Source organism: Ammodytes marinus (assembly GCF_949987685.1).
Source record: "Ammodytes marinus genome assembly, chromosome: 8".
NCBI classification, from domain to species: Eukaryota; Metazoa; Chordata; class Actinopteri; order Uranoscopiformes; family Ammodytidae; genus Ammodytes; species Ammodytes marinus.
In genome coordinates this window covers 16,351,774-16,495,952 of record NC_137212.1, presented here as the reverse complement: position 1 = coordinate 16,495,952, position 144,179 = coordinate 16,351,774, and the positions used below count along the sequence as shown (strand labels likewise).

Sequence of the window (144,179 nt, the reverse complement as noted above, 5' to 3'; positions counted from 1 at the left end):
AAATGCGGTGCGTTACTATGAATTGATTGACTAAACTGTGTAATCCGAAAGCACCCCTGGCTCCATACTACACAAACTGCTAGTAAGGAGACCGGTGGGTTAACAACAAGATAAGCGATTGTTATTTCTTATACTGTTTTTATGTGTTTTATTCAGTGTGGATGACATTATAACTGTCAGTTAGCGCCGTCACGTCAGTCAGCCGGAGCGCCTGTTTAGTGAAGTTTATTTTTCTTTCTCTCTCTGTTGTGTGAGCGTGCGCGTTGCCGCAGTAACCACCTATCAATCCCCGGTTGAAACGTGCTCTCCCTGAGTTTGTTTGCATCGCCCTTGTGAGTAAGTGCATGGAGTTTCCCGATCTCTACAAATTATAATTTATGCACGTTATTAAACAGCTGCGATTCGCCGGTTGCAACAGCTGTTTAGCGTGTCATCATGAGCCGAATATTGCTACTGTTATTTTCCTGGGATCTGTATGCTGCTGTGCATGTTAAAGAAGGAAATAAACATAGGATAAATCCTTACTCCTCCTCTCATCGTCTCATGCTTCATAGTCTGACGTTTTTGGCCTTAAGTGGTGTTTTAGCCGACACCCCTGAAGTGAATCCAGTGATAGCAGATCAGCACGGTACATTGAGCAGTTTCCTCTACTACTTTTGTTGAGAACAAAATACTTGAAGTGCAGGATAAACCTCTTGCTGTCTGTTGATGTGCAATAAATATTGAAGGTTATGTAGCCTACAAGTAGGCCTACCTGTCTGTTCTACTCATTTCAACTGACTTGTGAAAACTGCACAGAAAAATCTAAATTTGTTGACATACAGCAACTTTTTTTTTTACAGTAGGCTAATGCAAATAGTTACTTTCCCTGGTAACTAGTTACTTCTATTATAAAGTAATTCAGTTACTAACTCGGTTACTTTTTGGAACAAGTAGTGAGTAACTATAACTAATAACTTTTTTAAAGTAACGTTCCCAACACTGGTTATCAGCATCACATGGTTTCATATGTTGGTAGTTCATCAACACGTATGATAGAAGTTTTTCTACGTGAATACATTTGCTTTGGCACAACAGTTGATTAAGTTGACAGCAAGAAAATGTACTTTTACATGCAAAATACCTATTTTGGTGAAAAAAACATGCTTACCACAGCACCATGAGGTCCTCTCTTTCAGGGCCATGGGGAAATGAGAGAGGCTTGAAAACATATATCTCACATGACCACAAATGTTTTCCTTTGCCTAAATACAGGGGGTGGCTCACATTACCCGATGCCTCAGATTCCCCCGTTCTCCCCTATCTATTGAAGCAAACTTCTGATCTTTATTTATTTTTGTTTACCTAAACATAACTGCTGTGTTATAAAATAAACAATTTCATGTAAACTAATTTCACTCTTTCCTCAAAGAAAATATTACTTTATGTGTGTGAAGTAACTCAAATTATTCAAAACTGTAAAAATTAAAAGTTTGTAATTTGAGTATTGGGGTTTGATGCTAGTGTTTCTACTCTGAGTGTGTTCTGAGTGACAGTGTGTGTTATCTCAATGAGGCTGGTTCATAGTGTTTGCTGCACTGAGCCTATTTTGCAGGTGAAGTGAACTGTTCAGCTCCAGTTGGTAGTGCAGACTGTAGTTAAGAGTTTTGCACAATGAGCTATAGTTGTGCCCACTGTGGGTTAGCAATCGGAAAAAACTGTAACACATGCTTACTTGCATGTTCAAGTCCCCAGTGTCAATTTGTCAGAACAACAGCCAGCTGTTCTGGTGTGGGGGGTCGGAGCATGGAATGTAGTGCCTCCATATGACACCAAACAGCTGCCGAACAGTGGCAGAGTCGGTGACTAAACATTCGGGATATGGTTTCCACCAGTGGCTATAAAGTCGAGACGCCCTTGAGAAAAATTGTCTTTACCAGCAGACCTAGGTAATGAACATGGATGGATTTTAGACTAATGTTCAACTCCCAGAAAAGAACTGTGAATTATGGTGGTTTTTAATTCATACTGGTATACTGGAACATCTGGAACAGCCTGTCAACACCTTCCACCTCCTGGTTGCAGAAAGAATCAAACTGGTTTCATTCAGGATGACAGAAATGCCATAATTCATTGCTAACAATGCTTGAGTAAGAAAATTATTACAAACACATGATTACAGTTGAGCGAGTTCGTCATTGACCTTGGAAAGCAATCAGCAGATGGCAAAATAGTTTAACCCCAAGGTCCATTTAGTAGCTGTTGAGATTTCATCAACAGCATTCAAGGCTGGCAATCCACGCAAAACATGGGACACTGTCAAAAACATGACAGGTATGCCAGGTAAAGTCAGGAAGCCTTATGTGACTAATGATGAGTTGGCCTCTGCTGGGGGTAAGGAGAGATGCTGGAGTCAGTCACAGTGGCCGCTGAGGATAGAGTGATAATCACAGTGGGTCAGGTGGCTAACATCTTTAGTCAGCTTAATTCACGGAAGGCTGTTGGACCAGACAACATCAGTGCCTCTATCCTGAAAACCTATAGTAAGGAGCTAGCCCCGGTGTGGCAACCCATTTTCCAACAGTCCATAGACACACACACTGTCCCAACGGCCTGGAAAACTCACACATCATCCCCCTCCCAAAGAAATAATTCCCCAAGGAGTGCAATGACTTCCGACCTGTGGCACTTACATCTGTATTAATGAAGTCATTGGAGAAAATCCTATCCCATCTGCTCTCTCAGTCTGTACAGGAAAAACTTGACCCCTTCCAGTTTGCATACAGGCAATAGCGCAGCACTGAGGATTCTGTTGAGCTTACCTTAAAATAAGTCTGCCAATGTTTCGGCCTAGAAGGATTTCTAGCAATGTTTTATTCGCAAAGACTGCAATACGTTTAAAAATATAGTGTTGTCATGCACCTGCGCATGAAATGAGCATGAAATGGAAAATCGAACTCTGAGCAATCGATTTAAGCACTTTCTTTCTGGACAGCGCCGTGTACGAACAACGTAGACCTAAGGAGTGTTTCTTAACCCTTATTAAAGAGCACCTATTATGCTTTTTCAACTTTTATGACCTATAAACGTTGTTATAATGATTTATAGTCATGTTTAACCATACTAAAGTGTCAAATGATGACTTACATGCATTTAGACGTATTCCCTGCTGACCGTCTGGGGTGGCTGTGCAGAGCACTAAACACTAGGAATGCCGGTCGCGATTCACTTTCCAGGATTTATCTACGTAGATCAATCCGGATTTTCCATGTATGGTAATGCTGCAACGTGCTCAGGCACGTTCCTGCCATGCCCCCACTCGATGGCAGTGGGGGCATGGCCTGCTCGAATCTGACAGCGCGCCGCTGAAAGTCTTCCGGAAGGTAGCCAATCACAACGGAGTGGGGTTGGCAGGAGGGGGGCGAGGGGGCGGAGAAGGACGAAGCCCAGTGTTGACAGAGAATGCTGAAATCGCCCAGATGAGAGGAAGAGTTTCCCGAAAATCTACATAGTTTTTTGTGCTGTGATTCGTGTCGGGTTGCTCTATACAGGAGTCATTAATGAGAAATTAAGACCAGAAAAGTACTATAATAGGAGATCTTTAAAGAGATCCTATTATACAACTTTTCTGGTCTTAATTTCTTGTTAAAAACTGCTATAGTGCAACCTGACACGAATCACATCACAAAAAACTATGTAGATTTTCGGGACACTCTTCCTCTTACCCTAGCAGGCACAGCAGTCTCTCTCTACACACTGCTTTGAGCTTCTCCGCCCCTCCCCCCCCTGCTGCAAACCCCACTCCATTGTGATTGGTTAACTTCCTTCGAGTAGCGGGAAATTTCAGGAAATTTCCAGGAAGGTGGGGGCATGCAGCCGGAGCTTGCCTGAGCGGCAGCATTACCATACATGGAAACATGACAGAAACGACCCGAGCGTGACAGAGAAAACCCGGAAATTTGAACAAGTTCGGCTCGACCGGCTGCCATAGTTTTTAGTGCTCTGCATAGCCACCCCAGACGGTCAGCAGGGAATACGTCGAAATGCATGTACGTAATTATTTGATACTCTAGTATTGATTTTATTGATTGATTTTATTTTATTTGTGTATGGACATGACAATGACATTGGACGAACCAGATGCAATGTTTTCAGTGTATTAGCATAAATGCTAGTTTACAACACCTGTCCACAATAGGCATTTAAAAACAACAAAATAAACAAGTCAAAACAAAAACCAGATCAAATACTGATAAAAACTGACAATTAAAAGAGTAAAAATGCAGTATACAATGGAGTACAGAGCAGCAATATAATAAGTCAAATATATATATATAGGATACGTAGAGTAAAACAAAGGCAGCATGATCAAACAATACACCAGTTGTAAATTATTTTGTGTGAGCACTGTTGATTTGATTTGAGCCGTTGTTTAAGTTCTCTGTTAAAGTATGGTTAAACATGACTATAAATCATTATAACAACGTTTATAGGTCATAAAAGTCGAAAAGTATAATTGGTCCTCTTTAATAAAATATTTAGGAAAGCCAAAAATTGGCATAAAGGTATGGTTAAGAAAACACTTAGATAGTAACTTTCCGCCACTTGGATTCCTTAAGACTTTTAGTATGTTATTAATTAGATATTCATGAGTCAAAAACAGTTGGAATGGTTTCTGTTGCAATTTTTGAGCGGTCCACCCATATTTTCTCACAAAATTCCTGGACTATATGCCCTGTTCAAAAACAGTTACACTCGGTCTGTTCGGTACATTTTGTGTATTTTGACCTTTAATCTGCAATAAAATGATGAAAGATCAATATTGTTTCCCAATTATTTTTTTCAATTTTTTTTCATTAAGGGGTTGTTGCTCAATTTATGTTGTGATTTAATTAATCACAATTGAAAATTAACCCTGATGATTGGTTCTCAAAGGACCTAAGATTTGTTTCTGATTTATTTGAAAACGGTAATTTCATGTCATTCAATCAAATTCAGAATAGGTACCATGTATCACGTAACCACTTCTTTGGTTTTCTCCAAGTAAGGCATTTTGTAAAATCTAATCTTAAATTACCGAATGATCAACCAATGTTGAGTCCGATTGAAAGCTTCCTTCTTCATTTTAATTTGAATACCTTCAATGAGAAGAAATTTATTTCTCTCTTTTATGAAAAATTAATGCCTTTTAACTCTGCTAATTCTGACAGAGCGAGGGATCTATGGGAAAAGGACTTGGAGGTTGAACTTAGCACAGAGGCCTGGTCCAATGCTTTTATGTCTGCTAAGAAAATATATACCTGCAACAGACTCAGGGAGAGTCAATATAGAATATTACACAGAATGCAACGTACTCCTCAATTTCTACACAAAATGAATCCTGAGTTCTCCCCCCTCTGTCTTAAGTGTAATAAAGAAATAGGAACCTACTACCACTGTATTTGGCAAAGTCCTTTAATATCCAGATATTGGAAAAACGTCGCTAAGGAGCTTAGTTCAATTTTTCACAAAAAAATTAAGTTTGACCCAGTTTTGTTCCTTCTGAGTATAACTACGGCACAGCTCCCTCTACCCACTGGACAGTTGATTTTATTGAATAAACTTCTGCTTATAGCAAGACGATGTATTCTGTTCCAGTGGATTCAGGAGAAGCCTCCCTCGGTTACACAATGGTACAGAGAAACATTTCGTGTTTTTCCTATGGAAGGTCTTAGTGCTGTTTTAAAAGGTAACACCAATGCTTTCTATGATGTATGGCAACCCTTTCTTGATTATCTTCCTAATGATCTTGCTGAGCTCTTGCAGAAAGGACGCCCACACCTTGTTTTCACAAATAAATAGTTTGTATAATCTCTTCCTTTGACATGACTCCACTGTAAACAATGCTTATATGATCCAAATATGTATTTATGTAACCTTTATATCTCATTACTCTTTTGTAACTTGACAAGATATGTGCTGTGTTGTTTGTTTGATAACAGAAAATCAATAAAACATAATTGAAAAAAAAAATAAAAAAAAATAACCCTTTAGATGCCATTTTTGATCATATACCACCAACCGCTTATTTTTTTAAATACACTAAAATTAATTTTTATTTATTTTTTTACTTTGATTATTATTAGCATCACCGGCTTACCCATCTGAATGATGGGTGAAAAAGTTTATTTTGGTGCATCATTACTTTTTGTATAATGTCAGATTGAATAAAAAATTTGGATTTCTACCATTGACTTACATTATAATGAAAGTTTTTGGCGCCCCCCCCTTTAAATTAAAGTGAAAAAAATGTTTTGCCTCTGATTTCCCATATAACTGCACAAAAAACAACGCAATTTGGTAAAAGATAGTAATACAATTTACCCATTCTATCACCTCTGTCTTAATTTCAAAATATTAGTTTTTATGATAAAAACCACTCACTAAAACTACAAAATAACTTTTTTTTTTTTTTGCCTTTTCAAGGCCTTATTGACAGTGCAGAGGAAGGAGAGGAAATAGGGCAGAGAGGGAATGACAGACAACTGACCACATGTTGGATTTGAACGCGGGTCTGCTGCGAGGAGTCGAGGACTGAGCCTCAAGGGAACGCTCTAACCACTACACAGAACAAAATAACAGCATTTTTAACAACTTTCAACTAAAATTGTGCAATTTTTTTTATTGAGCTTATTTTACATACCTTTATTAAGTTTGCTACAGAGAAATGGGAAATTACAGACAAAATATTTTTTCACTTATTTTTTTTTTGTTTTTTTATATATATTTCAAAGGAAAAAAAGATGATCCCGGGGCCCCCCAAAATTGAGGTTTCTTAAAAAATGTCATGATAGTCATTACATTACAAAAAATATATAAATTAGTTATGGGGCCTATCATGAGGCAGTATATTTTAGTTATTTTCTAAATAACATTGTTCGGGGCCACGAAGATCAGGGGCCTATATTGAGTCATTAAAAAAAAAAGACTTCAAAGAGAGAAGGAGCTTCGGGATAAGGGATTATTTTAAACCTGTACTTTCTGCTTTTTGGTAATTCTGTGCTTCCAAAAAGTATTCAAGAAAAAGGTACTAAATAGCTCACATGGACACAGTTGATTTAGCCTTAGTTTTATTCTCAAAGTGCACCAGATTGATGAATTTTACATTAAAAGTTTAAAAAATTTCTTCCGGGGGAGCATTCCCTAGAAGGTCCAGGGTCCCCACAGTCTCCCAAATTCAAACTCAAAAGGCACTTTCAGACAACACACAAAGGGCAAAACAAGATCTTCTTACAAAAAGAAATTTGCCAAGCTGAATAAGCAGCTAAGTTTACTTCAAAAAGGCTGTGACTGGTAGTGAATAGGCCCTGAAAGTTGCTTTGGAGGTGAGCTATCTCATTGCTAGGGCTGTGAAGCTGCATAGTATACTATAGACATTAATATTGCCAGCTGCTATCGAAATGGTAAAAACGATGTGCGGGGATGTCAATTTGTGCACTAATCCTGGCTACTCTGCATTTGCAACACAGTATAACAAACATGTTAAAAAACTAATTATAGAAAAAAAAAATTATCTGGGGTTGCCAGAAATGTTTTATGTCAAAATGCATCTTGGTGTTTTTATTTTTTTTGTAGGCCACTCAGTGGAGAGCGCATATTTCGAAACAAACAACAGGCACACTGTCAGGCTGGCTGACAAAATAACTCTGGACCCTTGTTATGTGTTGCACAGGGAGTACTAGCTCCTGCCCTCTGGGAGGCTCTACAGGGTGTCAGAGTGCAGGAAAGTCAAATACAAACATTAATTTGTTCCCTTGTCCATATCACTGCTGAATCAGCACAGGAAGGCCAATAAGTGACTTTTTACCCCATATTATTTATGGCCACTCTTGCAAGGCTGGAGTCGCTGGACCCCCCATCATATTTATTATTCATTGTTGTTGTTTATGTTTTTAATGTTGTTTCATGTGTCATGGTCTGTCTTTGTCTTGTCTTGTTTTGGTGTTACCCGGGTTTCCTGTTTTATTTTGGTATGTCTGTCTTGTTCCTCCCCATGTCCTGTCAAGCTTCCCTCTTGTTTGATTACTGCTCCCTCCCCTAATGTGTTACACCTGTGTCTCGTTGTGTCTTGTATATATACTCCTTGTGTTCCTTTGTTCCTTGTCTGTGCATTATGGTTTTTCGTGTCAGTCAGTGCGGTTACATGGCACAACTAGATTGGATTATCACATATATCGAACAAGACACTCGAACGGACCGTGTCACTTGTCTGAGTATACATGGCCTTTCAGAAATCGGATAAATGTCCGATGCATGGCTGTCTCCACTATGCTAGGTGGCGCTGTAGCCCTTTCAACCATGCTTTCAACAAGTGGTTTTAGAGCCACGTCCGGTTCTCTTCCGTCAATAACCCATGGTGTAGCCTATCACGCGCAGGCACACAAGCACAGAACGAGAAGTCCGATATGCGATGTCCGATCCCTGTATACATGCAGAGAGAAAGCCGACTATGAACGAATTATCTAGGTGTTCTTATCCGACTTCTCTTGTCCGTTATTGTGCCGATTTGTGTCCGAAGTAGATCGGATAAAGGTGTTTACATGCAGTTTAAAAGTCCTGTTGAGGTCTTATTCGTTTAGTTATCCGATTATGAGTCTGCATGTAAACGCACTGAGTGAGTCCTTGTCTTGTGTGTTCCCTCTGTTCCCTGCTTTACTTTTGTTTCCTGGACTTTTTGCATTTTTGCCTGTTGGCCTTTTTTGTTGTATTTTTTGGAGCTAAATAAACAAAAATTTTCTTTATACGTCTTGCGTTTGGGTCCTACTTGCCTGCCTGTCTGCCACACCGTAACATCATGTCCTCATTTTGGGAGGTTACTGCAAGAAAAATTTCTGTGCAAAGACATTAAAGTATTATCTTATTTTATATAACATTACAGCTACATAAATAATTTTTTTTTTAACTTTGAATTTACTTAAAGCAAGGTTTAAAATATTCAGGATCAAATAAAAGCAACTTTTTGTGTGTTTGGCCACTGTATATTCCAAACATCTCCAAAGTCAAACTCAAAAACATTAAAAAGTTCAATGATATGTTCGCATAGCAACACATCACCTGTCTGTATCACTTCAAGTCTATTCAACTAATAATCCTATTGTGCTGCTTTTTATTGTGAGGTCACAGAAGTGTTATTGGCTTATTGTCACCACTGACAGGCGGCTCTGGGAGAAGATCACACCATCTCTGTTTTAGCCTGTAAGCCTGAATACACCGCACCCCGTCAAAACACACACTGTGCATGCAGTCAACTATGATGGGATTTACACAAGAGGGGTACAAAAAACACTGATGTCTAATCCTTTGTGAGCCAAATGTAATAATGTTTTGTCATGCAGGTTTAATATGAAAATATCAGTGTCACACTTGCCACAAATGTTATTTGTTTTTCGTTCAGATCTAAATCCAGCTCAAAATGTTCGTTTATATAATGTTGTCTTATTAATACACTTTGGAATTATTTTAAATATTTCCTTTTTTCTGAGTTTGTCTCTCTCCTATAATCTATCTCTTCCTGTCTTCACCACCAAAAAAGTATTACTCTCACAGGCCTCTTGTTTGCATGCAATAAATATTAGTTTGAAAGACCTAGCATGTGAATCAGTACAGATGGCAATAAAGCACTAAAGGTGTGGGGAAAATCAATATGCTGGGTTGCCTTGGCACTATTAATAAGCGTTTTCGTAACCTTTTAAACATAACATTATTACAAATCAGTAAGGTTTTCATTTCACCGTAACCTTGCATACAGATTAAAAAAGATTTCCGTGAGCACACTTCTCCAAACAATAATCCATGAGTTAATAATTGTGGGTAGTTTGGGTACAATATTATCTCAGTTGGCAATATCATCTAAGTAGGAAAATATCTTCTTTTAATACTCCGATTTGTTGTAGATCATTATCTTACGACAGGAGTAACACATAATGGCTGCTATATTATAATACAATAAAATAAATTTTACTCACCAGTGGTCCCAATAAAGCCCTTTTCTGTTATCTGGGTTGTAGTATCCTAAAGAAAAATTACAATAATAAAAGTAAAAGCATGAATCTTCTGCCCTCACCATGCACAGCTATGCACCAAACACACCTTTAAGATACGAACACACTGCACACCTTCAGAAGCGATTTTTAAGATTCATCTCACATTCAAACAGATATGCTCCATCAGCACCACTTTTTATACATTTTCATATTTTTCCAATTCACAAATTGAATATCGATCACATATGTTTATTCATTCACAAGTTAATTTACAGAAACCAAGATCTCCCGGAAAGCTTTCAGACTTTGTTTATTTATTCATTTAACGTACATTCACATCGCACTAGACAGAGCAACAATAACAACCTTTTCCCGCACATCACATCATCAATTTAGTATATATTATAGAGACCCGGCTTTATGGAATGTTTTACCTCCCCTTTTAAGATCCATATCATCCCACTCACTCTTTAAAAAGCAGCTTAAAAACATCTTATCTTTTTATGAATCTTCTAATCACCTCCTGTCCTCTCCATTGCCTCACATTTTTTTTTTCTTCAAATTTTTTCATTATCATCTTTGACATGTATTTATCACATTTTTTTGATTATTTTGAGTATTTATGTACTTTGTCTCCTTAATTTATAGAGTTTAATTGTTAGCCTGAATATGAATTAATTGTGATTATTGATAGGGGTGGAACTCTGTACAAGCCCATTGAGCTTCGTTCCCTCCTTGCACCATTAATTGTTAATGTGTGCTAAATAAATAAACTAAACTAAACTAAACTCTTCGCCTCATAGGATTGCAATAGGAAAACTTAACGACTGCTTGCTCATTCACTTAAGGAGCTCAACACCCACAGAAACGCTGCAGTATGTGGGAGTATCAGTGCTAACGGGACAGTTATCAACCCACCGCAACAATTAACCGCCCTCGGGCTACACATTCTGGATCCCTCTGTCTTTGTCTCATATCTCATCTCATCATATCTCCAACCCTTTGTTCTGAAGGTGTCAGGTTTCTATTCATCGGAGTGAGGGGACAGATGAGACTGGGAGGGGAGGGAGAGAGAGCGTGATCAGATAAAGGGGATGACAAACTGCTAATTGTTACTGACAGGGATCTTGTTCACATATAAGCCAACCTGTTCCGACACAGTAACATCAAAAACTGGCCATGACAACTTCAAGGTGTGCTCCCTGTCTGTGGTGGAGGAGATTCATAGGGCAACGTGCATGGAACATTTAAAGACGAGGAATGCATAAGAGACAGATTTACATAAATCGTGTTGAATGTTTTATTCAACTATAACTATTGACTGGTTCATCAAGAAGGCCATCCATCACTTCATTAGTATTAATTCAAAAGACTGCACAGAAGAACATAATATTTATATATATATATATACCGTACTTTCCGTACTATATGCCGCACTGGACAATAAGCCGCAGGTGTTATAATGTTTAATTACCATATGTAAGAGTTCGTGCACAGAGGGGATTGTCGGGAAAGAGGTGGCTGCTTGAGGAAGCTCCCACATTTCAACAAACAAGTTGCATATTTGCATAACGTACGTAAGTGTTACCATTTTGTGCAATAGTAGCTATTAGGGATGGGCACGAGTGTTTTCGCTACTCGTGTGATCGCTTGCATTCCTCGAGGATCAATCGATTCCTCGTTAAACTTTTTTCTATTTTTAGGACGCAACGCATCTGTCTACAGAACAACGGTTGACCGCAATAAAGCGCTCAATGCTTATCAATCAATCAATCAATCAATTTATTATTTAAAGTGCAAAATCACCATGGTACACGGTCCCAATACACTTTCCAATAAAAACAAGTGCAGTTAAAACAATCAAAAACAATCAAAAACCACCAAAAAAAAAACAGTTAAAATGCATTTACAAAACATCAGTTAAAACACCAGAGAAAGGATAAAACAGTTAAGAAAATAAAAACCAATAAAAAATTAAAATATAAAACAATAGTAAAGACCAGGGGAAATGCTAAAAGATAGTTTAATCAAAGTATAGGGTAAAAAGGTGTGTTTTAAGACGTGATTTAAAAAGTGAGATGGAGGAGGTACTTCTGATGTCAAGTGGGAGGGCATTCCATAAAAGAGGAGCGCGGTAAGAGAAAGCCCTCCCACCAGCTGATTTTTTATTGATGGGTGGAATGACTAGGAGGTTTGAGCCAAGGGAGCGAAGAGGACGGGACGGAGTGTAGGGAGTGAGTAAATGGGAAAGATAAAGTGGCGCGAGACCATTCACGGCTTTAAAAGTTAAAAGAAGAACTTTAAAATCCGCTCTTGCCTGAATGGGCAGCCAGTGTAATGAAGCTAAAACAGGAGTTATATGATAAAATTTACTTGTTTTAGTTAAAAGTCTAGCAGCTGAATTTTGGACAATTTGAAGGCTCCTGGTGGTGGAAAAGGGGAGGCCAGAAAAGAGAACGTTACAGTAATCCAGTCGAGAGGACACAAGGGCATGGAGAACCACCTCAGCGCTACGCAGGGACAGAGAAGGGCGGATTTTAGAAATATTCCGAAGGTGAAAATAAGCTGTCTTAGTGATTTCTTTTATGTGAGACTGGAAAGTCAATGTTGGGTCAAAGGTAACACCAAGGTTTTTGATCAGAGGACTCTCAGAAATAAAACAACCATCAATGTTCATACGAAGACCTTCAGATAAGTATTTATAATTATTGGGCTTGATCACCAGGAGATCAGTCTTAGCGGTATTAATCATAAGAAAGTTGTGACTCATCCAGCTCTTGATTCGGACTACACATGATTCAAGATTTTGAATTTGAGAGGGGTCATTTGGCTGCAGTGGAATGTAAAGTTGTGTGTCATCGGCATAGAAATGGAACTGGATGCCGTATTCAGCAATGATCCTACCCAGAGGAAGCATGTAGATACAAAAGAGCAGAGGGCCCAAGACAGACCCCTGGGGCACACCAGAGACAACTGCAGAACATTCAGATAAAGAGTCATTAAAACTAACACATTGGGTTCTGTTAGATAAATAGGACTGGAACCATGAGAGTGCCAACCCGTGAACACCCACACAATGCTCCAGTCGATGTAGAAGAATACAGTGATCTACAGTATCGAATGCCGAACTTAAATCAAGAAGGAGTAGAAGAGAAGCAGATCCAGAGTCGGCGGTAATGAGAAGGTCATTAACTACTCTAGTTAGGGCAGTCTCAGTAGAATGACGGGAGCGGAAACCAGATTGAAAGCTGTCGAAGAGATTGTTGGCAGAAAGGTGGGCAGTCAGTTGATCGGCAACAATTCTCTCAAGAATTTTAGAGAAAAAGGGGAGAGTAGAGACAGGTCGATAGTTAGCCAGAACCAGTGGATCGCTGTTGGGTTTCTTGAGGAGTGGTTTAATGATAGCAGATTTATAGGATAGAGGGACACACCCTTCAGTGAAGGAAGTGTTCAGGATGGAGAGTAGAGGGCCACTAAGACAGGGGAAAAGTTCCTTACAGAGGTCAGAAGGGATAGGATCCAGTGAACAGGTTGTAGGCTTAGAAGCAACAACCAATGAGGCCAAGGCTTCAGCCGAGATAGGTTCAAACTGTGAGAGTGTACTTGTGGTTGCCTGGCACTGGTCGCTCAAAGTACTAGGGGACTGCTGCCTAGTGATATTGCTCCTGATTAAGGAGATTTTATCAGTAAAATACTCTAGAAAATCATTGGGTGAAATAGCAGGATTCAGAGAAGGTGAGGACTGTGTAAGTCTGGCCACAGTATTAAACAGGACCCGATGATTGTTCTGATTGGTTTCAATCAAATTGGAGAAATAAGAAGACCTAGCAGCAGAAAGTGCACGTTTATAGCGTTTGAAACTAAGGGTGTATTCACACATGGAAAGTCCGTTAGTTCACTTGCTTTGGTCCAGACCAAATATAATTTAGATTTTTTTATTTGGTGTGGTCCACTTTCATATTGCCCCTTTTGCAAGTGCACCAGCATTACGAAGCAAAACCACACGTGATCTGAGATCATTCATTCATTGGACAGACATTCTGGGGTGGAGAGAAGCAGGAAGAACAAAGTAAAAACTGCAAATTTATCATTGATATAATATGGTTTTAAAATAATAAAGAGGCCTACATCTAGCCTATAAATAAAGAAGAAAAACATCAAATTATTGTTGTTTCATATGGTTATGATATGTGATTAAGCTGTGTGTCAGCTTGGTGTCAGTCCGGCGCAGTTCAGCTCCAAACTGACACGGGGATAGTATTGACGGTTCCGTTGGGAAGAAAAATAAAAACACACACTTCATGCAAAGCGCAGCGTGAACCTGTTGGCACTGTAGGCTACGGGAGACGCTCCTCTCCATCTGATCGCTGAACACATCAGCATGTGTACGCGTCATTATAATATCAACTGTAATATTTTCGCTCGGGGCTCCCGGTCAAACCACAACTAATCTTCCTAACAATGGCGACAACAACACTATCCCATAATGTGAAGCTGACGGCGATTTATTAAAAAAGAAAAGAAAGAAAAGGCGCAGTGCTTCCTGCAATTGGGTCGGATCGAGTCCAGCCAAATTCACACCACAAATGAACTGCAGCAGAGTGCGTTTTGAAGCGCATCGAGACTACCTCTTCAGCTGGGTCTCGGAGCGTTTGTTTGGTCCGCCCCCGAGTGCGATTGCTGTATTCACACATGTCTGAAAGATGCGCACCGAAGGCAGGAGTGCACCTGAGTTCGTTTCAACCGAACTAAACATGGCATGTGTGAATACACCCTAAGTGTCCAAGCAAGGCGGGAGGAGTCAGATTTACTGGTGCGCCATCTGTCTTCGAGTCTGCGGCAGGCCCGTTTTAATGCACGAGTGTGGTCAGAGAACCAAGGGACAGATTTGGACCGAGTACCTCTACTAGTTCTAAGGGTGTATTCACACTGGGAAAGTCCGCTAGTTCACTTGCTTTGGTCCAGACCAAATAGAGTTTAGATTTTTTTTGTTTGGTGTGGTCCACTTTCACATTGCCCCTTTTGCTAGTGAACCAGCATTACGAAGCAAAACCACACGTGAGCTGAGGTCATTCATTCATTGGACAGACATTCTGGGGTGGAGAGAAGCAGGAAGCACGGAGTTAAAACTGCGAAATATACCATTGATATAATATGGGGTTAAAAATAATAAAAAGGCCTGCATCTAACCTATAAATAAAGAGGACAAACATCAAATTATTGTTGTTTCATATGGTTATAATATGTAGCCCTATGTCAATGCCACGTTATGTGGCTTGTAGCCTACGATATGAAACATCATTTTTACTGTATTTTTGGTGCTGGACGCGCGGCTCGCGAGAAGAATAAGCTCAAGCTGACACTCAGCTGATTTAGCTGTGTATCAGCTGGGTCGACGCAGTTCAGCTCCAAACTGACACGGGGATAGTATTGACGGTCCCGTACATGGGAAGCAAAATAAACACACACTTCTTGCGCAGCGTGAACCTGTTGGCACTGTGCGGGAGACACTCCCCTCTCCTTCATCTGATCGCTGAACACATTCAGCATATTTACGCGTCCTCTCGATCAAATGTAATATATTGTTCTGGGCTCCCCAAACCACAACTTATCGTCCTAACAATGGCGACAACAACACTTTCCCATAATGTGAAGCTGACTGCAATTTATTAAAAAAGAAAAGAAAGAAAAGGCACAGTGCGTCCTGCATTTGGGTCGGATCGAGTTCGGACAAATTCACACCACAAACGAACTGCAGCAGAGTGCGTTTGGAAACGGACCGAGACTACCTCTTCAGCTCGGTCTCGGAGCGTTTGTTTGGTCCGCCCCCGAGTGCGATTGCTGTATTCACACCTGCCTGAAAGATGCGCACCGAAGGCAGAAGTGCATCTGAGTTCGTTTCAACCGAACTAAACACGGCATGTGTGAATACACCCTAAGAGGAGCCAGTGTATCAAGTGCTTCGGACAGTGTAGTGTTAAGGCTATCTGTAAGGACATTAACAGACAAGGCTGTGTTGGGGAAAGACTCAAGTTTATCTGGGAGAAGATCAGCAAAGAGGGACTTAACATTGTTGTTAATGACACGAAAAGAGTGAGGGTTGAGTTCAGAGCGAGTGGTCAGTGCAAGCGAGGGGAGGTTAAAAAAGATGCAGGAGTGGTCTGAGACTGGGACCTGAAGGATAGAAGGGAGATCAGTAGTAATATCCTTTGTAAATATTAAATCCAAGGTATTACCATGATTATGAGTGGGGCCGGTGACATGTTGGATGAAACCGAGACCAGAAAGAAAATCCAGAAATTCGGTTGCTTTGGTATCCAGAGCATTATTAACATGGAAATTCAAGTCACCGAGCAGAACTATTTTGTCATATTTAATCAAAGTGAAAGATAAAAATTCTGAGAACGCGGTCAAAAAGATGGGGTTATACCTGGGTGGTCTATAAATGAGTAACGCCAGGATACGTTGGTGACTTCCAACGAGCATGGCCAGATACTCAAAAGATGTGAAGTTACCAAGTGAGCGTGCTGAACAGGAAAATTGATTAGAAAAAATAACTGCAAGTCCCCCACCCGTTCTGTCTTGCCTGGCAGAGAATAAGAAGCTGTAGTCAGGGGGAGATGCCTCAATAAGAACAGTACTAGCTGTGGAGGAAAGCCAACACTCAGTGAGGAAAAAGAAATGCAAACCATAATGAGAAATAAAGTCATTAATATAAAATGTCTTGCTAGATAGTGACCTTATGTTAAGTAAAGCACACCTAAGGTCAACAGGGAGAGGAGCGAGAGGGACAGGAACTGTTTTAATGTTAATTAGATTAGAACTCATCCTTCTATGAGGGCTGGAGCGAGTAACTTTTGTAGGATCAGGGTTGATGCTATGAGGGCAGAGAGAACGTTTTGTATCACCCCTATCAGTAACTCTAATAGGAATATGAAAGCGAATAGGGGCAGAAATTAACATAGGGAAATGGGTCAGGGGATGAGCTATAGGTATTACAGCCACAGAAGAACAAGGTGGAGTAAGGGGGCTGAATGCAGGGACAGCGCCCATACTAGAGATGACAGCAGGACCCGCACTGTCAGAGACAGTGTTGTGACAGGAAGACAACATGAGCAGGGCAGGGTCATGCTGGGGAAAACATCATTTCAGGCTAAACGCAATGAAGTTAATGAAATTCTTTGTTAATCTTTCGGACCCCTTCCTGTTCAAATGCAGACCATCAGCTTTAAAGAGGTCACGCTCAGTCCAAAAATAGTCGAAATTGCTAATAAAACCATGGCCTGTTGCAGTGGTGAAGTTTTGCATCTTATGTCAAACAGTCACAGTTGCCATATGATATTAAGGATTTATTTTCCACAAGTTTAAAACACATTTTCCTAACTGAAAGTAATTAAATAAGCGGGCCACAATTTAAACCGATCGAGTAGGTCTGCGGTGGAGAGAGAAAAAAGAGAGAGAAGCGCATTTCCTGCACACGCCTGCACGGTGGCTCTGGATGTTTCTACTCCAGACTCAGTCCACTGCTTCCGCAGGTCCCCCAAGGTCTGGAATCGGCCCTTCTCCACAATCCTCCTCAGGGTCCGGTCACCTCTTCTGGTTGTGCAGCGTTTTCTGCCACACTTTTTCCTTCCCACAGACTTCCCACTGAGGTGCCTTGATACAGCACTCTGGGAACAGCCTATTCGCTCAGAAATTTCTTTCTGTGTCTTACCCTCTTGCTTGAGGGTGTCAATGATGGCCTTCTGGACAGCAGTCAGGTCGGCAGTCTTACCCATGATTGCGGTTTTGAGTAATGAACCAGGCTGGGAGTTTTTAAAAGCCTCAGGAATCTTTTGCAGGTGTTTAGAGTTAATTAGTTGATTCAGATGATTAGGTTAAGAGCTCGTTTAGAGTACCTTTTCATGATATGCTAATTTTTTGAGATAGGAATTTGGGGTTTTCATGAGCTGTATGCCAAAATCATCAGTATTAAAACAACAAAAGACCTGAAATATTTCAGTTGGTGTGCAATGAATCTAAAATATATGAAAGTTCAATTATTATCATTACATTATGGAAAATAATCAACTTTATCACAATATGCTAATTATATGAGAAGGACCTGTAGATAGGCTAAATAACTCACCAAAGCAGTAGAAGTAGTAGGCTAGTATATCCAACCCCGTAATGCTCACTCCTGTCCGTGACTAATTACCGCGACTAATTCCTCGTTAACGGAACGTTACACCGTCGGCTTTTGAATCTCAATCCTATATTCCATAATAAAGGCTTCTTAAATGTCGTTTGCTCGAATGTGCCCGAAGTCAGCCTGGCTTCTTTACGTTACTTTCCAAGTTTTCCAGCACCGCATTCAGCTCTGCGGTGCTGTGGAGACCACACACTGGCTGCGCTGCACGGAGGTGGCAGTTATTTGCGGTTTCTGTTTGACACAACGCTTAGTTTATTTAACTTGGATCAAAATATTTAATTTTGTTAAACTTTATATCCGTTTTGTGCCGTTTTGTACACGTATATAACATTTTAAAATAGGGGCGGCCGCTACAAACACAAAAAAAAAAAAAGATTTTCCTCATCCACGAATCGAGATCATTTGAAACGAGGAGTACTCGATTACTAACGCCCATCCCCAGTAGCTACAGAATATACTGTGCTGTGTAATAACAGGGTCGAAAAACGGGGAAAAAGTCGCGGCTTGTAGGCCGAAAAGTACGGTATATATATATATATATATATATATATATATATATATATATATATATATATATATATATAATGTGGCCTGTGTTTAAACATGTGTTAAGTAAGTAGACATTATAGCTCTAACTACTTGAGTGAGACCAAATGTTGAGCTATCACCTACTACAAGCAAATGCAATGGTGCATCATTGATATACCGTACTCCATACTTCTGAACAGCTTGTCTTTTACGCAGTTAAAAAGGGGCAGGTGCCTATCCTTGCACCTACTGAGAGGCAAGGTACAGGTTGCCAGAGTACAGTATCACAGTACTATCACACGTTCTTCACACTTGCCTTGGAGTCTGAGAGGAAACCAGATAACATGAGGGTGGGTAACCCATGCTGACAGAGCAGGGACCTGACCCTGTATACTGCTATCAATAAGCACAGAAAGAAGCATGAAAGGAAGTGTGTTTCAAGCATAGTACTAAGCCCTTGGTACTATAATTTGACATGCCTTGCTGTCAAAACTTCTGATTGTGATAACTGCCATGCTCGGAGGAAAAGAGTTTACCTTGGCTTTAGCTAAAGAGGATTCTTAATAAAATACAAATAATCTCCATTGCTGGAGCAAATGACCTTGCAACAAATAGTGAAGTGCATAGATAAAAGCAGAGACACTGAGGGGTCAACATTGTTTGAAGGCGCTCCCAGCTCAGCGGGCTTGTTAATGCAACCTGCTTTTATGGGCCACCAAACAGCAGAGGCAGGCAGCTGTATTTGCATTGTAAACAATCAACGGGTAGTGATATCAAAGCATGCCAGACCCCTTGATCTACTTTTCCATTAATCAAGAAAATCCGGCATTTACTGATAAATGTAAATACTTCTGCACATGAATATTCCTACGTTGGTTTATCTGGAGCAGTTTGGCTTACACACAAGTATGTGTGTTTCTATGTAGATGAATGGGATTTCTGTGTACGCCTCCTCCCATCTGAAGGAATATTGGAGAAACATGAATTATGAATCCCATGCCGTGCACAGATAACTTTGGTAATGAAGCTGGCAGAACAACTGGATAAGCTACATATTTAAAGAGGCTTCTTCCATTGTGGACATGTCGGCTGGACATTAAAGATTCAGACGTTGTGATAGCCCAACATTAGAGAGGCCTGCTGGGTGAGTGGGTTGGAGATGAGAGTATTATCTGGCCGGCATTATGGGACCAATGATCACAAGAAACCAGAGCTAGCAGGGCAAGGCTGACACAGCAATATTGCACATGAACGCTTTACTGTAAAGTGTCCATAACACTGCTTCAAAATATCCTAAATTGTTGATGGCATATTTGGGATAAAATGTATATTCAAATGCTTAGTGTATTCAGCCTCAGAAAATACAGTATACAGATACATATGTGAGGATTATTTATTGCGTCCAATTTCACAGTCTCTACATACAACCTCTTTAAATCACTAGAAAAAGAGTTGAAACTAAACCATAAAACCATAAAACCTTGGCTCAGCTAGCACGAAAAATTACATGCCAGTTTTACAACTGCAAGATGTTTCTTTTCTTAAACAAGTCACTGTTCTTAGAAATTACTGCTACAAAGGGATGCATCTCTGCCCACAACATCAAGCCTCTCTGCAACATTAGCCTAAAATTAGCCTAACTCGATCTTCATCTCTCTATGATACTGACGTGAATTAGACTATTATTTACCAGGGGAGAGAACAAGGCCAATGCAGGCTGTTTAATCCTCCAATTTAATTTGTTTAATCAAACTCCAAAAACTCGCCGACACAGATGTGCAGTAGACACAGGATGTGTGCCGGGCCTTAGATCCACTTTGCTGGGTGTCTAGATGACCAGTAGCAGTTTCCCCTCTTTGTTTAAACTACACGTTCAATGTTATGATTAGCCAACTTTTAATGTTCACTAGATATACAGTACATGTAGCCCTAGTTCAAGCCTGTCATGTAATTTAAATGTGTTCTATAGTCATAGAGCTAAGCATCCATTTTTTTCACAATTGAACAACACTTGCCGCTGTTTGAAGGTATTTCCAGAATCCTCAAAGACTCTTCCAAACATCTGGATATAAAATATTCTGTTCACTACACACTTAATTTGGGAAATATCTCAACATCTACTGGATTGGCAAGAAAGATGAATCCTACCGACTTTGGTTGCTGTTTCTCTAGTACCTCCATAAGGACCAAATACTTACATGAAAAATCATGACATCCACTTTCTGTTTAATGCTAATTAGAACATTTTGAATGGAGAACATTATACCTGCCAAACACAAATATGCTAGCATTACCATATGTTAATATGTGAGTATATTAGCATGTTGATGGGAATCATTTACTGTATGTCTAGAACAGCCAGAGCCGCTAACATGGAGGTAGACTCCTGGTCTTGTTGGAAGATTACCAGGTATTTATTTTTCTGAAAAACAGATGCATAGCTGTGTGATTAAAATGTAAAATTGTGACGTTTTGTGATTTTTTAAACATTAAAATATTTAGTAACAAAAGTTATATGCATGCAATTACCAAAGACCTGGTGTATTCATTAAACCCAAGGCGAAGCAAGGTATTACAAAGAAAGGTGTTGATGGAGTGTAAATTGGTACAAAGTGTCTACTGCTCTAGATCATTTGACATAATTAGTTTGCTCTGTTAACTTGGTTGGCATTCTTCTACTATAATGCTAATGACTTGTCCTCCAAGTAACAACAAACAAGATGTTAATGTGGTAGTGGGTAGTTACACCGTGTCCTAAATCAAAATAAATCACATTTTGTCAGAAGTGACTTGATGGGACGTTTATTTTCAGGTGTTGAGTTTGTTTAGAAAAAAAGGGATGATGCACACATAAAACTGCAGAAAAGAAGTTAAAGAAACAGCTCTGTGGTGCACAATTCTCTCTCATTGTTGATCAGGCAGAAAGACAGATTATCCCGCTGAATAATACTTTGAATGTCTACAGAACCCAGGTCTCTCCAGTCGCACATGAGTGCAGAACTGATGTGATAATTGAACATGATGTAACTTTTTACTTGTGCATATATTGTGACATTTGTATTTCTTTTTGCCATAAGTAAAAGTAGGAAATGTTTAATGAAACAGAATAGAATGTGAAGGCTCATCAGGTCAAAAACTGACCATAGTAGGGGGGAGGACCATAGGAAGTAGTAGGGGGAAGGACCTTATATGGCCATAGAGTAGGAAGAAGTAGAGGGAGGGGGCTACCGGGGTTCCCCCGTGCAGCTGTTCCTTTTTCACTCCTCCTCTCCCAAGTCTCATTGGTTCTCAGTTCACTATATAACAGCACGTATTGAACTAGGATTACTATATACTGTATAGTTTGTCACGGTCTGTTCCAGCACACTCTATCTGTCCCTTCAACCATGGAGGCAGAAGAAAAACTTCGAAAAACTTTGTGAGTCCAAAATACTCTGAAAGATTTTGGACTTCGAAGTACTTAGAGGCAAAGTCTTTTAAAAACACTTATTTGAAACTCTTGACACAGATGACTTGGTCAAATGGTAAAAATTATAGTATAGGAAATCGGATAGAATGTAAAGGAAATAAACAGGTATTGGTGGTCTAACAAGGCTCCTTTAGTTGGGCGATACCTGTTTAACTCCTTATCATTTTTGAAAATTTCGAAGTAAAGCTTTAGACGATACTTATTTGGCATGCATGCATATGTCTATGTATCGTTTCAAGATTTACAAAAATTCTTAAAAGAGATCAAGTCAACAGATATTAGGGGAAAAAGAACTCTATTGAATGAGTTATAGGCATACAACCTAGTTTCTTTTCCTTTCTTGTCCATTTTATGTATTATACCTATACTCTCTTGTATTTTGTAAATAAAATCCCTTAAATGTTGTAAAGCCTCAGTTGTGAATTAGTTTATAACTGGAACAGAAGGACTTTAGGTATAGGTTTGTTCTTCAAAGAGATGGTTCCGTCCTCGGGGAGGTAAGTACAATTCGATTCCACACAACGGCACATTATTGATTTAAAACACACACAATCTCATACACCTAATCTTTAAAAATAAAAGAATAGGTTATAAATACCTTCCCAGGTTTAAACGAGGATGTTTAAATTCTGAAAATAGTATATCTGTTCTATTTTAGAACAGATATACTATTTTACAAAACTAAGTTACTTACAACTTATAAACAATAACTTGTGAATGATATCTTCCGTGAAAAAGGAGGAGGATTTTCTGAAGCAATATTTAAAAGGGTTTATACTACACGGAGATCGGCATCATCATTAAGGATGAGGGGGTTCTGATGAAGTAAAACGCTAAACACGGTGGTATATATTGAATATTGTACTTTATTTAGAAGTAAACTCAGGTAGTCCAGAGGGTAAAATCCTGCGCTTTTAACCGCAGAGGCCGGGGTTTGCATCTCTTGCAGGAACTGTGGTGAGAGGAGAGACTTCCTTATGAAGAATTAATAAACAATTAAAGCATCGTGTTACAAATTGGTTAATACGGGTTTGATAGGACATAACTAATAAACTTAGATACTAGCTTTTCATTATAGATCAGACTTTGGAAGTCGAGATCGCATTAGAAAAAAGAAGCAACACTCACCTCCTATAGGTTTGTTTGTGAAAATACACAAACAAAGGTCAGACCAAACAATGCATGATGATGACGTCAATGCACTCTATTGCATCTAAAAAACTAACAACAAACCCAGACTGACAAATGGCCAGGACATTAGACAGCCATTTCCATTTGATCATGAATGGAGGTGCAGGATTGTGTTGACTGACACTGTCTGTGACCTGTCTCTGTGGGATGTGAAAAAACTGGCTGACTGAAAATCACTTGTGGATAAATGAGCAGTATGCTAAGTACATTTGGCATGTACTCTCGAGTCGACTCTATATTCTGTAGTGCGTGGTGTTCTTTGATGTGAGCAGTGTAGCCACCTGGCAGTGCCTCGGAGGCATTTTTGCATTGCAACCTTAGTCAAACAGAACTTTATAATCCCGTAAGTGCTATCCCCATATGTTCAATTGCATATGCAGTGCAATTTTGTCACTAAGTCTCGCCCCAACTTGACTCATACCAGCTGTGACGTTGCATGATGTATCAGCCAATTGATGATACATGAGATAAAAGTAGAATTTAAATTTTGCATCAGCAAATATTTCAGGTGAATATTGTACATGTCTGCTTAAAATGTACACAAAAAATGTGCAGACTGCATCTATTTACAGTCAAAGTGGTAAAGAAATGGTTAGGGGACAAACACATTTACGTTTTACAGTGGCACAGCCAGAGTCCTGACTTGAATCCAATTGAGAATCTGTGGAGGGAGCTAAAGATCAGGATGATGGCAAGGAGACCCTCCAACCTGAAAGAGTTGGAGCTCATTGCTAAAGATGAATGGGCAAAAATACCAGTGGAGACATGCAAAAATCTGGCCAGCAATAATAATATATAATTGATTGCTGTAACAGCAAATAAAGGCTTTTTCTATTGATTATTGAGAGGGGTATGAATAATTTTGGACATGCCACTTTTTGTTCAAATGTAAATTTTTTCCCACAATGATGCCTCTTGTACATTGTCTTATTATCTTCTGGTAGAAGCCTGTGTCAGTGCCAATGAAGACATTTTTGTCACGTTGAATTAAAGTAACTATAAGCCAAATGTGCCAGGGGTATGAATAATTTCGGGCTTGACTAAACATATTCATTCATAATATTCCGTCAGTACTTCATCAAAGCATTTTGACATATTTTTGAGATTCATGCTATTTTTAGAATTCAAAGACCCATCCCGAGAGGCTGTTTCAGAAATGGACATTACCACCTGTGAACCAGATGTGAATGCTGACAGATAAATATTGAATTATCGTGAAGTGCACAGGTGCCATGAATACACAGCCTGCATTGCAAAATAGGCTATTTAAATACTCACAATATATATTTTTTCACTATAAATACCAATTGATCAAAACAATTGTGTCGCTTCATTTGATTCTAATAAATGTGTCATAATTATCATCAACAATAATCTGAAGCCTTTTCAGTAAAGCCTGAGTGTGTTTATGCAAAAACAATTGTGGGGCCTATTGGTTTCAGACAAGGGTACTGATTAGGGTACTCATTAAATGAGCTGTAAACAAGAAAAGAAAAAGAAACTTGAAAAAAAGGGTATGATGGATAACCCTATAAATAATGTATCTGTTTAGCAAGTCCATCATCCAAACACAGTAAAGGATGTGTTTTTTTAAGCTTTTTCACTTTCTACACCTTTGGGTAATATGCCATCAAGTCTAAAACAAGACTTATAGTCTACAGCAATCCTGGTGGTTCTGTAAGGCTGCTTTAAGAAACAGCAGCATGAATGTATGTACGAAAACATAAATATTTGTCCTCTGGTCACCTTGGGAGTCTGTATGACATTTCATAGGAATCCAACCCATAGTATTAGCATTGCGGTATTGCTATCTTGACTAAGGTGTCAAACCAAAATATCATGCTGCTGACGTAAGTCGTTAGAAAATTTAAAATATAAAAAAATTTTATTTGGTAAGGATGTGGATTTAAATCAAGTTAAATGTTAGCTTTTTAAAGCCAGAGTTGTACTGTACACATGCTCTACCTGAAGCAAATGTTACACTGAACAGGACTATTTCAATACCTAGTCTGGTCAAAGTGCTAAATTGTGGCCAAATTGTTAGACAGATAGTCAGTAGCAGAAGCTATATTCGCTGTAAAAGCCCCATGAGGACGTAATTGAGGACTTTGGGCTATGACCATTGGGCAAACTCCAACACTCAACAAACCAATTCACGGATAGAATGTGTGGGGCTGGTCCCGCTTTCTACTTCCTTAGTCAAAACAACCAAAACTAGATTTTGACTTGTTTTAGAAGGTTACAGACCCCATGTGGCATAATATACACAGGCTGTGACTAAATTAAGTTTTTCTTTTTCAATCAATTCCCTGCTCAGAAAACCTAGTTGTTCTCTTGTTCAGCTTGTTAATTTCAGAGGCAGATTAAACATTTCAATTTGACTGAAATAATTTGTCTGTCAGAGAGAGCAGGTTGTCTAGTCCCTTGTAAGGAGAAGTAATTATCTTCATCTTAACATTAATTATGTTTTGCTCACATCTGTCAACACAAATAGATTGATGAAAAACCACTGCACGAGTGAAATCTTAAAATAGGCTCTTACACATTCAACACATAATGTGAGAATGAATGTGTAAATAGTATTACTGATAAAACATGTAAGAGGAAATAAGAAATAATATAAATCTATTTATATATCTATGTATGTCTGTTTATTCCTGGTGAGCAATATATGCGGAAACACAAGGCATAATAATCATTCTGACTTTCATGCCTGTGGGTTGGATTTCTTTTCATCCGTTGAGGCATGGAAAATATAAGTACACTATGGGTGTTGTACAATGGTGATTGTGATGTAGAAAAAACAGATTCAAATGATGGAATAATGATAGTGTGGAATTTATCTCAGGGAATACAGTTTTTTCATATCAGTAAAAGTGGAAAAGAAGAATAGTTTAAGCTCTCTCAAGATCTATCCAGTCCTTTTTTTCGAAAATAAACCACACATTACTTGTCACTTAATTTGGTCGGGTTTGTTCCCAAGAAGTGAAACATCATTATTAGACATATTAAACATAAGATTAGACTCACTGATCCTCTGCCTCTTGATAGGTATAAAGACATTAGAGTGCTGTAGTCAGTCACATCACAAGATTGCTGGGCAACAAAGCTCAGTCAGTTACCTCTTGCTGGCCTATAGAAAAGTTGGGAGAAGTTGCCCTTTGCCACTTCTATTCACCCACTCAGTTCATACTGGTAACATCCAGGTAACATCTGACCTGAATACATCGTGTACTAGTAGCTGTCCAGATGGTGGTATGTCATGATTCGTTGCTAGTCATCTGCATCGAATGAGCAGCTGCAAGGCAAAGAAGGGGTTTACGTGCAAGGCATATGGTGATCTCGTGAAGTCATACATTTTCTTTCTTTAGAGGAGGCAATGTGAAAGAAGTGTGCATGGATCACCACATTGTTATTAAGGAAGGATAAAAATTATAAGCTCCACCAATGAGAGTTTCTAAATTTTAGATGCAAGCGCGTATATATAATGTAAAGGCTTATATTGGCTTAAGTTGATATTTTGATAAAAACAATGTGCTATACATTTAGAAAGTGAACCCTCATTTCTCAACTTTGCAGCTGATGAGTACATATAAACTGCTGGTGGACGCAGCTTATTTGTTATGAAAGGGCTCAACCATACTGACTGCCATACAGCTCACCATGTTAGTGTTTATGCTGGCTCTCTGAAAAGAAGTGATCAGCAATCAGCCCAGGGCATAATACTGTATATGCCTAGACAGGTCTGGAGTATTAACGTGCAAGATAATAACAGGTTTGGTAGATCTTTGCAAGGGCCAAAAGCAGGTTCTGCAGTACTCTACCCTAACAAACGCAAAAACTGCAAATGATTTTTCATTCTCATTCCAAGTTTAATAACGTTTATAATTACATTTCAGGGTATATATGAACAATTGTGAGTGTAAAGGGTTGGCGGATGATTTTCTTTTTTACAAGAAAATATTTTGCACTCCGTTACAAGTTAATTGTTCTTATTCTCCTTCGCAATTATCCAGCAACTGAATTACTTTCATTGTTTTGGTTATATAATTGTTTATTCCACTAAATGAACAGCTGGGAAAAATAACGATTTTGTTCATCACATGCAGATATTGTGCTCTTTCAGACACAATATGGACTGAACACAATTTGCCTTTAGCATTTAATTAAGAATTTGCACAGTGTGTTGCATAACACTGCAGACAACGCAAACATATGATTCAACTATTGAAAATCCACAGAAAGTGGCAAAAATAATTATTTGTAAAATATAGGCCTATCAAAAACAAAACTATTGAGACATTTTTCAAATATACAAAACATGTCACAAAGGAAAAAGAACAATAGATCAATGGATGCTTAAACATATGTTTTTGAATAAATGGCATAAATATGAACATAATCTGAAGTGTGAGTGGAATGTTCTTGAGTGCCTCCTTGTGGAGTGCGTCAGCACTGGAGGAGGCACCAGGGGGCTGGGTCAGAGGGAGTAGTTGGCAAACAGGAAAGAAGAGCGCACTATAAGAAGAGAGTGATCTCTGAAGAGCGTCAAAACATTTGAAACTAGAGAGAGAGACAGAGGAGAGGTGAAAGATACAGAGAGAAGGAGGGGTACGTCGAAAACGTCAATACGTATAGGATAAATTATTTAATTGCGATTTTTTTTTCCTACAAGGATTGAACCGCTGTCTTTTGATAACCCAAAACGGTACTTGTCATAACCCAGTGTCAGCACACTGTGACAAAAGGTGAAGTGCGGTCCGACGTCGCCTTTGAAGAGACTATCCTGGATGAGAAAGTGTGAGCTTCAGCACCCCGAGGAGAGGACAGCTCCGCTCCGCGCGCTCCCACTGACCCCTCTGTCTAAAACTCTGCTGCAGCTTTTCGTGTCAGTCTGACGCTCTGCTTCACAAGTGTAGAAGAAGCCTAAAGATCCGCTGACGGAGAGATCCGCGACTGACTGTCTTCTCAATATGTACCAGGGGCATTTACAGGTAAGAAGGCAGCCTCCTTAATGGTACTTAATTGTCCATGAAAACGAACTGTTTCAGTTGAACACATGAAGTATGTGAAAAGGGCTCACTTGTAAATGCAGCCTATGTCAAAGGCATTTTTACCAAAAGGGATATGAAGCAATCACGCTTAGTCGGAGGCAAGTAGAGATGTCTGCGACCAGCTGACTGCGCTGATAACAGAAACATGCATGGAGTTTTTAAGAATGGGAAACAAATGTGCTAATTATTCCTTCTCACCTAACTATAGTAGCGGTCGCTCTGATCAAGTTGCGGCTTGTGGTTTTACAAAATTGCTCATATTGATGGGAAGGGATGAACAAGGCCACAGCGTAGGATAGATTATTTACAATATTCATTGAGAAAATCAGACAGCGAGCGAGAGAGAGAGAGAGAGAGAGAGAAAGAGCGAGAGAGAGAGATACGTACTAGAGCGTCTATTGAACGTGCAGGTGCGTGATAAGTGCAAAAAGGATCGAGGTAAGCACCCTTGCCACCACAGGGAACACCTAATCATTAGTTTCTTAACACGCATATTTACGTTCAAATGACGTCATGTAATCTGACGTCAGTTTATTACAGCACTATCTATACATTTTGCTAAGGACAAAATATACAGTATACAGTAGGATATATAGCCTAGGCCTATATAGGGAGAGGAGAAGGCACACAATGAAAAAAATGTTTGGGGAGAAATTACTAGCTTGATCATGCCTCAGCTAGTTTCATAAATCAGAGGACTTCAGTATGTAACAGTTTGGAGTACATTATAATCACACATTGTCATTTAGACACAATGAGCTGACAGTGCGAACAATAACCCTTCCCCGTTGGTTAATGAACGCCTCTGCTCTAGTTTAGATGCATGGACTGAGATTAATATTGTTGTTTGACAGAGATACTTCAGCTTCCACAGTTGATTATATAATAGAGGATCCTACCTGAGTCAGCACTTGGGAAGCATTGAAGAACAAATGTAATATTTTATCATATATTACTCAAGCAGTATTCTTGAAAATGAATGAAAAGGGCATTCAGCAGGTACTATCTACATTATCCTGGGGTCAATGAAATGCCAGCCAGTTATTGTATGTGGAAGATATCAAATCAAAAATTAAACATATGTATTATATTTTAATCACAGTTTTCCATGTTCCATCCCATGATGTTTCAATTATCTCACACCTATACATTTCCCATATAAGTCTTTACGCCATGTATTGTTTAGATTCTAACAGAAAAAAATACTGCTCTTTATAGGGATAATAAAGGCTTATGCTCTATCCGTCCTTATAAGTAATTTAGCCATGACGTTCGCTTGTGTGACTGATGCATTTACTGTATCTCAATGTTCACAACACTTTCTCCTCTTAGTCCAATGTGTGCGCTTATGAAATGAGAGCTACACGACTTTTGTGAGAACATAGAGCCAGACCTTTGTCAGATAGAGAATGGAAATGATGTATTGCCTGTGTGGGGTTTAATATATCACCGTGGATACAGACAAATACACATTTCTAAAACTCTCTGGCAATGATTGATCAGCATGGAGCTCCTTACTTCAAAGGGTTCAGAAATAAAGTGATTGTATTGTAGTTCATAATTTACATTTCATGGTGACTGTTTAGGCAAAATTGTATTTTGACCAAACATTTTTCGAAAATAGTGAAATGGGGGCTTTTTCATCCCTTGCATGCTTTTTTACTAAGACACAGTGCTCATTGATTTAAAACATGAGAAAACATTAGATGAATGCTGAGTATTCTATTTAAATGTTGTACATAATTCACTGTAGGCTTGGGTCATAAATCATCAAGAGTTGTGAGTTGCCATAGCTTGGAATTTGAAATGGAGCCCATTCTAATCACACTTTTCGATATACCAGCGATGCAGCAGCAGTCTGTGGCTCACAATCGGAGCTATCAGATTTCCTTCCTCAAAGTAAATGCACTTTTACAGTAAGTCCTTATTTATTCCATGACCGTCCATCAGAAACATTTCCATGTCATGGTTTTGGCATTGGCAAAGAAAAGGATGTCATCTTTCCCCTCTTTTTTTCATTACATTACTCATGTGTGTACCTTCTTAGTTCTCCCTGACCTGGTTAAACTACAGTATATGTGTGGGTCTAATCCATGGAGTTACTGGTCTTTTCCTAAAAAGGAGTAACATGTTTGCATAATTTGCTTTTGATCTGCACATGATGATACAATATTGGCCGTATCAATTATCTTGGCATGGATTCCACTCACAATGGCAAGTCTTGCCGTGGTGTCCTTCTGGCCTGTATTGATCTTTGCATGGGTAATATCAGACTTTGGCATTGTGTGGTGGACATACAATGCTGGACTCGTGTCTTCAATTTCTCCCACTCATTCATAAACATATGTGAATAAAGGTCAGCATCCTACAGTAGTTACCAATTTGAGTTGGGCATGAAATTAAAGTTTGTGTTGTTTGTTTTTTGTGAGAAATGGATCCTTAGCATATCAAGTGTTGTGAAAGATTGATGCAGTTAAATAAAAGCAATTTAGTGGTGTGTATATCTGTCTCATTGCTATTTTTTGCGAAGATGCTGTGAGGCGAGCTGGTTCAGCACAGGTGCTTTATCAAGCAAAAAGCAGGAAGATATACTGTTTCAGTCAATCCAGGCTAATGTTTATTTCTGTTTTGATGTATTGTATATTAAAACAGACTTGAAGATTGGCTCTATCCGCATTCCCTCGGTTGGCACTTTCCCATAACATTTTTACTTTACAGATGGCAGTTTAATTGTTGTAACGGTTTCCTCCACAACAGTATTCATGTTTACATTGAATCTAATAGCGGGTTGGCTTGTGTATAAAATACATTGCTGCTTAATGGAAGTGATGCTCTGAGGCCTTTGGATATTTGGTCTGTTGAGCACAATTTGATTACATCATTGTATTACCATATTCAAAGTGCCCCCGGGGAAAAACTGGGATGGATGCAATCGGTGATCAGAAAAAGATCAAGTCTCTTACAATCTCAGCCGTTCAAACCGTCTTTTAATTAAGCTCCTGGTTTGTTTATACGGTTTGGTTTATTGGGTGAAAGAACATTTGTTTAGAGGTTGTCCAACAGCACTGTGAAATTAAAGGTGCTGTAACGGAATGGTTGTTTTAGCTACTTTCCTGTCAGTTTGCACTGATTCTATGTAGATTTAAATCTTTGTTGATTTTAAGCCCCTAATATGTCGCACAGAGTCTTAGTTTTCAATTGTCAAGTACGTCGAAGATGGAAGCATTTTCTCTTAAAAGGTGTTGTGAGAACAAAACATCAACATTTTGATGTCACTAGTGCAGTGCCCGTAGGAAGCAGGTATTAGCTTATGCTTGCTTAAATGTAACCCGTCTATGAAAGTGGAACACAGAAACAGATGTAACCTACCTGTAAATTAGCGTCCCTGTCGCGGAAGTGTCTAACTAATCATTAACTGTATAACAGTGAAAATAGCGTAACCTGCAATCTTTAACACTAAAGCGGACAGGTTTGAGGAGTTGTTGATGTCTGTGAAAGGTTTAAGAATGTTTTGTTCTTGTGTACGTCCCGCTCGTCAATGTAAGTTTTTGTCGCAGCGGCCAAATCAGAGGGAGGCGGGATTAAGTCGGGGATTACTTCATGCTCAGTACCCACTGTGGCCTTCAGTGTGCGGACGCCAGCATGATATAAATATGACAACTTCTACATAATTGGTCCAAAAAACTTCAAAATCAAGGATGCACACCTTCGTGCCGGAAGCTCCGGCCGATCTGACTAAAAGTCAGAGAGATATGCGAGCCACAGACACACGTTTCTTGCTAGATAGATAGATAGATAGATAGATAGATAGATAGATAGATAGATAGATAGATAGATAGATAGATAGATAGATAGATAGATAGATAGATAGATAGATAGATAGATAGATAGATAGATAGATAGATAGATAGATAGATAGATAGATAGATAGATAGATAGATAGATAGATAGATAGATAGATAGATGATGTCTGTCTAATATGCACATGATGTATTAAAAGTGCTTTATTTTTATCACAATCTATGAAATAAGCTGAAAGCCTAAAATATAATTGCATCTCAATAACCTATCACTGGTTATTGTCTGTTCACATTTGCTCTGCTATGATGCCATGATTCAATGGAGGAGAAAGATCATTTACATGCTTGATAGAAGAACTCTATTCTATTACTGATTGTTATGGCTTGAACCAGATTATACAGTTGTAGATTTGTGACTGGCATTTATTCATTTGACTGACATACAAACAGACCCTATGGATAAAACAAAATATATTCTGCCAGAATCTTATTTGAGATATAAATGCAGTTTTTGATATATTGAGAGCTGGGAGTATTTTCAACAAAGGATGGATATAATTCCTTTTACAAAATGTCTCATTTTGAATAGGGCTGCGTTGGTCACACAGATACAGACACACGGATGTACGCACGCACACCAAATGTCAGCACAGTGTAGAAGGCTTTCGCAAACAAGCATCCCGGTTTGTGAGAATGGTTATAATCAATGTGAAGCACCCAAATTCGCAGCTTCACAGCTCTAGATCATTCCGTCTGTTGGTAGATTTCCTCTGGGTTACTTCCTGCTCCATGTCTGTTAACACGGCAGCCCTCTCAGCCTCACATGGAGAGTCCCCAGAGCTACTGTACAAAGCCACATTTTTTCTTCCCACAAAAGTAGGACAAGCCCCAGCATCTGTGTTACTGGGAGCAGAGGGCTGCGCAGAAGAATGGCGAGCTCATCCATCTCCCTCGACCGACCCATTCATAACAGACATTCTTCAGCTGGGAATTCATTTGTTCCAGAAAGCAGGCGTCTCAGTGCCCGAGTGGAGAGAGCATGTGTTTGGTCCTTAGGGAAGATATTAGTTATCATGGACAAGAGCTGTTGATAAATAAATATGCACTTCACTGTGGAAGATATGATCATGTGAACAATAGCTATTCCTTTTTGTGATTTTTTTCAGATAGTGCAGGAAAAACCAAGGTCTGCATATTTATCCCAGCAATAACCATGTATCCACAAATACCAATTACTTCTTTCTTATGATCAGTACTATACTGACTATTTCAACACTCTCTGTCACACCCCTTCACTTACATTTAAGCGATACCCTGCACGTTTGCATCAGGGAAAAGCAAGCTATCTGCAGCAAAGTCAAAATAATTAAACGTATATTATAAACTGAAAATGTAAGCTCTAATTTCCCTTAAATGAATTGTAAGAGCTGTTTGGCGCCTGAACAAATCATTTGTCTCTCCAAAGCTTTCTTGCGCAAGACTGGTGTGGAAGTGGAAATCTTTGATGTTGTTGGTACATGCTGAATGAAGGATGACGTGTAGAGTATAATTATAGGGGAGAACGGGGTAAGTAGGCACAGTTTTTACTCTAGTGAGAATTGCTCATCACCTAAACATCTTTCAATAGTCATTCCTACATTAAATTGAAGCTTAAGGTGTTGGCTTGAAATGTGATAAAGAAGAAATTAATCGTCAAAGACACCCTTACACATTGTGACAACCAACCCCATCAAGGGGTCGGTTGTCACACACTATGGGGTTGTTTGTCACAATGTTATCTTAATGGGAATAATCTTAAAAAGAAGACGAGAAAGCAGAACAAAATTTTAACGTGTAATTGCATTGTCAAGCTGACAAATAGGCCTACATAACTTACTGTAGCCTTGGCAGCTGGTCTAGTTTGGGATGCACTGGGTTGTTTTGATTTTGTTGCCCTTTTTTCTTTTGCATGCTAGCTGCCTTTTCCTGCTCTATTCTCTCCTTCTCTGGGGTGTCAGTGAGGACACAGCTTGACAATTTATTTCGTTATTGTGTTCCTTTTCTGGCTGCAGCCTTTGGATAACATGTGACAACCAACCCCCCAAAAAATGTGACGACCAACCCCAACTTGAATTTCTTGTTAGCATCAAGGCCAACAACCATCTGACAACTAATTAATTAATCTAAACTATAGTTTACCCTTCACACTTTTTATGTGTTTTGTTATAAACCCATTGTGTAAAAGCCTAGAAGAAAAATATTGAGGAGCTAAATATTTTCAATTTGACATGAAAAACACAAACAGTCCTCTCACCTCAAATTCAGCAGTCTAACTCCAAGGAAGACTATGTAGGTGACCTCTGACCCCAATTGTGGATATTTACATACCAAAATTTCACAGACAGCGCCTTCTGGTTCCGAGATATAACGATTGTGACAACCAACCCGTGTGACAATTTACCCCGTTCTCCCCCTACTAAATGTGGCAAATTAACTTCTTGCAAAAACAGATGCAAATAATGATTTGAATATAATCTCTTTTGTGGTGGATTGATTTGCAGCAGTTGCCACTCTAAGTGAAGACAGGGTACAGAAAAAAGGCAAGAGGATATTTCAATAATACCACCTTCCTTAGGTTGTTCACAAAGTGCATCCCAAATCCAGTTTGCCTGTGTATTTCAGTGTCTATGCGCCAAAAGTGTGTCGGTTGGAAGCTGGTAAGAGGGAATTTCCTTGCATTTCTATATACCTTCGAGACATGCAATGAATTACCTAGCACAAGTTGAGCGCTGGACTGTATAGGGGAGCACAGAGAAGAGCAGGGTGTACAGATGGGAGTTTTGCAGAGTTCAAGGGTATACACCAGCTGAGAGGTCCAAAGGCAGTTTCGTCAGCAGAGCAGGACCGCCCCCTCACCGGGAGTGATGCCACACGCTGTGATCTGATTCTGACAGGATGTGCATCTCAGTTAATGCCTGCCTATAAAATACTGGAATGCTACTTTTTAGGACATGTGCGTCCATATGCCTGTTATGTGGGCATGTTCACATAAGTGTGAGGAATGAGAAAAGGTATGGATTCATATTTCTCCATATGGCAGGGTCTGTAATAATGGGCCAGGGAAGAGGTCAAGGGCCCTGACTTGTCTCTACATGCGGCACATGAACAATGCTTCTAGGCACCTAGGTGATAGATTATGTTCATGTTTATGATAATAATATTACCTTCATATATTTCAAGGTTTTTCTCCTGAACTGTATTTACCTATATCACACACACCTACCACACAGGCAGAAAAAGGTTGACATGCTTGTTTTATAAATGATTTGATTGGTGTTGATTAATTCAGCATACAATTAATTTCTAGTGTGCAGAACCTGGTTTTGCAGGTGTAATATGATATATGTTGCATTTCATTAAAATACAATGTAATTCATAGTAGAAGTAATTAATAAATGAGTTGGTTAGAAAACCAAACAACTGACCTGATGCAATTGGCTACTTGTCTCATTCCAGAGTCTAGAGAACTGCATAGGCACAAAGACCATAGCCACATTCTTAATACACAAATGAGCCAGAATCGTACTGTATGAAGTGACATTTGACCTCTGACCTGGGTGAAGCCACCTTAACGGAGATAAACAAATGTATCAATAGGATGTGACATTCCAGTTAACAAATATTTTGAGGATGCCAAAAGACAGGAAGACAGCATCATAGACCTAAGCAACCCAAACAAACATCTCACCATATGTCCCCGTTTCAAAATGTACCTTTTTAATTCTACATCTTTAGTAGAAAGAGGGACTGTTGTTTCATTGTATTCCCCTATTCATTCCTTTCTCAGCGTAACCATCACTGACAGAGGCAATGAGAGTGTAGGTGTTACTGGGGGCAGGGCTCAACGCTAAGGTTTTTTTTTCACTTGCCCGGTCGGTCAAGTGGGTCTGAATACCACTTGCCCGAAGTAAATTTTTACTGGCCCCTATACAAAAAAAATTGTATTAGTCGTGTTCAAATAATTGTTATATTTGCTCTTTATTGTCAATGTATGAACACATCATGGACAGTATTATAGATGAGTTAAAGGGTCATACTGAAAGTGGAAGGCTATTATTCAAATATTATTTGTTGAGTTGGAACATTTGTAATGTTATTTTTATAACATCTATTTCCAGTAGTCTTAATCCCTAAAAACATCTACAATTTTAAATATTTTTCCTGGTCAAATCAATGATATAATAGTCTCAGTTATGAAACAAAGTGAATTCTGTCGATAAAATCACAAAGTAAATGAAAAAGACAGGGCTTCTGCGGGGACCATAAGTTAAGCACAATACGGCACAGGCATGTACAGCCAATAATTTAAATGGAAAATATACGATACAAATATTTTAAAAAGATAAAAACTGAAATATGTACAAATGTCTCTTATTTGAAAAAAGAAAGTGTTGTACAATTATGCAGGAGTGAATGGACTGATCAAAAATGGGCCGATGAGTAGAGTCTGGGAAGATGCCCTTAAAGAAACAATGATTCAGGAGAGGAAACTGTACATATAACGTATTCTGTCTTTGGGAGCCAATAAGAGGCCATTCGGCATTGGGGCCTTGTTAATGAGGCTGGCTGCTCCTGAGTGTGATGCAAATCTGCTGAGCTGGTTACTCTTAAGTATAGAAGATACAGGAGGCCAAGATGTCTTTCAGCAGAAGTATTTAAAGGAGCTCGACCAAGGAGAACACAGTACGAGAGAATCACATCCAATTATGACAGTTACTTCCTGAGATGTGTTTTTTTTACATCATGCTAGACACACACAATTTACGGCCTGCAAGCATTTGTGAATATTCTACTGCATACTAAATCATAAACATGCCCTGCATACTAAATCACGTCGTCTATCCTCAGCACACACTCTCTGCATTCTTTTAGGGGCGCCATGCCTGGGCGCCAGGCTTATCAAAGTTTGGGTCTGAGCTGAGATGCAGTGACCTCTATGACCTTAGTCTCTGTGGACGCGAGTGCCTCCCGGAGTTATCTGTACAGCTGCCCTTAGAGAGAGACACAAAGCTAAACTATTGTCTGTGAAATAAATACACATAACAGTTCATGAGTAGTATCACTATCAACTAGTCTAACGAAAGGAAAGACAATTAATTGTGGTTTAAACTTTTCGACGTACATACTGGCCCGATGCTTAATGAGGGGCCGCTGACAACACTCATTTGGCGCTGTAATTTAATATTTTCTGCATGTTCTAACTGGTGATATTGTTTCAGTTTTTGAAACACATTTTTGGTGTGACCGGTCTTAGTTGGCACGAGTCTTCGTCTGTATTTTTATTTCGCTTGAACTGCAAGCCTACCTCTGTTCCTGCAAAATGACTGGCTGTTCATCTTCTTCTTCTTCTTTCTAATGGCGGGTCACAACTGGCATTTAAAGTGAATTAGTGGCCCCGTCTCCCAATGTATGGATGATTTCATTATATTTAACTTTTATTGAACATTTGTGGTAAGTTATATAAAGGTAATTATCGCTTCATCGCCCATCCCTAGTTTCAGCTGCCATTAAAGATGCTGTAAGCGGAATGGTTCTTTTAGCTAACTTCCTGTCAGTTACTGCAGTTAGCAGTCCCCTCGCTCGTCCCTACGTCACCACATTAATGCACTGCGGTCTCCAAGCAGAAAGTTATCTAGCATCATCTCAGATCCATAAGTGTGATAAAACATGATAAAAACCGTCAAAACAGACATTGTGAAGGATCTTTACCTACTCCGCCATTGTAGGCGCATAAACATTCACCCATGTGTCGCTCTGGCATGCACCGGCAGTGAGACCATGAGGGAGACGGGTGCGGACGGGTGTCGGTTTGTAGCGTTCTCTCTTATGATTGGTCAAGATTTCGGGATACTACATAAAGTTTAATTGCTTATTACATGCAGAGCAGCGGACTAAGAGATTGGCTTTATGAAACGCGCACATCATGTAAGTGATTACTGTATGAATAAAGAGCGATTTAACACTTATATTAATATAAATAAACCGCTTACTTCACCTTTAATGTCCCTCCAGTGTAAGAAAGTGACTTGGCTCAATTTGTAGGCCATGGGGAAAAAACAATTTTTCTGGTCAGCTGAATAATCCAAGGTGATTGATTTTGACCATCATCCAAAATCTAAACACCATAATACTGTGTCACTTGTGTAAGAAAAAGATTCACTGAAGTTCATTAGCATTTAGTCAATATTGAAAACTATTTATAATTTTCAAGTTTACAAAATATCAGCTAGCTGATGAGATTATAGTTGCATGCCCATAATACTTCAAGTGTACCAGCAGCCATTGGACTACACTGTGTGCAAAAATTTTAGGCAAGTTGTATTTTTGAGGATTAATTTTATTATTGAACAACTACAGTGCTCTCGGTCAATCCAAAACGTTAAAGAACCTAAACCTGAATGTTTACGAAAGTAAAAGTGAGGTTTTGTCTTTCTTACGAGAATATATACAGTATATATGTTTTGCTATTATTAGGCAACTATTAGTATGCAGAATTATTCTGCAACTAAATAAAAAAACTAAAATGTTCCCATCCCACTTGTTTATTTTCATCTGTTAAAGTGAGAATAATAAAACAACTAAAAATGTACAAATAAAAATTTCCGACATGTCAAAAAAATAAATCAGTGACCAATATAGCCACCCTTGTTTTCATTAGCCTCGTTTGAGATGTCGCCGTCTTGCTAAGACCTGCGCAATTATGACGCTCGTCTTGCTGAGCGCACAGCATTATGGTTAGACTTTTTGTCCGACTTGCACCTGCGGCTGGCTGCGGCTCGGCTGCTTGAGACTTTGAAGTCCCGCGGGATCAAGACGGACAGACACTGGAGCAAGTCGCTGCAGTTTCTCCCCATGGGCTGCGGGAGCAAAATGTTTGATGGGAAATGTCTTCCTGACAGGCGGAGCTGAGCGCTCATTGGGAGTTTAAACCCCGTGCCTTTGATGCGTTTCCCCAATTGGTTACGCAGAAGTCTGACATTATGGATCAAAATTTAATTACGATCCATTATTATTATTATTTTTTTAATGTAGCCTATGTTTAATCATTAGGCCTACTCCGAAGTGTAGCCTATGCATTTAAGCAGAAATATATTTAATCATAGTTAAACCTCCACTGATCCGAACCCTTGACAGAGAAATAATTTGGAAAGCAATAATTAGCATGCAGGTTTAACTCTCCAGTATAGATTTATTAAGTGAACACAAACTTGAGTCACATTAATTTGTGGTGAAGTGATATCTTTATAACATTAAGATTAAATCATAGCCTTATTTCCAGTGATCTAAATGGTCTGGGAATTGTATGTTACACATCATAATAAAGTTCATCATAGCCATAATAATAAGGGATATTGTATTAGACCTTTAACTGTCTTTAGGCCGATCATATTCGTTATGTGAAGGGAGAAATACGAAACCTCCTATATTTGGATTTGTAAATAATTTTTTATCACTTAAAAGTAGGTTTTCTAGTAAAATAGCAAGAAAGATAAAGATGTGTGGGGAACAGGGATATATCTCGTTTCTTGTTTTGAAAATGTCCCTCGCTTTTGAAGTGTTTACTCCTCTTTGTTTTTTGTTCTGCTTCTAATCGGTTGTATAGTATAGTATAGTAGATTTTATTTGGACATGGACATGACAATGTCATTGGACGAACCAGATGCATTGTTTACAGTGTGTTAGCATAAATGCTAGTTTACAACACCTGTCCACAGGAGGCTTTTTTTTAAAACAACAAAATAAACTAAACAAAACAGAAACCAGATCAAATACTGATAAAAAACTGATAATTAAAAGAGTAAAAATGCAGAATACAATAGAGTACAGAGCAGCAATATAATGAGTCAAATATATATAGGCTACGTCGAGTAAAACAAAGGCAGCATGATCAAACAATAAACCAGTTGTAAATTATTTGTGTGAGCACTGTTGATTTGATTTGAGCCGTTGTTTAAGTTCTCTGTTAAAAGTGTTGCTATTAGTCTCTAGTTTTAGACTAGTGGGCAAGAGGTTCCACAGTTTTGCCCCCTTTGCAGAGAAAACAGACTGACCGAAAGATCTCTTGTGCATTGGAACAAGACAATCACCATTGATGGAGGCTCGTGTATTTGCCCGACGAGAGCTCTGACGTCTGATGGCCAATTCAGACAACAGTGGTGACACATGGTTATTTACACACTTGAAAAACAATTTAAGATTACTCAAATTAATAAAGTTATCAAAGGTGAGAAGGTTGTGTTTTTTTAGAATGCCACAGTGATGCCATCTCATGGGTTTCTGGGTCATGACTTTTATTGTCTGTTTGTATATTGAAAAGATAGGTTTTAATGTGGTAGAAGAAGTTTGTGACCATGATGTGATACAGTATGACAAATGAGAAAAAATCATAGCGTGTATAAATAATTTGGCCGTTTGACATGACAAGTCCCTTCTTATGAAACGGAAACAGTTTAGATTTAGTTTGACCTTCTTTGCAACATACTTAACCTGCGTAACACATTTTAAATTCTTATCCAGGATGATGCCCAGATATTTTACTTCATTTACTGATTCAATTAATTAATTTTTGATACGTACCTCAAAAACATCGGTGACAGGTCTATTACGGATGGAGAAGCACATAGAGACGGTTTTCTTCACATTAATGGTCAACTGAGACAGCTCAAGCCATTTGGAGATGCTGAGTAATGCTTGTGCTCACCTGCTAAGCTGGGTGTTTTACTGTAGCATGTGTAGCTCTTCTACGAATATGTTTCTAATAGGCCTTCAAAATAATACTAGAAAACGAACTGCATCCGCAACAAGGACGCTACTTCCGACGGCACATGGAAGTCGAGCCAACTCGGAGCTGTCCGGCTTCAGTCAGGCACTTTTTGTGCAGCAGCAACCACAGCCTCCCAGACACTGTTCCGAGAGGTGTACTGATTTCCTTCACTGTAAATATCCGGTTTAAGCAGGGCCCACAAGTTCTCAATAGGGTTTAAGTCAGGTGAGGAAGGGGGTCATGTCATTATTTTTTCATCCTGAAGGCCTTTACTGGCTAGCGATGCAATTGAGTACTTCGATGCATGTGATGGAGCATTGTCCTATAAAAATCATGGTCTTCTTGAAAGATGCAGACTTTTTCCTGTACCACTGCTTGCCTTGAAGAAAGTATATTCTAGAAACTGGCAGTAGGTTTGGGAGTTGATTTTGAGGCCATCTTCAACTCGAAAAGGTCCAACTAGCTCATCTTTAAAGATACTAATAGGTGCCTTTAAAGATGAGCTAGTTGGACCTTTTCACAAGCCTTCCAGGGTGGCTATATTGTCACTGATTTTTTTTTTTGACACGTCGGAAATTTTTATTTGTAAATTTTGAGTTGTTTTTATTTAGTTGCAGAATAATTAGCAAAACATATATATATTCTCGTAAGAAAGACAAAACCTCACTTTTACTTTTGTAAACATTCAGGTTTAGGTTCTCTAACATTTTGGTTTGACCGAGAGCACTGTAGTTGTTCAATAATAAAATGTATCCTCAAAAATACAACTTTCCTAAAAATTTTGCACACCGTGTATTTCTCAGGATCGGCACCATTGTTTTGTTTCCAGCTCAACTAAAGAGGAATCTACACAGTCCGATGAAAAGGTCATAAATGCAACTTTGGCTCAATTGGATGCAGTCAGGCAGTGAAACAGAATACATTCAAAATGACTTTCCTAAATTGTATATACTATGACTCTAAAGGGATTTTAACCTCCTCAGGCAGTTCATCCAGAGGGAGATTTTTTTTTTAAATATCCACCGCAAATAGTTAAAACAAAGACCACATCACCCTGCAGTGGTACTGCCGAAACAAAAGAGAGAGAGAGGGAGAGAGATGCTTTAAATTAAAGAGAAATCTGGCTGTCTCCTATCACATCATTGCCATCTAAACTCATGGGGAAACATTTCCACCCTACAAAGACCAATCAAGAGCGTAACCTTTCTACTCTCAACATTTCTCTACCTGCTCCTCTCACTCACCTTGCCCAACCTCAAGAATGCTAACACGTCAATTAAAGCCTATCCTCCAGCTATCATGTAGCCTACCCTAGTTAGACAGGTCGACACAGAAAAGGTCATTCACCGCTCTAACAATGGTGCAAAGAGAAATAAAGACAGATAAGTTATAGTACAGTGTTGTTGCTAGGAAGAGGAGGTCAGACGAGTGATTATTTATGGTTTTACAAAATCTTGGTTTTATCTACCTCAAACCTTTAAAATTGGACCAACCCCTTTCAAACAACTTTAACTAAAGTAAAATATGAAAAAAATTAATTCCTTTTATATTATTTTTTTAAGTGAAAAGTACCTTCTCTCGTACTATTACATCAGTGATTGAGAAGTGGGACAAAACAGGGTGCAATGTTGAAAAACTACAAACCCTATGTTTCGGCAAATTAAATTACATGTATGTATCCAACATATACTAATCTACTGAGCTAAGCTTTGACACAACCTCCTAGCTTTTGATTTTTTTACCGTCATTGGCCTATCACCACTGTCAGATGTCAACTCCGTCAGATTTCCTGTCCGACGGTGTTGACATATTTAACGTTTCTTAAACATAACAAATGGAATTTATCTAGTAACCATTTGGTTTTTCTGTTGATGTAAGGTGCTTGTATGAACTACTTCAGGAAAATAAAATGATCAAAAAATGTCAAATAACTTCTTCAGAAATTGTCGGTGTTGACATATCATGGTTGTGACACAGGACTTTCAATTACATTTTACATAATGAAATATCTGACGGTGTTGACTTACAGTAAAGTGGTCCCACCACTTAGAATCCTTATAAAACATGAATGTGTTGTAGAAAAACTGTTTTTATTGATATGAGAGATTATGTAGTGCTGCCTTTGATGAAGAAAAAGCTCTTTTAAATAATTAAAGTAAATTTTTAATAGGTTCTCTGAGGACACACTGTTTTGGACGTCATGAGAAGATAACAAGTGTCATATATTTGACATAATAATGATAAAATGTAATTTAAGGGGATAATTGTGCTCCAGACATTCTATTCTTAATCCCTAATACAAGAAGGGACAAAGTCGACTCTTTTTCTTGAGGAGACTAAGGTCATTTAACATCTGCCAACCCCTACTGTGCACTGTCTACCACTCAGTGACCTACAGTCAGTTATTTTTTTTAAATGTTCATAAACAAGAAGATACATATTTCTAATAGCTTAAACCGTGCATATATTGCTTCTTATGTGCACAAATGACCGTAGTGGATGTAAATGGTAAATTCAAATGAACAACACAGAGGTATCCTAAAAGACATGCATAATATACTGTATGTGTCAATCCTGTTTGAGCGTCATTATGTAGCATCATATTTTTTTGTCAATGTAAATCAGTGGTTGTTGTGCACAGCAGAGGATGTACACATGCTTTGAAGAGCTATTGGGTAGTATATTTTCCCTGCGCAGTTGGCAGCCGCTTTTATGGCCAACGGCTTTTACTCCAATAACAGACTGACGCTGAAATATAATACTTTGGAATTGGAACCATCAAAGACAAAATGGTTGCCTCTTCACAGCATGTTCATTATTACTGTTGTTCCCCTCTGCATTCATTGGGGTTTGAAAAAGCAGCCAGACAGAGCCGATATAGAAACTCTCCAGTCTGGCAGAGGGTAAGGGTTGTTACAAACTAAGCTCTATGACGCGATTATGTGTGCCTCAAAGCCCCTTGTGCAATCAGCACCACTGCCCACATCTAATCTTGTATGAAGAGCCCTTTACCCACCCCACCATACTGCCCCCCCAGCCTCCCACACACAACCCATTCTAGATGACCAGTAAAAAAGTTGTCCTTCGATGATGAGGTCCTCAGCGCGGTGATTTGTGCTGGAAGTCCAGCATCAGTCAGCAGCATCAGTCCTTCATCAGAATTAAATGCTTGACTACATTAGTGACCCCACATGAGAAAATCATACTCCATTTATTTTCTTCATTGATGACGGCAGCTCTTTACGCATTTAACAATGTTGTAACATTGTATAAAGTGAAATGTTTGGTTCATGTTTAAGGGTCCAAAGCTAAGTCAACGACTCGCTTACAGAAATAAATAAAAAACTTAAAGAAAAGCCATTTTGGTCAATACTTGTAGAAATAGGAACCATATTGGCCACACACCAAGAAGCTATAGTGAAATGCGAGACCTCCCGATCGATGGTGGGGCACACAGCCAGCCTCTGCTTCAAACTTGTTGTGGATGTTGTGGATTTGCCGAGGGATCCCTTCTGTGTCCTCTGTGGGTATCTGTTTCAATGCAAAACACATCATTTTCTCTCTGATGTTAACCATGCTAGTACCTAATGATTACAGATTACCAAGTGATGCCATGTGTTTGGTTAAAGCACTGAAAATAATTATGTTTCCCCTGCAATGTCACTCCTGTTTTAGCTAGCAAAGAAGAAGGACTTGGAATAGCAAAAAAATGTTATCACTCCTTTGTTTGAGGCTATGAAGCAGCAATGAAAGGGCATGTCAATGTAATGCTTTCATCAAGAACCTCAGCATAATCTGGCATGGAAAACATCCCTTGAAGTGGGACTGTGTGTTTTTTCAAAAGGGTTAGATCATAATTAGCCTCATTCCATGTATAGCTAATGGGCCACCTTGCACTACTGTAAATAATTGTTTAATGATGAATGCAACTAGCACTTACTTGGTCTGCTGGTGTGAGTGTCTAATGTTTAATTTTAAAAGGAGCAAGCGTCAGAGAGGAAACATCTCGAGGGGAAAGACAAAATGGCTTATTAGTGTCTTTGTCAAAGGAAATCCAGTTAAAAAATATCTAGCAATAAAGATGCCGTAAGTATCTCACATTGCACAGCTACTCTGCATGAATGGACATGGTCTCCCATGTTTTTTGAGATGGGGTTATTAGTAGTAGCAGTCCTATCAGGACATCAGTCTTCTTCTGATAAAGAGTTTTGGGGGGAAATCCAGCCTGGTCCAGCCTGGTTTGCCAAAGATAGAAGACGTAACACTGGCAATGCTTTTTGCCTCCTTTACTTGCAATAACTGCCATTTGTCCCTTAGTGACCCTTGATCAGAGTTTGAGTTACTGTCACACAATTTCGAAGGGGATTAGCCTACTGCTGATTTTCAGTAAAGACTCTTAAAACTTTTAATTTAAAAATGAGAATCCAACACTGAACAGTGACACATGACCTCTACTTTTTGGCTTCGGGAAATATTTGTGCCTTCTGCTTAAAGTGTGGCAGCTCGGCTTGTTAGTCAGTGATGTCTTGCCATGTTGACTGATGGCATCATGCCTCCATTGAGACCGATGGTAGAGAGGGGCCTCTATCTTTTGATGGATTCCTTGTGATTGTGGTGGACAGGTAATGAGCTACCTGTGGGTGTCACTCATTCTTTCTGTATATATCACCATTTGTCTTTATCACAAGCACAGGTGCACCAACACTGAAGTATTTTGAAAGAGAAGTAGTTCTTGCTCATTGTAAAGCATTTTCACAACAGAGGGCCATCTACAACAGCTGGCAGTTCCCATTTAAGATATGCCCCTCTCTATGGGTCATACTTCAGTTTTACAGATTTGTACTATTACACTGTGATGATCACAATAGAGCCATTCGCTGGTTGGGTGCACCCTTTCTGAAAATGAAATGGCGTTGCATGCCTTACAGGTACAGGGTCATTATAAGGAGGTCCACAAATTAATTCAGTTCATTGTGTCCACAGAAAAAAAAAGCTGACAAGTGACAAGCAGCTCTCCCTGAACAACTCGCATTGACTGGACTTACTGAACTTGTCCAGTAAATGCTTTTAAAACATCAGCAACCACAAATGAGCATATTGGTTCCTTAATGGTCCCTCAGGATGCAGCTTTTACATTAAAGGAATACTTCACCCATACGGAACCGGCGTTCTATCATTATAAAATCACTATTATAATATAATGAATCAGGTTTTTCTTCCCTCAGTCTTCCCTAAATCTTCCCTTGACCCAGCTGTCCTGTTAATCCTAACCCTTACTGTGATGTCACAAGGAAACTGTAGGGTTAGACAGTGAGACCATAAAACACTCTTTCTGCCTTTTCTCAGGCTAGGATGATCCGATTAAATTTTTTTTGCACATTTATACTAAATTGGATCTCCGAGTTCAATACACCTTCATATTCCAACTGGTGAAGTCGGTCTTTAAGTTTGCATGGCATCTGAGGCTTGGGTTTCTTCTAGGAACTTTATTATTATAAACTTGAACAGTCCCCTTCAAAAGTATTGGAACATTGAGGCCAATTCCTTTATTTTTGCTGTAGACTGGTAATATTTGGGTTTGACACCAAAATATGAATATGAGACAATAGATCAACATTGCAGCTTTCATTTCCAGGTAATAAAACGGCCTGTTGCAATTAGTGCTGGCCTTTGAGGATAAGGTGCTCGGCCTTGTGTTTAGGTCTGTGGTTTACAAATCGCTTTTGTAAATGTTTGCCTAATCACTTGGATCTGTCTGTTCGCTGAACATCCAAAAAGCTTCCTGGCTGAGTTTAACTGATAACAGTATCGGCCCAAACAAGGCACTGGTCCAGATAGTGTTCTATAAACAAAATGCCTGAAACATTATTTCAGTTCACTCAAGAGCACAATTACTTACAATGTATAGAAATAAATTAAAATAGTATTGAATAGAATAGATCTTTATTGTCCACAGGGGTGGAAAGTTGTATTTGGCTCACCAACCGAATCAGACATAGAACAATGCATTAAGATTGAACAAATATAAACATTTAAAAAAGAAAAACACGTTAAGCAGACATAAAACATGAGGAACAGCTAAAACAGACATAAAAGGTAAAAAAGTAGTCAGTCTGAAACTTGCATCTTAGCGGTCACTTGTTGAAATAATAATATTGATTGCACCTGGGATAATGGATTTTTTTAAAGCTTACATTTGGAGGGAATCCTGCCATAGTTAACAAAAGCATATCAAGATGGACAAAATCCTCCATGAACGACTGATACTTTCATATCCTCAAGTATTCAGATCTTTTGAGGGTATGTAAATGGCTGCATCTAAAGAGCATTCATTTCCTCTCGCTGCACGGGTGAGCATTCTCAAACAATAAGCCATTTCTGGCAGCCTATCTTGTTTGCGCAGCAGGACCTCAATTCATCCCAGTGAAGGAGTTGCTGAACGAGAGGCAGGCTGGGTGACATCATGGAGGTGGGATTGGGTGTCAAGACGTTCAGAGAGGCAGCATGACACTGTACTAATCAGGGTGGGTGTGGGCAAGTGCAACATAATTTCAGGGCACCTACACCTGACACTGGGTTGCTAAACATTGTATAAACACTGAAAGCCTAACAACTTGCCTTTTATTCAGTTTTCCCATTTTCTTTCCATCAAATGGAGCAGAGCCAACCATCTGTGGGTCGATCATGCAATACATCTTACTTAAAACTGTTGCAGCTCTAAAGGAGAGCAGCGGAGGTTGATTTTTGTCTGTTGGCTTTCTAGGACTGTAATTAGTGAACCCCACATAATGGCAAGCAGGAAATGACTAGCTCAGTGATGAGGCTATTGATGGGATTTTGATTAGAGCCAAGTGGTGTGTAGAACAATGTAAAAAAAAAGAGGAGGATTGGGTTAGAAATTGGTTGTTGATGGTGCTGATGCTTGAATATAACGATCAGTCCCCCCCTCCTCTCAACCATTCTCTATTCCTGCAGCTGCTGTTTACAAATGTTTTAATTGGCCAAAGTCATTCAAGGTAACAACGGCCTCATGGGCATGTATCTGGGCAACCTGATTACCACCACTGGGGCACGGAAGTCAGTAAGGATGGCATGTAATTACTTGTGGTGGTAACATGAGCTTCGCTTTCATTAAAAAGCAGTGTCTCTGCCAAAGATCTGGTGGGAAAACTCATGTTGGGCAAAATCCTAGCCAGAACTCATCAGTGTGAAAAGCGAAGGTGGACATTTGTGGTAGGCCTAATAGATGTACATACAGATGAAGCATCGAAATGAGGACCATTAGCCTTTGATGAACCCAAATGTAGCCATGTTAGCAAAGTTGCTCTCTGGATGGCTTTGTCAGCTGAGAGGTACCACTTTGGTCCTCTTTATCAAGTGCAAAATCCAATAAGCTAAAATAAACAGACAATTTTAAATAATACAAAAATATGACTCCAACTACGCCATATTAAGAAAAATATTATGCTAATAGGCATAATATCAGTACGCTATTATGCTAAGCTAACGTATCTAAAATGGTAAAAAATGCAAATGCAAAACATTCTAAACTTCAGCAAGTTAGCATGTTCATTATGAGCCTGTTAGCAAGCTGCTGTGAGGTTTAAAGCCTCACTGTTTTTGTTTTTACCGGCTGTCTATGAGACTATGATGTCTACGTCTCTTTTTCTTCTCTCTCTCTCTTTGTCTGTCTCTTCGCTTCGCTCTCCATAAATAGCCCTGTGTCTATTTCGGTACCACTGATACTTGAAACAGAGCAGAGAAATGACTGGGACTGGATTGAGTTGCAGGTTTCCTATCCTAGGTATAATTGATAAAAGACTATTTTCTGGTTTACCTTAACTCATTAAAAGGTCGCCCTGTGAATAGCTCTCGGGTTTGAAGCTGCACATTATGGTGAGTCCCCCCCTCTCTTGCTGTCCACGCCTCAGCTATTATTCCTAGAGGCATACTACACTACACTCAACAACGTATATGTAATTGAAAGACCGCTGGACCTGCATCCCCCATTGTAGGGGGATAATTTAAAAAATGTTTTAAACATATTGATGGACTGGAATAGTAATGCATGAAGACGACAGAAAGCCACGTTTTGCAATCAAAGCACTCAGGGGCAGACAGCTGTCTAGGAACCGTGGGAATGACAACTCCTTACGAAGCACAATGATAAAGTCATCCACAGAGAGAAAGACAGTCAGATCTAGGACAGTCAGTCTCAAAGAGAAAGACGGATCTGCAGCAAGATTGTAATGCCATTTTCCAGTCAGCCACTAGTAATCAGGTTACTGTACACTCCTGCTCAATGCACAGAGGGGATCCTTCTGCTTTTACTGCCATCCCTCATCATTAGCAGCTGCAGGCAAAGCTGAGAGAAGCGACACAGCTAAAGTGAAAGTAACGACTTGTGCTGGCTCTGCGAGTGGGGCTCAGTGTCCTTCTCCAAGTTTTGTTTCTTAATGGGAAGGTAATGGGGAAAGAGGAATTTGTCCACTGGGGCCTGGAAATGGCTTTTGTTTTGCCAGGATATGAGGAGTTATCAAAGTATTCAAGAAGAAGTAGATGAGTTCAAGTAGAAGCAGAGGGAGAGTTCATCCTAGGGTTGTTAAGTTGTCTTGCCATCTTGGCCACGACCAACAAAGTCACTCTCGGATGTGTATATCTGGGGGGAAGATCTGGAGTTTAATCTATCAGATTTTGTGATAGTTTATTTTGAGCTTTTCATAATAATGTCTTACTTGTACAGCAAGCAGAACTTTGACACAACAAAAAACGTGTCTAAGAACAACCTTGTCTCTTAGAAATAATGTTTGCTAACTAATGCTACATTTTAACAACAAATCTATTTTGGGAGAATTGAATTTCACCGAATTCTATTTTTTCTTTGGATATGTGCAGCAGCATTCTTACAAGACTCAAATTTTAGCTTCTTATATTATTCTCCAGCTGTTGGCTGTCTTGCTGGTGGAGGAATTACAACCACAAAGTTCAACACTGACAGAACTGCTGCTCTTACTGAGCAATGAGGAGAGAAATGGACGAGTCTGGGTTATGGGACTTGGGGTCAAGCACCTGTGTTTAAAATGGATGAGGCCAATAAGAGAGACTGTGTGATGTTTTCTGATTAGAAAAGTTCCCATTTGATTAAAGCAGCATGCAAGGGGCCCAATGTCAGGATGAATGCATTCACACAATTTTTCTTCTGTCTTCTCAGGTCGTTTCTGACCATCAGGTTCCACACTATAACATCAGACAGACGTGTTTCTGGCTCATGACGTCTACATTCTACTTGATCCAATCAGTTTTGTTTCAGTTCAGCCATTGTTCTCGTAACAAATCAGGAAAACACATGCACCAAAGTCATAGCATACACCTTCTGCTGAAGATAATTTACTTTATATCATTATATCAGGCTAAAGACATATACAACAACTTGACATTTTAAGCTAGGGGGACGACGACTGACCAAATAATGAACAACAAGCGATTAACTACAAATTGGTGGTTCAAACTACAAACTGAAGCTGTACGAAGATTGTAGTTGAGCCATGTTTGTGAGAGACTACACAAACATTTAACTGGAGCATTCTTTTAAACATGTTTTTAAAAGCTAGATATTCAGTGAGTGTGCTTCTGGATAACTTTTTTTTATTTGGCTGATTTTGTCATTTATTGCTGTTACGATTTTGTTTTTGTATTATTGATATTGTGTGATTTTATATTAGTTTGTTTTAATTGCAACTTCTGATGAATGGACAAGGAAATAAAAAACAATAAAAAAAACTTGAAAATAAAAAGGGCCCTGAAAAGCATCAAAACATATGTAAACCATTGCTTAGCACCACATTTAAATATACGAGATAAAACCACACCTGCTCTTTGAGGCATTCCGAGCAGGTGTGTTTAAAAAAAATAAATCAGCTGACACAGCAGATCATTAACCGACAGAGTGCAATGAATAGCAAATTCGCATGTGGGATTGCTGGTATTTCGTTAGCCACTTCCTTCAATAGATCAAGGATGTCTTGTTTGTTTGAGCGCTGGTCTCTAGCTCCGTTTCCAAGCTGAAATAGAGAACCTTGCTTCACTTACTGCCAGGTCATTTGGGCTTCTGGGAAATTAACAATAAACTCAATATGATAACACTGTTTCAGCCAGTGCACCTTTAGAAAGATTGTATTTAGTATTGCTATTATGCAGTAGAAGAAATAAGCATTGTAGAAAAAGCTATTTTTGCACCATGGATCTAATATATTTATTTGTGGGTACTTTAAAAAATATTAAGGGCCAACTTAATTCCCTTAAAACTCATGGTAACCCTAACCCAGGCTCTATGAGTGGGTTGCACACTGGATGTACACTTTCAAGCTTCTGCATTTTTACTATTTATTCTGCCGTCATAAGTCTGTAGTCAAATGCTGGGCTCACACTACACGACTTTTCACGCAATTTGACAGTCGCAGACAATCTTCCAATGTCGGACTGACATCACAGGAGTCTTGCTGGAGTTGTGGCGCGCCCGTAATCTTTGGTGTAAGGTGGTCATCTGACCCGATTTCATTCAGTCTTCTTCCCGTCTTGACGTTCCGACATTATCAAACAGGTTTGATATTATCGTTAGTCTTGAGGGGCTGGCTCAAGCAAAATGACATGAACACTGTCCACAGCCACTGTCTCCTGGCATCAGTCGCGACCTGTGTCCGCCTGTGATGCAACTTTTTCGGACACTTTTACATAGCAGCCTCGGCTGGAGAACCATGCTTACAACCGCACAACCTTAACACTTTACCGTCACATTTAGGGGTAGGAGTTAGAGTTAATGGGGGACGAGATTAGCAAATAAAGCTGGTCAAATAATTTAATTAACTTTTTTAAATTTAAATTAAATATAATCACAATCGCGTTTGCAGTTTTTAACGTGAGCATGCATGACATTTAGTCTACGTGATAAGGGCATATATTCCCAGTCCATTTTACCTACTAAAAAAAACTTTTTATTTGACTGAAATCACTTTTAATCCCCGGTAGCAGGATTGGAAATAATATTAATATCAAAAGGAATCTAGTTGTAGTCTTGCAATATGAGACCCCCTGTCTTTTCAAAATCTCATTCAGTGACTGAAAACTCGGAAAACAAATGACTAATTGTCCTCAGGTGTTAATTGTCTTTAGATGTAAGAGGGTGTCAGTCTTCAGTCTTTTTAAAGTATTTTAAAAGTCCTCTAGTGTAAGACCAGCATAAATTGGGTAGCCCAGGTCTGTGCTAGCATGCTTACCTTCTGACAATAGTGATTTCTGGAAAGTTTAGTATTAATCTTTTTATTAAACTTAAGTTTCTTTTCGTTAACTGATTGTCATTTTTATCTCTTTTTTGTTTGTTATCTCACCTTACCAAAACCAGCCTTGAGTTGTTTGTCTGGTGCACAATATATATATGCTTAATGTCTTAATGCTGATATTGGTAGTTGTTGATGCTGGGCTTCATGCAAAGAGCAGCTGTGGATCTTTTGTTTGATCTTTTACTGGTCACTCTAGAATATCCAGATCAAATAGCCACCTGTTTTATCAGCTGAATTCCCTGAAATTCATTATGGTCTTCACAATATGTAAAGTTTTCAGCGAACAGTAGCTAAGTTCACACTTTACATACTTTAACTTTACCTTTACTTCTTTACATCACATACTTTACAGCTTAAATAGTAATATGTGCAAAGGATTCATATCAGTAAAATATAACTTTACAAGCACTTTATTAACTTAATATGGCATGTTCATACAGTATATGATCCTTTACTTGGCTGTTCCAAATGAGGCAATGGGATTGTCTTTGGCTTTGACCGTAACCATGAACATGTCTGAGCTGTAGCAGTGTAGTGGCAGAGTAAGGTTGGTTTGTAGAGCATTAAGAGTGAAGGGTCAAGATGGAAGCAAGGAAGGCTCAGAGGATGAAAAAAGGAACTGTGCAATTGTACTGGCACAGTAGTTTTCTCATGTTGTACAGCTGTTTAAATCATGAGAGCAAGAAAGGGTCAGCCCCCAATGACTGATCTGAGACTTATTAAGGGGCTACGACCATAGGAAATGTGATCTATTGTTGTCACAAGCTGTTTGGAATGTGTTTGATGCAAGAACAATTTTTTTGACCAAGCATAAAATGCTCAAGATTATAGCTTCATTTGAAAAGCTGCCATCCTCACTGGTCTAAATTAATGAGCTTGTCAATCAAGACCAGCAGCAGTCCATAGCTGGAAGCTGTCTTTGATGTATAATTTGTGGTTATTCAAAATAGGTAGATGAACAACAGGGACGTGCTGAGGAGATTTTAATTTCTGGAGCTGATGGCAAGGTGACACCGGTAAAATCAATCTATAACAGCAAATTTAAATTCTTAGGGCCACATCCACTAAAAGATTGCGTCGCTTTCGTGGCTGCCAAACCGGTGCATGAGAGAAGAAAATAGCACCCTATCCACAAGGCACGCGCAAAAGAGGAAATGCGCGCAGCCGCAGACTGCACTGAAAACGGTCCTGCCTAGCAGACAGCGCCCTGGCCGCGCCTGGCCCGTTTGAATGTATGATGCAAAATTGCTCCTTTCCTATGCAAATAAGCCTCGTTGCAACTAGCACCTTATCCTCAAAGACCAGCGCTAGTTGCACAAACAGGAAGTGGGTTGTGTACTTATATAGGATTTCCAAAAAGAAAAGAAAACATAATAATAATAGAAAGAAAATGTGGCATCAAATCCTACAGCAGTGGGATGTGAATGTCCTTGTTGAGGTTGTTAGTTAGTAATAGTAAGCAAAGCAGCATCTTCATCTTTTTCTCTTTTCTTGAAAGAGAAGTTTGTTTTTGTTATTTTCTCCGAGTGTCTCCCTGTGCCGCCCATCCCTCCTGGGCCCGAGACAACTGTACAGGTGTTTACCCCTTGACGGCGGGGCTGCCCAATTACTCACGTAAACGCAAAATGAGGGCAAACTTTGTGGGCATGTTAGTGCCGGGCCAGTATATTAGTGCAAATTCCTTTGTGGATACAGTGCTAAAAACTGGGCAGATTGCAGATGCTATTCATTGAGCTATTAGTGCGCGCAATCCATTCTTAGTAGATGTATCCCCAAGTGTTTTAGGTTTTCTGGAAGGCAGGGCATTCCTGTTTGATTTGCCTGTTTGTCTACTGTGTGGTGGCCCCTTAGATGAAAGCCTATTGCCTCTCCTTGTGGCTGTTGTGACTATCAATAACCATCATAGTTTTCCCCAAAAACAGGCCGATCAATGTGGATGGACTTCACATTGCTGCCATGGTGAGTGGAGATGTCACCAGAGAACACATACAGCATTACGGGGAAAGAGGAAAGAAGAGCATGTTGAGAGTAACCTTAAACACAGAATAGTGAGAGGGTGCAAGAGTGTTCCTACACGAGAAAGAGTGTGAATATGAAACTTATGTAATTGTTTTTTTAAGGTAATAGCAACCAAAAATGAATCTCAAAGGTGGAAGGTTTGGTATGAGTATCGTGTTGTGGTCCATCAGCCAGCTGTTTTTTTATTGATGGGCACCCCTGTTTCAGTTCCCGTCCCTGGGTAAGAGCTTTCAACTGTACAGTAATATTTCATCCAAAGACCAACTCTACTCTCTCTCCCACTATGCCTTTGACATTTTAACTTCCTTACAATAGAGTTTGAAGCACACAAACGCTAAGTAGTAGTAAGTAAGCTTGTGTGTCCAGGGCTGGGCCATAAATTAACTCAATGACAAAACATCTCCACGACCCCCCTTGTTTTTGAGATTTTAAACATTTTACCTTATCTTCATCACAAAATTCTTAGCCAATTTATCTTAGGGCGTGTTCACACCAGCTTTCTGAAGTGCGGTTGAAACGAACCCTGGAGCCCTTGGTGTGGGCGATTTGCATTTTTACTCGCCAAACCCTCTGACAGCATATCCGTGCACGTGACTTTTGTATACAATGTATTTGAGTTGTGCCTTTGTATACGCTCACAATAGGGGAGAAATAAATATAGGAGCGGCTGGTTTGACTAAAATGAGAGACTGCTGGCTTGGCAGTCGTTCTGCAGCCCGATACTTTGTCCCATATTCTGCCGGCTGCTGTTGCACTCACAAAAAATCTAGATGTCGGATAAAGCCAGAGTTAAAATCTCAATTTTATTTTAAGCACATATTAGTTTCTAAAGTTTTTACACAACATATTTTGGATACAGCCTTTTTTCATCAAGTCAGTGATTTCAGTCTTTAATAATAGGTAATGATTTAAATCTCCCTTCTGTGACGTGAAAGAAGCCTACTTCAATCAACGGATGTGGACAAGGCACATTGATTTTGATTTTATTGTATTAGTATTGCTTGTTTAAAGTACCTATCTATCTATCTATCTATCTATCTATCTATCTATCTATCTATCTATCTATCTATCTATCTATCTATCTATCTATCTATCTATCTATCTATCTATCTATCTACCTTACATGCATGTATGAAAGTGAATGGTAACATACTATTGACATGAGTCAGTAGCCCCTTTTACACAGAGATTGCGGCATATTGACGGAACAACATCACTCCAAAATGCCGGCGTTGCTTGCTTCTGTGTTATTTACACAGAACCAAGCAACGCCGGCCTGCTGGCGCATCAGTAGCTCCTTTTACACAGCGCTCCGGAATGAAAGAGGTGCTTGTAAACAGCATCAGGTGTGACGTAAACATTTAGCGCCGCGCCGGTCAGCTGCTTTACAACAACAACACTGGCAGGTGAATTGAGAGCAGAAGTGCTGGAGCTTGCAGTAAGAGGGCCGTATTTTACTGTCCCCACGATGTGCCAGTTGATCTCGCTACGCGCTGAGTCCAACATCACTGGGACTGTTAACCAAACTGACAAAATCAATCCGCTTCACGTCTTGAGTTGAGTTAGCAAAACAGTAGCTCTGTGGCTAACAGCTGAGCAGGAGCCTTCAGTCAGCTGAAGCAGACAGTCTAGCGGGGCGAGCAGACTATTCCCCCTTCAAGCTGAACAAGAGCCCTCCGCTGCGCGTCGGGCTCCTGCTTCAGCTTGTCGGTCTTCATTTCTAGCAAGTGACCCGTTCGCTATACTTTATCCCTTACTTAGCCTAGCCTAGCTTTCCCATTGTACAACTTCTCCTGGGCAGAAATAGACTCATACACTCTGCAAAATGAAGCGTGGGGGTTTGGATTGAGCAACGGACCTCATGATCAGATAGATTATACGCCGTTCCTTTTATTTGGTGATTTTTACGGGACATCAGGCCGTCGTGATTAATGTTAAACACACGTCCTTCAACTGCTAACATGGTCGCATGTTTAGAACGTAGGCTATGTAACGTCAAACGCCCCCCTGTTCCGCAACAACAAGTTGGAGCATTTAAACAGAGAGGCGGAACTGATTGTGTCGGGAATCTTACTACCCCCCGAGGTAGTAAAATTCCCGGAACAATCTCTCGCACCTTTCTTCCCTCGTTCCGCAACTGTCGCATTTAAACAGCAGGGCGGAGGGCCGAAAGGCCGGCATATTCCCGGCTTTCACTGGCTGTGTAAAAGGGGCTAGTGAGTCAAAGAGCCTATCAGCCTATTGTTGTATATACATGTATGTCAGTAATTGTGAGCAAATGCCATGGGTGTTAGGGCCATAATAGTCTGGCTCACACTAGGTGGCCTGATGCCTTTGCTTTGATTTCTATTTAGGCTGTATTTGCATAGCTTTCCTCAGGAGTTGCCGCCTGTACCTTACCTCAGGGACAGCTTTTACCTATTATAAGGCATTACGGACCTCTGCCTTTCCAAGTGTGTCACTTCATTTTTGTGTATGCTCTTCCGTTGCACATCTTCTCAATAATGAAATATATTTGGTTGTGCTGCACTGAAATTATGTTTACAGGGAATCAGTTGAATAATAATTTCCCTGTACGATAATGTAATTGTGGACAGTAAATTTGGATGTTATTTGTGCTGATTAAAATGTTGTTAATTAAGTATTAGGTAATAAATTGGGAACTGTACATAAACACCACATTTTATCAACTGTTGTTTGAGGTTTAATTAGTATGGTTGTGCAAAACAGTAGCTTGTCTGTGGATTTCGGTTTCATATTGAGTCCCATGGACTATTAAATTCAGTGTGCATTCTCCGGACATGCACAGCAGAGGAAGCTTGAACAGTATTTAAACAAAATCCTTAGTGTTGCTTGAGACTGCTGTATAGGATACCAGGAAGTTGGGGGTTTTCACTTGGGGAAGATTTAGAGGATGTGTCAATCAAAGAAAAAACAAAAAGTCTGGAACTCAGACACAACTTGCATCCAAAAGTCTTTGTAAATAAGTGAACTATTTGTTAGGTCATGGTACAGAGTCAACAAAATGTAAACAAATTTGATTCATGCTTACAATGTTGCTATGCCTGATATTCACTCTAATGGGAACACTATCACCATAGACATTGGCTTCAGTCAGAACAAGCATAAACAATAAAGGTATAACTGACAGTTGTGGGCTCAACTTATGATTGTCCCATCATTTCCACAAGGCCAATCTCACCTATGTGACACCCAAGTGAGCTAAACCAAAATCTAAAAAGTATGTCTTGGGACAGACTCACAGTAGAGACCTTACATGCCCTCCACTAGTTAAATGCTGAAGGTGCAGAAATGCAGCCACCGGATGGCTTTCAGCAAATCATCTGAAATCCCTTTTGTTGACTGAGGGATTTAAAGTGTCACCAAAGCTTGAATCCATAAAGACTTGTCCATTACAGCACAATGGGAGACATTCCTAACAGGCTTTTACACAGATCACCAAGTGGCTAAGAGGGGCTGTTTAAGAAATCTGTTTGAAAATCTGTGCAAATGAAATAAGCTGATTGACTTTAAAGTGACTGAAAACAAAAAGGATGCAGAGGGGATCTGAAGGGCTTTTGGTATGCATTTTATTATAATTATTTTCCTATTCTACAATATGCAGCATTACATGACATTATATTCACACAACAGACAATTAAAAGCCGACAACTTTGCTGCAGCCTCTGATGCCTCTAATTAGTTCTGTGGCCTGAATTGCACATTTGTTATGGAGAAAATTAGGTAACCAAGGAGTAAAAAAGAAAAAAAAAATGATTAGAGTGGAGAAATAAATTCACCAAGTGGTTTTTCAGGTTCATTATTATGTTCACATTAAAATAATTACAATTAAATAAGATAATTTTGCTCCGGGGACAAATGTAGCAAATCCTTACAAACAAAAATGTGTCTGGTATTCCGAATGTGCTTTTAAACTGTTTTAGGCTTTGCGAGTTAGATCATGCCTATTGCCCTGACATATTTATTTGGCTGGCAATTACTTAATGTCAGATTTTTTCAGTTCTTTATAACACACTCTGGGAACATGAGTGGGGGTAATATATGTATCCTAAGGAGTCAAGACTTAGACTTGCGGGCAGTTACTATAAGTACTGGAGCGTAAATTTTCCTCAGCCTTAGGCTGTTATTCTGGACATGATTTGTATTAGCCATCATCGAGGAAGATATCTCGTCTTTTGATGTGACTCTGCAGCAAAGACTTTGACAGTTCAGGCGAATAGTTTTAGGCAGTGGTGTATGAGCAGCTGTAAGCACAGTAAATGATTCCAATACTTCTTCAAGACCAAATCCGTTTGCAGTTTTTAGCAACATTAAGGGCCAGTTTCGTAGATATGGATTAGGCCCATTCATCATACAAAAGCAATCCCCATAAAGAGTATGAAATACTGTACAATAAACATTGGCAAAAAATTTCACACTAATACAAAACCTACTCATCAGCTGTTTCAGTTGAAATGGCGGCATTAAAAAGACCTGCATCAACATTTATAGTAGGGCTGTCAAACGATTAACATTTTTAATCAGATAAATCACAGCGTGCTGTGGATTAATCAAGATTAATTCAACCATTCGAAATATGCTTGAAAAATTTGAATTTTCTCTGTATATTGTTGTATGAACGGAAAGATAAATGATAGAAGGTGGATATGTACATTTAAAATTAGTCTTTTTATTAATTAAAAATCCAAATGATGGTTTTAATACTGACGCCCGACCACGTTCTAGGGGTCTTTTTAATTGTGCCAGAAAGCCGAAGTTATATTGATGTCTAATCACAGACACCTCTGAAAACTGCAGAAGTTTGTGTCCTCGTGGGCTCTGAACAGAGCGGACAATGTTTCTCCTCCTGTTGCTCCCGACATCAACTGCCACCCGCGACACAGACGTGGCCATTAGCAGTTTAAAACATAGGCTAGCGTGCTGCTATGTTTGGCCGCGCGCAGCTACTGATCCTGGGTCAGCCAAAACGTTAGAGTGAATGTAGTGCAGAGCGGGTGGGATGTACGGGGCGGATCATTCTACACGTGCGTTAATTGCGTTAAGAAAATTAACGCATTAATTCCAGAAATGAATCACCCAGCGTTAGTCTGGCTTAGCCAGAGTATTTGCACTGTTGCAAGTCTGTTATTGCCTTGAATATCTAGAGTGTGCAGGATCCTATAACAAACTGAGACTCATTAAATATAGTGTAGGCCAAAACCTCTTCATCAAGTACGGTGCAAACAATGTAATTAATAGTAAGATAATGACAGAAGATTTCTTCTGCATAGTGGGTCAACCCTCGCCACTCTTCTCCAAATCTCTATTCCAGTCTCAGCAGCAACAAGACTTCCTTTGCACCTCAAAATGGCAAAGCTTTGTTTCACCCCATAATTGCACCTTCCCACTGCACTCTTGTCATGTGAAAGTCAGAAAGAAAGTTTCTGATCCGACACCTCAAGTTCAGAAATCTAAGAAGCTACGGTACAGTCATCTCCCAATAGATCAACAGTCACTTGCTTTAAAAATAATCTTGTTTTCCTTGCAAACATTCACAGTATTTTAATAGAGCACGCACCACAGGCTGAGTCCTTGTCGCAGTGGTCGCAGGTTCCAATCAAACCCGTGGACCTTTACTGCATGTCATCTCCCTCTCTCTCCCCATTTCCACCCAATACTCTCTCCTCTCAACTATCAATACATTCCTTCTTCAGAAGCACTGACATGTGAAATTCGATACAGATTGTTTCATTAATGCCTTGTACAGAAGGTCTGGAAGTGCTGTAATTGGCAAACGTTCACTCACTTGGAGGCGGGTGTCTGTCGAAGTTTAAAACTATTGGATCTGCCCAGTGCCACTCTGGATTAGCCAACCAATCGCATCACGTTTGGTCGTCACGTGTGTCATGAGCCGGCTTCTGACGGTGCGTTCCAGTTGCACGGGGAACTCGGAAATTTCCGACTTCACTACATATTGTAGTCTATGAATCTACCGGTACCTGGCAACAGTAACTTGTTAGAGCCTAACGTTTAGTTATTGGGACGAGAAAGGTTTTAGGCGTCCATACTTTCGCGAGCAGATGCACTGGAACACAGACAGGTCGGAACTCGGAACTACCAAGTCGGAAATCTCCTTCTTCCGAGTATAAAGGAACGCAGCATTCAACTGAAACTGGAGCGCGACTTCGACGTCATCGTTCTCAGCCACTCGCTCTGTTCGCTGATTGGACGACTGTAGATTCTCCGGAGAATCTGGGAAATGCGCTGTACACCCACCCTGCGTTCCAATACCCGTTCAACATGCCCTTGTTCACTTTCCCTAGGCACTTGCCCTCGGGGGAATCCCCGCCGCCATCTTAAGTGTCGTTCCAATAGTCTGGAAACTGAAGTGAACTTCATGATTAACCCTGCATTCCAATAGTAGTTGCACTTCCCCTTGTTCATTTACCCTCAGCCCTTGGCATGACGTAACAGCATAGGTTGCACGGAGGGAACTTGGAGAGCGGAGGGAGACTGGGCGGGGGAGGAGCGGAGGATTTAAATGGAACCCACTTGCCCACTTGCCCTTGTAGTCGCAATGGACCGTCAGTTACATAGGTAAATCTGAATGCAAATAATACAGAATTATAACATTCTGCTAAGGTAGCCTATGTTGCAGAAAGCCATTTAGATAGCATAACAAACATTGAATTTCGACACGGTAACTCAGATTATCAAGATATTGTTACTTACACATGTAAATAGTTTGCTCCGACATATTTTCTTATTTATACTTTCAACCAAAAACATTTGTTTTAAATAGTCCTCTAATTGGCAGCCATCGGTGTTATAGCAGCAATGTGTAAACTGCAATACATTCACTGGATTGTTCGTATGGAAATAGGATAGCCTAATTGAGGCGTTTTGGAATATATTTATATATATATATTTGTCCTGCGGGTGGCCGCGATGTCCCTAAAAGCATACAGTCTACCGGAAAATAAAAGGAGAAGAAGAAGAAGACGAACTGCAATGCACTGTGGGTGATATCCACCTCGGAGTGACCATCCATGTTGACTTGATCACTCAGCCCTCCGAGGGTCTATCTCACGAAGTTCACTTCAGTTTCCAGACTATTGGAACGACACTTAAGATGGCAGCGGGGATTCCCCCGAGGGCAAGTGCCTAGGGCAAGTGAACGAGGGCCTGTTGAACGGGTATTGGAACGTACCCATAGACCCTCGGAGGGCTGAGTGATCAAGTGAACATCCATGGTCACTCCGAGGTGGATATCACCCACAGTGCATTGCAGTTCGTCTTCTTCTTCTTCTCCTTTTATTTTCCGGTAGACTGTATGCTTTTAGGGACATTGCGGCCACCCGCAGGACAAATATATATATATATATGTATATATATAAATATATTCCAAAACGCCTCAATTAGGCTATCCTATTTCCATACAACAATCCAGTGAATGTATTGCAGTTTACACATTGCTGCTATAACACCGATGGCTGCCAATTAGAGGACTATTTAAAACAAATGTTTTTGGTTGAAACTAACATAAATAAGAAAATATGTCGGAGCAAACAATTTACATGTGTAAGTAATAATATCTTGATAATCTGAGTTACCGTGTCGAAATTCAATGTTTGTTATGCTATGGAAATTATTATGACTTTATTTGAACAGGGACAATGTACAAAAGAAACATTAACCTTGTTTGGAACAAGAGGAGAGATGCATTGTACCAGGTTTTAGCAAACTGCTATTTTCCACCTGTAGTCCCTGGCTTTCTGCAACATAGGCTACCTTAGCAGAATGTTATAATTCTGTATTATTTGCATTCGGATTTACCTACGTAACTGACGGTCCATTGCGACTACAAGGGTAAGTGCCGAGTGCGTTCCATTTAAATCCCCCGCTCCTCCCCCGCCCACTTTCCCTTCGCGCTCCAAGTTCCCTCCGTGCAACGTATGCTGGTACGTCATACCAAGGGCTGAGGGGAGGTGAACGAGGGGAAGTGCAACTACTAATGGAACGCAGGGCCAGACTGACTACTGAAGGGAAAATTAAATTTGTCCGGAAGTAGGCGGGCGGGCAGAGCCAGGCTATTTGAATGCCACAAAAGATGGTAAAATATAGCTGGTTTGCATAGAAAAAGTAATTTTACCCCTCATTAGACAGAGTTTTGAGATGCATTAAAGCGGATACGAGTAACATTTAAATATCTTTTAAACAATCTCATGTTTCCTCTGATAATCATAAATTACCTTTAACAGCAAACGAGACCATCAGTGCAAAGAAAGACGTTTTTATATAGTTTTTATTACTGCTTTTGGTCTGGTCGCACACCCAGTCCGATTTTCGGTTCGCTCGTGCAGGCTCTATGGTCACATATCCGTATTGGTTGCAGATTTCAGTGTGGCGCTGCAACGCGATTTGAGAAGCCTATCCCTCCAGGTGAGGGAAGGGGAGCGGGAGCCTTGTTTGAGACAGTTATTTGTCGTCATAAATGACTGATAACGGGGCTGAACCATCAAAGAAAAAAAAGAGAATGCAATGAAGAAAAGCGAAAAGGGAGAGTGAGTGATAGGCGGGCGGGAGGACGTTGCCAAGCAACGTGTATACAATTTCACGAGAGCGAAACTAGACTGCTAAATGAATGAGCGGTTGGTACTAACACAAAGTTTGCTTTGCTTCACCATCATCAGATAACCATTATCTGAAATAGTCATTATTTACATCAACAACACAAACACATTACCTCATCGTGATCCATAGTCTACTAACTGCCGTCTCTCATTCATTCGCTTTCTGTGAGGACACAGCTCCGTGAGAGAGAGAGTAGTTAGGTGACGCTGCTGAATCAACTCATTGCAAGCAGGTGTGTGTACTGACTGGCATTAGTTGATGCAGTGTCAAAACCACTCTCACGGAGCCGAAAAGAGTCCTCACACTTTCAACACACGAACATGCACTATATTGCGCCCTTCTCAGTCCACGCTCACGCGCCTGGCACGAGCATTTGCGACAGCGGGCGTCGTAAAAATACTACCGCTTTTGTCCAAAGGGGACGCCAACGTGCCATCTTACTCGTAGTGCCTTTAAGAAGGGGTCTTTTAAAGCTGTTCAGTTTGTGAGAACTGCTTCAGTATCTTGTTTAATGTTAAAGGAACAATATGCGATCTCCAACGAAGGCTTGGCGAACGTTTGTTTATTTATACTTACCGCGACAATATTTGTCGCTCAGAGCAAGTGGTCGGGCCGGGCTGTTCCCCGAAACGTCAATCTGTGACATTCGGGCCGCAGTTAGTAAACATAAACAGATGCTGGTGCTGAGCTAGGCTTTTTAGATTGCCGTTGGCGGAGCCGTCGCTGCGTCAAAACTTCTGACTTATTTTCAGCGTGCACACACGACGGACAGGTAGCAATTGGTGAGTAGATTGTAGCTGAATTTGACAAACGATGGATTACAATCGCTTACTATGTCTCTAATTGGTAGCCAGAAGCTAAACTTAAGAATATTGATAAGTATTATTAATAGTGCCACAGCAATGCACTTTGACTTTCATCATGTGTAAAGTGTTAAATGGACATTTCTCAGGTCCTCAATAGTTCCACACTGGAAACACGTCTTTGATGGAAAGCAAGACCTTTGTTAAAACCAGGTCCTAATCAGACTTGTGACATGACAAAAATCCTTCACTTAAACAGCTCGCTGAAGCAAGCAATGTTATATATTTGTTGTTTGAAAAGGGCTTTACTTTACAAAAATAATGTAATCTGCTAGGAATCGCCAATGGTTCTAAATGAATTAACTAGTTTAGTTGTGCCAAATAGTGCCAATGGGGGAATACTAGTAATAGAGGAATTTCAAACGCTTTTAAATTAGCTTGAAAATAAATTCCAAACTCTGAATGGACCAAGCAGCCCAGTATTAGCCTTTTTAACTCATTGTTGGTACTTAGAATCTCTGTGTCCTAAAATGATTAATAGTGTGCATCTTCTGGCCAATGGTTAAATGTGAATTTAATGAATGTGTGATGTAAAAGCCGGTGGTTTCGGTGCAGTCCAGTGTCTGCCATTAAGCTGAGGTGAAAAGGATAACAAAACGTCGGCAAAAGCCGTTTGACCACTTATATAATCAATTTTCTAAAATTATGTTATACTCTTACTGATGCTACCCAGAGCATACGACAAGTCAAGCATTTACAGAGAATGCACTTTCAGCTCAACCAATCCTCTTAGTTAGTTCTTAGTAAAGAACTATGTAAAAATATGTTTCAAAATGTCCCAGAACTTTTAGATTAATTTAACATGCAAGATTTTTTGTAACAAAAATTCTTGTCCTGAAACCCAAAGTATAGGTGCAATATGTGCCAAAAACTGCATTCCTTCATCACCAATAACAAAAGTGACATTTTGGCATCCAGGTATTGTCACTAGTATGAAATGTTCTGTGCCTACATCACGTAACAATTAAATACTTAAAGGGTCCCTGTAGAGTTTTGTTGTTTGTTTTGTTGAAAAACTGTCATTATTTGTATTCATGTTTATTTGGTAGTATTCTTCCCTGCTTTTGGTCACATATCTACAGCTATTTTTGCTTTACCACCACATGTGGAATAACAGACAGGAATGTTTATTGTGTCACTGGTTAGCAAATAAGTGGGACCCACTTGCAGGAGTAAAAATTTCCATAGGGTACCTTTAACAAAGCAAGCACACCATTCAGAGAATGTCTCTTAGCCACAGTGTAGCTTTACAATCCCCACAGATAAATGACAACTGTCAGAGGCCCAATAGACACGGACATTCATCTAACGCACACTATATAATTCTTGGCAAAAATTATGGTCCGTGTAATGAGTTATGTATGATATTATGTCATCATAAGTACTGGATGTACTGTTGTAGACGACCATGCTCATCACTGTCTACAGTCAACTATCTACATTGTGCAGTTACCCTCTTTTCATTGCCATAGTCTTGTGGAAATGTCTTCAGTCGATGTTTTGTTGCCGTAGACAGCCTCACACAGTATATCCATCATCATATGGTAAAGTCTTTTCTGTAAGATGCCCCAGACGGGGGCAAAAATCACTGAGTTATCCAACTGTCCTGACACAAGTCATTGTTGATTTCACTGTTGTAGGCGAAAGACTCTAGGGCTGCAGATAAGACTGTTGCCATGGTCCTGAAGGAGATACCAAGTAAGGCGTCATCAGAAGGAAAGCCCCTCCTCACAGTGACTACCAAGGTGGGCAGAACCATTTCAGAAACTTCCCCTCTCCCTCCTGCTCTCCCCCCTGCCTCCAAGTGGAGCGTCCTCCTGTGTTGGTAATTCCAAACAGTAGCAACGCTTTGAGTATCCTTTAACTGAACTCCACTGCCTACTAACTCGTAACTTAAGCCGTGTGACTGTTGTATCTAACAAAGGAGCAACACATCTTCCACATCCAGCTGCTCTATGGGGTATAAAACCCTTCTACAGCATAACTACATTTACACAAGCATATCCATAACGGCAGCTTCAAACTGCTGCAATTATAATTGTTAATTGTTATCTTTTCAAATTAGCCTCTGAAAGTCATAGTGCTACTCTAGTTTACATTTATTGTTTACAAACTGATTGTATATCCCATTCCTAATCAGGTCCAAACAACTTCCACATGAACCTTTTACACCTTATGAGCAGCTAATCCTAGGCACAAACAGAGTATGAATGTATTTCCGAAAATGTTATGCCATGCAGCACAGCACAGAGCTATTGATGGAGCTCTCTGTCTACAAAATACAGCCGGCAAATTACTGTTTCCACGCTGCTGAGCTTTCCACTTCTCTTTTGCTTTAAGTGTTATAGCTGGATAAAGTTGGTATTCCAGATGCCAATGAGTTTGTTTTCTCTGTGCTTAATTGTGTGTGTGTGTGTGTGTGTGTGTGTGTGTGTGTGTGTGTGTGTGTGTGTGTGTGTGTGTGTGTGTGTGTGTTTGTCTGTGTGTTTGTCTGTGTGTGTGTGTGTGTGTGTGTGTGTGTGTGTGTGTGTGTGTGTGTGTGTGTGTGTGTGTGTGTGTGTGTGTGTGTGTGTGTGTGTGTGTGTGTGTGTGTGTGTGTGTGTGTGTGTGTGTCCTGCTGTCGCTGTGTGCATCCTCAACGTATATATCTGTTTGGGTTTTAATAATGCTTTATACTTGCTTTAATCTCTAACACACGGCCTGGTTTGGTGGTAAACTGACATACAATCAAGATAATGCACTTTTGCTAAAGCTGCTGGGTTACACACTAGTATAATATTTTTAGATTACATTTAGGGCTGTCAAGCGATTAAAAATTTATATCTAATTAATTACAGGCTCTGTGATTAATTAATCTAAATTAATCGCATTCTTTTATGACACTTTTATACCTGTTTATAAACAGCTGTATAGCCTGCTACAGTTTGTTTCTCTCTCTCTCTCTCTCTCTCCCTCTCTCTCTCTCCCTCCCTCTCTCTCTCTCTCTCTCCCTCTCTCGTAACTTCTGTCTCCACAACAGACAGCGCTGCACTTCCACAGATGCCTATGCCGATTCATTCACCATCGTCGTACTCATAGACAAAAATATTGACACACACACACACACACACACACACACACACACACACACACACACACACACACACACACACACAGGGTGTCCGTTTACGCGGGAGACGAGACAGCTAGCAAACAAAATTGAGACACACGGAGGAAGATTGAGAGATACTGTTTTGAACATATATTGTTGCACCCACTAAATCAATAATGCACAGACACTGCGGAGAATAAAGTAAGAGGTCTTCCTACCTTCATGCTTATTTGCTTATTTAAACCGTCCATAGAGCCCTTGGCCCCGCCCTTTCCTCTGCTTCTCTCTTTACTTTTCTTCACCCTTGCGGGCTGTGTATGCAAGCCATGATGCAAGCTACAGGTGCGGCTCGGTGCAGCTCACAGGGCACTATAGAAGTGCGATTAATCTGCGTTAATTTTTTTAATCGCGTTAATTTTTCTGTGATTAATTAATCTAAATTAACGCATTAATTTGACAGCCCTAATTACATTACAAAAAAATTATAATTTTTCAGTAATGTGCAAATCCTGAATTGTCATATTTTAAATTACTTCGTAAAGTTCTGAGGAAAAATCAGTGAACAACTTCCCTCTAACGACTTTAACAATTCATTTTAGTGGAATTGCTAAAAAAAAAAATTGTTTGTTTGAATTAAACACATGCTGATATAGTGACATCTGCCACATCTGAACAGACAAATAGGAGCCTCCACCTTCACACACTTCACTTGTAAAATTGGAACAATACTTGAGAGAGATGTTCTACTTGTGACCCTAGGGCAATAGAGTACTCAGATATGGACCAGTGACTAGGTTCGTAAGCAGAGTAAGAAAAAAGTGACGACACAATGATTAACTGGAGCCACAGGTTACTTTTAAATGGACTCTATTAAACGTTGTAGAAAAATTAAATAGGTTTAAGTTTGGGGCAATAAAGAATATTCAGCAATGTGTTATATTTTAGACCATAACATTCGAAAAAAAGGTAATTTGATCTCAAGCGATTCTTGCCTTGTAAAAATAAAAGTTAAATAAAGAAAAACAAAATTCAAAACAACTCTCTTTAGACACCAATAAATCACTGAAAAATTGTCCATAAGAAAACAATTAAGATGAGAAAATAAATTCTGTTGTAGTGTTCCTTTAAGTGTAGTTTTCCTTCAAGTTCAGTTTCTGTTCCTTTAGTTTACTTGTTTTGATCAGTTCAGCATGCTTTAGTCAAAGGGGGAAATGTCAAGTCAGATTCAGTTCAAAAGTCTAAGGGTGTATTCACACCGGAGAGTCCACTAGTTCACTTGCTTTGGTCCAGACCAAAAATTATTTAGGGTGTAATCACAAATGCCGTGTTTAGTTCGGTTAAAACAAACTCAGATGCACTTCCGCCTTCGGTGCGCATCCTTCAGGCAGGTGTGAATACAGCAATCGCACTCGGGGGCGGACCAAACAAGCGCTCCGAGACCCAGCTGAAGAGGTGGTCTCGATGCGCTTCCATACGCACTCTGCTGCAGTTTGTTTGTGGTGTGAATTTGGCCGGACTCGTTCCGACCCAAATGCAGGAGGCACTATGCCTTTTCTTTCTTTTATTTTATAATAAATTGCCGTCAGCTTCACATTGTGGGAAAATGTTGTTGTCGCCATTGTTAGGACGACAAGTTGTGGTTTAACCGGGAGCCCAGAACAATATATTACATTTGATCGAGAGGACGCGTAAAAATGCTGAATGTGTTCAGCGATCAGATGAAGGAGAGGGGAGCGTCTCCCGCACAGTGCCAACATGTTCACGCTGCGCAAGAAGTGTGTGTTTTTATTTTGCTTCCCATACGGGACCGTCAATACTATCCCCGTGTCAGTTTGGAGCTGAACTGCGCCGAACAGACTCCCAGCTGATACACAGCTTACACAGCTGAGTGTCAGCTTGAGCCTATTCTTCTCGCAAGCCGCACCTCCAGCAGCAAAAATACAGTAAAAATTATGTTTCAGTAGGCTACAAGCCACATAACGTGGCATTGTCATAGGGCTACAGATTATAACCATATGAAACAACAATAATTAGATGTTTTTCTTTCTTTATTTATAGGCTAGATGTAGGCCTTTTTATTATTTTTAACCCCATATTATATCAATGATATATTTCGAAGTTTTTACTTCGTGCTTCCTGATTCTCTCCACCCCAGAATGTCTTTCCACTGAATGAATTACCTCAGATCACGTGTGGTTTTGCTTCGTAATGCTGGTTCACTTGCAAAAGGGGCAATATGAAAGTGGACCACACCAAACAAAAAAAATCTAAACTCTATTTGGTCTGGACCAAAGCAAGTGAACTAGCGGACTTTCCCAGTGTGAATCCACCCTTAGATTTTTTTTGTTTAGTGTGGTTCATGTTTACATTACCCTTTTTGCAAGTGAACCAGCATTACGAAGCAAAACCACACGTGTGCTGAGGTCATTCATTCATTGGACAGACTTTCTGGGGTGGGGAAAAGCAGGAAGAACAAAGTGAAAACTGGCAGAATGTTTACAATCATGGAGATATTCCATAGCCTACTGCGATCGTGTTTATTTTGTGCCATCAGCAGATAACTATGCGTCATTAAAATCTGTAGGCTAGAAACTGCGAGTATTTTACGTTACTATCTAATACATCTTTAAAAAAAATTAAAACATCAAATTATTGTTGACAACAACACTTTTTCATAGCTTAATGTGAAGATGGTGATTTATTAGAAAATAAAATAAAGAAAAGGCACAGTGCATCCTGCATTTGGATAGGATCAAGGTCGGGGCAAATTCACACCACAAACGAACTACACCAGAGTTCGTTTGGAAACGCACCGAGACCACCTCTTCAGCTGTGTCTCGGTTTACTTGAATGGATGCCGCGGGCGGGGCGCCTGCCGGCTGCGTACGCCCCCTGGTGCCTGGGCTGTGACACCTACCGTCCCATAAACCCCTAACCCGTACCTCTGTGCTTATCAACGTGTTCTATTTGTCTGTGGCGTTATCATGTGCTTATTATGCCAAGGTGGTTTTTGTACTAATCACACACTTCGCACCCATAAGGAGCGGAGTGTGAGAGTAGCATTTTTTTTAACCTGTCTTTCCCTGACGTTCTCTTTATCATTCCTACTTTAAGGGGCGCAGCGCACGCTAGACGACTCTTCAGTGTATCCCCCCTGTCTCCCATGTTTGGTTACTGTCACTCTATGTCTCTTGGCGGGGTATAACTGTAAACAGATTATCGTTGTTCTGAAACATGTACAATGACAAAATAAATCATCTTGAATCTTGTTTGGTCCGCCCCTGAGTGCGATTATTGTATTCACACCTTCCTGAAAGATGCGCACCGAAGGCGGAAGCGCACCTGAGTTTGTTTCAACTGAACTAAACATGGCAGGTGTGAATATGCCCTAAAAGTCATTGGTCGTGTGTAGTGCTTCAGAGCAGATATAGGTTACTCAAATAATGGAGGTAAAGGAAAAATTGTCTCCTCCTTGGCATAGGTTATCTTCGTCCACTCCTTTGAATAGGGACGTATCTTCATAGCTTGCCACCCCGTCGTCAAGGGGAATTCGATGCAGATTCTCAGGGTTTCCAAGGACTCCAGAAAACCTAGCCAAGACTCTGCCAACAGTAATGAAACTCCCGGTGCACGGTCATCAAGTCTCTCTCTCACTTCGGTATGTTTATTAACTATCACTTGTTACAGTTTGACCAGTTTTGTCCGGCGGGTCTCCGCAGGTCGTTCGGGTCGCCTCGTTCGGGGGTTTGGGCTGTGGTTGCTTCTCGTGGCGACCATGCATTGGCTGTGTATTCTTTATTCTCTATTCTCTACCGTCTATACTGGCCCCGGACCTCCTTGGCTCTGGGTCTGGGGGGCTGGCGCCGATTGTGTGTTGGCGGGGAACGGAAGAGTATAAATTAATTGTTAATTGTGTTCGTACTGTTTAACAGTGTTTATAGCGTTATTAGTAATAGCCTGAGGGGCTGCCTCGGTCTCGGTTTGTCTGGGCCTGAGTACCGGTGTCCTGCCACTGCAAATTGTCCTGCCGACGCAAAACGCATAACTGTTTATAGAATATCTATCCATCCATTTCCCTAACATTTGTGCTCCTTTGTCTATTTTCCATAATTTGCTGAGCGATGCCCAGGGGGTTCTCTCCCTCGTCTAGCAAGCACTCTCCATGCTGCTCGACTGACTCCGAGTTCTGTGTGGAATCAGCCGTCCTAGGAACGGACACTCCCCAGCTGCTAGTGCCTCACATCAGCATTGATTTACCGTCCATCAGGATAGTACTCTATTTGCATGCATTTTCACTCTTTATGTTAATTTATGTTCATTGTGCTTCTCTCATTGGCTGTCTGTTTTTCCTCTTCCAGTTTTCCCTGGTGGAGACGAAACGGTGTGGATCAGTTCCCCCCTCTGGCAGCATCTGAAGCCCTGCTGCATCCACACTATTCACTAGTCATATTTTAATTTAGTATTACCATGTAAACATCTGGTCATTGATTGACTCCTTTATGACTACTTACGACATCTATTGCAGCATGTCCGTCCTGGGAGAGGGATCCCTTACTCTGTCAACTCTCCCTGAGGTTTCTAAATTTTTTAATCCCAATAAAGGGTTTTTACTGGGTGTTTTTTCTCAGCCGAGCTAAGGGTGTAAGGGCAGGGTGTCGTACTGTATGGAATGTACAAATAAATCTGATTTGATTTGATTTGACTCGTTTTCTACACCCGTTTTCCTTTTCTGCTCGTGTTATCGTTCTGGCTGCGCACTGACAAAATGCCTACGTAAAGGGGCGCGACTTTATTCCCTCTACACAAAAGGAGGTCTGTATTCATGGATACAGCCAATAAGAGTCCAGCAAAATAACTGTGATTGACAGCTTAATGACTCAACAGGTAAACAATATGAGAAGTAAGGGAATATTACAGACAAAAGTATACAGAAAGGAAAAACTTAATGAGAAATAAGGGAATATTATGGGAAATAAAATAATATATCAGGGCCCAATTCTCTACATACTCAGAAAGTAAGACTTTCTCTGCCATTTATTAGCCACCTACTATTGTGAGTAAAATTCATTCAGCTCATTTAGCTGTGTGTCAGTTCCGCGCAGCTCAGCTCCAAACACAGGGATAGTACTGACAGTACCGTTAACATGGGAACTAAAAAAAACATACTTCATGCAAAGAGCCTGTTGGCACTTTGCTTGAGACGCTCCCCTCTCCTTCTCCTGATCGCTGAACACATCAGCATGTTTACGCGTCCTCTCTATCAAATCTATATTCACTCGGGGCTCCCAGTCAAACCACAACTGATCTTCCTAATAATTGCGACAACAACCCTTTCCCATAATGTGAAGCTGACGGCAATTTATTAAAAATGAAAAGAATGAAAAGGCATAGTGCTTCCTGCTATTGGGTCGGATCGAGCCAAATTCACACCACAAACGAACTGCTGCAGATTGCGGTCTCAGAGCGCTTGTTTGGTCCGCCCCCGAGTGCGTTTGCTGTATTCACACCTGCCTGAAAGATGTGCACCGCAGGCGGAAGTGCACCTGAGTTTGTTTAAACCGAACTAAACACGGCAGGTGTGAATACACCCTTATTAGCAACACTGTTGTACTACTTGACATGATCCTTAATTACATTACACATAGCACTGTAGTTAATGGCGCCCTGTCGTTCTGGTGCTGCAAATAGTTAATAGTAAAACAAAAGTACCAGGTGTGTATAAGCAGCTCAAGAAAAATAGTCCCTAACAAATGTACCCGGTTTTCCTCCTCCTTGAGTAACATTTTAATAAAAAGAAAATACAATGCATAGCTGATTTAAAAAATAATTTGGGGGTTTTCTGAATATAGGACAATACAGAAGAAGTCTTAGCCAGCCTTATCTTTTAAAGCTCACATATTATGCACTTTGCTGTCAATTTTATATGGTCTAAGTAGTCCCTAATACTTATTTTTTTAGATGTTTGCTGAAAAACCCGTTCAGATCATTTATTGTAGCAAGCCTCTATACCCTGATTGTCCTCTGATCTCAGGATGACCTATATTTGTGTGATCTGGCTGGCCCCTCCCACCTCTCTGCCGGGCTTTCTTTATATGTCCATGGGGCTCTCCCACCGTCTCTGCCGTGCTCTCGCGATACTAGAGAGACACTGCGTGACTGCGAACACAGTGTTTACCCGGCCGGAGCTAAGCCATACTTTGAACAGTTTGACATGACCTGACATGATTAAAACCAGTGAAAACAGTAGCTTAAAGTTTGATTTCTACAGGAATATCTTCCCATCCTTTGTCATGTTAAAAACGAGTCATTTTCAGACTGCTGTGGGGAATATAAACAGCGTGTTATGAGCAAAACTTGGTGCTACAACCGAAGCTACATGGGCGCTAACGCTAAAAATAAGTCTCAGACGATAAAATCAAATCAAAATACCACTAAAATCAGTGAAAAAAATATCTTCAAATTTGACTTCCACACTATTAAGTTCCAATCCTTTGTCCTGTTAAAACGAGGCATTTCCAGACTGGTGTGGGTAATAGAATTATGTTTTTATGAGCAAAAGCTGAATGCTTGTCTCGAAGCTAGCTCAGAAGCTACCGGCTAAAAATACCACACAAATCAGTGAACAAAAATATCTTCAAATTTGACTTCCACACTATTAAGTTCCAATCCTTTGTCCTGTTAAAACGAGGCATTTCCAGACTGGTGTGGGTAATAGAATTATGTTTTTATGAGCAAAAGCTGAATGCTTGTCTCGAAGCTAGCTCAGAAGCTACCGGCTAAAAATACCACACAAATCAGTGAACAAAAATATCTTCAAATTTGACTTCCACACTATTAAGTTCCAATCCTTTGTCCTGTTAAAAACGAGGCATTTCCAGACTGGTGTGGGTAATAGAATTATGTTTTTATGAGCAAAAGCTGATTGCTTGTCTCGAAGCTAGCTCGGAAGCTACCGGCTAAAAATACCACACAAATCAGTGAAAAAAATATCTTCAAAGTTGACTTCCACACTATTAAGGTCCAATCCTTTGTCCTGTTGAAAACGAGGCATTTCCAGACTGGTGTGGGTAATAGAATTATGTCTTTATGAGCAAAAGCTGAATGCTTGTCCCAAATCTAAATAGCTATACACCAGTCAGGCAAAAATACCAATAAAAACATTTCTTTCAGTTTCACTGTTCGAAAAAACCCACAAGTAGCTTCCTATCCGTTGTGTTATTAAAAACGAGGCATAGACTGCTGTGGTTAAGATAAATTAGTGGAGTATGAGCAAAAGCATTCTGTGTTGGTGTATGTAACATTCAGGCTGTAGGCTACTATGGGCATCTTGTCGCTTAGCGGGGAAAGCAACATGGCTGTCGCTCGGAAAATTTTCTAGAGGATCTCGGGGCCGTGGACCAATAAGAAATGGGGGGGGGGGGGGGGGGGTTATCATAGACTACTGCACGGTGGACATTTCTGGTTACTAATGTGGGGGGAAGCATGGACATATAAAGAAAATATGGGGATGTGGCTGTGCAGTTTATGACATCATAAACCGCGAGAATTATGAACGGAGTATATTGGGGGTCGGGGTTTCAGAAAGGGGGAGAGTGAGAAAAGGAGAGATTGTTATTTTTTTTTTTATATTTTGGCAGTCTCTAGGCACACCGTGGACCCATGGATATGTTGGAACACATTTAAAAAGTGCATTTAGCAAAATATGTGACCTTTAAAAGAATAAAATAGACAAAAGCAGAAATGTTTTTCTTATTTAAAACTAACTTTTCACAGTTTCATTTGCAATTTTTCAGCCCAAGGACACATCAAGTAAATCCATAATGATGAGTCACAAAATACCAGACCAACTGAACTCCAGTATGCAGGCCTGTAGGAATACATCGAACAGTTCACCGTACACCCACAACACCTCCTCTGACACAACAGTAATGAGAAAACAATCTTCTGCATCATGGAGAAGATTTACAAAGAAATATGAGAATCAAGAACACAACATATATGCTGAAGTTTAGTAATTCCTGTGCACAACATATTCAAATTGTAAACTACACACACTGAATATTCACATCTTTCAGTGCTCTTTCAGTTGTAATTATTTTACAAGACAACCATCATTGCCTCCAGATTTTCTCTAATGACTGTAGCAAGTTTTCACAAGTGTTTACCATCCTCTCCCCCTCCTCCATCCTCACCAAAAAAAGCTTTCAAAGCTCCCAGTTAAACAGGTACACAGTTCCTTGTAACACCAACATCTGAGGGATCTCTGGCACAATTAACTGAAGTTTTCCATCACATAACTGACTCCTTAAAGCAATTGTAAACAAAGTTCTCTGTATAGGAGAGGGGTAAAAAAGTTGTAACTGCAGGTGAATAAAGGACCGAAAAGGCAGTAAAGGAAAACGAAAGCCTCCTAGTAGTGAGAGTAATGGGCAAGCAGCTCAGAAAGAAGCTCTCTTGGGTTGAGAAGAGTGAACTGATAATTGGTGTTTGCGTGGTGGTATACCTGCAACCAAAGTGCCTGACGCATCTCCCCAGATGAATGCAGTAGACCTTCTGTCTCCATTTTCAGGCTGATTAGAGGAGGAAAATGCACTGGTCTCATCGCTTCAAAAACCATTATTTCAAATCAGCCCAAACAGCAATCACAGGAAGTGCTTTGAAGAACATCTACGACAATCATGTAGTTTGAAGGTCCAGATTGCCAGCAGTGTTGTGAAGCCACATTCGAGATCCGTGCAGTTCTGACTCAACTTTTTGGCATATGGTCAAAACTGGAATGAAAGTGAAAGTAGTTTGTGCTAAATGCTTACGTCATTATGCTCACAGTGACAATTGAAACTTGCTAATATGTAATGTGTTTTGTTTACCATGTTCCCCATCTTATTTTAGCATAAACATAGAAAGTGAAGATAATGGCAATTTAAATCCCATAAAACCCTTTCACACATGAACATTATCCGGAGCATCTGACCCAGAGAATGTCATTATCTACCCTTTCACACATGCAGCACACAGCAGGAGATTTTGGGTTTGGGACACATTCACATGTGTTACACCCATAGATAGTAAATAATATGGATGTAGCATCCGGGCTGACCTCAGTTATTCACACGGCATCCAATAATCCTGGTTTGTGCGCGTCGCCATCTTGTGAGATTTTTACTCCGCCTCACTCCTCTTGCCGAAAAGGGGAATCGACGTCACGTCAGGGGGAGGGAGATAGCTGACGTATACCTCCGAGGCAAAGTGAGGGACAACGGGCGGAGAGCTGTCACTCAAGAGATCGCGCCAATACATTTTAACCTCCAAAAGAATAAAAACTAGCGTGGGCCAAAGAAATTCATCCCCCTCAGTGTTGTCATGGAGATATGACCTAAACATACAGACTAAAATGGTTGTGTGGCCCAGGCTGTAAATAGGTTTAATAAGACTTTGAAAACGGCCTATCTAACAAGTGAGTCAAAGAAAAACTGCTCGTCTTGGCGCCACCTCCAGTGGCACTTTCTGGTTACTACAGTTGTAGGTCACTTCCTTATTGGATGCCAGTAAAAATCGCTGAGGTTGGGGCTTGGTTACACCATCCCATCCCCCCTTCTGACTCCCTGATTTAGCACTAGGGGCCCACCTGGGTAAAGTCAGAGTCGAAGAACCCAGACGTTTGTGTTCAGACATACAACTCAGCCAGGCAAACTCTAGATAATTTCAGACTGAGTCCCAGTGCATGTGTTACATAGGCTATAGTTTTTGAAATATTTATTCAGAATGAACATTTACATCCAGAAAGCTGTTAGCGTGGCTCAAAACTACAACAGAAAAGCATAATTCTAAAAGATTAAACTTTGTAGCTAAATTAGAGGCTCTCTGTATAGATCTTGATATTATAATCCTCACCGAGTAAATGTACTGTTTTTATGCCAAGCTTGCAATTAAAAAAAATAACGTTCTTGTTTCTCAACACCACGTCGTATTGTCTGAGAATATGCTAACCCTGCAAAACTTTCAGCAGTGAATATGACTCTCCGCCAAGATTCTGTCATCATCTTTCATTATTCCCTGAAAATCTCAAGACTTTTTTTTTTAAGATATTTTTTTTGGGCATTTTTATGCTTTATTGATAGTGTAGAGACAGAGTTGAACAGGGGCAGAGAGGGGAGTGACATGCAGAGAACGACCGCGGGCTGGAATCGAACCCGGTCCGCTGCTGGCCGAGGCCCATGGGGGGGGGATGCCCTACCAACTGAGCTAAGGGCGCCCCATCTCAAGACTTTTTAATTAAATACTTGTATGTGTAAATGATGGTGTCCTATAAATGTCCCACATAATCCTTTAACAGTGCTGACCTGCAGTCAATCAGTTACATGTAAGACTGACTGTGCAGCGAAGACGTTTTTATTGCTCAAGTAAAAAAAGTGGAGAATTCCAAGGACATCTATTGTAACTTTCAAAAAGACAGGAGATTTATTAGTGCACCTTTGTTTAATGCAGAAAGTAAATCTCTAATGTCCCCAATACATGCTTTACAAGCATCACAAAAGTTGTTATTGACGGACAGATGTTTCTCTGATTACCATCCACTCAGCTACTGCGAGCATGTGCATCAATGAATGTAATTTACATTGTTAAGAGATTGTCACCCTCCAATCTTCATCTCCCATATCTGTATTACAGTCATATGAAAAAGTTTGGGAACCCCTCTCAGCCGGCATTATAATTGACTCTGCTTTCACACAAAAAAGATAAAAGTGGTATGTCTTTAATTTACCAGGAACAACTAACTACTGGGATATTTTCCAAACAAAGATTTTTTGAAAAGCAGTATTTAATTGTATGAAATTAAATAAAATGTGAAAAACTGGCTGTGCAAAAATATGGGAACCCTTGTGGTGTTGCTGATTTTAATGCATGTAACAGCATGTAAAACTGAGGACTTTAAACACAAAATTGGTTGGATTATGTTGTTAAGCCTTAAATCTCATATAAAGGTCTGTTTAATCATGATAAAAGGTATTTTAGGTGCCTAAATGCAAGTTCCACTTCTCTTTGACTCTCTGCAGAAGTGAGACAGAATGCGATCATCAAAACAGCTCCCAAAAGATCTTAAAAACAAAGATTATTCATTGTCATGGTTTAGGGGAAGGCTACAAGAAGCTTTCCCAAAGGCTTCAATTGTCAATTTCTACTGTAAGGAACGTTGTCAGGGAATGGAAGGACACAGGCACAGTTGCAGTTAAACCCAGGTCTAGCAGACCAAGAAAAGTACAAGAGCGGCATATGCGGCGGATTGTGAGAATGGTTGCACACAACCCACAGATCACCTCCAAAGACCTGCAAGAACATCTGGCTGCAGATTGTGTATCTGTACATGGTTCTACAATTCAGTGCAATTTGCACCAAAACATCTGCATGGCCGCGTGATGAGAAGGAAGCCCTTTCTGCGCCCACGCCACAGATACAGTTGCATGGAGTATGCAAAAGCTCATTTAGACAAGCCAGCTTCATATTGGAAGAAAATGCTTTGGACTGATGAGACAAAAATTAAGTTATTTGGTCTTTATAAAAAGCAGATGTTTTGGTGCAAATTGCACTGAATTGTTGAACGATGTACAGATACACAATCTGCAGCCAGATGTTCTTGCAGGTCTTTGGAGGTGATCTGTGGGTTGTGTGTAACCATTCTCACAATCCTCCACCTATGCCGCTCCTGTTTTTTTCTTGGTCTGCCATGCCTGGGTTTAACTGCCACTATGCCTGTGTCCTTCCATTTCCTGACAACGTTCCCTACAGTCGAAATTGACAATTGAAACCTTTGGGAAAGCTTCTTGTAGCCTTCCCCTAAACCATGACAATGAACAATCTTTGTTTTTCAGATCTTTTGGGAGCTGTTTTGATGATCCCATTCTGTCTCACTTCAGCAGAGAGTCAAAGAGAAGTGCAACTTGCATTTAGGCACCTAAAATACATTTTCTCATGATTAAACAGACATTTCTATGAGGTTCAAGGCTTAACAACATAATCCAACCAACTTTGTGTTTAAAGTCATCAGTTTTACATGCTGTTACAGGCATTAAAATCAACAAAACCACAAGGGTTCCTATATTTTTGCACAGCCAGTTTTTCACATTTTATTTTATTTCATACAACCAAATACTGCTTTCCAAAAACCTTTGTTTGGAAAACATCCCAGTAGTTAGCTGTTCCTGGTAAATTAAAGACATACCACTTTTATATTTTTTTTTGTGAAAGCAGAGTCAATTATAATGCCGGCTGAGAGGGGTTCCCAAACTTTTTCATATGACTGTATCTACTGAGTTTTACAGAGTAGGCTAACTAGCTCAGTTGACATTTATGTTGATGGTTAAACAGAAAACCTAAAACCCTAAAAAAATATATATATTTTTACTATAAACTATAATGTACAATAGACTAGTAATAGTAAATGATACTTAAGAAGAACGAGTTATATCATTATTCCATGACTATATGGAACAAAGGAAATTATTGAACATTATGTGTTGTTTGGGCTTTAATGATAGTTAGTTTCATCATTTGAAAACATTTTATATTAATTTGTTAGTTTGTTTGTTCATGTCAAAACTGTGACCGAGACAACACTTCTTTTGTCCTGAAAGTATTCGATATACTGATATAAAACACAGAAAGACATGAAGAGTCTCATTGTTGAGGCTCAAATCCATGTATGCAGATAAGGACTTTTGCTTAATATCTGCTTTAACAGTTTATCAGCATGAAACGATTAAATGGCCATTTATATCAGCTCTAATTGTCAATACACGTATTAGATCTCCCACAGCACCTGTCAGACATTAGGCTAAAATGAGGTAATTGATCCTCTTTTAATATGATGTTGGTAATGTTGGCATGAGTGATAAACAGTTATCAGTTATCACTCAGGGTGAGCCAAATAGTTTATTGATGTGACAGTTAAAATATTCTAAAAGGTTATTTTGTATGTAAAACAATATACAGTTCATTCAAATACATACATTACCCTCTACCACCAACAACAAACAGGGCAGAAGTGTGGAAGCATGTTACAGCTTTTGTTTTCCCTGGATCAAAAGCAGAGTTTCTCTTGGTGCCAAGGTTGGATCGGTCCATTTCAGTTTCATTATTCATACTTAGTTTTAGGGGTAACAGGTGGTGTTTCAGTTGACTGTGGGTGAAAATCCTCTAATGAAGAAGCAAAAGTATTTTGGGATGATTCATTTCTTCCTGTCAGGCCAAGCTCTTAGTGGTTATTATTTAGGTTTGATGACATTTCGTAGGCAAGATTAAATGAAGCATCTACCTCTTTCACAACACTAACAATTGTAGCGGAGTCAAAGGTGGCTCAGCCTTCACTCAGACTCAATTACTACGCCAAACAAGCACAAAGTGTAAATCACTGAATAGAAACAACCTTTAAAAACAATTCTTTCCCTGTGAATTCTCATCCTATAATTTGTCCAAAATAGGGGGAAAATACATGGGCTGGCAGCAGCAGAGAATGAAATTAGGTTACTTCACACTGTGAGACAAAGCTTTATTCTGACACCAGGATAGCACAAACCCTAATTACCTGCGCTGGGTCAGCGTTCTTGCAGCGCAGCAAAAACTCTAACACAACAAAGTAACAACCCCTTCCTCTGGATATCATTTGTAAGCTTTTTCAAAGGTTTTCTGTCTGCTGCAAAAGTTTTTCTTTTTTGCAGCAAATATTTAAGAAATCTTCTCCATTCTCCAAACACAAGTAACAAATAAAGTATTACAGTAATAAATTAAATAGATAAATAATCCTATCCTCATGAAGGTTATTTTTCAACAACATTTCTTCAAGATCATTTATGTATTTTGACAACTACAGTATATCAAATGTGCATCCGAGTGTCTGGCAAAAGGGAAGGAATAATTAAATCCAGTTTGCAATTATTATTATTTTACTCATACAACAGTAAACAAATTGCATTGAGCCAAACAAATGAGTTAAAGGGCTACTACCATGCCATATTATAATACAGAATGGATATTCTCTAATATTAACTTTAATTTTAAAGGCATGTACATTCTAGTCAATTCAGTAAATTTTTACATATATTATGCTTATAGAAGGTTGTGTGCAGTCCATTCTTGCTTGGGAACTTAAAGCCTCTTCATTAAAATTCTGCTTGGAAACGCGGCCTGAAACAATAGCAAATGTCATGTTTCCTCGCTGCCAGCATTATACACGGGCTGACAACAGGGTTTACCCTATTCCAAGGGACAAAACTGGTTTTCACCTCCAAATGATGAAACATTGGTTGGCAAATTGCAGACAGCTGCACCTGGAGTATCTGGGCTTCAGGGTACCCCTAATGAATTGGATGTAACCTATTCTGCAGCTGCAATGGCAACCCAACAAATTGGTGCACCACAGGCAAGGTGATAAGCATTTTCATGGTTTGGACGGTGAAATAAGCAATAATGGTTAAGTAATTGTTTGGGACACGTCCATCAGATGTTTCACAGCCCAGCTAATCTCTCTGGTTTATGGCTTCACATCGACATAGGTTGAATGTTTCACACAGATCACAGGTTTATACGGTGACATTGTTTTTAATAAAAGCACCCCTTATTAAAATAAACCTGAGCTCCATCATAACTGCCCTTTCCTATATAAGTACACAACCCACTTCCTCCAGATTTCACCCATAATATGAGTCAATATCAATTAATATAATTTAAAGCAGCTACAAGTAACATTGAAATATCTTTTAAACAGCCTCATGTTTCCTCTGATAATCATAAATTACCTTTAACAGCAAACGAGACCATCAGTGCAAAGAAAGACGTTTTTATATAGTTTTTATTACTGCGTTTTGGTCTGGTCGCACACCCAGTCCGATTTTCGGTTCGCGCGTGCAGGCTCTATGGTCACATATCCGTATTGGTCGCAGATTTCAGTGTGACGCGATTACGTGATTTGAGAAGCCTATCCCTCCAGGTGAGGGAAGGGGAGCGGGAGCCTTGTTTGAGACAGTTATTTGTCGTCATAATGACTGATAACGGGGCTGAACCATCAAAGAAAAAAAAGAAAATGCAATGAAGAAAAGCTAAAAGGGAGAGTGTTAGACGGGCGGGAGGGCGTTGCCAAGCAACGTATACACAATTTCACAGGAGCGAACTAGACTGCGGTGTTAACTCCTAAATGAATGAGCGGTAGCCTAAACAAAGTTTACTTTGCCTCACCATCATCAGATGACCATTATTCATCTGAAATAGTAATTATTTACAACAACATAAACACATTACCTCATCGTGATCCATACTAACTGCCATCTCTCGTTCATTCGCTTTCTGTGAGGACACGCAATCTTTCAGCTCCGTGAGAGTAGGCTAGTTAGGTGACACTGCATCAACTCATTGCAATCAGGTGTGTGTAGCACTGACTGGCATTAGTTTATGCTGTGTCACTAACCACTCTCAAGGAGCCGAAAAGAGTCCGGTGCCCTCACACTTTCAACACACGGAAATGCAATATATTGCTTCCTGATCATTTGAATCTTGCATCGTCGTAAAAATACTACCGCTTTTGTCCAACGGGGCCGCCAACGGACAAAGTTACTCGTAGTGGCTTTAAAGCACACAAGTGTTGAGGAGAGAGAGGGAGACAGAGAGACATAGAGAAGGGGAGTATAGAGGAATAGCGCTGCTTAAGTAGGCCTACACAGGTTTCATACGCAGTAATTGCTCCACTAAAACGGCCTGTTGCAATTAGTACTGGTAAGTGTTAAAGTAATCAGGTTATTACAGAACGTATGAAATTATCTTAATTCCTGATTTACATAATTTGTCCAGTTAACGTCTTTGTGTGTGTAAGAAAATCTTTTCCATGCAAAAGGATTGATCATACTAATAGGGCACAAGTAGCGAAGCACTTCGGAAAGAGCAGCCGCTAGGCCTTACCACGACTCAAAATATACAGCGCAATGGATCTATGTCAAGAAGATTCTGTGAATAAATTATGTTTTCATAAAAGGAGCACAAATGTTTGTTGTCTTCCTAAAACAACACACATGCACTTTGACATCCCTTTTGCAATGCAGGGACGTTTCAGTGTAGGGACACCTTTGTCATCTGTGTGATGAACAAAAGGGCTGAACCTCACACAATGAGAACAGGGACTCTTGTAGACATTATGATTGGAGTTTCATGTGGAGCTGAAGCCTGAAATGCTGTGTCTGTTTGCCCTTACAGCTGGTGAGTGAGCAACAAGAGAGCCGCCCACTTCTGAGCCCTTCCATCGACGATTTCCTCTGCGAGACTAAGTGTGATGGGGTTTCCCGCCCAGTGACTTCAAACACAGCAGGTAGAGTACATTTGAATTAGAGTCATTTTTCAGTCTGCAATAGCCTGTCTATCTTATGGCACGCACAGAGGAACAGAGGTGACTACTAGGGGTGTTGAAAAAAATTGATTCATGTAAAAATCGCGATTCCTATCTCCTGCGATTTATAATTTGCCAAAATCAAAAAGAAGAAAAATCTAAAATGAAATAAAATAAATAAAATATGTATGCCGGTAATGTTGCCTTAAAATCACGTACATTACAAGCTTCACATTCAACTAGACTTTAATGAAGATAAATAAGACATGGACTTTAATTTGATTTCATTCCATAATGTACCATAATGCCTCTTAGCACACAGTGGACTGGAGTAGATCCACCAAATCCTCTTCTAAACGGAATCCAGTTATCGATTTTGAATCAGGAAAGGTTTTGAATCGAAAAATCGTTTTTGAATCGAAAAATCTATCGTGAATCGAAAAATAGATATTGAATCGAATCGTGACCCCAGGAATCGGAATCGAATCGTGGGATTCCAAAATATTCACAGCCCTAGTGACTACCCAGTGCAAGAAGTTATTTTTCAATTAGTCATTTTTTATTTGCTGGTTAATCATTAAGACCAGGTCAAAACAAAAGAACAATATGGAATAGAAGTGTACAATTGCCTGTTTCATAACATGCTGTGGTTGTGAGGGATTTCAGTAACACACTGGATGCTACCTCCTACACAAGCCCCAAACTCAGCGATTTTTACCAGCATCCAATAAGGAAGTGACCACAACTGTAGTAACCAGGAAGTGCCACTGGGGGGTGGTAACAAGACCGAGCAGTTTTTATTTGACTCACTTGTTAGATAGGCCGTTTTCAAATTCTTATTAAACCTATTTACATCCTGGGCCACAAAACCATTTTAGTCTGTATGTTTAGGTCATATCTCCATGACAACACTGAGGGGGGTGAATTTTTTTGGACCACGCTAGTTTTTATTTTATCGGAGGTTAAAATGTATTGGCGCGATCTCTTGAGTGCCAGCTCTCCGCCCGTTGTCCCTCACTTTGCCTCGGAGGTATACGTCAGCTATCTCCCTCCCCCCCCGACGTGAGGCGGAGTAAAAATCTCACAAAATGGCGACGCGCACAAACCAGGATTATTGGATGCATGTGTGAATAACTGAGGTCAGCCCGGATGCTACATCCATATTATTTACTATCTATGCTCCTACATACTAGGCAACTTTATACAGTACACCGGTTCAATTTCTTGTGAACGCATAACCAATCAGCCAATCACATTGCAGCAACTCGATGCATTTAGGCATGTAAACCTGGACAGCACAACTTGTTAGGGCCCGAGCACCGACTGGTGCGAAGCCCTATTGAAACCGTCAGGATTTTTCTTCTTCTTCTTTATTATTTTTAGTAATTTTTGGCACTTTTGAGCACTTTCCCGTCGTGCAAAAGTTGAAAAACTCTGCGGGCAGGTCAGACCTGCAAAAAATTGCAACTTATCAGTGGTTTCAAGATTTGATCTCAAAAAATTGCCACACACAGTTTTTCAGGAAATGCATGCTCAAAAATTGGGCTAGAAGCCTGAAATTTTGGGACAACATGTATTGCCATGAGGCACACCTAAATGCAATTTTATGTCCTGGGCCAAACTCAACAGGAAGTCGGTCATTTTGGATTTAGTGCCTAAAATCGCCATATTACAAAATTTCACATATTGACGAACTCGTCCTACAGTTTTTACACCAGGGACGTCAAACCACTTCTCAAATACTCACAACGCTTGCCCGATGTTAAATTGCGGAAAAATTTCAAATTTACCATAATACCAGGGAGCTATTGGGGGTCAAAGTTGACGTAAACATCATAAAAAAACAACCTCATGAAACTTTAATTCATCATAACTCAGGCTGTGTTATACCTAGCTGCACCACATTTAAAACCCAAATGTATCTCTGCAGGCCCCACAAAAAAGCCTCTTGAAACCCCGCCCCAACATCAACAGGAAGTCTTTTAATTTGAAATATGTGAATTTCTGACTCAAATCATCACAATGTTCAAAAATTCATAACTCCTAGCAGGAACATATTTTGCAAAGCGAAAATCATATGGACACTCATAAGACATGGAAGATACCAAAAAAGAAATTGTTTGATTTCGAATAACTATGACGAAATGCCGGCCAATATTCACAAAATTGACTCGTATGTCATAACTCCACATTACTCTGCAGGATTGCAGAGTAAAGTGGACTCATAACAACTTTTTGTGCAAAAAAAAATATGATAGGGTAAGTCCTCCGACATGGAAGATGATATACCCGAAAGCTCGTTTTATCCGGAATAACCGTCTTGCAGCCTCATTCGCCAAAAAACATCAAAAACGAACCTCATGAACCTGATCATAACTCAGGCTGTGTTATACTTAGAACCACACAATTTCATACAGCAATGTACAATCCCAGTACAAACAAAAAAGCCTCTTGACGCCCCGCCCCAAAATCAACAGGAAGTCTTTTATTTTGAAGTATTCGTCAAAAAAACAGGAAGTTGGCCTAACTCCACCATACTCTGTCTCATCTTCTCCAATTTTTTATGGTTAATGAGACCCAAGGCCTGAGGAAGCCCACACACTAATATTCATATAAAGTGAGAGTGCCACCTGCTGGGCAAAGTAAATATTGCATGTTGGTGATTAACCTCCACGTCCTACACACTTGATCAAATCAACCTCAAAGCTGCTCAGGGAGGTCTAGAGACGATTACACGGGAAGCCGGTTCTGTCGGCTCCGTGCCCTTCATAGTTTCTCGGCGTCATCGCCACGAAACAGGAAGTCTCTGTGATTTCGCTCTGCACCGTCCCACGCGCTCCAAACTTCACCCGCCTGGTAAGAGCCCAGGCCCGAGGACGTCCTCGCGTCCGTATCACGGCAACTTCCGCGCTTCCCGGTGACAAGTGTCGCTGCGCCGCGCACTCCGAAGTGGAGGAGACCGCGGCGCGTTCTCTCGCCCGGGACGGCGTCCAGCACGAGAGTGCGAGGGCCCGGTCATCACTGCTCGCAGTTTTAATTGAAGGTAAACCGAGCAACAGAATGGGTAAGAAAGGGGGTTAAAGTGACTTTGAACGTGGCATGGTTGATGGTGCCAGACGGGCTGCTCTGGTTATTTCAGAAACTGCTGGGATTTTCACGCACAACCATCTCTAGGGTTTACAGAGAATAGTCCGAAAAAGGAAAAAAATCCAGTGAGTGGCAGTTGTGTGGACGAAATGCCTGATGGATATCAGAGAAGAGTTGGCAGACTGTTACAACCAAGGTATGCAGAACACCATCTCTGAACGCACAACACGTCCAACCTTGAAGCAGATGGGCTACAGCAGCAGAATACCCCATCAGGTGCCACTCTTGTCAGCTAAGAACAGAAAACCGAGCCTACGATCCGCACAGGCCCACCAAAATTGGACAATAAAAGATTGGAAAAAATCTTGCCTGGTCTGATAAGTCTCGATTTCAGTTACGACATTAAGATGGTAGGGTCAGAATTTGTCGTAAACAACATGAAAGCATGGATCCATCCTGCCTTGTATCAACTGTTCAGGCTGGTGGTGTAATGGTGTTTCTTAGCACACTGTGGGCCCCTAAGTACAAATTGAGCATTGTTTAAACGCCACAGGCTACTTATATTATTGGTGCTGACAATGTCCATCCCTTTATGACCACAGTGTACCCATCTTCTGATAACTACTTCCAGCAGGATAATGCACCATGTCACACGTAAAAATTAGTAGCCAGTTAGGTGACACTGCATCAACTCATTGCAATCAAGTGTGTGTGGCACTGACTGGCATTACTTGATGCAGTGTCACTAACCACCCTCACGGAGCCGAAAAGAGTCCGTGCCCTCACGGCTTTCAACACACGGAAATGCACTATATTGCGTCCTAATCAATTGAGACTGGCAAGTTAACTAGCTAGCTATGATGGTGGAGCTGAAAAAAAATATATGCAAGTAGTCATTTCAGCCTCCAAAAGTGAACAGTTAATGACTACAAATAAGAAGCCTGCATGCTTTTATCCCTTTCTGTCAGAAGTTAAGACGTGCACTTCTTTTCTGTGCAATTGTCTTCCCAGTCTCATCATGTCAAACTTCATATCATTGCCTTTTCATAAACAGCTTGTGTTTTTGTTGCGGACAACTCTTCAGGCGACCTTCCCCATGAGCGTGCCTCTTGATTTGCTATTGTTGGATACTTGTCCTCTAAAGAGCATTAAGCATGGAAAACATCATCTTCTATCTATAAAGCAAGAAACGTCTGTCTGTGTGTGTGTGTGTCTGTCTGTGTCTGTGTGTGTGTGTCTGTGTGTGTGTGTGTGTGTGTGTGTGTGTGTGTGTGTGTGTGTGTGTGTGTGTGTGTGTGTGTGTGTGTGTGTGTGTGTGTGTGTGTGTGTGTGTGTGTGTGTGTGTGTGTGTGTGTGTGTGTGTGTGTGTGTGTGTCTGTGGCTCGCATATCTCTCTGAGTTTTAGTCAGATCGGCATGAGCTTCCGGATATTGCTTGCACACAGCACGAAGGTGTGCATCCTTCATTGTGAAGTTTTTAGAAGTACAAAGGTGTGCAGCCTTCATCCTTCATTGTGAAGTTTTTAGAAGTACGTGCGCACACTGAAGGCCACAGTGAGAACGGAGCATGAAGTAATCTCAGAATAAACCCCGCCTCCCTCTGAAGAGCGGGACACACACAGGAGTCCGCACACAGCCCATGCACACAGCCTACTCTTACTTCCTCTACAACTCCTCACTTCTCACCTGCTCCACCAGTCCACTTTAGTGGTAAAGACTGCACTTTACGCTATTTTCACTGTAATAATACAGCACGGGCTCGAATGCTTCCACAAAATGTTTTATATCCGCCCAAGTCCCACACACACAGCTGACTGCTACTGACACGTTAACTAAACCGAAAGCCCGAGCGCACTTACATGCATTAAGACGTAGTGGAGTGGGGTTGGCAGGAGGGGGGCGAGGGGGCGGAGAAAGACGAAGCCGAGTGTTGAAAGAGAATGCTGAAAGCGCCCAGTTGAAAGGAAGAGTTTCCCGAAAATCTACATAGTTGTTGTGCTGTGATTCGTGTCAGGTTGCTCTATAGCAGTGGTTTGAAAACATTGTTTGAATTTTTTTATTTTTTTTTTGTGTTTTTTATATTAAGATCACGGCATAGCTGGACAAGAGTTATTCTGCTTTGTTCCTCTCACTGCATTTAAATGCATTCATTGTATTACAGAGAAATAGGTCTCGTTAAAGAAAAAGAGCGCCAAGCCCAACCCAGAGGACCCTGCATACATTTTTGTATTTTAAATTAATATTTTTATGGAAGATCCATGTGTCTTTTTTCAATAGCTTCTAATTCATCAGACCCAGTGTCTCCAAATTATTTGTTCACACAAAATTCCTCATATTTAGCCTCTTAAATTTCCTCTCAAAGTGCACCAGATTCATAGCCTGGAAATCCAGACCCTGATATCTTGAACGATAGAGGGTCTGGCCACGATCAATAGTAATTTCCAACTCAAGGGGCGGCTCCTACTCGTGCATTTCAAATGCCACTGCACGCAGTTGGATAGCACTACAACCAATCAGAGCGATGCACAAGGTGACGTATTAAGCCCCGTTTAGCGAACATCTGTTAAACTGTTAAATTAAACTTTTGCCGTGGTCGGTCGGCAAAACAGAACATTCCACTTACTTGCTAATGAAAGATTTGAGTGCCGTCTTCCAAATCGTAAAGGGTCGAGGTCAAAGCAGTCTCAAACTCACACAACATATCCGCAGCCATCTTTGATGTTTACTATCACGGCTTCGACGTCGCATGCACGTCACTGTCGTCATCCGGTTACGTCCGCCACAGAGCACCATACAAAGGGCTCTGGCGTGCCCATATTAGATAGAACCAATTGAAACGTGAGTTGGGATTTCTCGACTTTTTGAAAAAGCTTCAATGGAGAGTGTCCAGACCAACAGGCGCAGCAACTTTAATTTGCCAGCGCCTAGTGGCAGGTCTGGGAATGCCAGGCTACCAGATTCATGCATTTCACTTTAAAAAGGTGAAAAAAAATCTCCCGGGGGGCATACCCCCGGACCCACCTAGGAGGGTCTGGTTCTCCACTGGCTACTATTTTCCTCCACCAAGACATTGGAGGCACTAGCGAAAAAACACTGGGTGTGTGAATGACATTTAACTAATCAATAATTTGAGAAAGTCTGTCTGCCTATCTTTCTCACTCCGCTGCACACTCAGTCACTACTGTATTAAAAAATGTGTTTAAAAACGCACAACATTTTTTAGAATGTTTCAAAAATATGTTTAAATTTGTAAAATAATTAAAAGATCTTTCAAAACACACAGGGATTTAGAAAAAAAGATTTGGGGGGGGGGAGGGGCTCCGCTGAAATTTGTTCTCTGAGGGGGGGCTCACTCTCTCACACTTTGAAAACCCCTGCTCTATAGGAGTCATTAATGAGAAATTAAGACCAGAAAAGTAGTATAATAGGAGATCTTTAAATTATTATATAATTTCTATATTCATATTAGGCTAGTTAAGGAGGCTCGTTTGTGACTTCGGGATCACACAAGTGAACAGTAACGATCGCGTGCAGCCGCAGAATTACTTTTCAACCTGACAGAAATCTGTTCAGTGGCACAGACGTTAAAAAACTCCTAAAAAAAAATAATGATATACATACAATACAAATAGGTTTATTAATCTGAATGTAGAGCATTTTCACGATGTGTAAGGTGGCCGTCTATATGAACAACACAAGGGCTGAGAACAAGGCTACTGATCAGATAAATGATCGATCAAAAGTAAAATCACCAGGAAATTATAAAAACATCCCAATGGAGATTTCTATGGAGTGATTTTGCTTTGAACTGTACAGGGACGCCTTGTGATAGTGACACTCTTTCTTCAGTCGTAGCTGCAGCGTAATGTGAAAACAAACTCAGAGTAGGTCTAACCACCTATCCAGCAGGTTAGACTCAAGGCGTATGTTGCCGCAGTAACGGACTCTGTGTTGCGCTGAACCTGCTCCCTGAAACGGAAAACCCAGAGTGTCCACTAACTCAGAGCGAACAAACTCTTGAGTTGCCTCAAAACCCGCTTCTTGAAACAGGCCACTGTACATAGGGGAGAACGGGGTAATTTGTCACACGGGTTGGTTGTCACAATCGTTATATCTCGGAACCTGAAGGCGCTGTCTGTGAAATGTTGGTATGTAAATATCCAGAATTGGGATCAGAGGTCACCTACATAGTCTTTCTAGGAGTTAGACTGCTGAATTTGAGGTGAGACGACTGTTTGTGTTTTTCATGTCAAATTGAAAACATTTACCTACTCAGTATTTTTCTTCTAGGCTTTTACACAATGGGTTTATAACAAAACACTTGTTACCCATACAAAGTGTGAAGGGTAAATTATAGTTTAGATTGTGGTTAGCAAGCTAAATAGATGTCAGATGGTTGTTGGCCTTGATGCTAGCAAGAAATTCAAGTTGGGGTTGGTCGTCACATTTTTTGGGGGGTTGGTTGTCACATGTTATCTCAAGGCTGCAGCCAGAAAAGGAACACAATAACGAAAGAAATTTTCAAGCTGTATCCTCACTGACACCCCAGAGAAGGAAAGAATAGAGCAGGAAAAGGCAGCTAGCATGCAAAAGAAAAAAGGGCAACAAAATCAAAACAACCCAGTGCATCCCAAACTAGACCAGCTGCCAAGGCTACATTAAGTTATGTAGGCCTATTTGTCAACTTGACAATGCAATTAAACTTTCAAATTTAGTTCTACTTTCTTGCCTTCTTTTTAAGATTATTCCCATTAAGATAACATTGTGACAAACAACCCCATAGTGTTTGACAACCGACCCCTTGATGGGATTGGTTGTCACAATGTGTAAGGGTGTCTTTGATGATTCATTTCTTCTTTATTACAATAAGATAGAAAAAGTGAGGGGCACACATTTCAAGCCAACACCTTAAGCTTCAATTTAATGTAGGAATTACTATTGAAAGATGTTTAGGTGATAAGCAATTCTCACTAGAGTAAAAAGTGTGCCTACTTACCCCGTTCTCCCCTACTAAAAACAAAATAAATATGTCATCATACAAAAAACTCAGGGGGCAATACTGTGGGCCTATTGTTTTCTCTTCCAGATGAGCATCGCAGTTCCAAAGAAATCTTGCAACGGCTCTGTGAAAAGAGAAAGGCTAAAATACTGTCCTGTCCCTCACAGTTCTTTCTTCCACACTGGACCTGCTGGATCTCAGTGAACCCGGTGAAAGGGCGAACAGCAAGGACAGGAAGAGTTCCCTGTCATCCCGGGGCAACAGCCACAAGAACAACCCTAACAGGAACAAGACAGATGAGACGGAGCTGATCCAGGTGGAAGTTGAACAGACAGGACCGAGGATGAGAACCCCAGAGAGGGCGTCACTAGACTCAGGTAAAGGCGGCTTGAACTCACTCTAGTGTAACTTTGGATTTTTCACAATCTTTAAGAAGAGCCACAAGTACAGATGTGAATTCCTTAAAAAAATAATTGTGAGCAAAAGCTAATTCATCTTATGGACAGTGATGCAGACCAACCATCAGTTACTTTACTTATATGCAAAGAAAAAGAAGGAAACAGCAAGAACCTGGTGCACTGTGTTTACACGGTTTGCATTGAGGGCTGAGTATTACTTTTTTGATCATAAACATCTGTGATGCCATATACAATACATACAATATCCTCTACATCCATGAAAATGCTTTGCCTTGCTGCCAACCACCACACCAAGTTTGTGTAAAGCCTTAAAATCTCCCACCACCCAACACCATACACACCCCAAAATTTGGACTCCTTGCATCCCCTGTGGAACTGACCTCACACTCATGTTCAAAATAGGCCAAAGAAGGATCACGGCCAATTCACTAATGCAAGGGATCAAACTAAAAGACATTAAGAGGAAAAAGCCAATTACTTGCATATTTTCCAGTTGGAAAGGTTAAAAGGTCTTCACTGAGAACTAATTATGCAGAGTGAGTCAAACTACATTTCAGTTAATAATTCATTGATGAGAGTTATATTATAACACAACATTTACCAGGAAAACTTTCTGTCCTGTGACTATTGTGGGTATGGAGTTATTTATATCCTATCTTTATTCAAGAGCAAGGTATTTCAATTGAGAGCATGATTTATTAATTTCACGTTCAGATTTTGTAACTTTTTCCCTCAAACACTGCCCTGGGACTCAAATTGCTCCTGCTTGCATTCAGACTAACTCTGCTTCGGCTCAAATGGTATGCTAGTGCTTGAATATATTGATGCTCGCACTCAGCTTTTGTGCGTTCTCGAGTCATCTGCTCCCGGATTTCTGCTTTGCTCTGCTCTTGGACAACCTCAGGTGTGTTCACGTTATCTCTTAGGCCCAGGACACAGTAAAAACTACTTTTTACTGTTGAAACTCAATATTAATCATATGCATCATAAAATGACATGAAACAACTCCATATTAATGGGAATTATCTATGAAAACTCTATGTAGAAAGACAGGGCTTTTATAAGCGGCGCTGTAGCAGCAGCAGCAGCTGAGACGTTGCTTATGTGGCCGAAAAAAGCGAGAGATAGCGCTCCAGAGGTAGACACAGGATGTGTGTCCCAGGCCTTAGAGTGCCCCCTTACGGCAGTTACTCTTTAACACTGTTCACCCACTCCCAGGATGGTTGGCCAACAAAGACCGCCTAAGTCCTTGCCAGCATGCAACGTATGGCAAAATAGCACAACATCACAAAAAGCTGGTTGCAGTAATGGCACCATTAAAATAAATAAAAAATAAGTGAGGTCCTTGACTTTGATGGTCCATTTGTCTTCATGAGTGAGGGAGAGGAACTTTTTTTCACAAAAAATCAAGAGCGGAGGAGAAACGCATGAAGATGATCTGAGATTGCACCAAAGCAGCCTATTAGAAGAAGAGAATACAGTGTAACCAGGAACTCTGTGCGAGCAACAAGATATTGGAGCACAACAATACAGCGGGAGCCAAAGCGGAGTAAATCTGAGAGCAAGCAGGAGCAATTTGAGAGTTTGGCAGATCCAATCGTTTTCAACTTCAACAGACACCCGCCTTCCAGCGATTCCAGACCTTCTGTACAAATGAAATGAAATGAAATACGATGGACTGGTAGGACCAGGCTAAGAGTTGAGGGAAATAATTACAAAATCTGAGCGTGAAATCAATAAATCATGCTCCCAAAACCCGGTTCCCATTAGTGGTTGTGATCTGGTGTTAAAATATTGGATTTAAAAAATATTAGTATTAAGGGGTGTTTTTGATTTGCTTAAAGGCCTACTTCACCGGTTTGAATATGAAGGTGTATTGAATTCTGAGATCCTATGTAGTATAAATGTGCGAAAAAAATTGAAATCGGTTCATCCTAGCCTGAGAAAAGGCAGAAAGAGTGTTTTTTTAACCCTATATTTCTCTTTCTCGTGACATCACAGAAAGAGAAATATAGGGTTAAAAAAAACTTACTTTATTTCCATAAATATTACTGTGATGTCTTTTACTGTGACATCACAGTAATATTTACAAAGTACGTTTTTTTTAACCCTATATTTCTCTTTCTGTGATGTCACGAGAAAGAGAAATATAGGGTTAAAAAAACACTCTTTCTGCCTTTTCTCAGGCTAGGATGAACCGATTTCAATTTTTTTTGCACATTTATACAACATAGGATCTCAGAATTCAATACACCTTCATATTCAAACCGGTGAAGTAGGCCTTTAATGTCTTTTTTGTGAATTCCTTATTATTTAATTTGTAATTAATTTATCACTGTAACCAGCTAACAATGGTTCACCGTTGGATAAATGGGAAGAACTGAATCCCAACCCAGAGAGGAATGGCAACAGGAAATGGAAGTTGGAGAGGCGTCGTTCTTCTAAGAATTCATCTAATGAGCTTCTTTGGTAGGTATTGTCCTGACCAGGAATGCAGGGTATCCGAGCATTTTTTGTATCCATAGGAATTACGTTAATATTGGACAATACCAGGCCCCGCCTTTTACATCATATACCAATTAGGGCTGTCAAACGTTGCAATTTTTAATCATATTAATCACATGGTTGCTGTGAATTAATCATGATTAATCGCCTTTCGAAATATGCCCAAAAAATTCAAATTTGCTCTGTATATTTTTGTTGGAATGGAAAGATGAATGACAAAAGGTGGATATATACACTCACCGTCCACTTTATTGGGTATACCTGTTCAATAGCTTGTAAAAACAAACAACCAAACCAGTCTGCCCATCCTCCTCTGACCTCTGATAACAAAGCAATTTCGTCCAAATATAATGCCGCTCACTGGATATTTTTTCTTTTTCGGGCCATTCTCTGTAAACCCTAGAGATGGTTCATTGTTCAGAGCCCTCGCGAGAGTCTCCAACTTTTCTCCTGACGACGTCACAGAGTATTTTAGCTTTTCTTCATTGCATTTTCTTTTTTTTCTTTGATGGTTATCAGTAGTGTTGTTTTTGGCAGCCTGTTTTAAGTTTAGTTTTAGTCCAGTCTTTGTGTCAAATTGTAATTTTAGTTTGTATTAGTCTTAGTCAGTTTAAACTCTTTTTAGTCTAGTCAAGTTTCAGTTGACTAAAAGTCTTGAGCATTTTAGTCTTCTCTTAGTCAGAATTATCTGGGACTATTTTCGTCTAGTCTTAGTCAACAAAAGCTGATGACATTTAAGTCTAGTCTTAGTCAATGACATTTGTATTTTAGTCTTTTTAGTAATGCAATTATACCCAGTTAATATAGTACAATTACCTAGTATAGTACAGACAAAATCAAAATGTTCTTTAAGTCCCCCATTTCACAAGTCAAACAAGGTTATCTTATCTTATTATATTATTTTTACCTTATAGACTCAAGAATACATGCAATTCCAGACACGGAAGACGCTCTGATCTGACTCGCGAGAGTGAGTTTCTGTGTTTTTTGGCTACTGGTTTTGGATTAGGGACATCGGACTATCCGCTGACACCTTGGGCTTGATCACGGCATGGTTTAATGACGCTGTTTTTTGGAACATGCAAAGACAGAAAAAACGGAGCTAGGCGGTGTATAATCTCGGAGTTTTAGAGTTACCCCTGTACAGGAGGTTCCGGTACCAGCTCTCCAATATAAGGGTCCGATTCCTATCACCTGAGGGTATTACCCGTTCAAAGAAAACTACTGCTTTAACAAGAAATTTAACCGCTGTACTTAATAAAGTGGCTGGTGAGAGTACATTTAACATTTGTTTTATTAAATCATGCTGTTACGTCCACTACGTGGGCAAGGGGTTAGGGAGTAACGTAGTACCAGATCAAAAACTTTAGGAATCATGTAGTCCAAGTTATGGGTTATGAGGATGATGCTTTTACAGCGTCTACACTTAGATATTTTATCTCCAGGACTATGATGATGTATTTTGTGTTTGTATCATGATTACCACCTGTCTTTCTTCTGATTCAGGTCCATAGACTGTAAAACCCAATTAGAGACATCAAATATGAACTCTGTGGAAGTAAATACCAAAGTCGAGCCAGAGTGTGTCCTAGCATCTCAAGTAAGTGCTTTCCTTATGACAGGGGCAGGTAGTAATCAATCATTAATGTGTGTTCTGTCGACTCTTGAAATCAACATCCTTTTAAAGTGAGAAATATTGTTGTTTATTTAGCAACTGCAGGTTAATGCATGATACTTAAGCATTAATATTAAAGCTTGTTTCTAATAAAACACCCTGTTATGCAAATATTTACCCATCCCTTTGTCCCTAACACCTACAACTCTTCCATTTCAGCTCAACAGGCAGTATATTAGTGGAAGACATGTAAGCCTCCCTATGCATCCTTTCCTTTAATATTGAAAGACGTCTACATTTGCACCAAAAGAAAATGCATCAGACCATCTCATAAAATTTGACCAAAAGGTGGAGATTGCATTGAATCCAAAAGCAACCTTTAAGGAAATCTACATGTACCGTCGGCCTTGAGATTGTTTGTTTGTGGTGCTACAAGGTCCAAATGTCCAGCGCTTTCCTCCTGAGTTGATGTTTCTTTGTAGGTCTGCATAAGGGGGTATTGTTTCCAGTTTCCAGACGCCATTATTAGATTAATAGCCTATGTATTATTCAGCAGCCTTACTCCGAGCCCATTAGTGTTGGTATAACCAAGCTTGCTGAACATACAGTACATCACCTCTTCAGCTTTGAGATAAATAATAGATTTAGGATTAAAGATAACTTTCTGAGATGGAGGGAAGTTATAGGCAAACAAATTGGTTTGTTTAAATTTTTTTTGCCCAGGAGATACAGTAGATGGTAGCTGAAAGAGATACTGCAAGGAGCGTTTTAGTGTCCTAATTAGGGAGGTGCCATACTCGTATACAGTAAACAGAATGTGCATGCAAAGAAGGGAGAAATGTGTTGCATGACATTTACATACACTGAACTGACAAAAAAAGGGCAAACCATTCGAGCCTTCAGGAAAAATCCACCCTCAGATTATCATTAAAGCCACTACGAGTAACTTTGTCCGCTGGCGGCCCCTTTGGACAAAAGCGGTAGTATTTTTACGACGCCAGCTGTCGTGAAGCTGTTTTCTAGCTCGTGCCCCGCCTTGCGAGATTCAAATGATCAGGAAGCAATATAGTGCATGTCTGTGTGTTGAAAGTGTGAGGGCACCGGACTCTTTTCGGCTCCTTGAGAGTGGTTAGTGACACAGTATAAACTAATGCCAGTCAGTGCCACACACACCTGATTGCAATGAGTTGATGCAGTGTCACCTAACTAGCCTACTCTCACAGAGCTGAAAGATTGCTGACAAAAGCGAATGAACGAGAGACGGCAGTTAATATGGATCACGATGAGGTAATGTGTTTATGTTGTTGTTTACTTACTTAATTATTTACAAATAATGACTATTTCAGATGAATAATGGTCATCTGATGATGGTGAGGCAAAGTAAACTTTGTTTTAGTAGGCTACCGCTCATTCATTTAGGAGTTAACACTGCAGTAGTTCGCTCCTGTGAAATTGTGTATACGTTGCTTGGCAACGCCCTCCCGCCCGTCTACCACTCTCCCTTTTAGCTTTTCTTCATTGCATTTTCTTTTTTTTCTTTGATGGTTCAGCCCCGTTATCAGTAGTGTTGTTTTTGGCAGCCTGTTTTAAGTTTAGTTTTAGTCCAGTCTTTGTGTCAAATTGTAATTTTAGTTTGTATTAGTCTTAGTCAGTTTAAACTCTTTTTAGTCTGGTCAAGTTTCAGTTGACTAAAAGTCTTGAGCATTTTAGTCTTCTCTTAGTCAGAATTATCTGGGACTATTTTCGTCTAGTCTTAGTCAACAAAAGCTGATGACATTTAAGTCTAGTCTTAGTCAATGACATTTGTATTTTAGTCTTTTTAGTAATGCAATTATACCCAGTTAATATAGTACAATTACCTAGTATAGTACAGACAAAATCAAAATGTTCTTTAAGTCCCCCATTTCACAAGTCAAACAAGGTTATCTTACACCTCGGAAGAGAAAGTGCAGGTAGGGGGCTCGCCTCCCGCTTCGAATGCACAGTGCACATCAAAGCATAACGTTAATGCGCGTTCAGAAAGAGGAAATCACGGCACTCATGTCTGTTAGCTTTTCAAAATAAGAATTTGAAAATAAAAGTCCAGCAAAACTAATGTTATTTTGGGGATTAATTTCTCTGCGTGAGAAATTTGAGGTGTGGCGTATGAGAGTGTGAACGGGTTGATTTGCGTGTGTCTCACGGCCAAAGAGTGAGACTTGGCAGCTATGTGACGTGAGTACGTTTGGCCGCATATTGACAGTTAGCCTAACTTCAGGCTGCAGCCCGCAATGTAAATGTTCAGCAGTCATTTTCTCCGTGAATTGTGTTATTGATTTTGGGGGATAATGCTTTGTTAGCTTCCATATTGCCGCGAGTAGGGATTGAAGTAACGTCACCTGCTAACTTCCTGCTATTTCAAAATAAAAGTCAACTCACGTTTGTCTAGTTAAATGCTCATGTTAAGCCAGTGAAATGCTTTTAATCTGAAGCCGTAGCCTGTTTGCAGCCCAAAGACTCAGGAAACAGAAATATTACAAAATAATAATAATGGCGAGACAAAATAGCCTTATAACATTTCGTGTCCTCTCGTTTTTGTCAATGAACATGAAGATATATTTTAGCAGAGTTTTCGTTTTTGTAAACCACATTTAGTCCCGTTTTTATTAGTCAACAATAAAGCATTATATATTTGATTATAGTCTTCGTCACATGACCACCATTTACGTTGCGTCTCGTCTCTTTTCTGTCACGTGATAAAGGTTCGTTGACGACGATATTTTGTCATACATTTAGTTGACAAAAACAACACTAGTTATCAGTCATTATGACGACAAATAACTGTCTCAAACAAGGCTCCCGCTCCCCTTCCCTCACATGGAGGGACAGGCTTCTCAAATCGCTTTGCTGCGCCACACTGAAATCTGCGACCAATACGGATATGTGACCGGCAGTGAGACCATGAGTGAGACGGGTGTCGGTTTGTAGCGTTCTCTCTTGTGATTGGATAACATTTTCGGGATCCTCCAATAAGTTTATTTGACGATTACATGCAGAGCAGCTGACAGAGATCGGCTTTATGAAACGCGCACATTATGAAAGTGATCACTGTATGAATAAAGAGCGATTTAATATAATAATAATATCTGGTTTTACAATGTTTACATTTTGCACTTTCGACTCACATTTCTCCTTTTTAAAATAGGCTAGCTGACATAAAACCAGTAATTCTCATATTCATATTTTATATCTTAGAGTTCAGTACTTAAATGTGTCAGGGCCTTTGTTGATTCACTTGTTTACTTGTTATGAATGGTTGTGCCTCTCTACAAGATGTAAGATGTTTGCTGTAGCCCTGCCAAAGGAGCTTAATGTAAAAGAAGTCAGAGCTTTTATTTGTATTTACAATATTTTCAATAGGTTACAAGGCAAGCTATCTTATATTGTTTAGTTAGGTGCAGTTAAAACATGTGAACTTAGATATTTATACTTAAATGTGATTCAATGTTCGCTTATCACAATATGCTAATACACAACATTGTATAGTTTAACTAATGACCACTCTGGTTTCTTCAGGCTTCAGCAGTAGGCTATCACATATATTGTGATCAATATCGATATCAATCAATATCGAAAGAATAATCGTGATAATATTTTTTGCCATATCGCCCAGCCCTAGGTTCACTTTTCTTAGGCTTCTCCAAAACAAAAAATCAATAAAGTGTAAGTAATTGGATTAAATTATGTGGTGATTTCTACTAACGTAAACTGCAAATGTTAGCATGCCCAGTTTAACCCATTAAGGCCTGATGCAACGTATGCGAGTTTCTATCTTTAAGACCTGATGATCCTTTTTCCGAGTGTTTTTACCTTTCAGGCTACTATCAATCAGATGACATCGTTTTAAGACACATGACTGATGAAATGCAACGTAATTCACTGAGGGTAGAATTGGGGTGAAAAAAAACACTGAAGAATTAACTGCAAATAAAGTTGACAACCATAAGCAACCATAGCAGGGGGAGCGACAAATAAGATGAATACATCATTATCTCCATGAAACCTAAAAAAAAAAGTAATTCACAGTTTAAGCCTAGGGTTAACATTTTCAAATGTTGTTTTTTCATGTCTTCATCTGTTAAGAAATTCTATAATTTTTCATGTTTTTTTAATTATATTTATTGATTTTTTTTCTTATCTAGATGAATCATAGGGCAAAGATAGAGGAAACACCTCTTATGAAACATACTGCATAGCATTCTGGTGTAATAAGTCTTGTGTTGGCAGACAACTTGAGTTCACTGCCACTTCTACATTGATTTACACCTGTATAAGTGAGAACACAAAAATGTGCCGCCTTTTTTTCTGAAACAATGGCACCAGGCCCTAGCTGAACTGGGAATCTCTAGATGTCAGGTCAAATTAAAGCAAACAAATACATCCACAGGGACCAGTAAGCAACAATAGTGGCCGCGTTTCCCAGATTCGATCGTTCTTTGGGACCAAAGAAGGGTCGAAAGAAGGGTTCGCCAAAGGAGTGTTAAGATACGGGTGTTTCCCAGATGGCTTCTTAAGTGCCTTCTTTGGAGAACGCGTAAGATGAAGCGAAAGAAGTTCTTTGGTGGGAGCTGTCCACCGCAGTGGTGCTGAAACTGAATAAATCGATGCCAGGCGAATCGATCACCCACCTCTTTATCAGCGCATAAGTCACACACAGCGCCCCGTGGTCTCCCCCACACAGGTGGAATTAGGCTACGCATGTATCGTGTGTGGGGGTGTGTGGGTGCGGGTGTGTGTGTGGCAACAAGTGTATCCAAGTAGTAATCAAGCCCATTAGCGCATATATACCCCGTGGATAGGCACACACAGAATGGAAGAAAGCGGCAGCAAAAGAAACAAGCGGGCACCGTCGTTTACCGCGGAGGAGATGGGCGTCTTAGTGGACGAGGTCTGGCAGCACCGGGCAGTTTTATTCGGGGGAACAAGGGGCAAAAAGAACATCACGTTGAAGAACCGTGTTAGGCAGGCCATAGCCGAAAATATGTCCCCCTCCATCCCATGTGGCCTGCGTGACAGGCGCGCTGTGAGGAAGAAGTGGCAGGAGTTCTAGAACCAAACAAAAAGGAAGAGTGAGAAGGTTTCACTAATCAATCTCCCTTCGTTGCAGGTGATGCAGACGCCCAGTAAAGACAGCGCGGAGTAACCCCTCCCCCATATGGTTTCAATAAACTACTTTGGTTTCCTTTTCAACCATGTATTGTGTGGATCATTTTGCATTGAAATGAGGGTGTCAAACCTATAGCAACAAAAAGTCCCAGGCAATTTGTAATATATCTAAGCGTAGGTTAATGACGTGTGCGTATTGTGCGCCCTTTCAACAGCATTTCAGTGCCAGACTTTCAGGTAAAGCACCCGGACACTGCAGCAATACTCATAGTGTGCAGGATGTTACATGTAGCCTACATCTGCTGGTTCTGTTTATTTATTTCAGCCTTCAGGCCTGAGAGTTGATATGGGTGATGTGGTGGTTGTGGGTTTATGGTTTAGTGATCAGTGCTTGGTGACTGGTGGTAAAGGGGTAGGGGCTGGGGGTTGTTGGACCTCAGAAGAGGTTGATATGTTCTTAAAAAACGCAGCGCAGCCAGAAGCTGCATCTCCGGGCTGAAGGCAAAATTGCATGTGTGTGGAGACACCAGAGTGATCAGCCATTGGATCTCCGCACGGGGCAGCCGGTACTTTGCCTGGACGGCCCGGTCTGATAGCACGTCCAGTGGGGAGAAGTGCCGACGCACGTATGCATTTATGTAAACCGTCTGGCTTCGCGCACGGCGAGGCTGTTGGTTCGCAGCGATAACGTGTTGTATTGCAGCCATGGTTTCTCACACGCGCGGACTTTGGCAACGCCTTTAGCAGGTGGAGCCGCTCTGGATGAGGTTCAGCTGAGTTCAATTAAATCTGTTTCCTTGATATCTCTCAAATGCCACAGGGTTGTTGATGTTTTTTATGTGTAGTACTATAAACTCGTGTGTGGAAAACGTAAACGTGTAATTCATTAAAACATTTTTTTCTCTACTACTAGTTTATGTTTATTGTGCCAGGTCCGCATTGAACATTGTTTTATTATTTCGAAAAGTGGAGGAAATAAATTTCCCTGACGCGCCATGATCACTGACGATTTGGTCGCTAAGAAGGTTGAAAGAGTGGGTCAGCTCCATCGTACAGTTCCGTCTTAGTGAAAGTACTACTTTCGCTAAGAACGAATCTGGGAAACGCATTCTTCTTTCACAGCGTTCTTAAGAGCGCTCCAAAGAAGTACTTAGCCCAAAGAGGCTCTTAACGAATCTGGGAAACGCGGCCAATGTCAATAGTGTCTTTGGGTGGATTGTTCCTTTAATAACCCTAAAACAGAATATTGCAGTTTCTTCCCACACCACAGCAAATACTATTTAAAGTGGTGAAACTTTATTTTGACACTGCATGCATTTTGTTCTTCTACCGTAAAAAGAAAATATGGTTATGTGCAATAAATAAATCAGGCTGTTTTCTTCTTGTTCCATTTATACTGAGATTAAGTAACCTGACTTACTCTTGCATAATGGCAGTCTGTGGAGAAGGTACTTGATGGCCTTACTGGGCAAGGCTGGTGACTGCATACACACATTCATCTCAAATGGATTTGCTAGACCTGGGGTACATACAGGCATTGCTTTTTTTCACAGTTAATCAAGTGCCATATCACATCTGAACATGAAAGGGTATCAGCAAATAATTTACCTGTTGCAGTTTAAAGCTCCCATATTATACACTTTTCGGTTCTATTATACACCATATTATATGGTCTTAGTGGTCCCTAATACGTTTTTCTTTAATTGTTTGCTGAAAAAAACTTTCAGATAATTTATTGTACTATGCTGATGTTCAGCTAATCTCACAATGGCCTATTTTTTTAAAAGAGCTGCAGCTCCCCTCGTAAATATACAATCTTTGAGCTCCCCCCGCCCCCTGTCCAGAAGCGAAGCCAGATACGCCTCGCCCTCTGTCTGTCAGGGCCGTGGACCAATAAGAAATAGGGGTGTGGGCTGCACAGTGGAAGCTTCTGGCTTTCCAGTTTGTGAGGTCAGAAAAAGGGGAGAATTCTGACTGGAGTATATTGAGGGGGAGGGGTGGGGGTTTCAGAAAAGGGGAGAGTGAGAAAAGGAGAGATTGCTATTTTTTTTATATTTTGGCAGTCTCTAGGCACACCGTGGACGCATGGATATGTTGGAACACATTTAAAAAGTGCATTTAGCATAATATGGGACCTTTAATGTGTAGGTGTATTGTGGAATCACATAAGCTAACATCACTCTAATATGGGAGAACACATGACTGTAACTGATCAATCTCAATTTGCACAGTAGAGCTAGGTATTGTATGCAAGTTTGCTAGGCCATGATATTGCATGTGCAGGAGCATGGGAAATGGAGAAGGTGAGGCTGGATGAGAAGCATGGCATTCAGATGAGGAGTGGAGCAAGATGTTGACTGTAGTGATTCTACTGGCCTTCCTAAGCATGTCAGAGGCTTTGTCGAGGCAGGGATATTTACTTATCCCTGAGTAAGCAGAGACAGCTGACCCTGCACACTCTCACTGCTTGTCTCTCCCTGTGTGTGTGTGTGTGTGTGTGTGTGTGTGTGTGTGTGTGTGTGTGTGTGTGTGTGTGTGTGTGTGTGTGTGTGTGTGTGTGTGTGTGTGTGTGTCAGGCCCGTCTAACCAAGGAGCCGCGGTGGGGCAGTGCCCTTCTGTCCAGACACCAGTCCCTGGAGGAAGAGTTTGAGCGGGCTAAGGCTGCTGTTGAAGTAAGCCGCTTGTTTCTTAGTACACCTCATGTCCATCACCCGTCAGCCATCTCCACCTCTCACATTAAATAAGTTTCTGTTAGAAATCAGGAGTTTCTGTTTATTATTTCCTAATAATAAACAGAGCTTTGTGTCCTTGGTGTACTGCTCTTTCTGTTTACCATGCGTAAAATGTGTCAACTTAACCCCTAGGTCACAGCCATTTTCTCTTCTAAAACTTAAAAAATGTCAGATTAGGCGTTAATGTAACCCTTTTCTGGCTTGTGTATAGAGCCTTCTTTGCTACTTTCTGGTATGCTGTGCCAAAGTAGGCTCATCACTGCCCCTTGTAGCAGACAGGTCCTCATCAGCCACAAGGGGCAGCATAGAGCCCATTCTGTCCACACTCATAAACAAAATATGCCTGCCTGGTCCAAGGGATTTTCAAGTATGGTAACATCCCCAGTACCAATGAAGGGCAGAATACAATTTACAGCTTCCCGAAACTCTTCAGTGAGTAGCATCCCCCTCATCTCCCATGCAGTGAAAGAGACAGTCCTAAATGCAGCTAACCCTAACCCACCTTTTGACCACAGGAATTATTTTTAAAAAAATAGAAAATTCTGTGGAAATTTTGAAAGGGCATGCCGCCAATCACCGGCCGCTAGCCTGGCATTCGTGGCGCCCCCTGTTGGCCTGGGCTCAAAGTGCACCGGCAAATTATTTCCACACTCTTTCTTATACTTATATTCAATATTTCCTGGTTTGGAGCCGATTGGACAGGTGGTCAAAAAGTCATGGCAAATTTGCAGCAAAGGCCAAGTCTTGCAAAAATATTTTCGTCAATGGCAGCCATGTTTCTTGAGCTATATCGCTTAAATTGTATACACATGTCTATGTTGGTACCCAAATCCAGAAAGTAGATGTCACAAGACTGTATTTCAGTTTTATGCAAATTACGGTAGGTAAAATATATCATGGCTGACCTAAATGGACCAAGAGGCTCTTTAGTATAGACCCATAACTTGGATGTGTGTTAGAAATGTCAAGTCAGAGTCAGGGGGGGAGGGGCGTGTCCTTTCAAACATTGCATTTTTGAGCTTAATGGTTTTCACATTTGTGGCGCCCCCTATGGGTTTGGCTCAGAAAGCCTTTAATTGCATGCTACAACACTTGTTCTGCACATATTCAGCAAGTTTTATTAAACATACTGTAGGACCTATGGTTCAGAAACCTTTCCTGTAACTGTACACTGGTAGTCAAGGGAATAATGTCAAAATATAAACTTAACAACAACACTAAACGCTCCTGTTTGCTTTGTGGGACTTGTTCATTTACACATAAAGTTATTTAAAACCTAACTTTAAAAAATATAGAGCGCAACACAATCTGATAAACAAGTCCCAACAAGTACACAGGAGCATTAAGTGATTACAAGTGATTGTAAAGTTTATCTTTTGACCTGCTACCCTTGACTACCAGTGTTTGAGCCAAGCATACCTGGATGAGCGACCTTCGCCCAGTTCTTCATAAAAAATTAACGGACGGTTACAGGAACGGTTTCTGTCGCCTTTTCTTGAGCCGGAGAATGAGGCAAAAAGCAAAAAATTCTAAATGTTAAACAATCCCTTTAATATATGAATACCTGAAGCAGCATGGAGCCGTTTTCCATCTGACTCCTTCAGCACTTTTATGTCTTTGCAGGAGGCACTCATTGGACAACATTTTTGCTCCTGTGGTGTTTTTCTTCCTATTTAGCAATAGGTTTGGACACTTTTTGTTTTTTTCTTTCACCAAAGGATACCTTTGAAAGGTTGGCATAAGACAATGCTACCCGAGTGATTAAAAAAGCAGATAGCTAACAGAACCAGCAAAGTTATTTTTTTTAACCTGCAGAAAATGGGAGTGAACCCTGCAGTATTGAGTTACTTCAGGTTGCACACTTAGCTATGTGTAATGGTCAATAAATAACAGCAGAGGGAGGATGGCGTTGTGAAAGTGAGAGGAGCAGCTGCAGAGGAGTGGCTTGCTTGGGGATCCCTTCCCAAAGTTAGCGATGACGTCAAATGTTGTGTAAGCCGCGAGCTGGCAGCTGCATCCTCCCAAATAATTGCTCAGTTTGAATACATGCCTCAGCCTAATAGTGATGAGATTCTGAGATGCTTCTAAACAAGCTTCTGAGCATGGAGAATTGATTGGTAACAGTATCTCGCAGTTTCAACCGAGCAGCCAGAGTGCTCGCCTCCACTCGAGGAGCTCTGATGGAAGTGTTCAGCCATTTCAGCTGCAGCTGCCAATGTCAAGGCCTACAATGAGATAATGTCCATGGGCCGGTTTCCCGATAACGTCCTCTCTTAGCGAGCTACGAAGACTCCTACGTTATGACTTACCAAAGTTGTTTACCTCTGTAGTCGTGGTTCCCGAACGGTGTCTTAGGAGAAACACTCCTTACGTTGTTCGTACACTGCTGAAATCGGTTGCTCCGAGTTCGATTATCCATTTCCTGCTCATTTCATGCGCAGCTGCATCTGTATGCTGTCTAATCAAATCTACCCGTGCATTTCTAGTGTAATATAAAGTCATAAATTAGTTTGTTGAATCATCATCTGTGTTTTGGAACTCTTGTTTTATAATCTAAGTATCTTTAAGAACACTAATCACGTTACTTGGTGGGTCAGTAATGAAACTGAAAGTAGACATAATATCGCCAATAGCCTATATAAATAAACAGACGGCCCAAACAGCGTCCAAATTAGCTAAAATCCTAAATACAATAAACAGTAACATGGCACACTTATTTTAAGGTAAGCTCTAATTGATTATTCATTAATTTTTTTGCACGTTTACATGTTTTGAGGCGGAGGATCCGACGCACTCTGCCCGGTCTCAGCTGACAGCTCTCAGCTGTCAGCTGAGCCGGTGTGGAACACAGTGCGGAGGTTCTAGTGTTAACCATGTCGAACATACTACCATAGCCTATACTAATTTAAAAAAAGATATAGAAAATATAGAAACAGCGGAGGAGATGAAGATTGTTTACAGCAATTATTTTCATCATGAATGACTTGTGGCAGTTCCATGCGCAACAGGGATGTGACTCGTGTCCGTTTTACGCATGGTGCTTTACGGAAGGAAATGTGGGGGTTTGTATCTCTGGCGATGCCACAGCGATCGCAGGGACTTTCACTTGTGTCATTAAACTTATACATTTGACTGTATTTCATATCACAGTGACACAGAGATGACTGTATTTAATAACAAACTGATAAAAACGATCCGACTGTAGGCTATAGTGTATCACGTATAAAGTATTTTCATATTGAGGGACATCGCATCCATTCAGTTAATGCTGATTGTCAAGTCAGTTAGATGACTAAAAAGTAGGCTACTTTTGAACACTTTGTTAATCAGAGTTAATGGTATTCTGCTAAAATATATAGGCTAATAGCCTAAGCCTACTTTAAATATACGTGATATACACAGTTGGATCGTTTTGAACGGTTTGTTATTAAATACAGTCATCGCTGTGTCCGTTTGATATGAAATACAGTCAGATTTATTAGTTAAAAGACACAAGTGAGAGCTGAAACATCCCTACGGTAGAGCTAAGAAGGCTCTGCGGGCGCTCCAGACCAACCTTACCAACGTATGACGTACGAAAGAGATTCGTAGCAAAGAACGTTTCGGGAAACAGGCCAAACGTTAAGTAGGAACTCTACGTAGGGGTTACGAATGACGTAGCATTAAGAAGGCTCTAAGAAGGCTTTGGGAAACCGGCCCCATTTACGTAAGTAGCTGTGCATACATGCTCTTTCGTATTTATAAAGACATGGAAGTAGAGACGGCTCAGATGGCAGAGAGAACATTAAATCAGCACACCGTCTTCCTGCCTATTCATTCAATTAGACAAAGCAGCCAATTGTAAAAAAGTTACAACCCCGCCCGCCCGCCTACTTCCGGCCAAATTTCATTTTCCCTTCAGTAGTCAGTCTGGGTGTACAGTGCATTTCCCAGTTTTACCGAAGAATCTACAATCATCCAATCAGCGAACAGAGCGAGTGGCTGAGAACGATGACGTCAAAGTCGCGCTCCAGTTTCAGTTGAATGCTGCGTTCCTTTATACTCGGAAGAAGGAGATTTCCGACTTGGTAGTTCCGAGTTCCGACCGGTCTGTGTTCCAGTGCATCTGCTCGCGAAAGTATGGACGCCTAAAACCTTTCTCGTCCAAATAACTAAACGTTAGGCTCTAACAAGTTACTGTTGCCAGGTACCGGTAGATTCATAGACTACAATATGTAGTGAAGTGAGAGATATTTTCCAAGGAGGTAAGCGACTGCCCATGTCACGATGAGGATACTGTCAATTACTCCGAGTTTATGACAATGTAATACTTTTATAAAATAGAGAACCACTGGAACAGCTGCTGGATAAATTGTGACTTAAGGGAACAGTGTTTTGGCGGCTGGGCATTGGTTAAGCGCTCCCATAGTGGCGATAAAGAGGATATGAAGGTGACTGTTTGGTCTATTATTTGATGAAAGCTACAGCAGGACAGGTTCACTCTTATCTTGCACAATATTGGTTAGATGAAGTTCTGGTTCAGTAAGAGATTGCAGACTAGGCAGTGCAGGGTCAGGGGTTTAATCCACAGACCTCCTGGGAAATACAGATGGGGAGAGTAGATGAGTAAAGGCCATTTCACACGGTAGGCGACATTCCGCTCATGTTGTGGGCGGAGAAGCACGATTCAGAATTTTCAACCGCTGCGTCAAACGAGCACGGAAGCGACAGTTCCGCGGCAGTGTTCCCGCTTGTCATGCTGCTTGACAGAACGCTGCGCCTCCTCTCTGCCCGCTCGCATTCAAATTCAAGCATGCCATGTCAATGTATCAATTCAACAAAAGGGAGCTCCTTTATTTTATGGAGTCTTAACAATGCATTTTAGCAATCATGAGTAAGCGGATCATGAAAAATAAGTCACTTTACTTGTCTAAAATAGCATATTTGATGGTTGTGAATAGCTTCAAAGCTTACAGGCCGACATTTCCTATTATACCCTTATTCATGTGCAAAACGGTCTTGGATTTTCATAACATAGTTTAATTTGACTGATTACCATGACATATTTGTGATCTTTATTTGTGCTTTATCCAAACTAAAAATAAAATGTAATCTTGCTGTTTAAATATAGTTTGTTTGGGAACAATATTTGAATTAAACATGGAAGTTTAAATATGGGGAAACGGACACCAAACAGGTCCTCTGAGTGCTGTTAATTATGATTGGTAATTATTTATTAATGTCTATTCTTAGAGCCAACGATACAGCTGGGTTCTTTACAGTCCAATATCTTTTTTGTTTTCCAGTCAGTTTACTGTTCTTGTGGAACAATGATTGAATTTTGAAGGTAAACCATAAAATATATATAGAAAATGTCTAAATGTAAGCCACACCAACAGCAGAGTTTGTATAATCTCTGTAGGTGTTGCCATGATTATTTATGTTGTCAATAATGTATTCATGAAGTTCACTCATGAATTCCAACCCATCCCCCAGTTCATTAATAAAAAGTGGTGACACGTTTGGGGGCAGGAAGAACTCTAATTCAATCCATTTCACATACATTTTCATCAAAGCTGCTGGAATTAAAGTCACAGCTATATATTTACTCCAGTGATACACAGGATACAAATTACACCACTTTATATTTGCCTTGTTCCATATAATTAAACTGCCAATGTCAGAGTAAAACATGCCCACCACAGTGTTAGAAATAAATATGAGTACATATCTTGTAAAAAAAATAATCTTAAGATTATTTTTGGAGCATTTATGCTTTTCTTAGATAGGTTTAGGAGAGACATAGTTGAAGTGGGGCAGAGAGGGGAAGACATGCAGAGAACTGACCCGGGCGGGATTCAAACCCAGGTCTGCTGCAGGTCCTGGGCCCAGGGGCAACGATCTGACCACACGAGCGCCCCTACATTTCTAGTAAATTAAAAAACACCTCCATATTCTGGCTGAACTTCAATTTTGAGTGCAGACGGGAGAGTTATACGCCAGATGTGATTTCACAGCAAAAACAATTGATGAGCTGATGGACTCTGATGGTATGTGTGCAAATACAGGCCCACAAACTCATGAGAAATTACAAAAGAAAATTTGACTATTATGTAAATGAGCAGAGTGGCTATAGCATTACAACCACTTACATCAGCACACGATTGCCTGGAGCAGCCTTTGTGCCGCAGGACTAAGTGCAAACTGTTGGTTACATGACTTTTTTTTGTGTCAAGCTGCATCTTTTTTTCTTCCTTTTAACATTTATTTATACAGGTAAATCCCATTGAGACCGGAGACTCTTTTGCGAGGGAGACCTGTTCCCGTTTACACGTTACCATTCACACAAACATTCATATACCGATAGCAGGCTAACTATCAACATTCACCCGAGGCAAGGTGGGTGAAGTTTCTTGCCCAATGACACAACAACAGTTACACAAGTGGCAGAGCAACCCTTCGATCATTGGCCGACCCGCTCTACCTCCTGAGACACCGTCGCCCCAAGTCATGAACAAGAATAGTTTATTTCATTGCCTGCCTTAATACTCTTCAGTATACTCGTACTTCAAGTAAGATTGTGAATGCAGTTGTAACAGAGTGCTTCTACAAGGGAATGTTTCCATTTTTATAACCACTGCAAACTGATGAAAATTACTGAATATTACATACTTTAAGATCAAGCCATATTTCAGAATCCATCCAGTCTTGCCAAGAATTGTTTTAATGGCATGGCCACCACTGTCACCCTCTATGCATTTCTTCCCACTCAATAACTCTGATAGTACACCTCCTGATAGAGCCAACAGTGGACCCTTCAGGCAATTTGTCAGTAGCCTGCAATTACCTGCCATCTCTCACCATCTGTGTCAATCACAAGACTCGAATATGTGGAGTTGAGAAGACCTTTGACACAGTCACACACACTCTTACATTAGACCCTCCTGACCCTCTACAGTGTCACTTACTGTACACCATGCTGTCATGTTCTGATGAGTCTCTGGCTAGGACTCAATAAGTCACATGAGGCGGTTCTGCTCCGTTTGGCATTGTTCTTCCTGGTTTGCTATGTCTCTGACAGGAAGACAGCCAAGAATAATGAAGTCAGTGAGCTGGAAAGAAAAAAACATTGATTTTGGCAATTGGATAATAAGCATTTCAACTTAAAAACACAGAACAGATGATGTGAGATGCATCTGTAGTGAAAATAATGTGTTAGCAGCACAAGCACACAGAAAACAGTGTACCCTACACTTTAACCACATGTATAAGACTTGAAAGGGCTAAATATTTAACAATTTACATTAAATATTGCATATGGTCGAATGGGCAATGTCACCTACAGTCATATGAAAAAGTTTGGGAACCCCTCTCAGCCGGCATTATAATTGACTCTGCTTTCAAAAAAAAATATATAAAAGTGGTATGTCTTTAATTTACCAGGAACAGCTAAGTACTGGGATGTTTTCCAAACAAAGATTTTTTGAAAAGCAGTATTTGGTTGTATGAAATAAAATAAAATGTGAAAAACTGGCTGTGCAAAAATGTGGGTACCCTTGTGGTTTTGTTGATTTTAATGCCTGTAACAGCATGTAAAACTGATGACTTTAAACACAATGTTGGTTGGATTATGTTGTTAAGCCTTGAACCTCATAGAAATGTCTGTTTAATCATGAGAAAATTTATTTTAGGTGCCTAAATGCAAGTTGCACTTCTCTTTGACTCTCTGCTGAAGTGAGACAGAATGGGATCATCAAAACAGCTCCCAAAAGATCTGAAAAACAAAGATTGTTTATTGTCATGGTTTAGGGGAAGGCTACAAGAAGCTTTCCCAAAGGTTTCAATTGTCAATTTCGACTGTAGGGAACTTTGTCAGGAAATGGAAGGACACAGGCACAGTGGCAGTTAAACCCAGGCAGTGCATACCAAGAAAAAAACAGGAGCGGCATAGGTGGAGGATTGTGAGAATGGTTGCACACAACCCACAGATCACCTCCAAAGACCTGCAAGAACATCTGGCTGCAGATTGTGTATCTGTACATCGTTCAACAATTCAGCGCAATTTGCACCAAAACGTCTGCTTTTTATAAAGACCAAATAACTTAATTTTTGTCTCATCAGTCCAAAGCATTTTCTTCCAATATGAATCTGGCTTGTCTAAATGAGCTTTTGCATACTCCATGCAACTGTATCTGTGGCGTGGGGGCAGAAAGGGCTTCCTTCTCATACAGATGTACAGTGTACAGATACACAATCTGCAGCCAGATGTTCTTGCAGGTCTTTGGAGGTGATCTTTGGGTTGTGTGCAACCATTCTCACAATCCGCCGCATATGCCGCTCTTGTACTTTTCTTGGTCTGCTAGACCTGGGTTTAACTGCAACTGTGCCTGTGTCCTTCCATTCCCTGACAACGTTCCTTATAGTAGAAATTGACAATTGAAACCTTTGGGAAAGCTTCTTGTAGCCTTTCCCTAAACCATGATAATGAATAATCTTTGTTTTTAAGATCTTTTGGGAGCAGTTGTGATGATCCCATTCTGTCTCACTTCAGCAGAGAGTCAAAGAGAAGTGCAACTTGCATTTAGGCACCTAAAATACATTTTCTCATGATTAAACAGACATTTCTATGAGGTTCAAGGCTTAACAACATAATCCAACCAACTTTGTGTTTAAATTCATCAGTTTTACATGCTGTTACAGGCATTAAAATCAACAAAACCACAAGGGTACCCATATTTTTGCACAGCCAGTTTTTCACATTTTATTTTATTTCATACAACCAAATACTGCTTTTCAAAAAATCTTTGTTTGGAAAACATCCCAGTACTTAGCTGTTCCTGGTAAATTAAAGACATACCACTTTTATATTTTTTTTGTGAAAGCAGAGTCAATTATAATGCCGGCTGAGAGGGGTTCCCAAACTTTTTCATATGATTGTAAATAGTTAGACTTTCCCCGACTTTCTCTGTTGCATAACATCTATGGCGCTTTTCCACCGCATGGTATCAGCTCGACTCGACTCAACTCGCATTTTTGGCGTTTCCACCGCATTTTCATGGTACCTGGTACCTGGTAGCGGCTGCTTTTTTGGTATCGCCTCGCTCTAGGTTCCAAGCGAGCTGAGCCGATGCTAAAAGGTGACGTCGGCAGACGGCCGGCCACTGATTGGCCAGAGACTATTGTCTGGCCAATCAGTGGCCAGAGACTACCGGCTTCATTCTGTTGTTTATTCTCCCCAACTCTCTGGGACTTTTGAGTGTATTTACGCTGCGTGCAGCCTTCTCTGGCTCTCTTTCATTTGATTTGCATCACAGATCCGAATTTATTTTCCATATATTCGCTAAGCTCACCCAGTGTTGGTTGTTGGGGAAGTTACTTAACATACGAGAGGAGACATGTAGGGCAGCTAGCAGCTAGGCTAAATAGTAGCCAGCTGGGACAGACATGATAGCGAGCGATTACATTACAAGCCTCGGACTGAACTGATTACCTCAATAAAATATTCAGGCTGAGACACGGCTTGCATTTGAAAACACGTATCCTGAAACAAGCACTAAACAGTCAACTTTATCATGCCCTTGTTCACGTGCATAGGGATGTACGTGACGCATCCCTACAGCTGACTGTGTGGCAGAGTCACACATCGGGACAACAGCCATCCCTTTTAATGGCCCGTAGCAATATTCTTCTAGCCTACTTCTTTTAGCAAACAGATACAAGGGGGGTATTTCTTAAACATTTTTCATCCGTGTTTTTGGCGGTTGGTTCAGTTAATAGTGCGACAACTGCTCGTAATTTCTGCTTTGCTACTTTGCTCCGGAGTAGGCTTTCAGCCCCTTACGACAACCCCGCCCACGTTCAGGAGGTACTATTTGCGGTGGAAAACGACCCGTGCTGCTACCAAACCAAGTTGAGTCGAGTCGAGTTGAGTCGAGTCGAGCTACATGTGCGGTGGAAAAGCGCCACAGTGAATTTATTTCTAGCAGCTTATGGGCCCTTTAAAACTTACTTTTTGCATTTTTCTGGGCTATTAATCATCAGTCCTTGGACTTTGCAACTGCTGGCTGTTGATTTTTTTATGACATGATCAGTAAACAAGTATCTGGTGTCTGTTGCTTGAAAATATACAGTAGGTACTAAAATCCACTAAATGGGTTAGGATTAATATTGGGTCACTCATTGAATTCAGGTGTTTAATTCAGGGCGCACTCACACCAGTCCATCTGTACGGTGCCCAAGTAAGTTTGCCCCCTAACGTATAGATCGTTTGACTGGTGTGAAGTACAGTTTTGATCTGAATTGTTTATCTGGTGCGCTGTTGATGTGGATCTAGGGACCAACAACGGTGAAGTTTCTTTCAGGTCAGAATACAGTCTATGGGTCATAGCCATTCACAGAGCTGGCCGCACATCACTATCGTGACATTTTAGCAGTGGAATCCGTGTATCTTCCTTTCAATCCATATCCGTTTTGAGAACAAAACACAAGAAACTAAGTGACCCGTTTTTTTATAATCAACCTTTGATTTAAATTCTCACTTTTTAAAGGAATAGTTCAACATCTAAATTGTTTCGCTTTTTGCTTCATTCTCCGGCTCAAGAAGAGGTGACAGAAACCATTCCTGCAACTGTGAATGCATTTTTGATGCAGAAATGTAGCATGGAAATCCAGACCCTGATATCTTGAACGATAGAGGGTCTGGCCACAATCAATAGTAATTTCCAACTCAAGGGGCGGCTCCTACTCGTGCATTTCAAATGCCACTGCACGCAATTGGATAGCACTACAACCAATCAGAGCGATGCACAAGGTGACGTATTAAGCCCTGTTCGTTTAGCAAACAGCTGTTAAACTGTTAAATTAAACTTTTGCTGTGGTCGGTGGGCAAAACAAAACATTCCACTTACTTGCTAATGAAAGATTTGAGTGCCGTCTTCCAAATCGTAAAGGGTCGAGGCCAAAGCAGTCTCAAACTCACACAACATATCCGCAGCCATCTTTGATGTTTACTATCACAGCTTCGACATCGCATGCACGTCACTGTCGTCTTCCAGTTACGTCCGCCCCAGAGCACCATACAAAGGGCACTGGCCCACCCATATTAGATAGAACCAATTGAAACGTGAGCCCGGATTTCTGGTCTTTCTGAAAAAGCTTCAAAGGAGAGTGTCCGGACCAACAGGCGCAGCAAATTTAATTTGCCAGAGCCTAGGGGCAGGTCTGGGAATGCCAGGCTAGCAGAAATGGGCAAAGGTCGCTCATCCAGGTAAGCTTAGCTCAAACACTGGTAGTCAAGGGGAGCAGGTCAATACATTTTACAGCATCACTAACCATTCCACCATCACTAAACATTCCTGTGTGCTTGCTGGGACTTGTTTATTTACTACGTTATGTTACACTCTATATTTTTTACATGTGATGTCATTTAAAAATGACATAATGTGTAACTCTGGTAAGACACTGGAACCTCATGACTACTAAATTGCTAAATGTAATTTAATTTCAAAATCAACATTCAGGCCATTATTCTTATACTTGATATCCTGGTCATAAATTGTGTTTGAAAATTAGATAAGTGTGTTTTTTTGTATAATATATAATGTAGATGAAAGGCTGATTAATAAAAAAAGCAGATTACTTTCAGTTTCTTGTGTTTTGATTTCAAAACGGATATGGATTGAACGGAAGATATACTTAAAACATTATTAAGGTAACTAAACCCGCACCTTTAAGTGCATCAGATACATTCATAATTAAGTCCTGCTGAGTATTTCATATCTGCCTTGACTTTTAGATTAGATGGGTCAGCAGTGGTATTGAGTCCATACGTTACAACGAGCCAGACAGACGTGACATTTCCAGTGATGGGAAATTACAAGAGCTGTTGTTCTACTGTTCACTAATCATTCATTCCCTCCTCTCCCCCATCTATCTATCCATCCCCCATCCTCCCACTGTGTGATATACTCTGCCTCTGACGTCTGTAGTCCGATACCGAGTTCTGGGATAAGATGCAGGAAGAGTGGGAAGAGCTTGCTAGGCGGAACTGGCTGACAGAAAACGAGCAGGCGCAGATTCCCTCCAGTGTCTCTCCACACGAGAAGGTCAATATCATTCAAATGTTTCAATCAGCAAGTGCAGAAATATGTCAGATGACATAGATTTAGAGATACAGTGCTGACAGTCTATAGTGCATGCATATCTAGAGTTGTCTCTAAAAATTATTTAAAAAAGACAACACAATCCTCACTATTGAGAGCTCACAAAGTTATCTCTTTCCCCGAAATGAAAGGAATAGTTTACCATTTTGGGAAACATTTGGGTAAACAGCTAGTTTAGCTTCACCCAAGGTTTAAATATACCAACACCCGTAAAACTCACAAAATAACCCGTTATATCTTGTTTGTTTATTCTGTACACAAACACATTCCAGTCTAATGATCTCCAGGCTCTTGCTTCAGAGAAATTCTCATCCAACTCAGCTAAAAAATTAACATTCCAAAACGTCAGATAATTTCTTTAAACCTTTTTGTTTGGTTTGGATATCAAATGTGAGACCTAGAGAGTAAATAAGACGAAAAACAGAGCTGGGACATGGTTTGATTTAGGTCCAGTAATTTTTTCCCTGAATTAACAATATAAAACGTGTAATAGGACATAACTACTCTATCCTATGTGTATTACATAATTATAATATAAAGATATAAAGGGATGTTTTTGGGTTTTCATCGTGAGCATGGCTGAGCAGTATAATTTGCCAACCAGCTGCCTTACTTACAGTATCTCACAAAAGTGAGTACACCCCTCACATTTCTTCACATTTTTCTTTATATCTTTCCATGGGACAACACTGAATAAATGACACTTTGATACAATGTAAAGTAGTCAGTGTACAGCTTGAATAACAGTGTAAATTTACTGTCCCCTCAAAATAACTCGACACACAGCCATTAATGTCTAAACTGCTGGCAACAAAAGTGAGTACACCCCTTAGAAAAAAATTACAAATTGGGCCCAAAGTGTAAATATTTTGTGTGGCCACCATTATTTTCCAGCACTGCCTTAACCCTCTTGGGCATGGAGTTCACCAGAGCTTCACAGGTTGCAACTGGAACCCTCTTCCACCCATTTATGACAGCATCACAGAGCTGGTGGATATTAAAGACCTTGCGCTCCTCCACCTTCCGTTTGAGGATGCCCCAAAGATGCTCAATAGGGTTTAGGTCTGGAGACATGCTTGGCCAGGCCATAACCTTTACCCTTAGCTTTTTTAGCAAGCCACTGGTCGTCTTGGAGGTGTGTTTGGGGTCGTTATCATGTTGCAATACCACCCTGCGGCCCAGTTTACGAAGGTTGAGTGCACGTGGTCAGCGTCGTACACAGAGGTTGGCTTTGGAAAATTGACGTATGAGTGCTGCCAGCATTGCTGAAGGGCTTGAAGGGGTGGGGGGTCAACCTGTCAGTGCTCAGACCATACGCCGCACTCTGCATCATACTTGTCTGCATGGCTGTCATCCCAGAAGGAAGCCTATTCTAAAGATGATGCACAAGAAACCCCACAAAAAGTTTGATGAAGACAAACAGACTACGGACATGGATTACTGCAACCATGTCCTGTGGTCTGATGAGACCAAAATACATTTATTTGGTTCAGATGGTGTTAAGAGTGTGGAGCGGCAACCAGGTGAGGAGTACAAAGACAAGTGTGTCTTGCCTAGAGTCAAGCATGGTGGTTGGAGTGTCATGGTCTGGGGCTGCATGAGTGCTGCCAGCACTGGGGAGCTACAGTTCATTGAATTCTAACATGTACTGTGACATACTGAAGCAGAGCATGATCCCCTCCCTTCATAAACTGGGCCGCAGGGCAGTATTGCAACATGATAACGACCCCAAACACCCCTCCGAACGACCACTGGCTTGCTAAAGAAGCTGAGGGTAAAGGTTATGGACTGGCCAAGCATGTCTCCAGTCTTAAACCCTATTGAGCATCTTTGGGGCATCCTAAAACGGGAGATGGAGGAGCGCAAGGACTCTAATATCCACCAGCTCTGTGATGCTGTCATGAATGGGTGGAAGAGGGTTCCAGTTGCAACCTGTGAAGCTCTAGTGAACTACATGCCCAAGAGGGTTAAGGCAGTGCTAGAAAATAATGATGGCAAAACAAAATATTGACACTTTGGGCCCAATTTGGAATTTTTTTCTTAGGGGTGTACTCACTTTTGTTGCCAGCAGTTTAGACATTAATGGCTGTGTGTCGAGTTATTTTGAGGGGACAGTAAATTTACACTGTTATACAAGCTGTACACTAACTACTTGACATTGTATCAAAGTGTAATTTATTCAGTGTTGTCGCATGGAAAGATATAATGAAATATTTGAAGAAATGTTAGGGGTGTACTCACTTTTGTGAGATACTGTATATAAGAAAATCTTACAAGACCTCTGGGCTTTTCTGATTGATCCCAGTGCAGAGCTAGCTCTTAAAGAAAAGGCAACGTTTCAAAGTCATCGCTCTCAAAAGCAGTCAACACCATACCATGTGTAATCTCAGTTTGAGAATGCAAAGTTTGCATTTAAAAGAGAACAGACAAACCCGTGAGAGCCCAGTCCAGGTTTGATGTGAAGCAGAAAAGATCAATGCTGCTGGAGCTTTGCTTAAACATACAACTGCACAGGACAGCCCTGGTTTGCATTTGAATCTGGAAGAGAGAAACTGACATTTCCACTGTCACTATTTTTTTCTTTGTTGTTTTTTTTCCGCTGACAGGGTTACTACTTCCACACAGATAATCCGTATAAAGACTCGCCTAACGCATTTGAAGAAGGACTAAAGAAGTCACGGGAGGGAGAATTGCCAAACGCTGTTCTTTTGCTGGAAGCAGCCGTCTTGCAGGACCCTCAGGATTCAGAGGTGAATTCATTTAGTCCACACATACACACACCAACATTTTATTTTACTGATTTAACTTGGCAAGTTATCCGTTAAGACATTTACTGTATACAGGTGAAACTCATATTATTAGAATATCATGGAAAAGCTCTTTTTTGAAATCTAATTTAATTCAAAAAGTCAACGTTCCATATATTCTAGATATATTAGATATATAGTGATATATTTCAAGCAATTTTTTGTTTAAATTTACAGGATTCAGGCTTACAGCTCATGAAAACCAGAAATCGAGCATCTCAAAATATTAGAATATTCTTTAAGGCCAATCAAAACAAATATTTATAATACAGAAATGTCGCTCTTTTCATAAGTATTTTCATTCATCTACTATACACTTGGTCTGGGTTCTTATTTTGCATGAATTATTGCATTAATGTGGCACGGCATGGTGACGATCAGTCTGTGGCACTGCTGAGGTGTTATGAAGCCCAGGTTGCTTTGATAGTGGCCTTCAGCTCGTCTGCATTGCTGGGTCTGGTGTGTATCATCTGCCTCTTGACAATAGCCCATAGATTCTCTATGGAGTTCACGGTCAGAATTGTTGTCTGGCCATTCAAGTACTGCAATACCATGGTCAGTCAACCAGTTACTTGTGGTTTCTATGTAGCACTGTGGACAGGTGTCAAGTATTGCCAGAAAAGGAAATTGTCATCTCCATAAAGCTTGTCAACAGACGGAAGCATGAAGTGCTCTAAACTATTCTGGTAGATGGCTGTGTTGACTCTGGACTTGATAACACAGTGGACCAACAGAAGCAGATGACATGATACCTCACATCATCACTGATACAAACGAAATGTTGCGTTTCATTTTGAAATCAAGGTCCCACAGTCTAGAGGAAGAGTGGAGGGGCACAAAATCCAAGTTGCTTGATGACCAGTGTCAAGTTACAACAGTCAGTGATGATTTGAGGCACCATGTCATCTGCTCTGGTGTTGGTCCACTGTGTTATCAAGTCAAAAGTCAACACAGCCATCCACCAGGAGATTTTAGAGCACTTCATACTTGCATCTGTTGATTAGCTCTATGAAGATGCTGATTTCCTTTTTCCAGCAAGACTTGCCACCTGTCCACAGTGCCAAAACCACTAGTAACTGGTTGACAGACCATGGTATATTGTGCTTGATTGGCCAGACAACTCTCCTGACCTGAAACCCATATATAATCTATGGAGTATTGTCAAGAGGCAGATGATACACACCAGACCCAACAATACAGACGAGCTGAAGGCCACTATCAAAGCAACATGGGCTTCCATAACACCTCAGCAGTGCCACAGACTGATAGCATCCATGCCAAGCCGCATTGAGGCAGGAATTCATGCAAAAGGGGCCAAAACCTAGTACTGAGTACATATGCATGCTTATACTTTCTAGAGGGCCGACATTTCTGTATTGAAAATCCTTTTTTTATTTATTTCAATTAATATTCTAATTTTATGAGATTTTGAATTTGGGGTTTTCATAAGCTGTAAACCATAATCATCAAAATTACAACAAATAAAGGCTTGACATATCTCACTTCGCATGCAATGAGTCTATATAATATATTAGTTTCACCTTTTAAGTTGAATTACTGAAATAAATGAACTTTTGCTTGATATTCTAATTTTTCGAGTTTCACCTGTATTTACAGCTGTGATGCAGATTTAGTAGGCAGCACCCACAGGCTGATGCATGCCTGTAGAGGGCACAGATTTTTTAAGAGTTGTTTACTATAGCAAAAATACTCAGCATGTTATACTCTTGGTGAGAATTTGCATTTGCCCAGTGAGGTGAATAATAGCTCATCCTGCAGGTTCTCTCCTTTTTGTATTCTCCCCATTTGAAAATAAGTGACCTCTTTGCAGGCTGAAAGAGCAAAGCCTTCATACAAAGTACTTTCTGAATCCCCTGGAATATACAGTTATTCCGAGGAGAGGATTATGCTGCGGTGTATGGAACTAATACGATTCCAAATTCTTCTGAGGGCGCTTAGTCGCGTATTGCCCCACTGTGAAGACCTCTGAATCATTCAGAAATAATTAATAAAATAACAATCTCTCCTTTTCTCACTCTCCCCCTTTCTGAAACCCCCACCCCTCCCCCCAATATACTCCAGTCAGAATTCTCGCCGACTATTACGTAATAGTCGGCACAGCCACATCCCCATATTTTCTTTATATGGCCATGCTTCCCCCCCCCCCAGAAACGTCCACCGTGCAATAGTCTATGATAACTCCCCTCCCCCCATTTCTTATTGGTCCACGGCCCCGAGATCCGATGGAAAATTTTCCGAGTGACAGCCATGTTGCTTTCCCCGCTAAGCGACAAGTTGCCCATAGTAGCCTACAGCCTGAATGTTACATACACCAACACAGAATACTTTTGCTCATACTCCACTAATTTATCTTAACCACAGCAGTCTATGCCTCGTTTTTAATAACACAACGGATAGGAATCTATTGGTGTATATCTATTTAGCTTTGGGACAAGCATTCAGCTTTTGCTCATAAAAACATAATTCTATTACCCACACCAGTCTGGAAATGCCTCGTTTTTAACAGGACAAAGGATTGGAACTTAATAGTGTGGAAGTCAACTTTGAAGATATTTTTTTCACTGATGTGTGGTATTTTTAGCCGGTAGCTTCCGAGCTAGCTTCGAGACAAGCATTCAGCTTTTGCTCATAAAAACATAATTCTATTACCCACACCAGTCTGGAAATGCCTCGTTTTTAACAGGACAAAGGATTGGAACTTAATAGTGTGGAAGTCAACTTTGAAGATATTTTTTTCACTGATTTGTGTGGTATTTTTAGTTTATTTTATCGTCCGAGTCTTATTTTTAGCGTTAGCGCCCATGTAGCTTCGGTTGTAGCACCAAGTTTTGCTCATAACACGCTGTTTATATTCCCCACAGCAGTCTGAAAATGACTCGTTTTTAACATGACAAAGGATGGGAAGATATTCCTGTAGAAATCAAACTTTGAAGCTACTGTTTTCACTGGTTTTAATCATGTCAGGTCATGTCAAACTGTTCTCAGAGTATGGCTTAGCTCCGGCCGGGTAAACACTGTGTTCGCAGTCACACAGTGTCTCTCTAGTATCGCGAGAGCACGGCAGAGACGGTGGGAGAGCCCCATGGACATATAAAGAAAGCCCGGCAGAGAGGTGGGAGGGGCCAGCCAGATCGCACAAATATAGGTCATCCTGAGACCAGAGGACAATCAGGGTATAGAGGCTTGCTCCAATAAATGATCTGAACGGGTTTTTCAGCAAACATCTAAAAAAAACAAGTATTAGGGACTACTTAGACCATATAAAATTGACAGCAAAGTGCATAATATGTGAGCTTTAATGAAAGTAATTGTTTGTTGCAGCTCTAATATTTTCAGTGTATCGATCAAAATTACCGACTGTTAGGCTAATCCTTTAGCTCTGAAAAAATTAAGTCTTCACCTAAATGATCAATTAACTATTTAAGAGACAAAGCAGTATGTCAGCACGTCACGATATCTGAGATCTAAGGAAAAGCCCGCAAAATGTAATGCTTACAAGTAAATGTTTTAATAATAACTGCATGCAACGACATTTGACACCATGAAGGCTTTACTTTGAATGGAGTTCTGAATGATTAAAGGGGACATATTATGAAAAACAAAACATTGCAGGTGTTTGGGCACCCTTTTAGGTTATTGGGGTCTCTACCAGCACACACAAGCTTCAAAAAAACAAATGTGTCAGTTTCTTCAGGGATGCTTTTTTAGAAAAAAGGGGGATTTGAAGGTTTCTTCCAAAAAACACAGACTGGTGACGAAACCGGTCGGTTTTCATTACCATAAATACTCCCACGGGAAAGCTTACCAGAAACTCGGTAGTTGATTGGCAAATCAAGACGCCCCGTTGGTAACCACACACAGCTGAGCCTCCACTCGCTCATGCAACAACAGAGGAGAAGCAAGCTGCAGTGTTAGCTCATCCTCAAGCTACCATCACACCCCAGCCTCGAAGCAGACCGGGGCTGAATGGATTTACTTAATTTTTTGTTTGGCTATGCCCAGCAAAGGTTGGCAATCTAGTGTGATCTGCTGTTATAGCCTACTGGAGTGTGGAGGAGATTGTGCCTGGAAGACAGAGAGACACCATCTCTCCTCTGGAAATGTAAGTAGTCCTATTTAAAAACAAATCTGTCCGTTTATGAGTTCAATGTGTGTAATGTGCTTTAATTTATCCCTCCTATAATAACCAACGCCGACTGAAACGAGAGAATGTCTCTGGGTTAAGTAGTTAGCGTTAGCGTTAGCGCCCGTTAGCTTTTATGCTAACGGTTAGATCTGTGAGTCTGTCCGTGACAGCCCCTGTGTGAAAACAGACGGTGAAACTGTATGGTGTGTTGGAAACTGAAGAGTATTTGTTTGTTGTTGACAGTGTGTAGTTATGCAAGCAGTCGTGGTACATGCAGCAGTAGGCCTATTACATCTCCAGTGTCATATAATAGACAGGAATAGCCTACTGTAAGTTGCCTCTGCTGCTGTTTGTTTCCTGCCCATTATATTTCAAAAAGCACACAGTATCACTCAGAACTCGTTTCTTCTTGAGCAAGGGCTATACTGAACTTATTAGTGGCCCATCTTATTTAATAATGGAAGAAAAAATATATTTTCATTAGTTTGTAGCTTTGCCATAACTACAGATGTATCATGTATGTAGGCTACACATGATGTAACATTGAATGTGCCATGTTTTACAGCTATCTGGGTGACCTGACGGAGCGTTGACCCACAAGGACCGTCACACTATCTGTTCCATCAGAGGACTGTTCACTGGGTGGAACAGGTGGTCTTCTTCAGGGCCCACCAGCAACAACTGGACAGTTACATACAATATGGCTTTGCTTCTGTTTGAATTATGTACACTTTATATTTCCATTTCACTGGCTATGAATAAACTGCTTTATTTTTAAGTATGGTTTTGGTCATTTTAAAATGTAATGATACTGTTTCAAAGAAAAAATCTTCAGAGAGATAAAGGGTTGAATTAAAAAACGTATAAATCAATGCATGTAGATCGGTCTGAAAACTAGTCCAACATCCTGACTATGAAAATGTGAGTTTCAAGTAATCCTTTACTACACGAAGCAAACAGTGACAGTAAGCAACACAATACATGTTTTAACAGTAAAACTTTATTATAAATGAGTGATCACAATACAAATGATACATTACCTACTAGATATTGAAAGGGTGTCAGATAATTTGCAGCTCTGACTGTAATTGTTTCTATATATTTTTTTTTTACAAAATATAATGTCTTTCCAGTGGATCTTGACATGATACATTCCTTTTCTGCCACGTTACTGCACATTTACAGCATGGCTTCACAACCAAAGCTTTTTCACTCCACTGGGTTGTAGATCATTCCCCAGTTTAACCTGTAGAGACATACATAAAACTTTGTATGTTACAAGTTTAGAGAGTTTATTCATAAATACTTAGCTCATATTCTGTTACTGACTGTGACATATTTAAACTGTATTTACCTGAGGATAATGTCAGGGAAACCAGAAATCTTGATGCAATTTTCACAGTTTTCAGCTCAGACTCCTGCCTGACCAGGTTCAGTTGTAAAGCTTTTGGTTTAGAAGTGATAAGTGTGCTGATATTTGCTGTAGAAACGAAGGTAAACATGGTAACATCGATCTCCATGCTGCATTGGCCAAAAGTAAACAAAACTGACAGCTGGGCGTGTGCCATGCCCATATAGGTAGGTATAGAGTAAATGAGCAGGGCGGTGCATGCACGCCCATGTAGATAGGAGGGGGGTAGATGTCAAAACCAAATTGTTTAGGGAGAGGCCAAAAAAGGCCTGAAAAGGCAATGAAGAAATGGGCATTGGTAGAAAACTAATGGGCTTTTTGTACAATAGACCATTAAAACCTTTTCTAGTAGACCTCGGAAATACACATTTAAACCCGAGTTTTTGCATAATATGTCCCCTTTAAATGCCCTGGATGGAGAGATGCTGAGATCGTTTATCGGCCTGTGGCATGTGCCACAGCGACCACTGACATACCATGGCATGTGCAGCTCAGTAACGGTAAATGCCGGTCCCAACAATGGTATCCTACGCCTCTATAGCTGCTTTTTCCACTCCCTAAATTACACCAGCACGCCCCGCAATTTCCCGACAAGTATTGCCGTAAATGTGTGGCTAAATATATTTGGTCTTTATTGACACTATATCACAAAATAACACCGTAAATAAAGGGATGTACACATTTCTCTGGTCAGTTCTGTTGTTAGGATATGTGCAATCTGTTTGTTGTTGCTTTTGAAATGACAGATGCTTTTGAAAACAGCCTGACCTGCTCCAGTGACTGTAGTAAGCCTAGCCACCTGACCAGGTCAGACTAAAGGCTGTTACATACTCCGCAAGAAGAAAGAACAAAGTTCTCGGTGACAGACCTGCGAGAAGTTCTTTCTGGTCTGACATTACATACTTCACGAGAACTCAACTGCCGAACTCCTCACCGCGGCGCACTGTTACCATGGTAATTGACTCAGTAGCGCCAGCTGATTTCACTTCGCTTTCCTCATTGACTTCAGACTGACCAATCACACAATAGTTCTCGGACAAGCTGCGAGAAGAAAGTTCGGCCCGGGTGATGTGTCGAGAACAAGCTGCGAGAACAGCTAAACAAGGGCTGAGAGAAGAAAATGACGTAATTTTCTTCTCGCAGCTCTGTCACCGAGAACTTTGTTCTTTCTTCTCACGGAGTATGTAACAGCCTTAATCGATAATAGAGATTTAGAGCTAAATGGCACCATTTTACATAAGTGGCATACCAGCGGAAAAAAAGTATATGCCAGTATGAAATGGCATACCATTCTACATAAGTGGCATGCCAGCGAAAAACGGTATTTGTGCATCCCTTTATGTATGGCGTTATGTTGTGATATAGTGTCAATAAAGACCAAATATACACTGTGTGCAAAAATTTTAGGCAAGTTGTATTTTTGAGGATTAATTTTATTATTGAACAACTACAGTGCTCTCGGTCAATCCAAAATGTTAAAGAACCTAAACGTTTACGAAAGTAAAAGTGAGATTTTGTCTTTCTTACGAGAATATATATATGTTTTGCTATTATTAGGCAACTATTAGTATGCAGAATTATTCTGCAACTAAATAGAAAAACAAATTTCCCATCTCACTTGTTTATTTTCATCTGTTAAAGTGAGAATAATAAAACAACTCAATTTACAAATAAAAATTTCCGACAAAAAAAAAAAATCAGCGACCAATACAATATAGCCACCCTTCTTTTCAATAACTGTCACAAGCCTTCCATTCATGGAGTGTCTCTTTTTGTGCAGCAGCAACCACAGCCTCCCAGACACTGTTCCGAGAGGTGTACCGATTTCCTTCACTGTAAATATCCCGTTTAAGCAGGGCCCACAGGTTCTCAATAGGGTTTAAGTCGGGTGAGGAAGGGGGTCATGTCATTATTTTTTCATCCTTAAGGCATTTACTGGCTAGCCATGCAATTGAGTACTTCGATGCATGTGATGGAGCATTGTCCTGCATTAAAATCATGGTCTTCTTGAAAGATGCAGACTTTTTCCTGTACCACTGCTTGAAGAAAGTATCTTCTAGAAACTGGCAGTAGGTTTGGGAGTTGATTTTGAGGCCATCTTCAACCCGAAAAGGTTCAACTAGCTCATCTTTAAAGGCAACTATTTTTAACTAATTAAAAAAATAAAAAATAAAATTATTTAGTTGCAGAATAATTCTGCATACTAATAGTTGCCTAATAATAGCAAAACATATAAATATTCTCGTAAGAAAGACAAAACCTCACTTTTACTTTCGTAAACATTCAGGTTTAGGTTCTTTAACATTTTGGATTGACTGAGAGCACTGTAGTTGTTCAATAATAAAATTAATCCTCAAAAATACAACTTGCCTAAAATTTTTGCACACAGTGTAATAGCTATACATTTACAGCAATACTTGTCGTGAAATTATAGGGGGGAGGCGGAGAGCGTTTCTAGCAGACAAACAAAACGCATGGTGCTGCCTTCAGGTACATAAGCTATGAGTTGAGACGGAACATATGCTGACCGACCGAACCGCGCAGGCTAGACTACACAAGCTGGCTCATTTTGTTATTTTGTTTCCCTGCAGGCCTGGCAAGTGTTGGGGACAACCCAGGCTGAAAATGAGAATGAGCAGTCAGCGATCGTCTCCCTCCAGAGGTAAGGAGACACAACTGCCTCAGATCTGAAAAGTAATCTTCAAATAAACTCCCACTTTGCCAGCGTTGTCAGCTGTTACTGCCCAAGGACACCATATGACCTCATTTATCAAACTTGCGTGGAAACTGGTGCAGATCCTGGCGCAAATACCACCCTATGCTAGGTATCACGTAGGATTTATCAAACGTTCGTATCTCGCCAATCTCAGTGTACACCAGAGATCAGTGTTAATGCGGCGGCTGAAAACAATCGTAATTTTAATATCACGCCCCTATATTTTCTCAGTTTAGAGGCCTCGTCTATAGGTTTTACGATATGTGCATTACGGCAAAGAAGAGGAACTTCTCTGAAGTACAAATGAACAGCGAAAGTAGAAAAAATAAAAGAGTTTCATTTTTGGAGCATTAAAGCATCAAAGAATGTCAGAAGGCAGAAGTTAGGAAGAAAATAACTGCTGTGGTCAACAGCGTTGGTGTTGACAAACGATCTCCAGCTGAGGATAGTACATTTTAGGGTTTACAGTGTTATCCCTCAAATGATATAAAAAAGCATGTACAATTTTATGTCGTAATTTCTTTACATAGGTGAAGAAAAATGGGTCTGACTAAAAAATCACCACTGAGAAAAGCGTGTCAATGCTCTAAAATGCAACACCAACTGGAGGTGCGGGTAAAATATAGAAGTGGTAGAGGAGAAAAAGACGCACCAACTGTCCAATAATGGTAAATATTAAACCTTTAACACCGGTCTTGGTTTTTTTCCCCATGAAAGAAATACACATATGCAGAGATTTGAATGATTAGAATGTATTGGCCCTTTCAGATAGCACAACTCAAAAGGGTTTTAAAAACTAAAAATAACACATTTTATCATAGAGCAGCGTACTATCGTACCCTACGCTCACGTAGAATTAGTTGTTGTTTCCAGTGAATGGAATTACATTTTTTGTTGAATCTGCTGTTGGAATCCCACTTAATCCAATAAACATAAGCATATTCTGAAACACCATTCAGACCTCAGGTATAGTTTTGCAAGGTTAACATTTTAGTTTGTTTATTATGTAATTGCTCCATCTGTGAGGGACGTGTTTGGTTATGAACTGAAATCAGATGTTTATTGATGCCATTAGTCCTATGCTACACTGGCAACATTACAGCACAAATTGTTTTTTTGTTGCAGCCAATTCTGCATGTAAACAGATCTGCCACATATTTGATTGCCCCTTCTAATTATGGATGTCTGGGCACTGTGGAAAATATAGATAAAATGTATTCGCCTTTTTATTTAAAAAAACTTGATGCATGGATGGGGATTTTTCACAAACACACCCCTGAAAATGTACTGTGGATTTTAATGGCCTAAAGCAAAGTTATGTAATCTACAGCACATTGCAGTGGGTAATTGAAATAATTTGGTAAATCTGAGATTATGAGGTTTTTAAGAAAGTTGGCGCATCAGCTGTAGCAAATCTGTCTTGAAAATCATCTTAATGAATGCTTAATCTTGTTTTGGCGGCTCCTGCATTATTTGAACTAATCCAAGTTGTTTATTCAACACTTTGCTGATCTAATGCCCGTTTCAATTACAAAGGCCAACGAAGATTTAAGTGAAAGTAGTCCCAGTGATATAAACAGTGATGTAACTTTTGGCACAAGTACAAACAAACTTTCCATCTCTTGCTCTGGGACAATCACTGGGCATTTGTTTTCTTAAATGCAAACCAAATGCTGTTGGGCAACACACACACCTGGTTCCTCTGCAGCAGAGGCTAGCAGGAGAGGTGTAACTCATCCATCCTGATCCAGAAATCATTAGCCACCGCCTAATGTTCCCTTGCTTTGGCATGTCCCAATTCATGCCTGTCAAATCTGGATTTCCCTTTGAAGTGCATACCTCACACCAACTCTTCTCTGTCTCATTCCAGGTGTTTGGAGCTCCACCCAAACAACCTCCCTGCCCTCATGGCTCTGGCAGTGAGCCTGACCAACACTGGTATGCGCCATGATGCCTGCGAGGCGCTGCTCCGCTGGCTGCGACACAATCCAAAGTACAAGCACCTGCTGAAGGGCAAGAGCCACCTAATGGGATCCCCAAACTCACAGCGCAGGATGTCTAATGCTCCCAACATGACCAGACATGAAAGGTATTGAGACTGGACAGGTATACAGTTCATCACTACAACAGACCTGATGAAATCAAGGAATGGAGAATTTTGTTGTAATTCTAGGTCCTCCTCAGACTGTTATAATATTTTTAACTTCTATTTATCTTTATTTTTTGAAAAAAAAGTTGTAGGTTTTCTTGAAATGGCGCATGATCGACACACCTGGAAGCCATGTATTTGGAGAATGTGCCCAGCTAACAATTTTTTTCCCCCAATTAATCTGCCAATCATTTTCCCGATTCATAGTTTGATCTATAATTCTGTAAATAGTTTAAAAATGTTATTCACAATTTCCTAAAGCTGGAAATGGCATTTTTATATGCCTTGTTTGGGCAAAAGCAAAATATTCTAAGTAGTATGACGACGAGTATACGTTATATGCTACAAATACAGAGAAAAGATTCAAATCCTCACATTTAAGAGGCGGCAACCAAAGAATGATTCAAGTTTTTGCTCGTAAAATGATTGAAGTGATTAATCATTTGCAAAAGTATTTTCAAATAATTATTTCAACTCTAGCCGACCGTGTGGCATATCAATAATATGAATAATAAGAATCAATTTATTTGTATATAGTTGTCCAAAATCTAGACTTTAGTTTTTGATTTTCAAGAGAAAAGTATCATTTCATGATATACTGATTATGTGTCATGTCCAACCCCCATCTATTGGTACTTGGTAGATAAAGTTTCAAAGAGAAAACAGAAAAACTGTAGGAGATACAAATGAGATCCAGGAGGGTTTTAAACTGATACTTTTTCACCACAAATTGTATACATATATCACTGACAAACACATGATATAATGTGCTGCATGTTACACACTAATTTGTTTTACTGAAACTGTGAATACCCTCTCAGGGAGAGCAAAAACCTATTTCAAGGTCTCAACCACAGCAATTATTAGTGTTATTTCACTGGCGAAACGCATACACGCATCAATCTTGTCACACCGCTCTTACTGCTAGACAATTTATAAGCCTCACTTTATCTAATCATTAATTGTCAAGTCAGTGAAGAGATACAGGTACATCCCAATTACTGTGGTTTCCCCCTCTAGTCCATGCAATATCATCCTTTTAATTTCTGCTGCTTACGCCATCCCTCTCTTTACTCTCCTCTGTTTCTCCATACCTCTCTGCTCTAACTTCCATTTACCCTCCCTCCCTCTATTACAATCAGCCTTATGCAAACTAAGATATAACTTGAAGAGCAGTCCTTATCTTTGCCCAAAAGCTAAGGAACAAATGACCACTGAGGCAGATATAGCTGTCCAGCTGCCATTTGTTTATTTATTTTTCTTTGACAAGGTTCAGTAACTCTCTCGCTCTCCACTCATTTCCTGCCGAGATCGCTTAGCTGTTTAGTAATGGTATTCACCGCTGCACCAAAGTTCCGTACACTATGAATAAAGATTGAGAGGCCGAACAATGTGTGTGTGTGTGTGTGTGTGTGTGTGTGTGTGTGTGTGTGTGTGTGTGTGTGTGTGTGTGTGTGTGTGTGTGTGTGTGTGTGTGTGTGTGTGTGTGTGTGTGTGTGTGTGTGTGTGTGTGTGTGTGTGTGTGTGTGTGCCCACAGCGCTCCTCTACCCGAGGTCAGAGAGCTCTTTCTGGAAGCAGTTCAGCACAACTCTAACAGCATCGACCCAGATTTGCAGACTGGCCTCGGGGTGCTTTACAATCTAAGTGGCGAGTTCAACAAAGCTGTGGAGGCCTTTAACATGGCTCTGTCAGTGCGGCCTGAGGTATGTACCACACTCACGCAAATATGAAAACATGCAGATTAGAGAGCAGAGCTGTAGTTACACACATGCTTGTAGGGACAGAGATGCTCTGCAGGCGCGCACAAATAATTGAATTGGTTGATTCAAGACTCAACGGAGGAAACCTTGCAAGAAAAAACTGTTGCTGAGATCGCAATATACTTAAAAGGGCCAGATCACACACAAAACATACATGAACTTTTTGAAATACATCTAGTGGTGTTTAATTTATTTAAAACAGAAGTAGGCGGTTGAAAAATGTACCCAACTTCCTGTCAGTGACTTCAGTTAACAGTCCTCTCATTCATCCATATGTCACCACATTAATGCGCAGCTAGCAAAGAGTTATTTACTGTCACCTCAGATCACTAAGTACATTAAAACATAAAAACAAACATTGGGAATTATATTTACCTGCTCCGCCATTGTAGACAGGCAAACATACAGCTCTCTTCGGGTTCACAGGCAGAGACCCGCCTCATTGTAGCATTCTCTCTCATGGTTGGATAAAGGGTTGTGGTCGGGATGTCCATGGTTAACTGGTTAACCGTTAACCGTTAAGAAGATCTTTAACCGGTTAATACTAAAGGTTAAACGGTTAAAAAAAATTAAATAATATTAATTTCTCTGAAATCCGGACTCTTATTTTGATATCGCTAAACCGGATGTAAGAATGCCAACTGTTAGTAAAGAATGAGAGTAGTGTAGGCTACGCTCATTTTTATAATAAGTCCATGGTACGATCCCAGTCACAACACTCCCGTGTCATATGTTTGTATAATTGAATTAACAGCGTGGGCTCCCGCTAGCTTAACATAGCGCTAGCATTAGCCTTCTTGAGGTGGATGCTGTCCTGCATCTATCACCGTCTCAGTGAGTGTGTGAGGGAGTGACAGACAGGCAGTGAGTGCCCGCCCCCTGCACAGACACAGGTCTGCCATGATTGTGTGCCAGGATCAATAGCGAAAATCAGTCATAAACAAAAGCGTTAACTAAGTATCGTTATGCAGTACTGATAACATCGGAGCTTATCAATATTACGGTCTGTCAAAATGTTGCCCCGTGCTCAGCACTACTTAGCACCGGGTTTCGGTAGGCTACCCATCCCCTAAGCCTGTGTGTGTGTGTGTGTAAATGTCCCTTTTCAGTCACCTATTGCACTTTCTGCTCCTACATTCGCATACTAGACCTCTTCTCACAACAGACAAAGGTGCCGTGTGAATGTCAAAATGTAGGCATTTAAATTGGCTACAGTTCCCTGAATTGTTTTTAAATTAATATGCCGGTCCTTGGAACAAAAAAAGGTCGGGAGCCCGGCTATAATGCTTCATGTATTTCACTATAAATAGGCTACATTAAATCTTAACGGTTAACCGGTTAATAACCGTTAATTCTGGTGGTTAACCGGTTAAAGAAAAAATTCTAAATGGCCATCCCTATGGGATACCAAAACAGTTTGTAGTTGTATGAATACATAGAGCGATGTTACACAAATATATTAACAAAAATCTATTGCTTACTTTGCTTGAACTATTTTGTGCGATTATTTGACATCTTTGGAATTCTGCTGCCATGAGTGTGTGCTGCGGTGGGTAAACACATGGGATGCAGAGGCAACATGTCTAGCAGATGGTTGACTCCAGCTGGCACTCTATTGAGCCAATGATGTAAACTCTACACTTTTCATGAAACACTATTCATGGCTGATCAGGCGCTCATTAACATATTCACAGCTGACACATGATTTCACTTAGTTGTTTCTGCTCATCTTTGCCCCATACAGGTGAAACTCGAAAAATTAGAATATCGTGCAAAAGTTAATTTATTTCAGTAATTCAACCTAAATGGCAAAACTAATATATTATATAGACTCATTACATTCAAAGTGAGATATTTCAAGCCTTTATTTGTTATAATTGTGATTATTATAGCTTACAGCTTATGAAAACCCCAAATTCAAAATCTCAGAAAATTAGAATATTACATAAAATCAATAAAAAAAGGATTTTAAATACAGAAATGTCGGCCCTCTATAAAGCATAATCATGCATATGTACTAAGTACTTGGTTTGGGCCCCTTTTGCACAAATTATTGCCTAAATGCGGTGTGGCATGGATGCTATCAGTCTGTGGCACTGCTGAGGTGTTATGGAAGCCCATGTTGCTTTGATAGTGGCCTTCAGCTCGTCTGTATTGTTGGGTCTGGTGACCTGAACTCCATAGAGAAACTATGGACTATTGTCAAGAGGAAGATGATACACACCAGACCCAACAATACAGACGAGCTGAAGGCCACATCAAAGCAACCTGGGCTTCCATAACACCTCAGCAGTGCCACATGCTGATAGCATCCATGCCACGCCGCATTTAGGCAATAATTCATGCAAAAGGGGCCCAAACCAAGTACTTAGTACATATGCATGATTATACTTTCTAGAGGGCCGACATTTCTGTATTTAAAATCCTTTTTTTATTGATTTTATGTAATATTCTAATTTTCTGAGATTTTGAATTTGGGGTTTTTATAAACTGTAAGCCATAATAATCACAATTGTAAAAAATAAAGGCTTCACATATCTCACTTTGTATGTAATGAGTCTGTATAAGATATTATTTTCACCTATAAAGTTGAATTACTGAAATAAATGAACTTTTGCATGATATTCTAATTTTTCGAGTTTCACCTGTATAGGAACTCCTCAGAACAGATATTTATTCAAATGCAATAATGGGTATGGAATGAAAACAAACTGCTACAACTGTTGTACTGCAACAATTATTTGTATCCAAGGATATGTAGTTAAATTAACTTACACAGGGGGCGCCTTTAGCTGGTAAGGCGTCCCCCCCATGGGCCTCGGCCAGCAGCAGACCCGGGTTCGATTCCAGCCCGCGGTCGTTCTCTGCATGTCACTCCCCTCTCTGCCCCATTTCAACTCTGTCTCTACACTATCTATAAAGCATAAAAATGCCAAAAGAATATCTTAAAATAATATATATATTAACTTACACAGTTAACTTACACCATCCCATGCATCGTTTCCAGCCAAACGTATAATGAATATGCAACAAAGTAAAACAGCAAGTGTGCACTTGAAAACCAAGAATTTTCACAAAGCACACATGTTCCCATCCAAACAAGAACAGCAGACAAAAAACCCTCAAGCTTGTACACATCCTTGGAGAGATAGAGCCAAGGGAGAGCTCATGCAAACAGATTCTATGAAGCACAGCAAACTGCCACCACATTATGTGAAGAAAAGAGCCACGTGGAGTATGGTTGACTGGCACACAGACGTTCTCACTAAGGATCCAGGACCAGAGCAGAGCAAGATTGACAAAGAAAGTTGAAACAGAGACTGACACATATTTCTTACTTTGGAATGCAAGCATTTACCCAAAAAAAGTATGTAATTGTACACCACGCACAATACCAACCACAAACCTCCATCACCCTCCTTCATGCAATCTGACTCTGTTCTTCGAGTGCCATCCCAGGCCAGCAAGAATATTACTCACTGTTAAATTGAACCAGCCCCATTTGACTCGGTAATAATATCTCCTCCCCTGCTGGAAGAATTGCTCTGGACAGAAAGGGAGATAATTATACCCTGCTGCAAGGCCTAGCTAAAGATGAAGGACCCCTCTACTGTCACAGATTGTGACCTCTGTGTGAGCCAGTATACCTGCAGGTGGGAAACAACAAGGTCAAAGACACCCTGTGTGATGCACTTTGCTAACCTAGTTAGGTCACCTCACCTCACAGCAGGGACCTGTGTGATGCTCCAAACACTACCTTGTTATCTGTGCATTACCTGAGGAAATTCTAGGTCTCAAAGTGCTTTGTTATGCTGTCACTGCAGATAGGAGGCTGTGTGTTGAGTAGCAGCCCACATTATTCAGCCCTATTTCACATGCGCTGTTAAAGACACTGTCAGCTATTGATCATGTCTGTAAAAAATAGCAAGTAAGCCCTCACAACGCTGTAAACCCAAATCCTTCTAACTATGTAATTTGGGGAGTTAGTTGCATGATAGTTAGCATCTGAAAAGAGTTTGGCATATGTATCAATCCAAATGAAATATATTGTAATTTAAGTGTTTTAAGTGTAAAGCTTATTGATTGTTTTTTATACCAGGTTTCTGGAGGAGAGATGACTGACGACTTTTAAATTCAGAACTCTCCAGTGTGTCAACGTATACAATTACATAAGGCCTTAATATGTGCAAGTCACACTATCAAAGCTGACAACATCTGAGAAAACACATCACTGTCCCTTTACTAAATACAAAATCTTCCATCTTCACCCTCTTGACGTTTCTTATCCTTAAACCAACCCCACCACTCGCCCTCCCATCCAGGACTACTTGTTGTGGAACCGCCTGGGGGCCACGCTGGCGAATGGGGACCGGAGCGCGGAGGCGGTGGAGGCTTACACAAAAGCGCTTGACCTGCAGCCAGGGTTTATCAGGTCCCGCTACAACCTGGGCATCAGCTGCATTAACCTGGGGGCACACAGGTGGGTGACCTGGAGCTGTAGACAGTGGTACTACTTTTGTACTACACTTGTTTGATGCAGCAGAGCAGTATGAGTAAGTGTAGCAGTAGTAGTAGTCGAACAGGTGTATAGAACAAATGAAGTGAAAGACTATGTACAGAGTTGGTAATTGGAAATGGAATTAATGTGCTCTGGTTTTGCCATTCATTCTGGAAACATGGGTAGGCTAATTCATGTTTCACAATTCCTTAACCTTAATAACATGACAGACAACATGCAAAAGAAATTAAGCCCCCAAGAAATACAGGTCCTTCTCATATAATTAGCATATTGTGATAAAGTTGATTATTTTCCATAATGTAATGATAATAATTGAACTTTCATATATTTTAGATTCATTGCACACCAACTGAAATATTTCAGGTCTTTTGTAGTTTTAATACTGATGATTTTGGCATACAGCTCATGAAAACCCCAAATTCCTATCTCAAAAAATTAGCATATCATGAAAAGGTACTCTAAAGGAGCTCTTAACCTAATCATCTGAATCAACTAGTTAACTCTAAACACCTGCAAAAGATTCCTGAGGCTTTTAAAAACTCCCAGCCTGGTTCATTACTCAAAACCGCAATCATGGGTAAGACTGCCGACCTGACTGCTGTCCAGAAGGCCATCATTGACACCCTCAAGCAAGAGGGTAAGACACAGAAATAAATTTCTGAGCTAATAGGCTGTTCCCAGAGTGCTGTATCAAGGCACCTCAGTGGGAAGTCTGTGGGAAGGAAAAAGTGTGGCAGAAAACGCTGCACAACCAGAAGAGGTGACCGGACCCTGAGGAGGATTGTGGAGAAGGGCCGATTCCAGACCTTGGGGGACCTGCAGAAGCAGTGGACTGAGTCTGGAGTAGAAACATCCAGAGCCACCGTGCACAGGCGTGTGCAGGAAATGGGCTACAGGTGCCACATTCCCCAGGTCAAGCCACTTTTGAACCAAAAACAGCGGCAGAAGCGCCTGACCTGGGCTACAGAGAAGCAGCACTGGACTGTTGCTCAGTGGTCCAAAGTACTTTTTTCGGATGAAAGCAAATTTTGCATGTCATTCGGAAATCAAGGTGCCAGAGTCTGGAGGAAGACTGGGGAGAAGGAAATGCCAAAATGCCTGAAGTCCAGTGTCATGTACCCACAGTCAGTGATGGTCTGGGGTGCCATGTCAGCTGCTGGTGTTGGTCCACTGTGTTTTATCAAAGGCAAGGTCAATGCAGCTAGCTATCGGGAGATTTTGGAGCACTTCATGCTTCCATCTGCTGAAAAGCTTTATGGAGATGAAGATTTAATTTTTCAACAAGACCTGGCACCTGCTCACAGTGCCAAAACCACTGGTAAATGGTTTACTGACCATGGTATTACTGTGCTCAATTGGCCTGCCAACTCTCCTGACCTGAACCCCATAGAGAATCTGTGGGATATTGTGAAGAGGAAGTTGAGAGACACCAGACCCAACACTGTGGATGAGCTTAAGGCCGCTATCGAAGCATCCTGGGCCTCCATAACACCTCAGCAGTGCCACAGGCTGATTGCCTCCATGCCACGCCGCATTGAAGCAGTCATTTCTGCGAATGGATTCCCGACCAAGTATTGAGTGCATAACTGAACATAATTATTTGAAGGTTGACTTTTTTGTATTAAAAACACTTTTCTTTTATTGGTCGGATGAAATATGCTAATTTTTTGAGATAGGGATTTTTGGTTTTTCTTTACTTTTTTACCAAAATCATCAATATTAAAACAATAAAAGGCTTGAACTACTTCAGTTGTGTGTAATGAATCTAAAATATATGAAAGTCTAATGTTTATCAGTACATTACAGAACATATTGAACTTTATCACAATATGCTAATTATATGAGAAGGACCTGTATATTCACATGCACAAATGGAAATAGGCCTACTAGACCTACATTAAATAAGCCTACAGAGCAGGGCCAAAAACACAAAACGCCCAAACGTGCACGTGCATGTTAGCACAACAAACAGCGAGTAGCCTACTTACTTTGGTGAAGAGCTTTTACTATGGTGAAGAGAAGCAGCAATGGCCCTCGGACTCTTAGGGTAAAGTATCCTCATGGACGAGTTGCTTCCAGACTGGAGACAGCAACGACAACCGAATACCGTCATGAGTTTTCAAGTAACGGCGGAACATGGCGGAAGACTTGGCAGGTGAGCTAGCTGGCTTATTATATCAAAATCACGCAACGGACGCAATAACAGTGGAATGTTGTGATTGGGCTTATCGGGGGCTGGTGTAAGCTTTGAGCGTCCCCTAGAGGCTCAGTCCTCATAGCAGCAAACCTGGTTCGAATCTGACCCATGGAAGGTTGCCTAAATGTCATCCCCTATTTGCCCCGAATAAAAAAAAAGCAAAAAAAAAGCCAAATAATAACCTTTAAAAAAAAAAAAAAAAAAAAAACAACAACGGTGGAATTTTGTGGTGTGTGTCCTTCCTCCAGCTCCCCATGCCAATTTGTTCATGTTTGCTTCTAGTTCTCACAGTGACAGTTAGGCCATTATAGGCTGTATGAAGTTAGGCTAGCACCGGATCATTCCCCATCATAGAAGTCTTCCCTCAACAAAATGTTGTTTGTGGTGCTTAGGCTATAGCATCGAAAAATGAGATTACATTTTGTTTTCAACATTTAACAACAACATAGGCCTACCTTTCCAGATGCAGTACTTTGCCTTGCAAGAGATCATCAGAGTATTTTTAAAGTTTCTGCACAGCTTCACAGGTGTTTTCAATATTGTGGCTGATTAGCCCTCTGCTCCAAGCACAAATAGGAAAGATAAAGGTGTAATTTGGCCCATGCTAACAGATGTAAAAAGCTAACAACTGAGTCAGAAAATTTTAAGATTAAATTACAGTTTGAACTCACATAGTGTACTGCACACCAGGAAGTCGCACAGGGAAATTCATCTGTAGGCCTGCTTGCTATAGTGAACTGATGTAGCTGCTGAGCTAACCGTTAAAGGTGACATATTGCTAATTCTCACTTTCAAATCTGTATTTTGCATATCTACTAGAAACCGAACGGTGCTGTTATGTTAAAGACACTCAGTGCGGTTACATGGCACAACTAGATTGGATTATCACATATATCGAACAAGACACTCGAACGGACCGTGTCACTTGTCTGAGTATACATGGCCTTTCAGGAATCGGATAAATGTCCGATGCATGGCTGTCTCCACTATGCTAGGTGGCGCTGTAGCCCTTTCAACCATGCTTTCAACAAGTGGTTTTAGAGCCACGTCCGGTTCTCTTCCGTCAATAACCCATGGTGTAGCCTATCACGCGCAGGCACACAAGCACAGAACGAGAAGTCCGATATGCGATATCCGATCCCTGTATACATACAGAGAGAAAGCCGACAATGAACGAATTATCTAGGTGTTCTTATCCGACTTCTCTTGTCCGTTATTGTGCCGATTTGTGTCCGAAGTAGATCGGATAAAGGTGTTTACATGCAGTTTAAAAGTCCTGTTGAGGTCTTATTTGTTTAGTTATCCGATTATGAGTCTGCATGTAAATGCACTGTGCATGGGTTGGTGGATGTATGTGCACAAGCACTAAAAATAATATCCACTTTAATATAGCCTACTAGCCAGCGGGAAATGTGCAAGTGCTAATATCAGCCACTCAACAAGCGCTTTGAGTGCGAGAAAAGTGCTGTATAATTCGAAAATATTATTATTATTATTATTATTATTATTGAGATGCCAATTAATTTGTGTTGTATTTTTTTGTTCCCCATTTCAGGAGAGGAAGAGATATACGATCTCAAGCTCATTTTTACATTGCATTTAATTTAGGTGATGCATTTATCCAAAGAGACTTCCAATAAGTGTGTTCAACCATGAGGGTACAAACTCAGAAAAACAGCAAGAATCATGAAAGTAGCCTACATTAGCTTCAAATAAGCCACACTACAAATTGCCACATGTAAGTGCAACATGTAGGCCATAGGTGCAATTATTTATATATTTTTTGTAATCATCATCATCTTCTTAGTCAAGGTGCAGTCGGAAATAATGACTTTCCATCAAGACAATCCAAGCCTTACTTCACCCCATGAGCATGATTCAGAACTTTCATTTAAATTACTTTAAACTCTTTTAAATGCTTGTGTGACTTGGCCTTAAGATATTTTCTTATCAGTCCATAAAAGTGAAATCAATTGTTTGTGTGAACCATGGCAGTTGCAGGGCTTGTAATGGACTCTTGGAAGTGTCCTCAACCCACAGAGCATGCCCTAAACTACACTTACGTCTATAATGTTTGCTTCCCTAGGGAGGCGGCCAGTAATTTCCTGACTGCCTTGAGCATTCAGAGGAAAAGCCGGAGTCGCCAGCAGTCCCACGAGGTTATGTCTGGAAACATCTGGGCTGCTCTGAGGATAGCTTTATCCATGATGGATCAGCCTGAACTCTTCCAGGCTGCAAATATTGGTGACCTGGATCTTCTCATGCGGGCCTTCAACCTAGACATTTGAGGAGGTAGTGACATTAACATCTCTTCAATTTCTACCCTACAGCCAAAAGCCCAAAGTGCACGCATCAGAGTGAATTTGGATCTGATGTTAGAGACAATAGTGTGAGACAATTTTGTGGTTTTTATGCACGTCAAAGTTGTTATGTTTTTCGCCCCAAGTACCTTGGAGGACGTCTGAGGACAGGTGCTTCCAAATGCTTGAAGTGACTGCTTTGCGATGGATTTGCACTGAAATTTGCGATTTCCCCGGAAGAGCACACGGACGAGCAAAGATTGTACGATTAATGCCTTAGAGAACACATCAATTAAAAACTGACTCATCCAGAGGAACAGAGCTTAGTTAGACAGTTTGAGAATCTTTCAGAGGAAACCTCTCACGCTGTTTGCAGAGAAAAGATGAGGACTGTTTCTCCCTCCTTAAGGATGGACCTGGAACTCCAAATTATATTCCTGACTTGTTTTTTCAAAGGATTTCCCTTTGTACTTCAGACAAACAGATAACCTTCCTTACTCCAAGTGGAACGTGCAAGCCAGGTTGTAAAGCCTTACTCAAGTGCATGCGGACAACTATATTTATTTATACTATTTATACAGCAACACAATAACACTAAGCCATTTTCAGACAGCCTGTGATTCCTAAATAACTGCCGTCTTTCTGAGACATTAGGTTTTTGTTTGGTTGTTTTTGGTCTTGGCTTCTCTTTGTTCCCTTTATGCTGACTAGTTGAACAAATACACACAAAAAATAGAAACATTTATCTGTAAAACCTTCTTAAATGTCAAACTTTTTTCATATGAAAAAAAGTTGTAACATGTCTGAAAATATCTCTTTCATTTTTAGCTCCTGGGGTGGCTTTAGAAGCTAACATCTATTTTGTATGATAACATTGCAAGTAAAAGATATATAGCTGCAAGCCAAGACTTATAAGATTTTTGGTATTTCCTGTTTTGCCATTTGTATCTTTGCTGTGGCTGCTCCAGTCAGCGAAACTCACACATTAATTGACTCAGCCATCATGCATGATTAAAATGATTATGAAGGCTTTGGCAGAATACCGCACGTTTGAAAATCGATTTCCTTTACCATCTGCAGACTTCAATACACATGCTGATTATACAAAACATTAAGTTATCGGAGAATCCAAGAAAACACATAATTGTAAGGAGCCGGTTGTTCCAGATAAATCACCTCAGAAGCAAACATGCTTTTCCTTAAAAGGCTTTTTGTCAAGTCAGCTTCTCCTGTGTTACTGTTGCTAGGTTGAAGTCACTCTGTGAAGTGAACTTGTCATGCAACAGAGAAAATGATAGATAATCTTCTGTACTGTATAGCTCAGCACCTTGATGTTTTACTGACGTGTCCGTAGTCTGGATGCGCTGTAGAAAGTAGGCATTTATTCTCATATCCTATGCAAAAGGTCATGTTTTATGTTGCCATGAATTGTCAGTCCGTTCCTTTGGGTCTCAGTGGATTCAAAAGGAAGTGGAGATTCTGTGCTTTGAAAGAGCGCTATCAGGCGAAGCAGAGACCCGTACGTGGGCCATTCATCTTCCTAACTGTACAGCTTTGATGTTGTGGTCTGTATGGCAAGAAGTGCTTTATGAGGAAACTGGTGGAGAACAAAAACAACTGTTCTTGTTCAAAAGAGAAATGTGGTAAGGTGATTCTTTAAAAAAAGAACACAGACACACACACACACACACGCAAAACACCATCCACCAAGAGTAGCCTTCATGTTTTATAACCCTGTGGTGCAGCAATATGTCTTTGACGTCAGCTTCACCCATCCAACACCCTGTCATTCATCAAGCTTGGCTATCAGGTGTTTGTTTTGTTTCTCCTCTGCATTTGTTTTCTTTGAAACCTTAGAAGCACTTTGAGAAGAAAACTCTCTTCTTTAAGTCGAACCAATGACATTAGTTTGTGATCCGCTGGTACTTTGAACATAATAAGTAAGATAATAATTCAGGACAGGATAATAATTCAGGATGAAACAGATGAGTAGCTACTGCAGTTTGATATTTTAAAAATAAATTGTTGGTAGAGACTATCTGTGGACAGCCATGATGTTTAATACATCAAGGATGCAGGGGAGCCCAGTGAGAAACAGTACATATGTGCACGCCACTAATGATTTGCAGCGGAGGGCGGCTGAAAGTGGACTGCACAATGGTAAAAGCAATTAGAGGCCAAAGAGGACGTCAATGCCCAAATTGTTCCGCTGTCTAGGAGATTTTATTGTGATTTTTAAATATTGAGGCGTAGCTTCTTTTTTTTCTCCACTGAAATATTATGGGTGATAGTGTAGTCCATATGTGCTATCCTGTTGAATATTTCATCATCATTAGATTATTAAATCATGGTAGCAGCACTGCTTTATAGATGATCCCTTTAGTCGAGGCTGAAATAGCTCTGCTGGATGGATTTGCCTGAAATGTGGTAAATGTGGAAATTCATGACCCCCCCCCCCAAATAGATGAACCCCACTGACATTGATGGTGATTCTCTGACTTTTGCTGACTTTTTTGTCAATTCTAGTGCCATCATTAAATGTGTCAGGTACTTTGGTTTCTAACTGAATCCAATAGGAGGATTTTTAGATAAGAACACATTTCTGTTCCTGGTCCTCTCAGCTGACCTTTTTGTCAACAGTGCACTGAAGAAACTCAAAACATGATGTCTGCGGAATTGTGATTTCCAAATCAATTCTAGTTTTCTTATGAGGTTATTGGCCTTTGCTTTTTTCTCTCGTATTTTAGGATACTGTAGTTAAAATGTAAAAAAATTAAAATAAAAAAAAATGTTTTAAAGAGTCCTTTAATTGTTGGCTTAAAATCAAAACTTCATGGTGCACTGCATTGAGATGGGATGGCTGCTGAGTTTTTTTTTGTAGAACCTACCTACTACTGTACCTTGTCAGGTGAACTGACCTAGCTTAACGCATGCTCCTCAAGGCTGATCGCATGCGAGATCCTCTGCATTTATTTTACTTTTTTGGAATGTTTGTTTCTTTTTTTTGTATGCATGAAGCACATGTAAGTGCTTTCTTTCTCTCCCACTGAAGGATAAAAATGAAATATATCAAGAAGTTTACTTGCAATATTACTAAAATGCACTTTTAAAACCTTGACAAAAAGTGATGTAAATAGTCAGTATATATTCTACTCAAGTTGCTTTTTCTTGCATAGGCTAGTGAGCAGAGAAATACTGGAAAATTGCTACAACTGGCTTATTATAGTAATATTCTGACATTTTGTCATTATGACTTATACCAATTATAAATGTACTGCTAACACTTGAAATAACCCCAGCCTATAAGGGCATAAACCATCAATAGTTTCTTCATGTAATGTTACATACTGTTAAGCATTACAGCTACATTAGTTCTGGTTATGGGCATGAAAATAGATGAGAAGTTTTATTTCTAATAAAATCCGGATCAGGAAACAATTAATTAAATTGTGCACATATTTTAAGTACCAATTCAACATAGCACGTAATGCTCTATATATGGAGACCTAGGGTGTCAAAAATGGCAATAATTATCATATGAATCATGAAAAAATATGACCATCGAATATGTGAAGTATAGAACAACTCTTCTTAAAATGGAGCTTTACAATAATAATACAACAATAGTATGGCATTTCATTTATATTGTATTATAATTCTAGTATTTGTATTATAATTCTAGCCTGAGACTAAATAGAAAAAAAAGCCAATCACAACCCTTGCTCTGATCTGTTTGTCTTGATTGACTCTGGTCATTGGTGATACAAGCATTTAAAAAACGTCACACAGTCACGGCCATCATTGGTTGGGGTTCCTAAAGGTTATCAGTACATGGTATCGTGTATATTTCTTTCTTTACTCCTTTAATTCAACTTGTGTACAAAGTGAGTATGTTCTGGTTTATTTATCGATGCATAAAGAAAAAATATATTTTGATTAATGAACATAGAAATTATATACGTTATCAATTCATTTATTTAAAAACCTGCTATAATGCATAGAACTATTCTTGTATAATTACAAGGAAAGCATTAGCACCTTTGAAACATACAATATAAAAGTAGACTAATCTTTTCAAATAAACTGTAATATATTTTGTGCATTTTGTGTCTTTATTTGTCTAAATGAATAAGTCCCATTTAAACTGCAGTTTCTTGTTCATTCTTAAAGAAGCCATGTTTCAACAAG

General features: G+C 40.2%; 1 protein-coding gene across 1 annotated transcript; it reads left to right on the top strand.

Annotated features, from left to right (window-relative positions):
• Positions 1-28,353: 28,353 nt before the first annotated feature.
• On the top strand, positions 28,354-139,979 carry pex5la (peroxisomal biogenesis factor 5-like a; the record flags this gene model as incomplete). Its single annotated transcript, XM_080032417.1, has 15 exons — positions 28,354-28,374; positions 65,530-65,634; positions 83,214-83,325; positions 91,596-91,805; positions 94,193-94,316; positions 95,859-95,952; positions 96,187-96,216; positions 103,689-103,784; positions 115,811-115,927; positions 118,591-118,734; positions 126,941-127,011; positions 128,936-129,154; positions 130,753-130,918; positions 135,298-135,455; positions 139,778-139,979. 15 exons carry the CDS (start codon positions 28,354-28,356, stop codon positions 139,977-139,979), a joined length of 1,869 nt encoding a protein of 622 aa, XP_079888543.1.
• Positions 139,980-144,179: the final 4,200 nt, after the last annotated feature.